The 140,891-nt window shown below is 37.3% G+C and overlaps 2 protein-coding genes across 4 annotated transcripts; one reads left to right on the top strand and one right to left on the bottom strand.

Moving 5' to 3' along the window:
- Window positions 1-22,939: 22,939 nt before the first annotated feature.
- Window positions 22,940-106,147, top strand: LOC149779940 (alanine--tRNA ligase, cytoplasmic-like). 3 transcript variants are annotated; one of them, XM_089936632.1, is made up of 22 exons: window positions 22,940-23,080; window positions 31,528-31,702; window positions 34,250-34,438; window positions 38,685-38,830; window positions 43,760-43,951; window positions 49,065-49,209; window positions 51,495-51,640; window positions 55,134-55,281; window positions 59,292-59,403; window positions 61,689-61,813; window positions 66,647-66,791; window positions 68,591-68,760; window positions 71,260-71,373; window positions 79,981-80,118; window positions 80,624-80,764; window positions 83,076-83,188; window positions 85,443-85,551; window positions 88,714-88,827; window positions 91,825-91,944; window positions 97,228-97,314; window positions 99,980-100,093; window positions 102,942-106,147. In XM_089936632.1, exons 2-22 carry the CDS (start codon window positions 31,559-31,561, stop codon window positions 103,113-103,115), a joined length of 2,886 nt encoding a protein of 961 aa, XP_089792758.1. In that variant the 5' UTR covers window positions 22,940-23,080; window positions 31,528-31,558; the 3' UTR covers window positions 103,116-106,147. The 3 variants fall into 3 exon arrangements, with proteins under 3 accessions (XP_089792758.1, XP_089792759.1, XP_089792761.1); XM_089936633.1 differs by lacking the exon at window positions 22,940-23,080 and adding an exon at window positions 23,239-23,386; XM_089936635.1 differs by lacking the exon at window positions 22,940-23,080 and adding an exon at window positions 23,498-23,558.
- A 30,855-nt stretch (window positions 106,148-137,002) lies between these two features.
- On the bottom strand, window positions 137,003-138,478 carry LOC149779939 (uncharacterized). Its single transcript, XM_089937340.1, has one exon. It carries the CDS (start codon window positions 138,410-138,412, stop codon window positions 137,003-137,005), a length of 1,410 nt encoding a protein of 469 aa, XP_089793466.1. The 5' UTR covers window positions 138,413-138,478.
- Window positions 138,479-140,891: the final 2,413 nt, after the last annotated feature.

Raw genomic sequence — 140,891 nt, 5'->3', positions numbered from 1 at the left:
CCCATTCGATCTGGAGTCCCTGTGCCACCGCTGTATTTGAAAAATCCGTGATAAGTACAAGAATTAACTCCTCGTTGTTTCATCTCCCTGGCGAGTCTGTGTGTTGGTGTTAGCACGATCATATCATCGTGTTTCTGTCGAAATAATTCGATTACCCGAGTTGTCTTACCAGAACCTCCCGGTCCGTTCAAATAAACCGTTTAGTGTCTGGATACTGGATCATACACGGATGGCTCCAACAACCGCGGATTCACAATAACAATGTAACATTTCTTTTTTTATTCTCCACGAACCCCATGATTCATCAGTGCTTGTGAAAAGAGCCAGTAATTCTGAATATTTTTATCGATATAAAATGAATGCGTTGCAACTCTAACTGCAGTGTCAGGAACTATATTTATCATCGATAGCAAATTTATAGAAAAATAAGAGAGCATCCAAGATCTTAAATGTGTATACTGAAGAGATTCTCCATCAGTGTAACTAACAATTGTACCCAACCGTGTTCCGTCAGACAAGTAAGCGTCTTCCCGATTACAAAATATATTTCTCGCAGCGGCATCAGCAATTATAAAATCTAATTCAACATCATCCGTAATCAATCGTGAGTGATGCCATTTATGATCATATCATCCACCCTGAGTACATTTACCAATTATTTTTCTACAGTGATCTTTTGCTGTTTTTTCACTGTTGCTAAGTTTAATCCTGAGAATATTAGGAGCATCATCGACGATGACATCAACAGGAGTATTTGGACATTCCCGCGCATATTCTTTAATAACCTCATCTACACTGATACGCTCCAGTGTTGGTAACCAAACTTCATTCTGCGTCCGATATAATATAATTGCTTCACTGACATTCAACGATATTAATATGCGTTTGTCAAGCATATATCGTAATAACACTAGTGGTGTCATAGCGTCGCTCCGAGAAGTGTCTACCAAACCAAACATAACAGCACGGATGAAGATTTTTAGCTAATTCAAACAACACTACACGAGCGAATCCTGTCAGATCAAAATCGGGTAGTGGACCATTAATCGCCACTCGTGTCATCTCGTTTGTAGGATGTCCGAATCTTTTAAAATATCCATCACACTCACCCATCCCGAGAAAACGTCCCGGATAACACGCTACCATCCGTGGTATACTCGTGCACGACTTTGTGAGGTGGTTTGGTTGATTTTGATAGCGTGTCAAGTACATTAATTACTTCACGGCCACATATTGGTGGATCGGTTAATGTTTGTGTTGGTAGCGTTGAGTACCAAACTGGAATGGGAGCGAAAGTACCTCGTACTCTATGTACGTATTTTAGAAATTCAACTTGCGGTGCTAACCCATACGAATCGAAATAAATAATTCCACGTGGATGTATCGCGTAAGCAGCCCAGTGAGTCCCTGGACCATCACTGTTATCGAGATTAATAATTCCAGTTTCTGGATTATTCTGTTCACGCGGTAAATGATCTCTCATAAAAACACCTCTGAATTTTTTTTATATTTAATTGTTTAGCAGCATCGAGCAAATCAAAATTTGACATCGGTGCGAGACGCGCTGCGTCTGTTAACGGCGTTTGGGGTACCATGAGGGTGAAGTTCCTGGTAGTCTTAGACCCTTTCCATACCATGAGGGCGGAGTTCCTAGAAGTCTTAGACCAGCTCCCTTTCTTATATCCTTTTCCAGTTGCTTTCTTTAATGCCATTCAAGCAGCTATTCCAACAGCACCTAATGCGGCTGCTTTTGCGACAGCTGGAGCAGCAGCAGCTATCAGCGCTGGTATTACTGCGAGAAGTGGAAAAATACCACCGGTTTTAACCATGTCCTTGATGGCTTTTGGAGCGAAAACAAGTTGAACTCCGTTTTTTGCTTGCTTCGCTTTATTGAAATGTTTTAGTTGTGTTTTAGTCAACGATAATTTATTTGGACCACCATTAGCAATTTGATCCCGCGTCAGTTTTATTGTTACCGCCGCGTTCGCATTTTTTGATTGTAATTTTTTCACCTGACCGGGAGTCAGAGTGATATTAACGTGATTGTATGACATTTTTATAATTAACACGGTTGATCTAATTGTCTAAATGTTTTCCACTGGTGCATCAATGACTCTCATTCGCCCACCAACACCTTCAAGTAACATTGTTTTGTCGCTGAGTATAACAGCAATTGCTCTGTAATTTACACCACCTGGGGTTATATTAGCTCGAAAATGTATATCAACGACAGATTGCTTAACTAAATTAAGGTGTTCCAGCGAAAAGTAATAAATCGGATACAACGATATAAAATCTAACTGCGATATTTGCAAACCAGTATCACTATTTTGATCACGTCCCATAAATGTCATCGAACAATGATATGCACGTGCTACATGATTATGATCAAAATTTAACAAGATATCCTCGGATGGTTCTTGATGTCCGTTTATTCTTAAAGATACATTAGAGACACCAAGTTTGTCAAATACCATTGGATTTCTTTCTTGATTGTTTAATCGTGCAGCATCTTGAAGAGCAACAAAGATATGTCTTGGTGCAGAAACACTTTGCTGTGATGATATATGCCATGTAAATGTAATATCGGCGGTACTTTGAATACAACCGGTAGTTGTTGTTAGCCATGATAATATTGATTTACCACCTTGATCCATAAAAGAAAGTATCCGCTGTTCTTCAGTGATCGATGGAGTCATTACCGGCATTCACAATGAGAGTTTAAATAATATTGCTTTACCATCAGCAGCGCCACTTTCTCGCCAGATAGCATCTTTATCATCACCTTTTCTCACGAGTACAACTGTGTGTTTAGCTCCAAAAATAACCTTTCGGACATTTCTACAAAGTCCAAAGATGTGGGACGGTGGAATTATACATAAAATCTTCTACGAGCATCCTTTAACATCAATTGACGTGTTCTGAATCCTAAGTTGAAATTTGGATTGCTATGAACCACCGGCCATACATCAGCGTCAGCGTTATCGGCAAAGTTTCTTGGTCGTCTTACAATATCAGGCCTCCCATCGGGATGTTCAGAATTATCCTTGGCGAACATCATAGTCAGACCAGCTGATCTAATATAATCATCTGAATATCTTGCTAGGCCTATAATCGTTGTAGTAACGTCAACATTATCTTGAATTGTCTCAATTTCTTTTCCATCAATCATGTATATAGCACTTTTGAATAACGCCATGATACCATTATTAACAAAGCCAACTCTGACATTGGCTTCGTATTCTGTATTAGCAACGACGTTTGTTACGAGTTCACCTGCTACTTCAATAAATGCTCCACAAGGTAGGAAATACCTACTAATATCCTGAACTCGTAATTCAATTCGTCGACGTTGATTTGGCGATATTGCTTCATAAGAATAATATTGAAAATCACACACGGATTCATCCCTACGTACTGGTTCATCCATATCAAACGCTGGGTCAGATGTACGTTTAAACATTTTATTATAATTTGTTATCTTCTAAAACGAAGACCACTTCCTGATATCAGACTCGTATTTATTTGTTCAGCTCTTTGATTCATCAGTGCTGCTAGTTTTTGATTTGCGGTCTGATTTATTACTTTACTGATATTTTCGGGCATCACTTCAGTGCTTGGTATTTTCACCGGTTGTGGCAGTTTACGTATTAATCGTACTAGTCTGTCCTTGATTGCCAGAAACACTTTACTGGCAACGCTAGCAATAGCACCAGTAGCTTTATCACGAACAACGTCAATAACTTTCATTGATAATTGTTTTGCGATCGGTACTGCTTTGGGAGTTATCCTTCTGAATAAACCCTGAACAACATCACCGAGTCCATCTCCGTAAGTCATCCTGTATACTGGCAGTCGCGAGTTTATCACCCTGACCCCGGTCGGTCTACGATGAGAACTGTGTACGATCATTTTTATTTAATTATTTATTTATCTAACAATTAGTCGCTATGATAATCATCATCGATTTCATCAATGAGCCCCCGATGAACATTAATATCGATGATACCGCCTTGAAATAATCGTCGACAGATATCAGCTGCTTCATTAATTATTTCCGGCGAGTTATTTCCAGCTCGTTTTCCTGCTATGAGAACTTCTAACCGTTCCACATCTCGTACTATGTTTTCAGGGCACGGTGTTACCATTCCTGATCCAGTTTTTGTAACAGTCGGTTGTTTTGTTTTTAACGGTGTTGACAGATCTGCGGTTACAACAGGACTTGCAGCGATCCTTGCTTTAACATCTTTCTTAAATTGTGTAAACTCATTGTCGTACTTTGTCGTGACCTACTGAATATTTTTATGTGTAGCAAGCACCAACCGTCGCCACTGGTCATAATTCAACAGTGGTAAACCCGGTTCCAGGTAACGGTCATGATCAGAAAATTCAACTACAAGATTAACCGCGTTATCGTAATTTTTCAACTGGATATTTTTTTGCCACATCCTCCTTCATTTTTGCTTTACCACGTTGGTATTCCTGCGGAGCTTCGGCTTCAAGTGACGTTTCTGGTGCATCTACGAAAACTTCTTCTTTGGGCGGTCTTGTTAAGCAGCAGAGAGGGTGAACAGACCACTTAACGCGTCACGTACGTTTTTTAGACAAAGAAAAAATAGTGACCCTTCATAGAGGTCAATACCACGTCTACGATTATTATTTGTCCCAAACAGAATTGTAGACAGGACCCTCTCTGCTGCTATTAATTAAAAAATTGTTATATTAAAAGTAATGGTATATCCAGAATCTCATACTGCAAGAATAGCGCGAGAACGGTTAGAAGCAATTAAAAAATTTCTTCCCGTGCGAGATTCATTTAGAAAAAATCTACAAGCGCAGCAAGAAGCACAAGTTGAGTACGAAGAAGAAACTAAAAAGCTGTTTAAACCCGTCACTGCAGCTACTGAACAAGTTACAGCTGTCATCAAAGAAGATCTTCTTCCGGTATCAAAACAAACAGCAGAACAAACCGAAGAAATTAGAAATACTAAAAAAGAACAATTACCCGAAAAAATATTAAATAGTGTAATTAATAAATCTAGTATTTTAAAACCCCGTTATGAAAAAATAATGATCATAATCTTATTAAATATATATATCGCGTATATTACAACAAAAAACAAGCTAGAGGTCCAGAATATAAAATTATTAAAGAAGAAATAAAAAGACTTTGTAGAGAGAGACTAGAACAAGAACAAGAACAACTCTCCCAGTATCAGCTTCCTCCACCTTTACAACGTAAAAATATTTCTGCGCCGACGATGACATATTCACCGGTAGATTCACTACATGGATTTCGAGTAAGTGACTCACCTGACATACCCCCGGTCACCACTGAAGTACTTTATCCGGTGATGCAACCACCAGTATTTAAAACACCTCAAGATGAACCTAAAACAGGATCTGATTTATGTCCTGATAATATCATTAATGATGTGTCACGGTTAGAAGTTCTCATAGGAGGAAAACGTGCCGGAAATAATTCACCAGAAATAATTAATGAAGCAGCTGATATTTGTCGGCGATTATTTCAAGGCGGTACTATGGATATCGGAGTTTACCGAGAACTTATCGATGAACTTGTTGATGATTATAGTGACTAATTGTTAGATAAATAACAAATAAAATAAGATGATCATACATAATAATCATCGTAAACCTGTACAGGTCAGAGCGGTGAACTCACGATTACCAATCTACAGAGCTACTTACGGAGATGGACTTGGTGATGTTGTGCGGGGATTATTCACAAGGATGGCTCCAAAAGCAGCACCCGTTGCAAAACAATTATCGATGAAAGCTATTGATATTGTTCGTGATAAAGCTCCTGGAGCAATTGTCAATGTTGCTGGTAAGGCGTTTTCGGCAATCAAAGAAAGACTAGCACAATTATTGCGACGAAAACAACAACCACCAGTGAAACTGGCAAGTACTGAAATTATGCCCGCAGACGTAAGTAAAATAATAAATCAGGCTGCAAATAAAAAACTAGCGGAATTATCTGAAGAGGCAGAAAGAAATATAACATCAAATTTGATAGCAGATCAAAGACTCAGTGAATCAGGAAATAATATTTCAAGCATGATATCAGGAAGTGGAGTTTCCAAACCCGGTTTTCGTGTTAGACGAAAATAATTATAATAAAATGTTTAAACGTGAATCCGATGAAGCATTTGATATGGAGGCACCTGTCCTTAAAGATGAATCGGTACGTGATTATCAGTTTTATTCTTATGAGGCACGAATATCAGATCAACGTGGAAGAATTGAACTACAAGTTCATGATACAAGTAGATACTTTTTACCCGCTGAGGCTTTTCTTGAGGTAGAAGGTACAATTGTAAAAACGGATGATACTAATTACGGAGGTGCAGTAAAAGTTTATTTTGTCAACAATGGGATTATGGTGTTGTTTGATAGCGCCACTTATATGATCGATGGAAAAAATATCGAATCGATTCAGAAAGATGTAGACGTTGCTACAACAATAATAGGATTAGCAAGATATTCTGATGATTATACAAGATCAGCAGGTCCTACAATGATGTTTGTGAAAGATAACTCCAATCACCCTGAAAGCGATCCGTATAATATAAGACGACCTTGAAATTTTGCCAATAACGCTGATGCTGATGTGTGGCCAGTGGTTCATGGTTCTAGCGAAAATTTCAACTTGGGATTTGCAGCACGTAAAAATATGTTACTAGGAGACAATAGAAGATTTTCATGTGCAATTCCACTATCGCATATTTTTGGATTTTGTAGAAATTTTAGAAAGGTTATTTTTGGAGCTAGACACACGGTTGTTCTTGTGCGAAAAGGTGATGATAACGATGCTCTGTGGAGACCTGTTGGTGATGCTGGTAAAGTAATATTGTCTAAACTTTCACTATGGATGCCGGTAATGACTCCAACGATCGCAGTAGAACAAAAATTAATTTCTTTCATGGACACTGGTGGTAAATCCTTATTGTCATGGTTAACAACAAGCACAGATAGTATGCAAAGTAACGTTAACGGTCAGTTCACATGGCATATAGCATCACAACAGGGTGTTTCTGCACCGCGACATATTTTTGTTGCGTTTCAGGAAACTAATCGATTAGGCTCACAAGTTCACTCTCATATGATATTTGATAAACTAGGTATCACATATATTTCTTTACGGATAAACGGACAACAAGAACCAACAGAAAATATACAACTAAATTATGAACAGAATCGTATAGGACGTGCATATCATCGTTTAATGTCATTCATGGGACGTGATCAAAATGTTGCTACTGGATTGCAAATATCACAATATGATTTCAGAACTTTGTATCCGATTTATTATTTTTCACTGGAACATCTTGATCTATCAAAACAATCTGTCGTTGATATACATTTTAAAGCAACATTGAATACAGGTGGTGTTAATTATAGAGCAATCGCGGTCATACTCAGCGATAAAGCCATGTTACTTGAAGGTGGTAGTGGTCGAATGAGAGTCGTTGATGCACCACTAATTATTCAGAAAAATATATTTTATATAAAAATGTCGTATGGTCATGTTAATGTTACTCTGACTCCCGGTCAGGTCAAAAAGCTTCAATCAAAAACCACCAGCAAATGCGGAACTAAAATATCACTAAAACGAGATCAGATGGGTGCTGGTCCAAACAAATCATCGTTGACAAATAATCAGATTAAACATTTCAATAAAGCCCTAGAATCAAAAACTGGAGTTCAATTACGTCTTTCTCCGAGCGCCATCAAAGACATGGTTAAAATAGGTGGCATATTTCCACTTCTCACGTCTATTCCAGCGTTAATAGCTACTGCTGCTCCAGCCGTAGCAAAAGCAGCCGCGTTAGGTGCTTGGAACCGCTGCTGGAATGGCTCTAAAGAAAGCAACAGGAAATGGATACAAAAAAAGGGACGCGGACTAAGATTGCCGGGATCTCGTTGGGGAAGAGGTCTGAGGCTTTCACGTTAGATGTTCCAGCATCAAATTTTGATTTACTTGATGTTGCTAGAAAATTAAATATAAAAAACTTTAGAGGTGTTTTTTATGCGAGATCAATTACCAAAACGACCGAATAAACTCGAAACAGATATTATTAATCTCGACTCGAATTCAGGACCCGATACTCTTTGGGTATCATACGCGGTTGATCCACGTGGAATCGTTTATTTTGATTCGTACGGGTTAGCTCCACCTGCTGAATTTATCAAGTATGTCGCACCACTTCACGCGCAAGTTTGGTATTCAACGCTACCCACACAAACAATGACAGATCCGCCAATATGCGGCCGTGAGGTAATTAATGTACTCGACGCTATATCAAAATCATCCAAACCGCCACATAAAGTCGTGCATGATTATACAAGCAACCGATTCGTTGCGCATAAAGCGTTTTAAACAGATCTTGGATCTTAAAATATAATGGTTGATATTTACGGAAGAAGATCTTCCCGCGTTAAGAGAAAATCCGGCGATGTTGATCCGTCGAAGTATGCGACTAAAGATGAACTTGCTGATATCATGAATCTTGCTGTAGTTGATCCAGATGAGGTCGTTATTTTTCAAGATCGATATGGTAAACTAAAAACGAGCAACATCAGATGGTATGATATAGTTCGACGAGTACTCGGTGCAGTTACGGATAATATTCCTGTGTTTACTGACGGTGGTAGAATCAGAGATTTAAGTGTATCATTTACAACCATCAGAGATGAAATTGCAAGAAGCGTTGCTAATCGCGTGAAAAATACCGGTGACACAATGACGGGTGAACTCAGCATGAACGGAAATAAAATAGTAGTTTTAAGAGATCCAACATCCGACGAAGATGCAGCAACAAAAGAATACGTCGACACCGTAGATGGTAAATTATCCACGCTGCGGGCCGAGTATGACGTTCACGTGGGCGCTTTTGCAAGATTTCGCAGAAACCATCAAAGAACCGCAGAAGAATTCTTCGGCACTCCCCACTCCGTTGACATAAAACTTTCTGATATCAAAACTAACCTAGACACGATCAAACGAACACAGCAAGACATCGTAGCGGGGATTCCTGAGATCGTTAATAAAACCAATTTGATTAAAATTTCAGCCGGAATAATTCCCGGGCATATCACAAACATCGTATACACAGTATCATCTTGATTCGCAACATGGTCGCAGCAAAATAAAACTATCAAATATACCGCAACAGTCACTGGCATGTACAGGCTGTCTGTGTTTAGTGCTGAAAAATTTGAAATATTTACAACGTATCCATGGCGTCATTCAACGGATAGGTTTTCCGTGGTTGTATCTGTTATATTAAATAGCGGAACCGAAGAAATATTTATCCTGGAAGCAGATGATAAGAAATTAACCGCAACATCTTACTGGTGGTGTTTGGAATTTGTAGCTGAAACACCTCAATTGGTTACTGCATAAAAATATATGGACGGTGCACAATACAGATACAATCAAGCGCGTGAATGGCAGGCGTCACTAAAAGATCAAGTCGAACAATATACAGTAAAAGTAAAAAAATATCGACGACGATTAGTTATCGTTGATGTGATTGTTTATTCAGTATCCGCTATTGTTGCTGGAGCAGGTGTTATATTATCAGCGGTGACAATGATGGCACCAGTAGCTGTAACTATTTGTATTTCAGCAGCAACAACGATTGCAGGTGTGCTCAATATCATCACAAAAAAATATGTACTTGCATGAATGAAAAATTATCCGATTACATGATAAGATTACATACAGCGACGGTCGCATACTCGAAGTTATCCTCGTTGTTATCAGCGAGTCTCAGTGATGGAATTATATCTGATTTCGAGTTTTCAATGATGACTAAAATATACGACGAAGGCATCGGTATTAAAGATACAAGTACTAATAATGACAGAATTACTCCAGCAGATCGTGACTAATACAACTCCGTCAAAGATAACGATGATCTCGGTAAGTTCAACTAATCCTGAATTTAGTATTAACTTTCCTACTGCAATTCCAGTAAAGGAAATAGCACTGGCTCAATTACGGGTATATTACAGCTGGCCAAATATCAGATCAAAATCATTAAATGGTACACCAGGAAATAATTTGCTTGTATTTGCTAACAAGAACAAACCAGATGGTACTCCTGACTGGATAGATGTTGGAATACCCACTGGCAGTTATGAGATCGAACAAATCAATGAGGAATTTCAACGTAGAATAAAATCAATAACCGGAAAAGAAGCAAAAATATCAATTAACGTTCATGAACCGACCCTGTCCTCGACGGTTGAGATACACTCTCCTGATTATGCCGTTGATATCTATCATTCCACGATAAGATCCGTACCAGGTTGGCCTGAAATATCACCACCGATAACACCGATACCACCAGAACCAAAAAAGTCTGATTATGTCACGGACAATAAATCATACGACGGAGTTTTACCATTATACGAGGAAAATTTAATTGGGCTAAAAAACGCAACGTTTGGTAGTATATTTGAATTTCACAGTAAGGATAATATTATATGGTTGTTTAGTTATGAACGAGATCCCCAAAGAGAAACAGCTAAATACTTTAATATGCGCCTGATTGATATCAATAATTACTTCAAATTAATTGATCAAGAGCATAAAAAAACAACTACAGCGACTACGGCAATTTTTCCAAGAACATCTTTTTGATATAACTTTACGCAGAGAAATTATTAAACAAATTGAGATATTAAATCAGCTCGCATACGACATGGAATATTTTAACCAGCGATTAATTCAGGCGATAATTGATCATGTTGACAGCGATACAAATAAATCTAAGCAACAGTTTTTAGAATTCTTTAGAATACCAGAGGCGAATTTACCGAATTTTAAACTTCCTTGGTATAACGTGACCGAGTTAAGAAAATCTGTCAATGATGTAATTGATGAATATTTTCCTAAAATACTCGATGCGTGGAGAAGACTAGCACCACCTCCAACTGTTCTCAGATATAATAATGATCCACATGGCGGCGGCAGACACATATCTCCGGGAATCGTTAATATAACCAGCACGATCGTGGTCAATCTGGTTTGTGACGTAGTCGATGGCAGCTATCAAATAGACCTCGGAAAATCAAATCAGGCTCAACAAGGATATATTTTATATACATTTACACCACAAGTTCCCCCTGGAAGTTTAATCGTGCAAGAACCAACTAATCCTATGTATCTGCGGTGTCAAAATAATATGTTAACACGAATAAATTTTAAGCTCACAGACCACCTTAATCGCTTAATTGACATACGTGGAGAAGAGCTTGTGATAAATCTGTATGTGAAATCTTAATTAATCCAGTAAATATTATATAATGTACCAGCACGTGATGGTTTTTATACATGACAAAGAAGCACTTGAAAACGCCATCAGAACAGCGTTTTCACAAAACACAGAGCAATTTAACGTTAATTTAGTTATTGATGAATACGGAAGTGAGGATTTCTTATTAACACAAGAACAGTTAGATGAGCTCCGCCGAGAACATATTATCGAGATCATCTGTAACAGAGATCAGATTCTAAATTATACACACTCCTGTATTAAACTCGATCAACTTAAAAAAATAATATTTCAGAATAAATAAATATAATCACTGATAGGATAAATTACACAAATTAATCAATTTTGTACAATCTGAAATAATTCTGAAATGAATCAATCTAATGGGGTAATTGGTACTGCAAATTACACAAATCAATCAGTTTGCTAATTCTGATGGGGTAATTGGTACTGAAAATTATACAATTTAATCAGTTTCCCAAAAAATACTACAAAAAAAATATTGTATTATTATTCTGAAATATTTTTATTATTATTCTGAAATATTTTTTTTTTGTGAATCAATCTGATGGGGTAATTGGTACTGAAAATTATACAAATCAATCAGTTTGCTAATTCTGATGGGGTGGTTGCTACTCAAAAGTATTCAAATCAATCAGTTTATTAATTCTGATGGGGTAATTGGTACTTAAAAGTATAGAAATCAATCAGTTTTCCAAAAAATACTACAAAAAAATATTTTATTATTATTCTGAAATATTTTATTATTTATGTAAATTAATTAATTTATTAATTCTGATTGGGCGATTGCTACTTAAAAGTATGCAAATCAATTAATTTATTAATTCTGATGGGGTGATTGCCACTTAAAAGTATACAAATCAGTCAGTTTTGTAATTTTGATGGGGTGGTTGCTACTCAAGAGTATACAAATTAATCAGTTTTCCAAAAAATATTTTATTATTATTCTGAAATATTTTATTTTTTTTATGTAAATTAATTCTGATGTGATATACAGTGAGGGAAATTATACTACTGCTCAGGGTTGCTTTGGTTGTTACCCGCTGACATAATTTTTCTTAAGTATCTTATGCGGGTACTGATTGTTTTTCTTTTGTTTCGTATTCGCTGGATAATCCCGACCTGATCTTTTCTACTGCAACAGAAAGAGGAATAAATTCATTTACTTGATCGTCGTCCACCATAGCCAGTGACTGAAACATAGCTGCCTGAATCCGCTTTATGAACTTATATTGAGATGATAGAACATACTTACTTTCATTTTTAAGTTCTTTTAACGTTTCAAAATCAGATATTATTTTTTCAGGATTTAGTTCATCAGATATATTAATTCCGTTTTCTTCTAGTTTTTTAATAGCAGAAATAATGTCTTTGATATTTTCATGGTTCATTATATAATATATAAATCTTTAAAATAAAAAAAAATTATCCCTAGAACCCCTATCGAGTCTTTAGCGAGTTCGTCGGGATGTTTCAAAGAAGAGCCCCTATCGAGTCTTTAGCGAGCTCAGATTATGGATGATTATAGATGACGAGCCCCTATCGAGTCTTTTAGCGAGCTCAGATTATGAATGAAGGACGGCACAAACATATATTATGAAATGAACTTCTATTCGAGTTTTTTTTTAGCAAGTTCATTAAGTATGAAATGAAATATATACAATGAATAATTGAATAAAGGACGGCACAAACATATAAGCTCAGCAAAATCCCACCCACAATAATCAAGCCCGTGGGTGATACGAAAATATGTATCAACCACCGGTTGATATGGTGGTTGAGTTTTGCTGAGGGCTTTTTGCTGCCGCCCCCCAATTATTATAAAAATCGCAACTATGCGCACACCACCGACATGTTGTCAGCCATGGAGATTCGATCCTGGACCGGGAGCGTCACAGTCCAATACGATACCGATTGAGCTATCAAATCTTATTACAAACATATGTTTCGAAAGTTAATATACAGCTAATAATCATTGAAAAGGAACTAATTTCGAATATATTTACTCAAAATACAATTCTGAATTCAAGAAATACGTTTATATAATATATTCTCACCAAACAAAGCTGAATTAAGGAATTTCCTATTTATTATGCCACGCCATCTATGATAGAACATCCGGTCCAGATCATCTAATTGCTAGATTTCTCCATCCTTCCTATAACATAACTGCTAGATTTTTTCATCCTTCCTATGACTATTACGAGATTTTCCATCCTTCCTATGACTATTACGAGATTTCCCACTCGTAAATCTGTATCATAGTCAAGGGAGTATTTAGTTAATATTACTCGATAAAAAAAATAACCACATATACGCATAAATACATAATCACACATACGTACACAATCTCGCATTATATTTCTGCACTGAACAAGGAAAATGCAACTGATTTTTAATTCCAAACACTATATACACGTATTTCTGTAATCGAGTGAATACATGCAGGATCCCTGTGCTGTACTGTAGATCTAAAATTAACCCGCCACGATCGATACAGACTAGACGCTGGATTCTGCACTCAGTAAGCTGGAATATACATGTCGGTTTTCGGTAGTTTAGATGTAATGTCTATGTGTTGCGCTGTTCTAAATGTTTCACGAAAAGAACAGAAAAATACACGAACTGTATATTTTTGTAAGTTAGAAATCATAAACGGGTATGCTCCACCAGGCATCACAGACCTTGGATGTTGTATATGATTATGACCATATACCGAGCATCATAAAATTACCTCCCTTTCATGAGTCAAAAAATAAGTAGTATAATAATGACAATTTCTGACCCCCCCAAAAATAAATCTAATTCGAGGTGTGATGATAGTTAACAGTACTGAAAGGTGATTCTCTGATTATATATTTTTGAGAAAGTAGATCTGGTTATATTTTCTGCTACTTTTTGTACTGAATATGAGTGAATATCAAAGTATTTCGCAGCAGAACATATCGAACGAAATATAATTACTTCGCCAGTTTCTGTGTTTGTAGAATTTACCGCCCTCTTTCCGATTGTTTTACATCTTCCAGTATTTCCATATGCAGGGTTCACGCTTTGCGTGACAACACGAAGGTTGGATAAACTATTATTTTGAGGATCCCCGTCAACATGATCAATAACAAGACCGTCATTGATCACTCCGAAGAAACATTCGTAGATGAAACGATGACAATGATAATGTTTCTTCCCAACAGTAAACATAAGATAACCAGTATTAGTAACAAAACCAACTGGTTTTTTTTAACCTGCAGTGTGTGGTGACACCATTACGATCTGATCCATAGTTTGTTATGACAGGATGTGGGACAAATATATTTTGCTCCATATATGCAATAATATTATTTGTTTAAATCATTGTTTGTCTGAAATCTTGATATATAATCCTCCACGGATTTCTTAGCGTTTTCACCATTATTATTATTTTTTGTCATAATATCTTTTAAGTTCTCTGAACCGTTTTCCACCGCACTTTCCACATAATTCTGTTTTTCCTCGCACTCCAATTCCACATCGCAGACACGGTATTGGTCCTAGACTCCCCCGCCGTATGCCTTGTAAGTGCATCCAACAAAATTCACCTCTACAAGATTTGTTGCATCGATTTACTGAACCGATCATGAGCCATCTGCATTGAGACATTGTATATATATAATATTCTTTATTTAAATATTTGTTTTAATTATATGAATGAGTTTGAGAGATTATCCCAAACTAGACCTGTTAAATATAAATTCAACCTCGACAGACTATCTTCTGATTTACCAGTACGAGATTTGGTTGATCCGAAAAATAAAAGTTTGATCAATAAAATTCACGACGCCAAGAAAGAATTTTAAACGGATGGTGCATCTCATACATGGTCAACGTTCAAGATTATACGCAATACTGTCAAGGACGCTACATTGAATGACAAGCGAGCGGCAACTATCATTAACTACATCGCTGAATACGAGGGGAATCAAAAATATTTCTTTAGAGTAAAATTTATTGTACTAACAGAAACAGGTAGTTGGATTATCCGTGACAAATATGATCCTGTCCTTGGTAATAATAAAATCGCCATATTAAGTAAAAATTCCAGACCGGGTTTGTTGACGGGTATTGACAAACCGTTTTATGAGCGAGCGTATCCTGTAACAGCGGTTATTTATGGAATCTATGAGATAAATAAAAACCCCAACGTGAATAAACTGGCACCCATGAAATTTTCAAGGTTAAATTGTGTAGCCGAACGAGTAATAGAACACTTTACAAACGCGATGCGTGGAAACGGATTAACTGATTTAAGACGTGAAAAAATAAACTCGTGGGCTGATTCAGTTAAGGATACCGGTGCTACAATAAAAGATGTTGCTGAGTTAGGAAAACTATTAAAATTTCCAATAACCGTAGCGACAATAACGGGAGAAATACTGTATGAATCAAAATATAAATCAAAAGGAGCTTCAATAAATATTATTGATCATAATGCGCACGCATGGACCAGCGCAGTAACAATATTTCCACGTGATCGAACTATTAGATTTTACCCCCCCCCCCCCAGATACGAGTATGCTTGATTTTATCAACGAAATAAGTAAAAACGATCCTGTATCGGTATGGTTATTTAAAAGCAATGAGGAAGGTGGATTTGATCAGTTTGTTAGACCAAACGGTGAAATATATCGAACAGAATTTCTCCATGACGAGCTGAAAAATCTCGCGGAGAAGTTTTCCAAGTACAAGCACGCGGAAAATACTGACAAATTACTAACTAATTGCTTTACTGTTCCATCTGTTGCGGCTCATTTCGCTAGAGAAAGAAATTCATGGAAACCAACACGATTTGATTTACTTAAAGATGTACGCGCAAGTTGCGATGAATACGGACACGGTGGATTATGGAATACCAAATATAATTGCAACGATGTTATTTCGGTTGATATGGTTGCATGTTATCCAGGAAGTTTTCTAGGACACGGAGATTGTTCTGTATACTTTAAAAGATTTGGTCACCCTACAAACGAGATGACGCGAGTGGCAATTAATGGACCATTACCTGATTTTTATCTGACTGGATTCGCTTGTGTTGAATCATTCGAGCTTAACGAAAATCTTCACAAGATTTGTTATGTTTGGTTTGGCAGACATTTTTGTGAAAAACGTTGGGCACCTATAGTTTTATTACAATATATGCTAGATTGTGCGGTACTGACATCGTTGGTGGTTAGTGAGGTAATTATATCATATCATGCACAGACCGAAGTTTGGTTGCCCATGTCAGATTCTATCAGTATTTATCAAGTTATTAGCGAGTTTAAGGAAAAATGTCCTGGCGTTTCCGAAGATGATATTATCAAAGAAGCTCCTAAAATTCTCGAGATTAAACCCAAAACCGCAAAAGATCTCGGTATAAAAATTATACGTAAATTTACTCAAGGTGGTGCATATGATCATAAATGACATCACGCACGATTAATTTTAGATGATGCCGAGTACGATTTTATAATCGCTGATACAACAGCGAAAGATATATTTGTAAATCGAGAAAGTGTTTATTTATCCGACGGAACAAAATTGGGTACGATCGTTAGTTACATAAATGATGTTCCCCACAGTATACTCATCTAAGATCTTCCATGTTGGCTTGTGTTTCTATAAATTTGTTATCGATGATTAACAGATTTCCTGAGACCGCAGAGTCTCAACAGATTCGTTTTATATTTCGAGTAAATATTTAGAGTCTGTTATGAAATTTACAAGTAATGATGAACGATGGAGTTCGTGGAGAATAAAAAGGAAATATTACACAATTATAAAGAATCAGCAGATGTTCCGATGAGACATTTTTATCGCAAGGGTAATAAAATATCAGAAATGTCGAAAGCGCCATCGTTGAGTGATCCAATAACTAGATATAAGACAGTATATCTCAATGGACCTGGTGGATGCGGCAAAACGACTCGAGCGATTAATGTTTTTAGAAATTCAGATATGATCGTGCTGACACCCATACATAGACTTGCACGGGAGATGAAACAACGGCAAGTACAATCGTGCACGTATCATAGTTTCTTTCGGTGGCTCGGGGATGCGTGGACTCCTGAGCGAATGGGAGAAAAATATATACCTAAAATAATTATTTGGGACGAGATATGCACGGTGTCATTAGATACATTAAAAATGTTTCTTGATTGGTTGCTGACGAAAAATAACGCTATAATAATGTGTGGCGATCATGGTCAACCGCCGCCTTTTATTGGACCACCTCCACATGATTGGTTAAAAAATTTCGTTGATTATTACGAAGAAATAGATGATGATCATAGAGCTCTCTTTGCAAATTTAAAGGAATTTAAAAAATTAATCAGATTACAATCAAACAAAATTCAGTGTGAAATAATACGCGCAGTAATCTCAGAGACCTCAATGAGTGATTTTTTAAATTTATGGAGACCCACCGATTTGATCGTAGCAAGCAGAAAAATAATCAGAGACGATTTACAACAGCAGTTATTTCAGCTGCATAAAGAAAAATATTCAGAATTACCCGTACCGTTGTGTTATAGACCATCAGATACACGAAAACAGAATATTAATGTTGATATTCCAGGACAGACTGAGAATCAAAATCTCGTATTAAATGATATTGTCGCTGTTGATATCAGTGTGGTCGAAGATGCATTACGCGCTGACAAATCTCCATGGGTGTTGGGATACGCTGTGACGATCCACTCGTCTCAGGGATTAACTATTTCTGATACACGAGTTTGGATTGTAGACGATCACATCGAGTGGTCAAATTTAGTCTATTTAGCGGTATCGAGGGTCAGAAAAATATCTCAATTACGGAGAATTATAATTCCTGAAATCGTTAATAAATTTAACGTCACTGATGATGATATAATAAGAAAAAAATTAATCGGATACAAACAATCTGATAAAAAAAATGAACGCGACTTTGATCTTGATGTTGAATTTATTACTGAGTTAAAACAGCAGCAGAATAATAATTGCGCAAGTTGCAATTGTATAATGCTGTGGAGGTATTCGAGTAATGATTCAAGACAATTTACCGTAGACAGAAAAGATAATAGTCGCGGTCATACACGAGAAAATACCATGTTGACCTGTCTCGAATGTAATCGACGTCGGGGTGCTGACACCCTTGGCGCTAGTTAAGTGATCGCAGTGGTTGTTGTGTATCCGTGGGAATTATTTGTTGTTGTTCACGCGTAAATCCACGTTGAGGAGCAGTCGAATCTAATCTGTAGATTGCAGGTCTACCTGAGGATCTTGTCACGGTGGATATTTTGTGTGTGGTAACACTCCAAATAGGATCAGTCGCTCTTTTTTTACCACCTTCAAGTTCACCCGGTTCATATAAATATCTAACTGTAACATCACCCAATATTTTTTGTTTTTCAATATCTTTTCGTTGTGTTGGTATATTTTTTTTTGTAATTGCATTAATGGGTTTCATGTTGGTTGTTCGTGTAATCTCATTATTTAATGCAGCTATCACGCTTGGTAATCTTGCAACCCATTCGCGAGATCTTTTATCTTGAATAAATTCCTTATCGTATTGATATCCAAATAACCGCTCAGCAAGTGTTCGATTAAATCGCTCAACAATTTCCTGATCACGGTGAATTGCAGTATGACCTCGTCGTATTTTGGTATTATGTTGTTTCATCAACGATGATACTGGACCAAGAAATTCCTTATCAGGATCAACCTGTAGCAGCTGTGGCCATCGCAGACCAACATTGTTGATAAATTCGTTCAAACGCATCGGCTACTTCAGATGATGTTTTCGTTGATAGCGGCTCTGCCTCTTTATATCTACTTGCCACATCAACTACAGGTAACGCGTACTTGTACGTTTTTCCACGCACGGTATCATGTGGTAAAAACAGAATATCAGCTTGATGAACTTCATTAGGAGCACTAACATCGAAATACGCATACTGAATTCGTTTCGGTGGTGGTAGATAAATTTGCCATATTGCCTGTTTGGATAACCACGCTTTAGCAGTAAAATGTTTAACCGCTGCTGCATCAGCGAGTTTACCAATTGCTGCTTTACCTTTCCAGTATCCTCTTGGTGAATAATAAATTAATTCCATTATATATTACCAGACCCAAACGCTAATTTACTTTTCGTCGCAGATCTTACTAACCAATTAGCTAATGATTCTCTGATATTTTTATTTTTTATGGAATTTAACGCGTGAATTAATTTCACATCTGCAATATGCTATCTTGTAGATTTTTACTTTTATAAGCTACACATGAACATGAAAAGCTTTATCAATAGCATTTACTGGTTCCTCGCCTGGTTTTGGTTGATCTTGATTATCAAGTCTGATATCGAGTCGAGTACCAGGACCGCAATAATTATATCCTGGTAGATGTTTTTCTCCTGGGTATTTAGCCCATGGAGTACCTGGAAACTTTGACATCAAATTAGCAATATCACCACCGCGCTTATTAGGTAAAAACAAAAATTTCTTTCTACCGCACACAGAACATTTTCCATCATACGCTATTTTTTTATTTTTTGTTATAACTGTGGCTACATGAGTAGTTGGAGTTTTAACTCTACAGCGTAAACAATATAAATTCATGTTATAATATATATGGATATAATTGATCTCTCAGCGAGAAGAAAACGAGAACCTGTTAAGCATCATCCTGCGCTTCCTAATTCCATCAGAATGAGTATCATAGGACCATCTGGATCGGGTAAGACGCAGTTATTACTTAATCTGATAATGAGATGGTTGAAATGGGATAAATTATATTTAGTAGCACCATCCGTTTATGATCAACGATGTTATGAAGTATTAAAAGATTTTAACGAAAATGCAAGATTACTGGACGAAGATAATGATGTCATAGAGTTTATAACAGATTTGATGAAGCACCGTCCGTTGATGTTTTAGACGGATTTATTATTAATTTAGTTGTGTATGATGATGTGATGCTGGATAAACAATCAAATCCAGCCAGAATATTTTCTCGCGGCAGACATAAAAATACAGATGTGATCTATGTTACTCAGCGGTATACACAAATTCCGAAAGTGATCAGAGACAACTGTAATATTTTAGTTGTGTTTAATGGCGTAGACACACACACGCTGCGAAATATTCATCAAACCTGGTGCAGCGGTGACATGGATATAATTAAATTCAGAAATTTCTTTTCACGAGCGCAAGCCACTCCGCATGGATTTATAACAATAAATTTGCACGATCCTAGAACAAGATATCGTGTGGGTCTTGATAAAATATTTGGATAAATTAATAAATTTAATTAAACAGATATCATTAATATAATGAACAACTGTGCGTGGTTAATTCAAGGAACAACAGATAAATGCAACAAAAGGTGCCGTGGAGAATATTGCAGGAGACATAATTATATTTTAAAGAAAAATCCTCATACTGGTTCACGAAGTTGTGTTGGATGTAACAACGGCGTTAGAGGATTATATCAGATTTGCAAAAATTGCGGTGGAGATCGATATCGAAGTTTAATGATATATTACAGAAAAAGAAAGAACATAAATCCAAAAATAGAAAAACCACCATCAGAACTTGAATATTACTTGATGAACAAAACAAAAGATTCCCAGGATTCAGATGAAGATTCCCAAGATTCAGATGAAGATTCCCAGGATTATTCAGAATAATATAGCAGCAGAGAGGGTCCTGTCTACAATTCTGTTTGTGACAAACAATAATCGTAGACGTGGTATTGACCTCTATGAAGGGTCAGTATTTTTTTTGTCTAAAAAACGTACGTGACGCGTTAAGTGGTCTGTTCATCCTCTCTGCTGCTTGTTACAACTTCCTTGGTAGACGTGGCCTCCCTAGCGGCTGCATCAGCGGATCTTTCAGCTGCGTCTGCTAACCGCCTTGTTGCAAAATTTTCTTGTTGAGCAGTACGCGCTATAATAATAGTTCAGACGATTCTGCGAAACCTTCTTGTGCTTCCTGCCGCGCTTGTAATTTTTGTCTTACAGAATCACGAACAGGAAGAAATTTTTTGATTGCCTCTAATCGCTCTCGAGCTAATCTAGCGGAATGTGCTTCTCCGATGTTTGCCATTATTGATATAATATTTTTTAATTTATAGCAGCAGAGAAGGCGTAACTCCAACTTGGTACCCAGTCACTATATCGATTTTTAGGAGATTTTTTTTTTACAATTCCAGGAAAAGTCAATTTCTTCTTTAAATAGCAGCAGAGAAAGGCGCCTCTAAATAGACATCTAATCATCGCGATTCCTATTTTTTTTTTGTTTTTTACAATTCCAGGGTATACCACTTAGAGTCTGTTCGCCCTCCCTGCTGCTACTTATAACGTGACAACGCTACACAGCTACCATTTCCCCGAAATTACCTTTGAGGAAAAAAGACTGTGGAGAAATGTAAAGAAGCAGATGAAAAACGGAAACTTCTGCTAAAAAAAAAAAATGCCCTTCTAAGGGCTACCAATACTGCCTCTTATCTAGGGAACCATTTTGGCTTGGTATCCCGTTTCGATAAAACTATTTTGTACACTAACTTGATCCGTCATTCCACCGGTTCAAAATTCAAACCTTTTATGACCTAACAGAGACCAAACTTTGTATATATCGCTCAGACATATTAGTTATAACAAATTTGTAAGGCATCTACAATGTACACTATGTACTAAAAAATTTACGATTGTTAGGACGTAGGAAAATTTTACAACTTGTTTTGATTTGACCCAATTGCACAGATGGCTAACACATTCTTTGCATTTTGTATTGTCCATTAGTACAACTAGACTAAATTTGACTAAGTACGGGCTGGCGTTCTTGGGAGTGCACGACATCCATGGCTGGCTTGCCGAATTCCTTGCCCTCTTGCCTCTCTCGGACATCGTATAACGCCAGATATGTGGAACAATTTCCACCCGCCTAAAACTAGGTGTCCCATGTGACGTCACGGGCGTTACATACTGCTTGGGTCGACACCTCGAAAATACGGACTGAAATCAACTCATTGTTAACATGAGTGTGTGTTGGGCACATTCCCACTCATGAAAGCCCTTCATTCAGGTCGTTAGAGACATATAGTCCTACGTCCTGACGGCTAAATTAGCAGTGCTCCTTGAGCACATAAACGCATGGAGGATGTGTAACTAATTCCTTCCCTCTCTCTCTCTCTCTCTCTCCCCCCCCCCCCCCCGTAAGATTTAGCATCCCGCTGTGCGGGAATAAACCCGACTCACATGCCCTTCAAGGCTTACGCGACGTAAATCCAGTCAATTCATCAATCAATCAATTGATGAAAGGTTGTTACTGGGGTTTTTGAACGTCATGTTTGTAAAAGGTTCATTAGAGTATATGTTGAATTGTTGTTTTAAGAACTCGTTCAGATTTTAAATAAAATTTATTTTGTCTTATCCTGTCTTAAATGTAATTAACATTTAAGCTGAGACATATAAATGTTTTGTATAATGAAAGTAATGGATAAATCATCCGGCAAACCGTGTTTATTTGGACATGTTGTACATTTTATAGTACAATGGGAGATATAAGGATGTGTAGGATAAAATCGGAAAAACACATTATTGACATATGCACCGCCAAAGAGACATAACGAGGTAAATCATATTTTCGGCTCGCAGAAATAGCCGAGGTGGTCTGAATAGCCTTATTGAAGCACGTTGAGGTTTTGACATCACTTTGTATAAAATAACAAATATCCTGGTGTTCCAGGAAGAAAAGCGTCAGGTAAGAAAATAATGTGTATGAAATAATGTCTCTAAATATCTCTAAAGTCACACACGATACCAGCATGCGTTAATGATGCAATATTATCCAAACTTCGCTATACACGAGAGGGCCGAGGTTCGTGACGAATCGGGTCAGTGACTTCTATAATTTATGACGCGTTTCACTTTCCGTGTTTCTGTTTAAATGTGTTTTGTCATTCATTTTGGACACATTTGGTTTATTATTTAGGCAGTAATCAATGATTCAGTGAGACACCAACGAGCTTTAAGATATCCACAGACCCTCGCCATCGGTCGTCTTCGTGTAAATATTATTCTTAATATTTCATATTGTGGAGTATTATCTGGTTATTTTGGTATAAGAAAATAATAGGAAGAGAATCTGGTTTAATCTGGTTTTTGCTTTTCCAGGAAGGAAATAATAAGCGAACAAAAATAAAATTGACTCAGTACTTCAGCCGGCGTTTCGTTCTAAGGTTCGTAGTATTTTAGACATTATGTTTAGGGGAAGGGGTGTCCTTAAGTGAAAAACGTTGGCCCATATATGCAGGATGGGGATTCAACGTTTTACTGTTTGAACAAGCAGTGGCATGTTCGAGGGCCCAAATTTCAAGAATATCTCACAAAGTTGGTAGCCTATATTGACAATAATTGCTTTAGCCATACTATACTTTCTGTAATTCATTCATCCTTACCAGTGACCTTATGGCAATCTGGTTTTTGCATCTCCTGATGGTACAAAAATATTGCCATGTGGTTTTCACCAGATGTCATGGTTTTTTAGTTGAACCTAAATGAATATGGTACTGATCTGATGTCCAGTAAGGTCACCACTGAAGTTATCTTGAAAATATTGTGATTGCTACTTCTGGAATGAAAAGTAATAGTGCCATTGGCTTTGCACCTGAAGGCTTCACATGATGTTTGGTTGGTAAAATATTGCCACCACAGTTGCCATTGTTAAAATATTATCACTACTTGCCCTTAATGCAGGGCCTTTGCTAGGGTTCGCATTTGGCAACAAATGCGAAAGAATTTTGAAAGTGGCACAATTTTGTACTGACTAGCAAAATAGTGAAAGTTGCTGGCGACAAATTTTAATAAAGTAAATTTTAAATTTTTCAATGATACAAGTGACTCAGGCCATTTAATACCTGTTTTCACTATCTGCTGCAGTCAGTGGATCATGTCAGTAGATGATGAATAAGATATCATTTGAACATGATTGCAGCAAACTGCAAGCTGCTAGTTGGTTTTGAGAAGCAATTAAATGTGAATAGTAGGAACTAAGGAATGACCAGGGGATATACTCTATTAGTAGGAAATAAGGAATTACCGGGGGATATACTCTGTTGTTGAACAGGTTGGCAAAAAGATTTGGTGTCATTTGCACATGTTGTTAATTTATATTTATAGCTTACTGTGAGTGTGAGGCGCTCTTGGGACTGCTTAGTGTTTTAGGGATTATTTACTTAGATAACACTTTTGTGGTCTGAACTTAACTGAATAAAGGGGCGCTCACCAGATAATATGTACTTTTGAGAGAGTGATGTATGTAAATTGAAGTAGTTTGCATTTAAAACATGCACAATGGAGAGAATGTTGGCATACCTCTATGCTACATTAATGTAATGTGGATGATATTTCTTTTGGATATTGTACTTTTGAAAATTTTGCATGATTTAAGCACACTGCTAACTAAAATGACTGCTCCCTTGTGTTAAAAAATCAGCCTGAATTAGTCTAAAGTACACTATACATAGCAGCTATTAAAATAAAGAAAATGAATTTTGCCAGACTAGACAATACCAGCTTCTGAAAGTGCAATGAATGAATTACCAAATATATAAAATGTAAAAAAAGTTATCAGCTCTTTTTTAAATTTTTTACCTCTGAAGTTCAGGAAGTGAAAATGACCAAGTAGAGCTAGCACTTTTTTGAAAGGTGCACATCTGAAGTAAGGCCAAGCTGTTTACTCTATAACCCATAGTACACTCATCACTCATACACCAAAATAAAGGGAATTAAAGGTTCTTTGCATTATACCTAAGATATACAAGGTCTTTTTTAAATAACCAGTATAACCAGTGAGGAAAGCCGGAGAAATTCTTTTTCTTTAAAATCCTAACCCTATGCAAAATACGAAACTGTAGAACGCCACCTAACATGATACCGCTACAAGGATGCCAGCCATCAACTGTAACAGGCCAAAGTCACTTATATCAATGAAAAATTAAAAATTTGCTTTATAAAGCAGGTTTATATGAAGCACAAAGAATGTGGCTAATCTATCTCTGAAAAGCAAAGATTTATATCCAGCTGCATCTGAGGCAGCTACCTAGTTATTAGTATTTCTATTGCAGACTGTGAGAGGGGATTCAGTAACCAGAATCAGATATTAAAAAAACTTACGAAATTCAATGGGTATATCTACTCTGAAAAATTTAATGAGAATTTTTATTGATAGGCCCAGTGAATTTTGGTTTCAGGAAGGCATATAAGAAATGGTCAGGGAAAAAAATGAGGTGGATATTGTTGATGTGTCAGTGACATTGTTCATAATAACTACCATATATACTCACGTATAAGCCAAAAAATTTAGGAAAAAAATAAGGCCTGGAAGAAAGGGGGTCAGCTTATCTGCGGACCAAGGTCCAAGTCTGAAATTTTTAACGCTTTTTTCCTTCGATTTTCAGTATTTATTGTTTCTGTCGATCGCCAAAGATGAGATCACATGCCTAATGATGCCACATGGCTCATAAGATTTGTGCTGTCGTGAAGTGAAACAAATATTTTTTTCTAACTTTAGTGGTAGGATAATGAATGAAAAACATGTTTTGACATCTATTTGACAGATGTCCATCCACCAGAAAATGCAGCCATACATGTTATTTGAGCCACGGTGGTATGTGTGTTTTCCAAAAGAACCGCCATATTAGTAATCTCCAGTCAAGTATTTAACCCTCAGCTAATCAGTAATCATTAAACTCTATGGTATCGTACAAATGCACGCTAGCTTATTTCAGTGTAAATATGAAAAGAACCTACATTAAAAAAAATAAAAGAATTACGATACTGAAGGTATATACGACAAACATTTTGATCGAGAGTAGAAATACATGTATGATAGTCTTAAAGGAACAATAGCGAGAGGCTCCATAGGGGTTTGTTGTGCGCACGCTTAGGAAGGGTAAATAACAGGGCAATATACGAGTCAGCGTGAATAATTGTAAAACAATATAATTTGTGGGATTTCTTTGACAGGTGTTTTAGAAGTAATCGGCAGCCACAGTTTATATACTACTGTTGTTTAGTTGTTTGTAAAGCAAAGTGGTTTGTTAGCGGTAGAGTGTTGTACAATAGCTACCATATGCTTAATCTGTGGTAAATGCCTCAGGGATAATAGGTTTGTTTTGTTGCACAATGCCAATGACTTTACTAATACATGCCGACTCTCAGATGTATTGTTTAATGAGATATGATAGTGGACATGGTTTGTGCTCAAAGTTATAAACCTGTCACAATACTGCTAAAAGTTGTAAACTGTCACAATACTTGAATAATGTCCATGCTGAAACCAATCATATTTTGATCAAACTACCGGTAGTTTAAAAAAAACCCACAAATAAACAACAATGATAAATAATTATCAAATACAAATTGATAACCAACCACACATGGAAATAATTACAGGATAAGGTATATAAATAGTATACTACCACTATAAGAAATTATTTCAGTTTAATCTCTCTAGAAGTTTATATTCAATTCAATCAGATAAAATGAATAGAATTGGAAGTAAAAGAAAGCGTTCTGCTTATGATGCAGCATTCAGACTTAAAGTTTGTGCATCTTGTGATGTACCAGTAGTCTAGAAATTATGGGTCAGCTTATACGCGGGTCATGCACTTTATAACAGTTTTACCAATTCAGTTGGGGGTGGGGTTGGCTTATACGCGAACGGGCTTATACGCGAGTATGTATGATAAGCAGTATTTTGTATTATCAGTTATAAAAAACATTCTTACTCATTCTTGCTTTTCATATGCTATAAATTGAACTTCACGTGTATATATTTATTAATAATTATTCTTGTGCTTTGAAATGTAAAATACATGTTGAAACTGTTTTATTGTCATGTTTATATAGATTAAAAATAGGGCTAATATAATTTACGAATATATTTAAGTCTCAGCATCATTACATAAAATGGCTTCTGTGGCTGAAAAGTGTAGCATGAATATCAACCCTGTGCATTCACCAGCCAATCATGTTGCATATAGTGAATCAGTAATTGCATAAAAACTATGTACACAGGTTTAAAATATTCAATAATTTTGTCACAGATAATTATGTGTCTGAATTCAATGGAGAAAGATAATAGCAAAATTACATAAAGAAAGATGAACCACATTTACGTTTCATTATGTTCCAAGGTTAGTAAACTGTGTATAAATTTCATACTACTGGAATTTTCTCATCGGTGAATCAGAATACTGTATTGTTTTCTCTTTCTGAAAAATGGATTGATTTTCATCTGCTTTTTTATTACTTGCACATTTGCTGTCCTCAGATGGTGGTCTGGTTAACACCTAAATCTGTAGCTAATTGTGATTGCTTAATCCTATCTAGTACTTCAAGCTTCTCTTTAAATGCTTTATGTTTCTCTTTACTGTTATCCAATGTATATGCCGATAGATTAGCACTTTCACACCTATTTGTTTGATGGGCTACAGCAAAAATAACTGTCAGTCAACAATGGGGTCATTTTGATAGGGAATGGATGAAATTATTTACTGGTCAACTGATTGCGTCTAACAACACCACCAAGCCACATGCACATGCTCGGGCTTTCGTTTTTTTAAAGGTTATATAAATTGTTGCCTTATAGGTTTTAGCTCAGCGATTGACTTGGTGATTAACAATGTACGTACATTAATTGAATATGTAAAATCCGGCGAGATCCTTTTATCAACCACCACATTGTTTGCTGCTTGGTTGTGTACTCATTTTAAAGAACAAACAAGGTGGCTATTGTTTGTGCAATGATTATACCCAAAATGCATTGCTTGTGTACTCATTTTAAAGAACAAACATGTTGGCTATTGTTTGAGCAATGATTATACACAAAATGCATTGAAGACAAAACAAAGAAGACTTAGTGATCAATAATTGTAAGATTTTTCAGCTATAAACTAAGCTTAGAGTTCTTAAAAGGCTTAGCCATTTGGTTTATATAGCAATATTTCCATTGATGCTTTTTATATTGGCTCAAAACTTCAAGAAATTGGTGAAATTGTAAAATTTAAGGAGCAACAAAATGATTGTTATATTCAAATTCAGACACGATCTCTTTCCCAAATAATAATAAAGTTTTACACATTGTTTCTCATACTTATAATTTACAATTTTTTTTACGCGAGAAACATACATGTATATGAAATTTTAGGAGTCACGCTATGTTTGTATTGTATTTTAAATTATGTGCAATCTCTTCCCGAAAATAATAAACATCTTACACATTATTTCTTGTACTTAAAAAATTCCTATATGAAAAATGTCAGAAATTTTGAGAGCCATATCAGGACTATCTAATGGAGCATGCTATAGCAGGGTCACGCTACTTATGTCATTACTAGAAAGTGTGTTGCATACGCTGGGCATGTGACTATCTTCATTGTCACATGCCCAGTGTTCCAGCTATGAATCTTACAGAGTTGGTTAAGAAGGGCACTTGTAGTGAAAGGAACACATTTATTGAAGGAAGGGACACATTGTGGAACAAAGGAGCATTTTAGTTTTAAATAAAAGGACTTGTTGCTTTGGATGAAATTTGGAATTTCATTCTTTTGAAAGAAAAAAAACAGACAGCATGTTCTTGTGATAATTCTATGTAAATAAACAAAAATAAGTGGAATAAATAAAAACAATGTGATTTTAAGTTATGGTGATCTGGTGAGAGCCAGAGGGGAGGACTATTGAAGGGAAAAGAGGAGGGACCAGGAGAGCAGGGTGAGAGCCAGAGTGGAGGACTATTGAAGGGAAGAGAGCAGGGTGAGAGATAGAGGGAGGACTATTGAAGGGAAAAGAGGAGGGACCAGGAGAGCAGGGTGAGAGCCAAAGTGGAGGAGTATTGACGGGAAGAAAGCAGGGTGAGAAGTGGAGGGGAGGACTATTGAAGGGAAAAGAGGAGATACCAGGAGAGCAGGGTGAGAGCCAGATGGGAGGACTATTGAAGGGAAAAGAGGAGGGACCAGGAGAGCAGGGTGAGAGCCAGAGGGGAGGACTATTGAAGAGAAAAGAGGAGGGACCAGGATAGCAGTTGGTGGAGATCCTTCTATTTCTTATAGCTGGATCACTGCCTGTCAGTATTTTCATCTAAGTCACATTTAGCTGTCTACTTTATAACTTACATGTTAGGACAGGGCTGGATATTACACCCTGGGGTGAGTTTAGATTGGACCCTTGCAACCTCACATTTGCAATGTAGAGTTCAATGATGTGTTCAGTTCATAATGTGCTATGTTCTACAAGTTCTATACTCTGTAATGTCACTGCATGCATCAGCACTTTTATTTAGCGTTTATATGTACTGTATACTTATTAAATGCCAACAGATTATTTGTGTATAGATCCTTTATTTCACATGATACATTGTTAGAATATAATAGGGGTCACGTTACCAGGCAAAGTAGGCGACTAAGTCCCCCAAAAAATGTAAATGTCGCCTTCTTCTGTTAGGAAAGTGAAAGAACTTTGCCTTGTGATTTTCATGAGGAACTTTGAATCACCGTCCATTTTTAGATGCTCCCTTGCCTTGGCCAGGTTAGATCCAGTGTTATGTTATATATAGCTTAAGGCCGACAAACTTGAGCACATTCACAGGCATGTGTTTTGATAGCTGATTGACCATTAACCATTTCATGAGTAAGTTAGCAACTACTGTTGCCCAATTTCTAAACTTAAACGTATGTAAATAGCAATTTGAGTTTTAAGAATATAATTAGTAACATGAATACTTTAACTGCCGCATGTACATTATTTTTCTGATAAAAATCAGTTTGGAGCCATAAGTGAACCTGTCATGGAGAAATCATAATTGACATAGCTGTTTTATTAAATTGTCTCTTTTCGTAAACAATTGGGCAGGTATGTTGAGGAAATTATACAGTTTATAGAAAGCAGTCTAAATATGATGTTACTAAAGATTTAGCTTTAAAATGGAATTATGTAGGTCAGATATATATGGGACAATACTATGTTGTGGAATTCAAGAGTTGCCATAAGGTCAAGGTTGTATTCTGAGTTTACTCATATTTTTGAAAATACGAAGAAAATAAAAATAGCAAAACAAATACTATTTAACCCATGCCTTATGTTACACCAAGTATGTAGACAAATAGTAAAATCTTTAATATGCAATCCTATCAATGGACTGTTGCAATGAACTATAAAGTGGATGTTTACTTTTAGAAAAGTCCTCTTTTGAAAAATATATGCACTTGCATGTTGGCTGTGTCGATTCAGTTGAAGAAAAAGGGTTTAGTTCATTCCTATACTGACTTAAATTCTTCACTGTGTTGTCTGTGAACACTTAACGATAAAGTTTTATCAGCAACAAAGAAATTAAGACGAACAGTATTATCTGACAGATGTGTATTGCTGTCGTGTACATGGTACAGAGGTTGTTTCAAAAAGGTTTAGAGATTTTTCTAATATCATTTTATAATGAACTTTAAGAAAGTAAAATGAAAAATTCTTGATTAAGGGTATATGATTAAGCATTTGTACTAACTTGCAATTACAATACTATAGTCTAGTTACTCCATTAGAATTCATTACAATGAATATGATAATTTTTGAACATGCACCAGATATGTTTATAATATAGATTGAACTCAATAAAGTATATATATATATATATATATATATGTGTGTGTGTGTATATATATATATATATATATATATATATATATATATATATATATATATATATATATATATATATTGCATGTCTTGCTTTGCTCTCACTTCTCCCTCTTCAGGTCCCACTTCTTCCTGTTAACTCACTTCTCCCTGTTCTGTCCAAATGGAAAAGTCACTTCTTCCTAAAATTTAAAATCTAGCTTGACCCCTGGTCTATCACTTTAATCTTGTTAGTGTCAAGGTCACTCTCACTTTTTCTGGTGCAGATTTGGTGATGTTATTATTTGAATGATGATTAGACACATAAGTAATAAATAATTGTTTTGTAAGATACTTGGATAAAACTTGTTATGCTTCTTACTGCCATTCTTTTCAGATCATGTTGCATAATATAAAAACAGGATGTAAATATATATGGTGCGTGATGTCAACAGGGGTATATAGCATATAATCTCTCACATGTAATTGCAGGTCATTCTTGTTGGTATCTCAATTTATTTAATTAATTTATAATTGCAGCACAAGCAGTTTGAAGTAACGAAAAGAAGAAATGGACCCATCATCAACAGCAGCGGAGGTTCGACAACTGTTTGTAGATTTCTTCAAGGAGAAGAAACATATTTATGTCCACTCCTCGTTAACCATTCCTCTGGATGATCCAACACTTCTGTTTACCAATGCTGGCATGAATCAGGTGACACTCTTCACAGTTATATACAGCGCTTTGTTGGTGGAGCTGGGCATTGTCAGCCATGTCTTGATTTGTAACATGCTGATTGTCTCTCAGATTTTGTGCATCGTGGTAGTATCACATACATAAAGTAAACTGAAAAATACACGGTCAGGTCCATGGTTGTAAATTTAACATCATTGTTTCGTTGCACATGTCCATTTTTTGGATATGCTATATTCCAGGAATTAGTGAATGTTTAGTGCTGTAAATGTTCTCAAAGCACTGATCAGTTAAGTTAAAAATATTTTAAACTCATTTATTACCATATTCTGGCAGACAGATGCCACTAATGTATGGCAGCAGGTTAAGACAAAAGAGCTAAAGTCTTGTTCTTTCTTTGTGTTCTTTTAGGTTCATGTATTTTACAGTTCTGAGGTGTTGATGTGGTCCACTCAAGACAAAAATACAAATATCACTGAAGCTCTGTGAAGTAAATACAGAATGTGCTAATGTCATTTTTCTACTGAAATTGTACATGTGTATTAAAAGTGTTTGCTCTCAACATTTTCAGGATGAGAACTCCTGGGCTCTTCATTAATGGAACTCAGGAGTCCCCATCTTCATTAATGGAACTCAGGAGTCCCCATCTTCATTAATGGAACTTAGGAGTCACCATCTTTGTTAATGGAACTCAGGAGTCTCCATCTTTGTTAATGGAACTCAGGAGTCCCCATCATCGTTAATGGAACTCAGGAGTCCCCATCTTCATTAATGGAACTCAGGAGTCCCCATCTTCATTAATTGAACTCAGGAGTCCCCATCCTATTTCTCAGTGTCTCTTACATAAGAATCCAAGTCCCTTGCTTTCAAAAGGTTTGAAAGGAAAGTGAAAAAAGTACATGATCATTATTTTATTATATATCTGGTGGTTCATTTCTCAGCTTTGTTCGGTCCTGTTTGAAAAAAAAGCTTTTTCAGTAATTGTCAAAAAAACTTTCATTATACTGCACTCTGCTCATGCAAAATAATTTGTCAGATTTTATTTTATTAGTTTCTACTGTTTAACTTAACAAATGCACATGCATGGTTATCAAAGTCTAGGTAGCTCCTCCATTATTTTGACTGATTTTTGCACTGTTCACTGTACAAAACTGCAGCTTTGCTGTCATCATTATTTGCACAAATTTTTAGTTTCTCAACACCATATGTGATTTTCTGTCTCTTTTGCACAGCATGGTAATTCAAAACAGCAATTGAAATGATCTGGGTTAAATTCATGTCAGCACAAGGCTAATATCTGCAAGTTAGTGTTTTCATTTCAAGTGAAAAGATTTTTGCTTTCCAGTAGTTTTATACATTTCACAGATTGCTTTTAATATACCATATGATTTCAATATTTAAAAGCATAAGAACTTCTGCCACTCTGGTCATGAAGTTCTCAAGCTTGTGTTCTGCTGCCATTTTTATTTTGCATCCTTCACTGTAGTTGAGGTGGAGCCAGCAGTAAATGTGCATTTTGAGTTGTTATTGATTTCACTTGTGCTCTCAACTTCCTCTATGTTTTGCCTTTTATAAACATTAGTGTCACTTGTCACATTTCCATTACCTGAAAAAAATGAAATCTGATTTTGCCAACTAATTTTTACGAGCTGAAGTACTTTTCTGCTCTCTTAACAGTGCTTACTAAAACTATAGTTTAAATCACACATACTGACATTACTATTATTATTATCATTGCATATTAATAATTGGACAGTATTATCAGACTCAGAATCTGAGAAAGCTTTGATTACTTTCATGATTCATTGGATGTGTCATCACCAATTTAAATGCCATTAAAACAACAAAGGGCTTTGTTTATCTGCTGAAAAGTTGCAGGTGCTTAAATACACATTCTAAAGAAGAATTGTTGCTTTGAGTCATCATCTCAAAGAACAATTAACTATTAATTAATCATCTGGCTTCATGCCCATTTACCTAAGCATAGCCATTAGCTATTCTGCAGAAATAGTGCATACTCTGAGAATTTCACTTGCATTTGACTTGAATATTCGGGTCCCTTACATCCCTGTATTGATCAGATTTGCAAAAGGCCAAGTTAGCATGGCACTTGCGATGTCGTGTTTTCTTTGAAATTTGGCTGTCGTTTGATATCTTTTGTGCAAGTTTGGAAAGTTCAGGTATGTTGTGCTTTCCTGGTTGAATTCGTTATTAAATATATAGAAATCAGAAGTGACTGTTTGGACTGTTTACAGGGAGTGCCTTTCTACATAGTATGATATTCAATTTTAAGGGGTAGATCAATAAATCAGACTATACTACCAAGTAAGCATACAAATGCAAACATTAAAAATTGCTATCATCTGATAGGCAAAAATGTATTGAATTTGAAAGTTTGTTTAGTAGTTAAATAGATAATTGTAGGTACCAGGATACAACTGCCTTTAATGGAACAAATAACAACAGTCCTCAAATTTTCTGAACCTCTTTTAGATATGTACTGAGTATATTCCTACATGTATATAGGTACATCATACAGAATATAACTGTATGCTTTTTCTGTTGCAGTTCAAGCCAATATTTCTTGGAACTGTGGATCCCAACAGTGACCTTGCTAAGTATGTTCGTGTTGTCAACTCACAGAAGTGTATACGAGCAGGAGGAAAACACAATGATCTTGATGATGTCGGAAAGGATGTCTACCATCACACTTTCTTTGAAATGTTGGGAAACTGGTCCTTTGGAGACTACTACAAGGTTTTAAATTTTCATTTTAAAGCCATTTTTGTCTGTTAAGATGCACATTGAACTGTAAACAGCATAGACCCAGTCTATCTATCTGCCATCCCATAATGCCCCTGTTGGCTTCAGATCATTTCTATGATGATACAGTAAACAACATAGGCCCCATCTATCCATCTGCAATCCCATAATGCACCTGTAGGCTTCAGTTCATTTCTATCATGATACAGTGCTGGGTATATTATTCAGTGGCAGATCTGAGTCTACACCATTCACAGCTTTGTATGTACTAAGGATGTACGCATTTGTTAAAACAGTGCTTACTGTACTACATAAAATGCTTACTGTATTACATAAAATATAGATGTGCCAACCCTTATGATTTTGCTAGAAGTCTTATGTGGAAATTACCCTTAACATACAGACTTAATGACTAAAGGCACAGCTTATGGAAATACAATTGTTTGTGGTAAAATCCAGATGGTGCATTGGCCGTGTTTGATTTTGATCCAGGTTTTGTATTAGATTCAGTGAATTTGGTCAGAGAAGCAGACCAACTTTACCATATTAGCACAGACACTTTAAAATGCACATATTGTGTGATGCTAAACATCTGCTTGATCAAGCTATTTTAAAATAGTCAGGATGATATGGACAATAAATCTTTTAACACATTAACCCCTAGCGATGAGTTAACGTGGCAGGAGGTAGTAGCCTACTGCTGAGCTCTGTAGCGTCATGGTCATGCATGATACACTAAAGTGGGTGGTATTATAGAAAGGTAGACAGATGTAGCTCTACAATGATGCCAAATAATCTGGAATATCTAGTGCACTACAAAATACAGATTTAAAAAAAAACCTCATTTTTTGGACCCAACTTTTTTCTACCCAAAATTTACCAGTGATCGGAATCCGATTTGTGTCTGGATTTTAGACTTTTTGGTCTCAAATCTAAGGCAAACCAGTATGAACTGCAAACAGATAGATGAGCCTTTGCAAAAAGTAGGATAAGATATGCATTTGGAATAAAGAGTGGTCTCGATACAAAAAAATGGCTCTGTTTAGCAAAAAAATGAAAAAATAAAGAACTCCAACTTTTACCTTTCTGCTCATGCACGAGCCAAATAGCCAATGAAAACGATGTTTCTTATTGAAAGATCACCCGGGATTTGGTGTTTTCAGATCTTTTCAGAAATAGCATTCAAAATCTGTTTCCTACTTGATTTTCAGGCAAAAATGACAAAAACCTCCAGGGGTTAATGTGTTAACAAGTTTTAATAGTACAGAAGAATAAAATGGAATCTTCAGATTCTTGGGGGGGGGGGGGGAAAGCAGGAAGGGCAACAATTTCATTTAGTGGACATCATGTGTTGATTTGAGTATGTCACATGATGGAAAAGAAGATTGCCATTGCACAGCCTTTTTTTATAAAAGGATTACATCAAGTTGAGATATATCAAGAAGCCATTGATCTCTTTAGGGTTTGGAACTGCAATATGTGTAACTGTACTGGAAGTAATTAAGGTGGAAGTAAAGTTTACAACATTTTGAGTTGAACACAATGTTTACCATCAGTACATCAGTCTTGTATCACACTTTTAGACTTTTAAATGGTTATTTTCCAGCTTGACAATAGCAGTACATGATATTTTGTTACACTGAACTGAAAACTTGCCTAAATGACGGAATTTTTTTTTGCCTTACTGAGAAAGTCCTGTTAGGGTTATCAGGTCTGAAAATGATGTGATCATTATATTAGACCATCACAATCAATTTTCCATGGTGTAAGCCACTCTGTGCGCTCTAGGATAGGTTGGACATAAAATGACATTTTTTTTACTTATCTTTTTTTATTTAAAGAAAAAGTTCTATTACTTTATAAAATATCAGAAAAAGATAAAGGCAGCAAATATTATTCAAGATCTTGAAGATATCCTAGTTTTCCCCTACGGCGCAAACCCCCCTGCCCACCTTGTGGGTATATATGTATGTGTTATTGAATTTTACTCATATTACCACATTGTAGTAATATCTTCAAGACTCATTTCCTATTTCAAACAATGCACCAATTTCAGAATAGTAAACGAGTCTAATGTTTTATATTTCAGTGAAAGTTTTCCAAATTGAAAGACAATATAATAACAAGAAAATAAGATCACCATAATCAAATCAGCATCTTCAGTATAGTAATTTAATAATTTATGAAGCATGGCAATGTTGTTGTATTTACTAAAATCTTAAACTGCCATAAATGGGTCTGGTTTGCTACAATAGATGGGTCTGGTTTGCTGCCTTAAATGAATCAACTTCTGGAAGAATTTAACATTTCTAGAATCCATTCCTAATAGTAGCCAGTGTTATTATTGTTTATTGTAAAATTGGAAGGTGTGTAGTTCATGGTTAATATGTAAGGGTAGGTGACTATTTTACTGGTTTTGAATTACTGGTAATGGATAGGCAAATCTTTGGTCCTGCATTTAATAAAGAGAGCATGTGATGTCATCATAAAATGTTTGAGATGGTTCAAGGTGAGGAAACTAATTATGAATTGACCCAGCTGAAACAGCTCTGATATGATTCAGTGGTAAATAGAAAGGATGATTCATCATACTCAATTTATTTTATACTATGTTCATAGCTGCCAATCCTCACGAATTTGGTGTGAATTTCACGACTTTTTCAGCGATTCACGAATTCACGCCGTAAGACAAAAATTCACGAAATTTTCGATCCTCAGTTATTTTAAATCTTTAATAAAATAACCGATTTCCCGTTAAGCGCTAGTCATGATATTTGCAGTTGACGAAACGGTCCGGTACCGCTGGTCATGATATTAGTTGATCTACAGCCGATTAGTACAGTTGGCCCGGTCGCAAGCATTTTAGCCTATTTTAATCTATATGTATAAGAGTAGTTTTACAAATGCTTTTGAGAGAAACTGGGGCCTAACCGGAAATTTGCTCCGTGCATGCGTCAAAACACTGATTCGAGTTACCGTTCAGCATCGCATGTAAGATTTTGAAAATGTCTTCACCGCCAAGGAAAAAGAAATTTATTACTCAAAAAGTGAAGTTTAATTTGGAATATATCAAAAATTGGCCGTGCATTCCGCCATTAAACATTGATATTCATTCGTCCTTTTTGCACTCAGTGTGCCATAGCAGAGACGATGTGAGGAAGAATGTCGGTTGCAAAAAACACGTAGAAGTTGGGAAAATTAAGAATTCGCAGATTTCAGCTCTGGAATATTTTAAACCATTGGTGGAAGACCCGCGGGCTACCAACGCTTAAGCAATATTTGTGAGTTTTCTTGTGTCGAACACAATCTACCTTTATCAGCTGGAGACCATGCTAAACATTTGTTCTGACATATGTTCCTGGACTTGAAAATCGCTTCCAAATTTTCCTGTGGAAGAACCAAAAATGCTGCAGCTCCTGTGCATTCCTCACAGCAACAGTGACAGCAAAAGAGTATTTTCTTTAGTGAGGAAAAATAAGACAGACTTTAAGGCCTCCTTAGCTGCAGAAAATTTGTCAGCAATTTTAGTCCCCAAGATCAACCAGCAGGCAAGAAGTCGGAATTGTTTAGAAAACAAATTTACGATCAAGCAGTTGAGGAAGTTCAAGTCTGCCACAGTATCATGTCTTGATAAATAAATATTTCTGCATATATATAGTGTTTTATTTTTATTTTGCTAACTTGATATAGTGTAGTATTGATGGTCGGAGTAGTCAGAGTGGATGGAGTTATTGTTCTAATATTATTCACGAATTCGTGTCCAAATTCATGACCTTTTATCCCTATTTTCACTAATTGTGAGCCTGGAAGGTTGGCAGCTATGTATGTTTATAATGAAAAAAGCCAACACAGACTTTGGTCATTCATTATTAGTTATGAAAACCTGAGAGTCATATACATCCATGGGTAATCTAATATTTCTTGTAAACATGATAGAAAAACTGCAAGAAATACATTAGTGCGTGTTACACTTGCATGCATAATGTATCTGCTAATTTATAGTAAAACCTGCTGTAAATCAACCGTGCAGGTTATTGGTTGTTGAAAAGTTGCAATAACTGTGTCATTCTAAAAGATTTCACTTACCAACATGTACCTTTAACTGTGTATTTGATACGATGATTTGGTGATCTTAAATCGGGGCAAATTTGAAGAATTTTTAGCTCTGCTGGTCATAAATCAGAAAAGCTAATGTGATGGCTTGTTGTTTGTCATTTATCCTCTTGTTTTTTTCCTTCAGAAAGAGATGTGTGCTTGGGCATGGGAACTCCTGACAGAGAGGTATGGCCTGAACAAGGACAGACTGTATGTCACATACTTTGGAGGAAATAAAGACTTTGAATTGGAGCCAGACAATGAAACAAGGGATATCTGGATCAGTTTGGGGTGAGGTTATCATTGCTATACATTTATTTTTTATCACCACTTCAGAGTAAAGGACAGTTACTGTACCACCCCAGTGTCTGTGTTGGCATTAGTGCCCACATCCACTACATACTTTCCAACCCTTACGATTTTGCCGTAAGACTCACGAAAATGGCTCTTAAAATACAGACTTAGGTAATAAAAGCTGGAACTACAGAAAAATTATTCTTGCCATAAAATCGGGATAATCAACTCATCCATGTTTGATTTGGATTCAGGTTACATATTAGATTTAGTAAAGTTAGTCAGGGAACCAGACTAACTTAAATTAGTACCTCAGATGCTTTAAACTGCACATATTTTTTTCATGCAAAGTGTCTGCATGATGAAACTGTTGATTATAGAAGTTATTAATGGCATTAATAAGTAAGATGAAGCTGTATGCATTTGCAGTATGCACATTGGTGGGAATATTGGCATACCATTATACGACTTTCATGTACTGCAGCTGAAATTTCTTTAAAAGTTGCAGTTGTGAAAATTGTATGATCTAAGCACACAGCTGATGAAATTGGCTGCTCCCATGTGTTTAAAAAGTCAGCCTGGTCTAGTCCAGAATTAATTAACTTTTAGCACTTATTAGATAGGGAAAATACATTTTGCCAGAGTAGGCAGTACCAGCTACTGAAAGTGCAACATAAAAAGAAAAACAAAATATTGGCTTTTTTTTTTTTTTTTGCAACTTGCCTTTGAGGGCCAGGAAGTGAACATACCAGTCTTTTGATAGGTGCACATCTGAAGTAAGGCCAAGCTGTATACTCTGTAACCTAAATCACACCTATCAATCATAAACCAAAATAAAGGGAATTTAATGTTCTTTTAACAATACCTTAGATATTTTTTAAGTAGCTAGTTTAACCAGTGAAGAAAACATGGTAAAAGGTTTTTCATTAGAAATGAACCCAATGCAAAGTATGAAACTGTAGAGCGCACCTTTAGAGTGTGTTTCATAGAACCTACCCCCTGGGGAGGGAGCTAAGCTGGCAGACTTTGTATATGCATCTTACATTTGTTGTGCATTCTTGGTATAAAAATATTTTTTTTTATGTTAACTAGGGTTTTTGCACAGGTTTTCACACACTGTATACATACTGTTATACCTGGAATCAAAACTTTGCCAGGGAATGCATCTTGCACCCTCATTACAAAAGTAGGTCAAAGAGACCATTGCTTCACTATTTTGGGGTAAATTTTGTTTTAAGCCTTTTTCTCATACTCTGTTAATGTTTGAATAATGAAAAATAATTTTATGCTTATATGTTAGTACCACTGCCTTAGAACAAAAGCATGTCAATGTGACCTACATTTGGCATTTTTCAGACTTAGATTAAGTTTGTGATTAGTTCTTGACCAAATGGGATTTTTGTACCCTGTATACACACTGTTTTATCTAGAATCATGAAGGAATGCATTTTATGTATTGCATCCACAACACAAAAGTCACTACGACTCTTATTTCATTCTTAACTAACTTTTTTCGGTAGCAAACACATTATGTCAGAATCATCAAACTAGATGATTGTATGGGGTCCCCGAGTGGTCTAAAGTGCTCTCCGTTACGGATCACTGCCATCTCACCTCTGTCTGCGTAGGTTCGAGTCTTGGATTTGGCCAATGTGGATATGTGAGAAAGCTTGCCAGTAGCTTCTCGAGGGTTGGTGGTTCTTTCCGGGGTTTTCCTGGATTCTTCCTCCACCATTAATACTGGCCGCCATGTATAGCATATGGTGTGCTGAAAAATGGCGTTAAACCCTACAACAACAACAACAAAAGATGATTGTATGCATTTATGTTGTTACCACATCCTTACAGCATAAGAAGGTCACTGTGACCTACATTTCACATTTACTTGACTTTTATTTTCATGTTTAGCTTTTCCAGCCATTGTTTTTTTAAATCTTCTATAAATACTGTTATACTGGGAATCATACAACTTGGTCAAGGTATGCATCTTGATGTGTATAAACACCCTCACCGTAAAAGTTGATCACTGTGACCCATATTTCATGCTTCACTGAATTTGCTTACATTTTCATTTTTAACTGTCCATGCTTGAATCATTGACCTAGATGACTATATACATGTGCATATTTTTTTTAAAATCAATTTCTTTTACTTCCATTATAGGTCATCTGCATGCAGTTCATCTTTGAAGTAAAAGCTGTCCAATACTTGGATCTAGCTTTGCACATAGATTTGTCCTTGCTGTAAACATCCTAGCCTAAACGGAAGGCCCTTTCTGACAATTACAGTTGCACTTAGGAATAAATATGTTTATTCACTGGTAAAATGTGCATAATAATGACTAAACATTGTAGATTGTGACAGGATGCCCTCAACATGTTTATTGTTTAGCGTTCAACATGTGAATGAGTATGATAATTAGATGAGTGTGCTGCATGCTTTTCATGTGAGGCCTCATCTATAGTGGTTGTAATGGCAAATCAGGGTAATTACTGACCTACCACACTGAGTTAGAAGCATGAAACCTCTGTCTCATCTATAGTGGTTGTAATGGCTAATCAGGGTAATTACTGACTACCACACTGTCTGAGTTAGAAGCATGAAACCTCTGTCTCATCTATAGTGGTTGTAATGGCTAATTAGGGTAATTACTGACCTACCACACTGTCTGAGTTAAAATAATGAAACCTATGTCTCATCTATAGTGGTTGTAATGGCTAATTAGGGTAATTACTGACATACCACACTGAGTTAGAAGCATGAAACCTGTCTCATCTATAGTGGTTGTAATGGCTAATTAGGGTAATTACTGACCTACCACACTGAGTTAGAAGCATGAAACCTCTCTCATCTATAGTAGTTGTAATGGCTAATCAGGGTAATTACTGACCTACCACACTGTCTGAGTTAGAAGCATGAAACCTCTGTCTCATCTATCGTGGTTGTAATGGCTAATTAGGGTAATTACTGACCTGCCACTCTGTCTGAGTTAGAAGCATGAAACCTCTGTCTTATCTATAGTAGCTGTAATGGCTAATTAGGGTAATTACTGACCTACCACACTGAGTTAGAAGCATGAAACCTCTGTCTCATCTATAGTAGTTGTAATGGCTAATCAGGGTAATTACTGACCTACCACACTGTCTGAGTTAGAAGCATGAAACCTCTGTCTCATCTATCGTGGTTGTAATGGCTAATTAGGGTAATTACTGACCTGCCATTCTGTCTGAGTTAGAAGCATGAAACCTCTGTCTCATCTGTAGTGGTTGTAATGGCTAATTAGGGTAATTACTGACCTGCCACTCTGTCTGAGTTAGAAGCATGAAACCTCTGTCTCATTTATAGTGGTTGTAATGGCTAATTAGGGTAATTACTGACCTACCACACTGAGTTAGAAGCATGAAACCTCTGTCTCATCTATAGTGGTTGTAATGGCTAATTAGGGTAATTACTGACCTACCACACTGTCTGAGTTAAAATAATGAAACCTCTGTTGATGTTAGACACAAAAGATTAGTGACAGCTTTTTGTGTCTAGATAATACTAGTACTTTGTGAAGTTCGATTGTGCTTTTGGAGATTTTGTCAAGTTTCAAGTTACTCCAGAGCTGTATGAAACATGTAATCAATACAGGTGTCAATTTGTGTTGGACTGTACCCTAGGATGATGCTCTGGGGTAACTTCCTACCCCTGAAAACTTAGCCCCTTAGTCTTAACTTGCAAACTGTTGAGATCCCCTACCTTATAACCATATTTACTGTACACTTACTTGGCATAGAAGAGTTTTATACATGCTAATGACATTGACCTTAATGTCAGTCCCTAACCCAAGGGACTTGTCCCCTTAATCATATCTTGGAAACATCGGAGATTTACCTATGTGTCTCTTTTTCAACCAGGTGTGATAATTGAAGCAAAAGCTATACTTTCTGTCCCTTCTTCTTACCATTATATAGGGTATCTCCACTAATTTAATAGCTGGTTTTGTAATGCACATGTCATTCACAGACAAATGTCAAGGTATCAGGGATGTAGAGGAGTGTAGCAGTTGAGGGTTTATATGCTATTTACTTACCAGCTCATCTTGCCTTTCCATTAGTCTGTGTGGCATGTCTCCCAGACTGCAAAACAGACCTGCCAGGTTTTATTCTTGATGGCAAGAGCAATTGTTTGTTTTCCACATCCTTCCCCTTACATATCGTGTCTTTTCAAATTCTTTAGCTGGCAGTGTGATGTTAGGTGAATCCAACTGACATTATTGGAAGAATATCAAGGTGGGTGAGGAGCATTGTGGTTAAGGGTATATATGTGGCCTGTTGTTGTTGTTGTTGTAGGGTTTAACACCATTTTTCACTATATGATAGGCTATACATGGCGGCCAGTATTAATGGTGGAGGAGGAACCTGGAAAGAACCACCTTCCCACAAGAAGCTACTGGCAAGCTTTCTCACATACCCACATTAGCCGAATCTGTGTGGCCAGTTAATAACCATCTTACCTGGTATGGACCTTTTAGCATAGTGGTATGTGTGCCTGACTACAAAACAGATGAACTTGATTCTAGAAGGTGAGAACTATACCTTGTTTACCTTCTAACTGCTCAGCTGCCACAAGGATCCTCTCCTATCGCCTAATGGGCCGTCCCTAGTGTTAGGTATCGTCAATCTTCCGTAATGTTAGGTACCGTCAATCTTACCTAGTGTTAGGTACCATCAATCTTACCTAGTGTTAGGTACTGTCAATCTTCCCTAGTGTTAGGTACCGTCAGTCTTACCTCATCAGATAAAATAGATCTTAATTAAATATACTGTCAAATGATATTGGTTCTATGGACAACAAACAAGCCTAATTTCCTGAAAATTGTTCACATGCAGTGTTTTTTGAACCAAAAGAACAGTACATGTAATTTGAATGAATTTATTCCAGGATTCCAAGTGAGCGGGTTCTGCCATTTAGTATGAAGGAAAACTTTTGGGAGATGGGTGAGACGGGACCATGTGGACCCTGCACAGAGATCCACTTTGATCGCATTGGTGGCCGTGATGCCAAACATCTCGTCAACATGGACGATCCAGATGTCCTTGAGATATGGAATCTTGTATTCATCCAGTTCAATAGGTACTTATTTCCTGTTACCTTGCAAAATGTATTACAACTTCTACCTGTCGAATTTATGTTTCTGACCTTCACATGTTTTTATTACAACTTCTACCTGTCGAATTTATGTTTCTGACCTTCACATGTTTTTTTAAAGAACCAGAGTAATACATTGTATTGCTTTTTCTTCACAATAATAATTGCAGAGACAAAGCAGGCAAGATGGCCATTATCTTGGTACTTTTGGTATAGACTTTTTTCTAGTGTGTGGTCAGCAGGTTGTTATAGTAACCCAATGACATCAGTTCTTAGTGTGTTGTCAGCAGGTTGTTATAATAACCCAGTGACATCAGTTCTTAGTGTGTTGTCAGCAGGTTGTTATAGTAACCCAGTGACATCAGTTCTTAGTGTGTTGTCAGCAGGTTGTTATAGTAACCCAATGACATCAGTTCTTAGTGCGTTGTCAGCAGGTTGTTATAGTAACCCAATGACATCAGTTCTTAGTGTCTTGTCAGCAGGTTGTTATAGTAACCCAATGACATCAGTTCTTAGTGTCTTGTCAGCAGGTTGTTATAGTAACCCAATGACATCAGTTCTTAGTGTCTTGTCAGCAGGTTGTTATAGTAACCCAATGGCATCAGTTCTTAGTGTCTTGTCAGCAGGTTGTTATAGTAACCCAATGGCATCAGTTCTTAGTGTCTTGTCAGCAGGTTGTTATAGTAACCCAATGACATCAGTTCTTAGTGTCTTGTCAGCAGGTTGTTATAGTAACCCAATGACATCAGTTCTTAGTGTCTTGTCAGCAGGTTGTTATAGTAACCCAATGACATCAGTTCTTAGTGTCTTGTCAGCAGGTTGTTATAGTAACCCAATGACATCAGTTCTTAGTGTCTTGTCAGCAGGTTGTTATAGTAACCCAATGACATCAGTTCTTAGTGTCTTGTCAGCAGGTTGTTATAGTAACCCAATGACATCAGTTCTTAGTGTCTTGTCAGCAGGTTGTTATAGTAACCCAATGACATCAGTTCTTAGTGTCTTGTCAGCAGGTTGTTATAGTAACCCAATGACATCAGTTCTTAGTGTCTTGTCAGCAGGTTGTTATAGTAACCCAATGACATCAGTTCTTAGTGTCTTGTCAGCAGGTTGTTATAGTAACCCAATGGCATCAGTTCTTAGTGTCTTGTCAGCAGGTTGTTATAATAACCCAATGGCATCAGTTCTTAGTGTCTTGTCAGCAGGTTGTTATAATAACCTAGTGGCATCAGTTCTTAGTGTCTTGTCAGCAGGTTGTTATAATAACCCAATGGCATCAGTTCTTAGTGCGTTGTCAGCAGGTTGTTATAATAACCCAATGGCATCAGTTCTTAGTGCGTTGTCAGCAGGTTGTTATAATAACCCAATGACATCAGTTCTTAGTGCGTTGTCAGCAGGTTGTTATAATAACCCAATGACATCAGTTCTTAGTGCGTTGTCAGCAGGTTGTTATAATAACCCAATGACATCAGTTCTTAGTGCGTTGTCAGCAAGTTGTTATAGTAACCCAATGACATCAGTTCTTAGTGCGTTGTCAGCAGGTTGTTATAGTAACCCAATGACATCAGTTCTTAGTGCGTTGTCAGCAGGTTGTTATAGTAACCCAATGACATCAGTTCTTAGTGCGTTGTCAGCAGGTTGTTATAGTAACCCAATGACATCAGTTCTTAGTGCGTTGTCAGCAGGTTGTTATAGTAACCCAATGACATCAGTTCTTAGTGCCTTGTCAGCAGGTTGTTATAGTAACCCAATGACATCAGTTCTTAGTGTCTTGTCAGCAGGTTGTTATAGTAACCCAATGACATCAGTTCTTAGTGTCTTGTCAGCAGGTTGTTATAGTAACCCAATGACATCAGTTCTTAGTGTCTTGTCAGCAGGTTGTTATAATAACCCAATGACATCAGTTCTTAGTGTCTTGTCAGCAGGTTGTTATAGTAACCCAATGACATCAGTTCTTAGTGTCTTGTCAGCAGGTTGTTATAGTAACCCAATGACATCAGTTCTTAGTGTCTTGTCAGCAGGTTGTTATAGTAACCCAATGGCATCAGTTCTTAGTGTCTTGTCAGCAGGTTGTTATAGTAACCCAATGGCATCAGTTCTTAGTGTCTTGTCAGCAGGTTGTTATAATAACCCAATGGCATCAGTTCTTAGTGTCTTGTCAGCAGGTTGTTATAATAACCCAATGGCATCAGTTCTTAGTGCGTTGTCAGCAGGTTGTTATAATAACCCAATGGCATCAGTTCTTAGTGCGTTGTCAGCAGGTTGTTATAATAACCCAATGGCATCAGTTCTTAGTGCGTTGTCAGCAGGTTGTTATAATAACCCAATGACATCAGTTCTTAGTGCGTTGTCAGCAGGTTGTTATAATAACCCAATGACATCAGTTCTTAGTGCGTTGTCAGCAGGTTGTTATAATAACCCAATGACATCAGTTCTTAGTGCGTTGTCAGCAAGTTGTTATAATAACCCAATGACATCAGTTCTTAGTGTCTTGTCAGCAGGTTGTTATAATAACCCAGTGACATCAGTTCTTAGTGTGTTGTCAGCAGGTTGTTATAATAACCCAATGACATCAGTTCTTAAGTCATGTCTTCAAGGACAACAACTATTTAGGTTGATTGGGCAAATGAAATAAAGTTTTTAAAGTTGTTTATAATGAGTGTCCATAGAAAATTGTTCTGAAACTTGTCAAGTTCACATGGTTAAACAAGGTCAGAATTTAAAGATACAGAAGTCCTAAAACTTCCTTTTCATATGAATGTATTGTCCCCAGATGTTTTGAGCAGTATTTCCTTTTCATTAAAATGTATTGTCCCCAGATGTTTTGAGCAGTATTTCCTTTTCATTAGAATGTATTGTCCCCAGATGTTTTGATCAGTATTTCCTTTTCATATGAATGTATTTGTCCCCAGATGTTTTGAGCAGTATTTCCTTTTCATATGAATGTATTGTCCCCAGATGTTTTGAGCAGTATTTCCTTTTCATATGAATGTATTGTCCCCAGATGTTTTGAGCAGTATTTCCTTTTCATTAGAATGTATTGTCCCCAGATATTTTGAGCAGTATTTCGTTTTCATATGAATGTATTGTCCCAGATGTTTTGAGCAGTATTTCCTTTTCATTAGAATGTATTGTCTCCAGATGTTTTGAGCAATATTTTCTTTTCCTATCAATGTATTGTCCCCAGATTTTTTGAGCAGTATTTCCTGTTCATATGAATTACACCTTAGGTATCATTCTTGACTTGACAGTAAAGTATTAGGGTAACCAGATATGTTGCCAAAGAAAATAACGTGCTCATGAAACTGACTGTGATGATGAACCACCAAGAATGATTACATGAAAACACCGGGCACAGAAGTTCAAACTAGAAGACAGATCGGAAAAAGGTGAAACATTTGCCTTTTGTAGCGTAGCACATGGAGGAAGGTTGTTTGTAAAAAACAAACATTTTTCTACAAAGAAACACAAGGATTTAGCTGCCATGCAAAGTTCCTCAAAGAAAATTTCATTGTTCTTTGAGCCCAAATAGGAATTCTTGTTTAGATGTTGCTGTTATGAATACATAAACTAACTTTAGTGAATTCATTGAGGAGCATAATCTACAAATAAGTGTGGCAGATCATGCGAGGAAGTTGTTTGTAAAATGTTCCCTTACTCTAAAATAGCTGCCAAATACAGCTGTGCAAGGAGTAAAACTTAAGCAATTGTAAACAAACTTTCTTTAATAAAGAAGGAAATTATTGTTGACAATATAAAATGCAAAACCTTTTTAGTTGCCACAGATGGAAGTAGTGACTTAGATTTAAAGCAGTACCCAGTTGTAAGATATTTTGACAGTGACAATGAATGTAGCTAGATGTATTGTGTGGTAGTATCTACAACAATTTAAAAACTGTGGTGACTTATAAACTTGAAACAGTAGTTTTTCAAAAATAAAACTTTACTAATAAAGGTAAATAATGTGGTTGAAAGACATTTTCATCAGCACAAGTAGTTAAACAACCTACCACTCTGGTGGCCCACATATTTAGAACATCCACCTCAGATGTGAGAGGTTGTGGCTATGAGTCATACCAAAAGACTTATAAAAATGGTACTAGCAGCTGCCTTGCTTGGTACTTAGCAATAAGAAGTTAGTGTTAGGACTGGTTGGCCTGGTGTCAGGATAATGTGACTGGGTGGGACATGATGCTGCATGTTTGAGGCATGATGCCCCAGTGCTAGACATCTTAATAAACTCTAACAAAATGCAGACATCATAGTGATATGACTGAAAAATTGTTAAAGCTACGTTAAAACTCAACCACTCCGTGGCCTAGTGGTTAGAGTGTCCACCTCAGATGCGGGAGGTTGTGGGTTTGATCCCCCGCCGAGTCATACCAAAGACTTAAAAAACTGGTACGAAGAGCTGCCTTGCTTGGCGCTCAGCATTAAGAGGTTAGTGTTAGGACTGGTCGGCCTGGTGTCAGGATAATGTGACTGGGTGGGACATCATGCCACATGTTTGCGGCATGATGCTGCAGTGCTAGACATCACTATAAACTGCCACACTGCAGACATTGTAGCGATATGACTGAAAAATTGTTAAAGCCACATTAAAAAATATAAAAATCCAAATCACACGTTAAAAGTCCAAAACACATGCACATACACACTTGAAGCAACCTGGTGTATAATGTGTAATGTGCACTGCAACCATTTCTCATCAGTTTCAGCATTTTACTAGTAATGCCACTTTCATTGTGAAAATAATGCATCAAAAAGAATTAACACAAAATGTACTACTAAACTTTCTCCAGAAGCAGAGATATAGAAATACATAAAATAATTGAAATGGTGGTTTTCTGTTATTGACAGCTGTGTTCATGCTCATTTACATGCTTACTGATTCCTTAATTATTTACAATCAGGAAACTCAATTAAACCTTTTACATATGTAAACATTGCAGCCTTGCACTGGTTTACATGTGTCCATTATGCAGTGTCTTTTTATCATCAGATGTCCTGTATATGGATATATCTGCAGTGGCAGATTTCACTGTATTTTAGAGAAAAACATTCAGTTTACTAATAAAGATTCATTTACACATTGTTATAGAGAATCCGCTACTGTGCTAAAGCGTCTGCCAAAGCCCCATGTTGACTGTGGTATGGGATTGGAGAGATTGGTCTCTGTCATTCAGTGCAAATCATCAAATTACGACACTGATCTGTTCCTGGCTCTCTTCGATGCAATTCAGAAGGTAAGAAAAACTGGATACCATGTATACTCGCTTACAAGTTGGGTCAAACTGCAAACAGCATAGACCCTGATCTGCCAGTTCATTATGTGCCATTTGGTCAGGATCTATTTTGTTTGTTTTATTGGTCACTCCTAGCAAACTGCATAGACCCAGATCTGCCAGCACATTAAGTGATGGCAGAACCTTGTATGTGCAGTTTTGCAGTTTGATCTGACTTATATGTGAGTATATATATATATATATATATATATATATATATATATATATGGTATGTCTAAACTGTCTAGATCCACCCTTTCATACAATACTTTTTTTGTTTCTGGGTGTCTTTTGAAGGATGGTTGTATATTGACATGGCTTTTTCAGTACAAGACTTCTTACTATTTGTGGTTGGTCCAATATTCAAATGATGACATTATGACCTGGAATATAAAAATCTTGTTACAGCTACTTTTTCTCAATAGGTGGCCAATTCATTTTTTTAAAATAAAAAATCAAACAAGCACTTTTTGCTTGCCATATATAATTTTTCCAATAATAAAATGATACTGATTCAAACTTAGCATGTGGGTATACATGGACATTGTCCGAGGCAAGTTCAGTGATCTAACCGTATTATGAGGTTCAAGGTAAAAGACCATGACAACTTTTTTAATATTGCGCTTAAAGGCAATTTGTGAAACGTTAACTCAGACATGTAAGAAGATTTCAGTTCCATATTTGGTATGTCAGAGTTCCTGAAGAAACTCAAGAGATGGTTTCAGTGTTCAGAAGTTGAAAATAATGAAAGCACACACAGATCATGGATTGCTGGAAATGATTTTTGGAAAGTAGTCTACTAGAGTGTCAGTTCGTTATTGGGACTCTTGATGAAACTTTTGATTATCAGCTCACAACATGAAATGGTCATGCATTGCTAATAGGCAGTTCATATGTGTCATTATTACTAATTGTGTCTTACATGCATTAGATTGAAATATACAGGTTCAAAATTTATGGACAGCTCTGGTTCCCAAAGTGCGGGAGTTCACAGGTTCGAACCCTGGCTGAGTCATATCAAAGACTTATTTTAAAAAGTGGTACTAGCAGCTCCCTTGCTTGGAACTCAGCATTAAGAGGTTAGTATTAGGACTGGTTGACCTGGTGTTAGGATAATGTGACTGGGTGTGACATGATGCTACATGTCTTTGGCATGATGCCCCAGTGCTAGAAGACATCAGTATAAACTGCCACACTGCAGACATTGTAGCAGTATGACTGAAAGATTGTTAAAGCTGTGTTAGAACTCAAAATGACACACACAAATTGTATGGTTGTGATGTAATTATTTTCATCAACGAATGTAAGCTTTTAAATATGCGAACACCTTACAGCATACATAAAACCTGCCTTTTGAATATGTGAACACCTTACAGCATACATAAAACCTGCCTTTTGAATATGTGAACACCTTACAACATACATAAAACCTGCCTTTTGAATATGTGAACACTTACAGCCTACATAAAACCTGCCTTTTGAATATGTGAACACCTTACAGCATACATAAAACCTGCCTTTTGAATATGTGAACACCTTACAACATACATAAAACCTGCTTTTGAATATGTGAACACTTACAGCATACATAAATCCTGCCTTTTGAATATGTGATCACCTTACAGCATACATAAAACCTGCCTTTTGAATATGTGAACACCTTTCAGCATACATAAAACCTGCCTTTTGAATATGTGAACACCTTACAGCATACATAAAACATGCCTTTTGCAGTCATCTCCAGATGGAGAACAACTGCTCATTAAAAACAAAACTCATTTTCTTAAATTTGCTGTATATTTTACTTGTATGTAAAGGAGACCCATCCATAAAGGACCAAATATGTGGTCAGTCTGTGTGGTCTTCTTAAAGATAGCTACATTGTACACAGTGCTGTTGCTATGTAAAACACGTAGTCTTTAAACCCTTTTATTGAAGTAGATTGAGATATTTTAGTGAAATTTTAAAAAAACTCAGATTTAAAATTGGCTAAGAATTATTTCTTATCCCAAACTTTGTTGATTACAGTTAGATATAAGGGTTTTTTGATGTTTTCATTAAAAGATTCCTGAATATTGGCATTAATTTCTTAATATCTTCCTAATACATGACCAAACTTGAATGATTTGTTGTCATGTTTGTATATTGTGCATACTTCTATCTGTGACATTTAAGATTTTCAGTTTTATGCTATCAAGGTTGTAGAATATTATGTTGTTGTTAATATCTCTCTGGTAAATTCACAGGGGACAGGGGCTCGTGCATACACAGGGAAGGTTGGTAAACAAGATGTGGATGGAGTAGACATGGCCTACCGAGTACTTGCTGACCATGCTCGCACATTAACCGTTGCCTTGGCAGATGGAGGCAGACCAGACAACACGGGCAGAGGGTACTCAGTCTTCATTCTAATTGATACTTTGCTTCCACCCCTCCATACTTTACACAGACCTGCCAACCCTTATGATTTTGTCGTCTTACAAAAATGACCTTTAAAATATGGACTTAAGTATAAAAGCACAAACTATGGAAAAAAATGATTGTTGCCCAAAAAAGTCTGGATAATTGGTTTATCTGTGTTTGATTTGGATCTGGGTTTCATATTAGAATTAGTGGAATTAGTCTGGGAACCAGGCTAACTTTACAGCAGTACCTCAGATGCTTTAAACTACACATATTTTTTTCATGCAAAGTGTCTGCATGATGAAACTGTCGATTATAGAACTTTTTAAAAATGGCATCCAGCATTGTATGTTGAAGATGAAAGGAAAAATAAGGCTCTTAAAATGTGTTAAGAATCGACAATGAAAAATAAATAAAAAGGATTATCCAGATTCTTGTGAATAAAAGCAGGAAGGGGCACAATTGCATTAATTGGACATCAGATGGCAATTTGATTATGTCTCATGGAGGGAGGAGATATGATCACTGTCATCATGTGAAATATAATTTTTTTTCACGAATTTTGTCAAGTTGAGAGATAGAAACAAGCCATTGAACTAGCTGCATAGCATTTGGAACTGAAGTTTGTGCAATGGTACTAGTGGTAAATAAGGTCTGTGTGTACTTTACCAAAGTTTCATGAACATAATGTTTTCCATTGCAGCGTGTTTCCAGTACCGAACTTTTACCTATGCTCTCCAGCATTACAATAGCAGTTTATGATATTTCATTACACCTTATGAAAACTGGTCAGACTTAACGGAGAAAAAAAATCAGCTGCCTTACTGTGAGACAGTCTCGTCATGATTGGCAGGTCTGCTTTACAATTTATGCATTTGTATGTTTGGCATAAAACTGCTGATTGATCACATCCAGATTTTGTTGGCAAATGTAAGGTTATATTTCAAGTACATAATCTTATAATAAAATAAGATTTCATCATCTGTCTTGCAGATCCAGTCCACTCAAGCAAAAACCCATGTTGACACCATCTTGTTGTTTGTTTTAGCATATGTTATTGTAGGGTTTAATGCCATTTTTCAGCACACAATAGGCTATACATGGCGGCCGGTATTAATGATGGAGGAAGAACCCTGGAAAGAACCACTGACCCATGAGATTATTTTAGCATATAAAGAGTTAAAATTACCAAGACAAATGAGAGTGATCTCCCCTTGAACTGTGAACTTGGCATAAAATCCCATAATTTTTCAGTTATTACGTTCACTTGCACTTAGTCCGCATGCTCTTCAGTTGCCTAATAGATGAATTTCAGTTTTGTGGTGTGTTTTTCAAGTTTGAGTTATCCAAGGAGTAGTTTTCTCATCACATTGGAATAATATTTTATTTATTTTCTTGTCAAATTTTGCTATATCATCAATGTAGAAACACATTTTGTATTAGTTTTCTTTTCTTTTTTTTTTTACAACATTGTGCCATCTTAAATCTGTTTTGAAGGTCAGTGTTTTTTGTTATTGATCTCAGTTCTCGATTATTGTATTTTATTTTTTAAGTAAACAATCATTTATTCTCAGTATTAAGATTATTTCCTTCTAGTAAGCTTACTGTAGTGCTTGTATCATGTTGTCTGTGTATGCCATTGTTTTATTCTTTCTAATTACAAGTAACAATATGAAGGATTAAATGTAGGGTTTACAATATATTTAAACAACAGAAGATTACATGCTGGCAGACCATGCTTGGGAATTCTGTACACTTTGCTAGAGGACGGATGGGCAATGTTTTAGGCCATACAATTAGCCTGTGGCTAATGAACGAGCCAGAAAACATTTCAGTAAGGATGTGGATGCTATCAGCTATGCTCCACCAGTACTACAAGATAAGGAAAAGGCCTAGTATTCTTTGCTGACCTTGCCACCACTTTCATTGGGACCTGTCATTAGTTAGACTTGTATCTTGCACTCTCTTCATTTCTAAATGCTCATGATGAAACCTATATTTATCATTATAGACACATCCTTGATGACATCTTCTGTTTTAGGGAAAACCATATCAGCCACAACATTTTTTGGATCTGCACATGTTTGAAACATGCTTTCAATTCTGCACCAAAGAGTCAGGTGACGATTTCAGTAATGAGTTTTCCAAACTCAGGTCTGTAAAAGGAAATTCCTTAAATATAACAAATTCTCAGTTGTTTTCAGTTAGAGCTAGGATAAGCTCTGAAAAGGCGTTTTTACTAAAAATTTACTTTCATTATCAACCATCATGGCCTTCCAAACTCGTATGTACTCAATTTTATGTTCACCCATTTCCAGACTGGTTCCCATTCATCCTGATCATTAGTACCATGAGTTGTATATGAAGGGTTGGATTTTCAAGTATTCCACATCATGATTTAGAGGAATTGTGGCCCCGGAATATCCACCTTACTCTAACTTTGGTTTGCCAACACTAATTTCTCTCATTATGGTCATTGAGTAAATTCTAGTGAGCACTTTGTGATCTGTCTATCTCTGATAGCTCAAGTCCATCTAGCTAATCAAGAATTTCAGTTGCATTTCTGTCAAAAATAGCTTCTTTCAGGACAGGTGAATTTTGGTATGAATTGTGTTTTATCCATTTTTACTTAGAGATTGATGGTATTTCAATTTACATTGTGGTTTTTTAAAAAAATAGGTTTCACGTAGGATATTGCTCCATTACGACTCAGATTCGGGTGCTCCATAAAGATTTAAATACTAGGCACTCCATCAGGTTTTCCGATTCATGGTTGTGCTATTAGGATTTGAAATCTGGACAGATGATCTCAGGTGCAAGATGATCTCGAGGCCTGTAGATATTTTGCTTTGAGATTGCCCTGTTGGTGGTGGTCAGCAGTCTCTTGTGTAAATTGACACACCTGGATACAATTTTCCTGGTCTCTTTGTAAACAGGGAGTTTGTTGTTAGGCAGTAGCACAATCTTATGTTTTGACGTTTATTAACCAGGCCATCCAGTGTCTTTGGTTGTAAGTTACATCTCATCTGATGGCCATTGTTGTAGATGAGCTAGATATGGGTGCTAATGCACTCTTATAAAGACTTTTTAGGCACACAGTAGATTTGGGATCTAGTGGAAGGCAATTGTTTCTTTCCAAGTAGGTGCAATGTCGGTCAATTTTTCTTTGCATCTACAATGAACTTCTGAGTTAAAATTCCCAAAATGGACATAATTTCTGTGCTTATCAGCAATTTTTAATCAGATTTTCCATTTGAGAACAAACCACATAAGAGATGAGATGAGGTTGCACTATATCTTAAAATTAGTGGCTTGTCCCTTTGACCTTTCAACTTTTAGTTTTAATGTTCAAGAAGGTCTAGTTTACTTGACCAAAAAAAAGGATGTATGCATACTGCTGGTATGGATGTCTGTTATTTTTTTTAAAAAACAAAAGAAATGCATATAAAGTGTACTTTTCTTCCTTTTTCTTCTGTAATCAGATATGTCCTAAGGAGGATTTTGCGGCGTGCTGTTCGCTATGCCACAGAGAAATTGAATGCCAAACCAGGCTTTTTTGCTTCCCTGGTTGATACAGTTCTCCAGCTTCTGGGAGATGCCTTCCCAGAAATCATGAAGGATCCAGAAATGGTTAGTTCACTTGCAGTTTGATAACAGTGATTGAATGAGTTATTTTCTTCTCTTAATAACAGTGATTGAAACATTTATTTTTCTGTATAAATAAGAGTGATTGAAACAGCTATTTTCAGCTGTTTTGGCACATTCCGCGTTGATACAATGTTACGGATTTAGGCTAGCTACATTATATAACAGTCGGAAGATAAGGTCCTTACAAATAACATACAAGTGACAAGTCATATACTCTCTTCTTTAGCTGGTGATAAGAATGGCAAAATAAAAAATACTTATAGTTTTACATCCTGGGTTTCCTCAAAATGTATTTTATTTCTGCAAATCCGACATGAGCCATGTCATAGGTTTTCAATCTGGATTACACATTTCGAAAGTGTACTGTAATTTTGATGATAAGTGCAGTTGCATCCTCCTTACTGCACTCAAAATGAAATAAGCATTAAATTCCATAGCGTCTTTTTGATAATTGCGATTGAAAGACTTCATATTTTTCCCACATTATGATTTAAAACATCCAATGACAAAAACAGAAACACATTTGCAGATGTAAACACGCTTCTCCCGCGCCACTTCAATCAGATGTATTTCATGTATAATTTGCACAGATGAATCCAGCCCAAAATCACAAACTTTCGTCGAATCGAAACAAAATACCAAAATGTATTCATTCCAGATCAAATGGAAAAGTTGTTGCAATGCGCATTCATTCTCAATATGACTGCAAATTTAAATTTTAACTAGACACTCCATTTTCTTTCGAAAGTTATGTCAAGCGCACGACTAAGTTCAAATTTATCTGGGCGGAGTTATGTGCACATTAATAATGATGTCATTGTGTAATGACAAATCTGCGCTTGTGTATTTAGTTTGGAATATGGCATTCATTCATTTATGTTGTTTCTTGTAGTGTATTTTGTTTATATAATTAAACCTTAGGTAGAATAAAAAATGAGCATATAATAAAAAGGTTACTGCATTTTAATGGAAAAATATTTTAAAATCGTTTTCTCGGAAGGATATACTGCACTTCCAAGGTCGTGCAGTATTCCATCCCAAAACTCGTTCATATTTTCCCATACAAATGCAGTAACCTATAATTATCATGTGTAATTCATCACAAGTCCGTATGAGTTATCATCATGATAGCTAAAACATTGACAAATTCAACATTTAAAGGATTTATATGATTGCTCATTTCAGATGAAACATTTTCTGTCTTTTATGAGCTTTGGCAAGTGAAATATTTAAATTCCTTAATAAGTTGCCCTAAATTCCCTTGAACAGTATGCTTTTTTTACATGATGCATGACATACTTAATAATTATGGATAAATATTTTTTTTATAAAACAGTATTCATATGATAAATTTACTTCTTATGATGATCTTCTACAAAGCGTTCATTATTAGCTTTCTGGTGTTGAAAATGATGAATATAAATGTGTCTTTAGGGATCCAAACATTATCTAGCAAAATGCACTTACAGTATTGATAATTCATTATGCCCTTTTAATAATGTATATAGTAACCTTTTTTAATTGCATGTAACTTATTTGCATAAAATTTCCATCCTCAAAATATTGTCTTGGTGAGAAATTAATCACCTATTTTTACTTGAATATCTTGCACATTTTCAAAACTAAATGTATGAAAATTATTGTTCTTATGCAAATACAAAATCTTTGTTAGACTGTGGCTTTATACCATGATGCAGAATTTGTTTCATTAATTGTATGTCCAATAATTGATCAGAGTTTACAATGAATTATGTTTTCCCCAAGCTTTAAATGTGACCCTTACCATCTTATCGTTTTGCTTTTAACTCTTTGATTTTATTATCACTGTTTGAAAAGAAACTTTTTGTCACTTCAAAATAATTGTACATATAACCTTTGTATGTTGCTAGGTAGCCTAACAGTGATGATGTACCATAAAAATACAAACAGTCAATCAATCAATCTTCAGGTACTCTGCTTTTAAGAGTTATTGACCCATCATGTCAACAATTATAGAAATATAGGTTTTCTATTCCTACAAGGGTGTGTCAGCTTCACAAAGTGTCGCTGTGTTGTGATCACCTTGTTAACCATACCTAGGGTTACATAGAGATACACATGCTCCTCCTGTGCATGGATGTCTGGAACCTTCTTTAATGGACAGTCACATCAGAGATCACTTTCACAGCATTCTGGGAAAGAGCAATATCCTCTGAAACATCCTGTCTGGGTGGACTGTATGAACTAAATGGAATGGTCTCTACACTAGTTGGTAGCAGATGCACTTTTTCATCTGTTGTGGAGACCAATAGCACACTTATCTGCTATGTGCCTGAACAAAAGTGCCCTCATTATGTGTCCCTAATGCTAGATCAAATTCAGTGGGCTTAGACAGTGGATGCTTTCAGTGTGTAGTGGGATTGTCTGTACACATACAACTTCCCCTGTTTAAAACTAATCCATCATGTTCTTTACCTGATAGCTTCCCTGTTGCCTCAATGATTCTGGTTCATAGGTCTCCTCAGTCAGTTGGTACAGGAGATTACATCTGAGAAGTGTACCTGCTGTCCCAGCACAGTGAGTCACACCACAGAAGACCAGTTTTCATGCAAGGTTGCCAACTGCAGTGCCTAGGCCAGGAGACCATCTTTATCCCATGTTTATGATGTTAAGTGGAGAGTCTTCTGTGATTGGTGCAATAGGAAATACCTTGATCCTATCTGTTTCCCTTTAACTATAGATGCAGATTTTCTTCTCTTTCCTATCTATCATTAAGGCTTATAATTCCACCCTTTCTAATACTTTCAGTTTCTTTTGGAGTAGTTTGCCATTGGGTGGGATCCTCATCTTTCAGGTTGGGTATTATGAACTTCAGAGACCAGTATCTTGCTCAGTAATGACTAGATGGAACTTTTCATATTCTTTACGCATTATTTAAACCCCTGTGAACTGTTGAGTGAAGCTTCCTTCAAGAACCTTACCCAAAAGAGAGTCTTGCTCCTCTCTTAAGCATCACTGAAAAGAAAGAGTGAATTTCGTGCCTTGTCAATGGAATAAGGTTGTTTATGGTTCGGTGTGCTAAGATTCAGTTTCTTTTCATTACCAGCCTTGATTTCTGGCTGAGAATCAGCTACCCTCTTGTTGAGGTTCTCAGTCTCAATCTTTTTTCAAGGGATGATCAAGATAGGTTCCTTTATCCAATTAGAGCATCAAGTTTTTTTTAGTTCCACTAAAAGGAGAAAGAAAGGTCAGAATCGTCTCTTTTTCCCAGTCAGGGGTTTCTCTATTTCAGTAGTAATCATTTTCAGGTAGATTGTCCTCACTATTGAGAAAACTTATCAGTCTCTCACTGCAAGGGATCTTTCTTTCATGAGAATTAAATTTCATGAGGTGTGGGCTACTACTGCATCCTGGCATGCTCCTGTTAGGATGATATATGCATTTTAGTGGTATCACTCTACCTTTTCCTTCTTTTATCTTTGATCTTTGGTGTGCCAAAAGTGAGGGTACTTGCCTGTTGGGTTTAGGCATAACAGTACAAGATTGACAAGCAGTCTACCAGCTTACAGTTGGAACATTCATACAGTATAAAGGTGTTGGCCTTTTTTTCTTATACCAGTTTTTGTTTTTTGAGGTCATTCAGCCTTCCTCATAACTGGTAAATTTAACAATGAAATAATAGAGTGTAATATATTATTGCTAATTAAAATGCAGTTGGTGGGGGTGGGTTAAAACTAATTTTAATAACATTATACCTAACCTGCAAAGACTCCCACCCTAATGGCCTATATTCTTGATTTAGGTTGAAAGAGGAAGATATTCTTTATTTTGGATGTGACTAAGGAATGACATAATTAATAGGACATAGACCAGGCAATATTCATTGTTGTAAACAGTATATTGTTGTATATAATTTTAGTATAAGTGGAGCTGACTTTGTTTAATTTCATAAAAGTTGGGCTTGTACATATAAATTACATCTTTAATATTCTTGAAATCATTTTTTCTGACAGGTGAAAAGCATAATTAATGAGGAAGAAGCTCAGTTCTTGAAGACCTTATCAAGAGGTCGACGTTTACTGGAGAGAACAATAGGAAAATTAGGGGACACAAATGTATTCCCTGGTAAGTAGCATCCTCAGCTATTGTTACATTAATCTCATTTGAGAATTTTGTAGTCATTAATTCATTTCAGTTTTGTGTCTCATTTGCATTCAATAATGATGAAACATAAGTATCTCTCTTCAGGCAGCAACAGGATCATTGGCGTTAAGGTTCCACTTGAAACTTTTGCCAGTCGTGTACATCGTAATATGACATGCATTCACGATGCTGCATTCCATGACAACTTCATTTTGATGACTTTTTCATGTCATTTTTGCTGCATAGATTATTTTCTGTACCTTTTAATTGGGGCACCGAGAAAAGGATTGCATATTTTGGATGTTGGGTGTCCCAAAAAGTCTGGGACAAAGAAAATAATTTCCAACAAAACCGGCCAAAAAGATGGGGTTTGGGTTTGGTAGGGTAAGATTGATTACTGTTTGCAGTTCTGGAGTCATCCAGTTAATGATTGTGTTTGTAATGTAGCTACAACAAAATTAAAATCTTTTCTGTCTGTATAGCAATAATGTTTTGACATCTTTTATGTTAATGAAACTGCTTCCAAACATGAAAATGCCCACATCAAAACAACAGTTTGTCACTATCAATGCAGTTGGAATTTCTAGAACCAACTTGTATGATCAGCTTAACTAGTAAATTGAACAAAGACTATGTCATAGCACTGATGTAGTACAACCAGTAAATATGATTTCCTTTCTTAACATTTCTTAAGTGATAGTCCAAGGTGTATCCACAGTGATGTTCACTACCATTTTCATGCAGAATGTAGCCCGTCATTGTTAACACTGTAACGGACCATTGATAGATGGTGTGAGTATTATTGCCGTGTCTTACTATTACGACTGAAATCTCCATACCAGTATCGGCATGTGTTTGTTGGTATCCAGCAGGGTGAACAGTATTTATTCAGAAACAGTTTTCAATGACAAACAGACAAGGTCCTTGTCATTTACCTAAATGGACAATTAATATATTAAAGCATCTTATTAAAATGGGATATCTGAAAGTAAATGTAGAAATTTTGTAATCTACTAAACCAGCGGTTCCCAGTCTTTGTTTGGCTGCGACCCTAAAAAATATTTTTTTATGTGCTTCATGACCAAGTTTCCACATTTTGATAAGTTTTACCACTCTAAAAAGAAATCCTGGCGACCTTTCAGAACATCCTCAAGACCCAGATTTGGGTTGCAACCCAGGGGTTGGGAGCCTCCATACTTAATAGCTATATTTTCTTTGATTCTTGATATCTGTTAATTAACACACCAATGTATTAAATGTGTATTTTAATAAAATATTTTACAATTTATAAGCATCAACTATGATTTGCAAGAGATGTACCATCTTAAAATGTCACAAAAGACACAGCATACATAGAATGTATTCATATGATTTTCATTGTTAAAGGAAACAATATTGGGAATTAATTATTATACATACCCATTTTATGAATTTGATCTTTTAGTAAATGTTGTGCTTTTCTCTGGAAAAAGAAATAAATTTTAAAATGGAAATTCTTATTGCAACCAATACAAAATTTTCTTTTATCAGCATTGTCAGTCATTTTCTCTCTTATCAGCATTGTCATTGATATCAGCATTGTCATTGATATCAGCATTGTCATTGATAACTTGCAAATAATAACTGGCTTAAGAAACCATATTTTTCCACAAGATATTTATCTAAGGCTATGGTTGATGTCTTAAAATGGCAACAGGTGACAGTCTTTTTTATGTCGTTGTTAATCAAGTTTCCAATATCAGGCACTGTATACAATTCTATACTCGATCAAGTTTCCAATATCAGGCACTGTATACAATTCTATACTCAATCAAGTTTCCAATATCAGGCAAGGTAGACAATTCTATACTCAATCAAGTTTCCAATATCAGGCACTGTATACAATTCTATACTCTTTTGTTTCCTCGTTCAAAACTGAGGGTAATTAGTGTGTTTAGAAATTAGGGTACAAAATGAAAATACTGATCAGGACTGACCAACATCTGAGGGTGGATTAAAAAATTGTGATAATATCAAAAAAGTCTGAAACTTAAGAGTGGCAGTACTTACTGTTGTCTTAGGTTCTAGTTTTGCAGGCACAATTCAGCAGTTTCACAAACCATTGTGAATATTTAACTGCTGCTGCATGGATATAATATATTCTCAAGCATTTTTTAAATCCCATTTTAGATTTTACAAATGGTATTTCAAAAAAGGAAAAATGCCAAACTTGTGCACTGGGAAATTTTTTCCATTGAGGCTTATGAAACACATTTCTTTCATTGTAGGTGACATTGCATGGCGATTGTATGATACATATGGGTTTCCTGTGGATCTGACTTCACTTATGACAGAAGAGAAGGGCCTCCGTATTGATATGAATGTCTATGAAGAATCCAAGAAACAATCACAGGTAGATTCACTTTTATGACATGAACATCCATGAAGAGTCCAATAAACATCAGGGGTATATTCACTTTTGTTGACTGACTGTGGGAAGTCAGTCCAGATTATATTGAAGAACTCTGTTCAGGTGCCTTAACGTCACAAATGAGAAGAGGGTACCAAATGATCCATCCTGTGTTTGCTGGTTTGGCAGTTTCTTCATTGGTGCTGAAACATCAGATGAACACACAAATCACAGTCTCACAGACTCAATGTCATGGCCAACATTCCAGAATGGGATCGGTTATCCATTTTGAAAATGGTCCCTTTATCCATTGGATTTGGGGGCGTCTGTTCAACAGTTTTGCAACATGGTGGACTCACAAATTGCTCATCTTTGTCTCACCAGTTGTGGACCCAGAAACTTGGGCCATAAATGCACTGTCAATCATTTGGGAGGGGTTATGGGTTGTTGTCTACTCTCCCCCACCCCATTGGTCTTTGTACTGAAAATGATACAGATAATTAGGGGTCATAATTACAAGATAATTTGGTTAGTTCCTCTCAGATGGGACAAGTCCTGGGTCAATGATATACTCACTTCCTTGATAGACCTAACAGGAGGATTACAGCTGAATCTTCTCAAACAACCATGTTGCAGGTGTTCCACCCCTGCCTGGACCATCTTCTCAAACAACCATGGTTGCAGGTGTTCCACCCCTGCCTGGACCATCTTCTCAAACAGCCATGGTTGCAGGTGTTCCACCCCTGCCTCAAGCTGAATCTTCTCAAACAGCCATGGTTGCAGGTGTTCCACCCCTGCCTCAAGCTGAATCTTCTCAAACAACCATGGTTGCAGGTGTTCCACCCCTGCCTCAAGCTGAATCTTCTCAAACAACCATGGCTGCAGGTGTTCCCCCCTGCCTCGACCATCTTCTTCACACCTGGCATTCATCAGAACAGCTTTGTGTGAGAAAGAATTTAGACTTTGATTATGGCATGAATCTTGAGAGCAAGAAGGCTCTCCACTCTGAAGGCTTATGAGGGAAGTGGCATGTTTTCAGGGACTGGTAGTACGTCAGTAACATTGACCCTTTGACTGCAATTTCTCTCAACTAGTTGGATTTTTTCTCAAGCTATTCAAGGACAAAAAGTTGGCACCCATTACCATCAAAGGGTACAGCTTTATATCTGACACATTCAGGTACCATGGTAGAAGAGGTAATGGTCATGATAAAGACCTATCAGACCTACTAGCCAGTTTAGATTTGAAAGGACCAAAATCTCTCACCTTGTTTCCAAAATGGAATCTGTCCTTTATCTTAAATGTGCTCAGTTCAGAGGAATTAAAGCCATTAGCCCAAACCTCGCTCAAGCTGTTACCATACAGAACCTTCATACTCCTTCAGACAGCAGACTGTGTGTGGGGTTCTCAGCACAGAACAGTATTTACACACAGATAAGGAACAGATTACCTCAGAAACAATCAACAGATTAATATTTGTACAACTACAGATGATATCTTGTGAGGTTTTTATTTCAATAGAGCCCATTCAGAGTGGAGCAGGAAGAAAGATATTTGATAATATTAAACTATGGGTATTTTCTCCCTCTCATTTTAATCTACTTCCCCCTTATTTTGGCAACAAAGCGGGAGAGTTTCCCTTTGGATAAAGTCCTGGCAGCATCTTTGATAATACACTGGCAGATCAGGGTACATCTTGTTTGATTGATTACTCCTTGCAAACTGCTTTGACCCAGATCTGCCAATGCATAATGCAACAGCAGACCTGGGTCAACAGTTTGTAATTTAATCTGTCTTGTACAGAAATATATATGGTATTTATACGATGGTTGTTTGATTCATCAGAGATATATTGACCACTTAACTTCAGTTTTGCTAAAATTCCATTCCTCACTTGTTGTTGTAGGGTTTAACACCATTTTTCAGCACAAGATAGGCTATTACATGGCAGCCAGTATTAATAGTGGAGGAAGAACCCAGGAAAAGCCCGAAATGAAGCACCGTCTCACAAGAAGCTACTGGCAAGCTTTCTCACATACCAACATAGGCAGAATCTGAGACTCAAACCCATGCAGACAGAGGTGAGATGCATAGCTGCCAACCCTCATGATTTTGGCGTGAATTTCACGACTTTTTCAGCGATTCACTGATTCACACCGCATGTAAAAAATCACGAATTCCCCAATTCTCAACTATTTTAAATCTTTAATAAAATAACCGATTTACCATCAAGCGTTAGTCATGATATTGGCAGTTGCTGAAACGGTCCAGTACTACTGGTCATGATATTAGTGGAACTATATAGCTGATTGGTACAGTTGGCCTGGTAGCAAGCATTTTAGCGTATTTCATTCTGTATGTATACGAGTAGTTTTACAAATGCTTTTGAGAGAAACTGGGGCCTAACCAGAATTTTGCTCCGTGCATGCGCCACCAACACTGATTAAAATTACCATTTGGCATCACATCTTGAAAATGTCTTCACCACCGACGAAAAAGATATGTATTGCACTAACAGTGAAATTTAGTTTGAATATACCAAAAATTGGCAGTGCATTTATCCATCAAACACTGATATACATCATGCTTTTTGCACGTAATGTGCCACAAACTTTAGCATTGGGCATGGTGGTAGAGATGATGTGAGGAAGCACATTGGTAGCAAAAAACACATAGAGGTTGGGAAAATTAAGAACTCGAAGCAGATTCAGCTCTCGATATAAGACCTGCAAGCTACCACCACTGAAGCATTTGTGAGTTTTCTTGTTGGACACAATCTACCTTTATCAGCTGGAGACAATGCTAAACATTTGTTCCAACAAATATTCCCAGACTCAAAGGTCACTTCACGAATTCATGTCAAAATTCAATAAGTTTTATTCCTATTTTCACTAATTGCAAGCCTGGAGGGTTGGAAGCTATGGAGATAGCAGTGGTCCGTAACGGTGAGTGCTTTAGACCACTCAGCCACCTTTGCAGTTGTAAAATCAAGCTAATTAGTAACTATGCAACTAGTTACAGAAAAAATTTGTGCATAGACTTCGCCTTACTTTCTTTTTCTTTGTAGTACAATAAGCATATTCTGTGCTTGTAAAGGGAATCAAAATCTAAAAGTAATAATTGCCCCTCTTAATATTTTTTCAGTTCTATTTTGATGATGAACTTAGTTTGGATTTTACTGTACTTCACTTGTGCCTTTTCTTCTGTTTTTTATTTCTTTTTTGAAAAATATGAGAATAGTTGCTGTAACAAGTCTTTGTATTATGATACATTTGACTGTTGACAAATGCCTTTAGAAGAAAACATGCCTGCAACTCTAAATAAAATAAGCACATGTGCTGTACTGTCAAACAAATTTGTTATCACTAATTCTCAGAAACCTCGTGGTCAGTTTCCATGAAACCTTATACTCATATCAATCCCAAGGCGTACTTGACCCTAAATGAAAATGTTGCTATTTGGACATTTTGCCCATTACAGTGGCCATTTTGATAATCTTATCACAACGACTCTTTGACTGAAGTTCATGTCAACACAGGCCTTTTAGCAAAAGACTTTTTAATGTCTGTTTGATGCTAAATAATCTCAGGTTGATCCGAATTAAAAACCTTGCCAATGTATCATTCTCAACAATCACCATGGCAACCATCATGAGAGTTTAGTTTTTTTATCATTACTCCTCCTAAATGGAAGATCATATAGACATGGTGCATCACCAAAAGGTTTCATATGGTATCTAGTTGATCCTAAAATGATCTGACATCTAATCAGGCCACCATAAGGTTTCATATGGTATCTAGTTGATCCTAAAATGATCTGACATCTAATCAGGCCACCATAAGGTTTCATATGGTATCTGGTTGATCCTAAATGATCTGACATCTAATCAGGCCACCAAAAGGTTTCATATGGTATCTGGTTGATCCTAAAATGATCTGACATCTAATCAGGCCACCAAAAGGTTTCATATGGTATCTAGTTGATCCTAAAATGATCTGACATCTAATCAGGCCACCATAAGGTTTCATATGGTATCTAGTTAATCCTAAAATGATCTGACATCTAATCAGGCCACCATAAGGTTTCATATGGTATCTAGTTGATCCTAAAATGATCTGACATCATCAGGCCACCGAAAGGTTTCATATGGTATCTAGTTGATCCTAAATGATCTGACATCTAATCAGGCCACCAAAAGGTTTCATATGTTATCTAGTTGATCCTAAATGATCTCAAATCTAATCAGGCCACCATGGTGACCATCATGAAAATCCTGCAATTACTATCATCTCCCAAATGGATGATCATATCAACATGGGGTTTTCAGCAAAGGACTTAAGATATCTAGTTGGTCATAAAGAAAATGATACTGATGTCACATCCAATATGGCCACCACAGATGCTGTCTTGAGAATCTCGTTATAGCTGGGGAATAAGATGGTATCAACAGTCATGAGTTTTGAGTCAGTAGAAAGACATTCCCTTGAGTTAACTCCTTACCATTATGTTCACTGCTTTTTATAAAACAAGATACTTTTTGTATTTTGTACATCTGTCATTGCTCCTGTTTACATTTACTAAAAACTCATTTTTAAACAAGTTCATGGCCACTTTGTGTTAATACAGTTCATAAAGATTCAAGAGTCAGATATTGACGATGTCTTTATAAATGTAAAGTTTGTGTTGGCCTATTTTCTTGCTGGTTTCAGAAGACAATTTTTAATGTAATTCTCCTTTCAACCTTGCTAATAGTAAATGCATACTATTTGTCACAAGGAAACATTAATAATAGATGCATAAAAAGTACATTTTTGCTTTCTTTTTGTGTAATTCCAGCTGAAGTCTCAAGGTACAGGTGGAGTTGTGAATGATCAGATCAACCTTGATGTTCATGCCATCAGTGATCTTAGGAACAAGGGATTCCCTCCAACAGATGATCTGCCCAAGTACAACTACACTGCTGACAGTCAGGGGCATTACAGTGAGTATTTTGCAGTACTACTGCACTGATGAGTCAGGGGCATTACAGTGAGTATTTTGCAGTACTACTGCACTGATGAGTCAGGGGCATTACAGTGAGTATTTTGCAGTACTACTACACTGCTGACAGTCAGGGGCATTACAGTGAGTATTTTGCAGTACAACTACACTGCTGACAGTCGGGGGCGTTACAGTGAGTATTTTGCAGTACAACTGCACTGATGAGTCACGGGCATTACAGTGAGTATTTTGCAGTACAACTGCACTGATGAGTCACGGGCATTACAGTGAGTATTTTGCAGTAAGTTATTAAAATATGCCTGGCTTTTGAATATAGTGTCTCAATGCAAGACATAGTGGAGCCATTTGGCTGGCATGATCAGTCTACTTTCCCCAGGCAATTACCGTGACAATACAAGCTCAGTCCCTGGCATGACCTTACAAATTTTGTTGAATTTAGTTGGATTAAACCAGGAATTTTGTACACATAAGGCATAGACAGGTACATGATCCTACAGTTATCTCTGTTGTACATGTATGAATGCATAAGCTTTGGTTGTTTTTTCTTGACATTAAGGAAGATTCATCCCTTCAGGGCTGTGACGTGGGTAGAAACTGCATGATGGGTATTTCATCCTCCTCCTACCTGTTACTTTGTTAATGTGATCAGGTAGTGTATTTGACTTGGAAAGAAAATATTTAGTAAATGATATTTCTCTGAAACTACTTATCCGATCACATTAATGACATCAATACCTCCCACGGTTCATTGTAAATGCCAGCATCTTGTTATAGGTTTTGCTGAAGCTTAGGGTATTTTACATCAGGGATAGTTAGCTAGTGGATGCAAGGTATTGAACATCAGGGATAGTTAGCTAGTGGATGCAAGGTATTGAACATCTGGGATAGTTAGCTAGTGGATGCAAGGTATTGAACATCTGGGATAGTTAGCTAGTGGATGCAAGGTATTGAACATCTGGGATAGTTAGCTAGTGGATGCAAGGTATTGAACATCTGGGATAGTTAGCTAGTGGATGCAAGGGGAATTTATATGTTCTCTTCAGCTTCTAGTTATATAGATGAAAATACATTTTTGGACTTTCAGGGAGGGCTGGATTTAGAGGTTATTTGGAATGTTAGTGTGATTTGGTAAGTATTTATGAGAAACAATTCACTAAAACAAATGTCTTTTCTAAAATGGTATTATATACAGACCTCACACAGTTAACTGCAAGAATGAATAAGAGTTCTGGTGGTGTCCATAAGAAAATTTAATTTAAATGAGATGAAAATTCTATGAACTGCATCTTCTAAATTGATAGTAGGAGTTGTCTCCTCTTTTTTGTTGAGTTCTCTATCACAGAATTTGACTCCAGTATAAGACATACCCAGCTTGTGCTTAGGTACTCAGTATTCATTGCAACACAACTGTGGTGTGTTTTTGGGCAAGGCACTTTACTTGCCTTAACATGGTATAAACATCAAATGTTGCTGTGCCACAAAAGAACTTAGATCCAACCCCAAAACCCAGATTTGGCACTGGTAATAAAACAAAATAAATATTTGCAGGAAAATGAAATCCAATGAAATCAAAGCTCTGTGTAATGAGTCTTACAGAGAAGAAAAGTGTTGACCTTTTTTTCAGCAAGGTTAACTTGTGACACATGCATATATGCATATGGCCTTGATCTCATGACAACAAATTAATTTCTAACATGAGTTAGTTTCAAAGTTTTTTAAAATTAAGTATGGACTATTTCTTTTAGTTTTGTAAAAGACTGTAAAATTGTCAATTTCCAGCCTTTGAATCCTGCTCTGGAAAGGTGATTGCTTTACGTTTTAACAAAGAGTTTGTTGATGAAGTGTCATCAGGAATGGAGTGTGGTGTTCTCCTGGACAGAACTTGTTTTTATGCTGAACAGGGAGGTCAGATTTATGATGAAGGCTTCCTGGTCAAGGAAAATGAGGAGGTATGTTTTCATTTCATTTTTAATGAACTGCTGTAGAGTATGAGCCTAAAATTCCAATTGCTATTTTTAAAAAATTGGAAAATTAATGCAGAATAAAAAAAAGTTTTAAAAATTATATTTTTCTAAATGATTGTTTGTGTGGGTTTATAATTTTATTATCTGTAAAAAATTGTTTTGAGGTTATATTCAGTATTCATTTATACACATGCAAACATCCAATACCTTCATATGTCATTGGATACTAGATAGACTTATATCTACATCTGTCAGTAATACTAGAGAGGCCTGTTTCTTAATTAGTCAGTGGACAGTAGAGTTGCCAGTGCTTACATCTGTTAATAATTAGAACATGATTTATATTCACTTTATATTTATTAAAAAAAGAGAATTTTGGATATTATAGTAATCACAGAAATAAATGGGCCTAGCAAGCTTGCCCCATTGTACTTCATTATCACCCACACTTCTCAACAGTAAATGAACCTGGCAAGCTTGCCCCATTGTACTTAAATATCCCCCACACTCCCCAGCAGTAAATGGGCCTGGCAAGCTTGCCCCATTGTATTTAAATATCACCCACACTCCCCAACAGCATAAACATGATAATTTATAAATATACAGTAAAAGACAGGAAACAACCTAATCCAGATTTATAAATCTGATTATCATCTTCCTGCATTTTGAAGAAATGGTGAGGATTATTTGATGAGCATGGGGAATAGAGAACGTGTGTGTGTGTGTGTGTGCGCATGTGCACATCCTTGCATGTGCACATTACTGTCCCATTGTTTCCATATTGGTCCTGTATTTTGGAGCTGAAAACGTGTATTGATTTTTTTGTGTGTTAAAAATCCATTTCAATTCAATTACAAATTTCCTAGCAATTTTCTTTTTAGATCGGGCACCCGCTTCCATTCTGAGAGTAAATATATCATGTATATAGGGATATAGAGTTAAATGATTGGTTCATTCAAAACCATGCCAGTCTTTAACCACCATATTGGATTGCGCAAAGCAGTTGCCACTATCACTGTATCTCATCTTCATAATATTCAGCTACTAGTAATCTTGGAAAGGTAAACAGATGATGAGGAATTTTCTCCAGCTGAAAACAGAACTGGAAGGACAATTAAGCCGTCACGTTTAGATTTGTGAAATCATCTTGTTAAGGAGAAAACTTTGCATTTCTGTGTAATTGTGATTTCGCTACTGGGCATGGAGGCACACATAACAGCACAAAAAAACCAATAAACATCAGCTTGCTGCTTCATCATCAACAACATAGACTGAATTTACAGTGTTTATAAATACCAGAGTGAACCTTGGTGTAATTCAGTCAGAAGTTCAATTTACTAAATTTCTTTTAGAAATAAACCTTCCTCTTTCAGTTGCTAGTGTTGCTGGCGATTTATTTCACACAATTTTTCCAGAGAGTCAAATCAAAAAGGATTGCTTGTATCTGGGACGAAAACAGTTCTGTGAAAAAAAAAATCGCACAGAATGAAGATCAGATCATCATTAAAAGATGGTACATTGGAATCAGTAATGATTGAAAAACAAGATATGGAACAGGCCCCTATGACAGCGCATGTCTGAGTTTGAGTGTGTTGCAATCTTTGACATTAAATATGTTACTGTCCTGCTTTACTGATGCTTGTTGTAAATAGATATGCATTAAAGTTTTAAACATCAATATTTGTTCCTGAAAATCAGTCATAAGTATTTTAGTACTCAAGTTGGCATCTGCGTGTGTGAGGGGTAGGTGGGTGGGTGAATGAATGAATGGGTAGAGATATCGTGTCAGGTCCAAGTGTCAACAGCATGGATCTTATCTGCCATCACATAATTTGTCTGCAGATAAGGGTCTCTGCTGTTTGTTGGTTTATTAATGCTAACAAACTTCACTGATCCAGATCATGTGATGTCAGATCTGGTCTTTCTCCTGATGGTGACTATGTGCTGTTTCTTCCTTTATTTTCATTAAGACAAATGTGAAGGAATTTTAATATGTGTGGAAATCTGTTAGATACATCATGCAGGCAACAATAGCAGCACCTGAAGATATTGCTGTTGTTTATGGTTAAAGCTAATGGAAGGCAAATCCAAAAAGATTGAACAGGTAGATATTAGTTCAATTTTAATTTCCGATACACAGATATGAATTCAGTTTTATTTCCAAAACTCAGAAGAGGTATCGATTCAATTTAATTTCCATTTCTCAAGTAATAATTTACGGTTTATTGGGGGGTTGGAGTTGTTGGCATCAGTTGGTTTTGTGCAAAGTTTTATATTTGTTGGGATTTAAATTCATGGTTGTGCCTATGTCAGACACAAAAAAACATTGATGGTGAAGACGTCAGGAACATAATTTAATAATTAACTGCCTGTGCAAAATGTATGCAGATTGGAATACCCAGAATAAATTGAGTTCATAGAACATTTTGTTATGTACCAACATGTTTGTGCGGTATTGATGCTCATTCTCTTTGCTTTTATCAGGATGTCGAGTTCACTGTAAGGAATGTGCAGGTTCGAGGAGGATATGTCCTTCATATTGGTGTAATTGAAGGAACCCTGAGAGTTGGAGATGTTGTTAAGATATCTATTGATGAGGTAAGTTTTTACAAGGTATGCAACAGTAATTGATAATATCTCACCATTGAAAATCCCATACACTAACCCTAGTAACGGTCTTTCCATTGGTCCTGGTTTTTCCTGTTTTGTCGGGCTCACTATTTTTCTTTACATCATCCAAAATGTCCGTACAGTCCCTATTTTCTTTACATCATCCAAAATGGCCCTACAGTCCCTATTTTCTTTTAGCACTTTTATGTTAAAAACCACTTTTACAAAACTTTAACTGCCATAGCAAAACTAATTCAGATATAGAGTCTGTGGTGTGGAGTTGTGCAGTTAAATAGTACAGGTAACCTGGACTTGAGAAACAGCTCATGTATGACAAGGAGTATGCTATTGTATAAGTTTACATAGGTAAGTCGAGTAAAAGTTTTATTTTTTCTGTAATTTTCAGACATAAAACATCATTTTTCTGTATAAAATATCGGTATTTTGTCTAGCTTTTTCTATAAATGTTCCACAACTTTATGCTAATTTTCAGCTGAGGGATGATTGAAAATGCTTTGAGAGTTTTATTCTCCATGAGCCAATAAAGTTCAGATTTTTCCTTGTCTGTTTTTTGCAACAAAAGCATCTTAAGACAATCAGATTACAAGATTTCAATATTATATCTCAATACGAATATACAATGTAAACATGATGTCATCCTTCCTGCAAATTATTTTGTATGATGTCTTGGTGTACTGCTAGAGAATATTGGATTGACTCCTTCCTGAGTATGATGTCTTGGTGTACTGCTAGAGAATATTGGATTGACTCCTTCCTGAAGTATAATCTGTATCATTATGTTTGCCTATGTAAATTATTCCTTGATTTTGAAAGACTTAACATTTGCTTGCCTATGTAAATTATTCCATGACTTTGAAAGACCTAACATTTGCTTGCCTATGTAAATTATTCCATGACTTTGAAATACCTAACATTTGCTTGCCTGTGTAAATTATTCCATGACTTTGAAAGACCTAACATTTTGAAATGTATAGCTTTTAAAAATAGCAGCAAATGTTTGATAACATTTACTTTAATTTTTTGCTCAGCAGGCTATACGGTTCACTTGTTTGTGAACACTCTAGAGGCTTCAAATCTGATCAGATTTTTTTGGTGTGCAAGCTTGTGTCACTAAGATCTTGAGTTCATTTGTGAGTGACATCCATTAATATCAATGAGGTGACATTGAATATTAACAGCTGAATTTGTGAACACTTCTAGAGGCCATTTCTAACCAGATTTGGATTAGATTTGATATGTATGTCTAAAATAAGTTTGATTACAAGTGACATCCATGCACATTAATGCAACAATCTTGTTTCTGATTGGTCTAGATTGTTAACATTCTAGGGCCATATTTCTGACAAGATCTTGTTCAGATCTGATATGTACGCTTCTATAGTCAAGATCTCAGAAGAGTTTGATTATGAGTGAAATCCATGCACATAAACTAGCAGGTCTTGCATCTAATTGGCTCAAAGGGGCATATTTTAGATCAGATCTTGCATCTGATTGGCTCTAGAGGCCATATTTTTTATCAGATCTTGCATCTGATTGACTCTAGAGGCCATATTTTTTATCAGATCTTGCATCTGATTGGCTCTAGAGGCCATATTGTTGATCAGATCTTGATTAGAATATAAATCTAAGCTTGTATCGAGATCTCAGATGAATTCAATTTTGAATGAGATCATTGCATATTAATGATGCATTCTTGCATCTGATTCTCTGAGTTTGTGAACACTCTAATGCCAATTTGTCATCAGATTTGTCATGTGAACTTGTATCATCAGACCTTGGATGTTTTATTATGAGCATCATTCACACATGTTAATGAGGGAGTCAGTCTTGCATCTGATTAGCTGTGGTTGTTATCACTCTAGAAGCCATATATAGTGGTGCCTCTCTTATATGTCTACCCCTTTTGCACTGGGAAAGTGGCTGTATAAGATGGGTAGTCTGTTCATGAGGAGAGCACTATCAGATAAGATTTTAATCAGATTTGGCATGTAAGCTTATGTCATCAGGATCTCAGATGAATTCTGTTATGAGTGACATCAACTCATATAATTGAGGGGATCTTGCATCCATTTGGTTGAGCATGTAAACGCTCAAAGTTCACATTATCAGATTGTGATCTGACTAGGTTTGTAAGCTTATATCATCAGGAATTCAGATAACTTAAGAGTAACATACTGTATATACTCACTTATAAGTCAAATTTGCTATAAGTCGACCCCCCACTGTAGGGCTGATAAAAGAGCATTTCTCTATGACCCTCCTAAAATTCTACCCATCCCTCAGGGTTAATGGTCATTTCTCTATGACCCTCCTGTGAGTCTACCCATCCCTCAGGGTTAATGGTCATTTCTCTATGACCTCCTGTAAGTCTACCCATCCCTCAGGATTAATGGTCATTTCTCTGTGACCCTTCTGTAAGTCTATCCATCCCTCAGGGTTAATGGTCATTTCCATATGACCCTCCTGTAAGTCTACCCATCCCTCAGGGTTAATGGTCATTTCTGTATGACCCTCCTGTAAGTCTACCCATCCTTCAGGGTTAATGGTCATTTCTATATGACCCTCCTGTAAGTCTACCCATCCCTCAGGGTTAATGGTCATTTCTCTATGACCCTCCTGTAAGTCTACCCATTCCTCAGGGTTAATGGTTACAACAACTCTACATGGTAGCATAGTCATTTGTTTAAACACAAGTAGTGGCTTCAGTTTTTTATCTTTTGCTAAACAACTTAATCCTACGGTGAAATGTTGTTTCTCATTTCCTGAAGTTGTTTTTGTCACCATTTTTTCTCCAGCTGGGTGCACTGTTGAATTTCCTTGCATATCAAAAGACACGGGACATATCAAAAGACATGGGACATATCAAAAGACATGGGAGCTTCTTCCATATTTCCTATGTGCACCACATCAAAATCATTTTGTTTCTTGATAACAAATTTTAAAAAACTATCCCTTTCTCCTCAACATCGACTGGTAATTTTTGGGCTGTGTGAGTGCATAGCTTGAGTGCAAGTCAGCGATGTTGCATAAATTGTGTACACCATCCAGCTGAAGTTTTGAAACCTTCATCACTGTTAGCCTTTACAGTGGAAAGGGCCTTTAATGGCATTGACTGCATGCCCATTTTGACACTGCTTTAGGACCCACTTGTTCAAACCAAACTCCCAATTTGTTTAAGAGCTTTCTTTCATTTTAATTTTCTTAAGATGTCTGTCACTATCAGCTAGAACTGATTTTTCTTGCACCAGTCATGCACCTGTTTCTTTGAAACACTAAATTCACATTCTGGCACAATATTGTTGTTTTTCTCTGCAACACCAAATTCATGTTCTGCTGCACTATTGTTGTTTCTCTGCAAAGTCTATGACATTCAGCTTAAATGTACAATGACTATTCACAAACTTTGACCATTGTTTATGTAGAGATTGAGCATGGAGTCTGTAAGAGACACTGTGATCATACAGTCTTTGAAATCTCTTCGAAGGATTGCTGCAACTGGAAAGATGTCAGTTGCACAGTATGATCACAGGTACTCAGCTTGGCTTTGAAGAAGTATCAAGACACCGAGGATTGTCCATTGGGAAAAACAAAGAAGTGCTGATTTTATGTGCTTAAGGATTAATCTTTATGAAAAGACACAGGCATATAATTTATACCAGGCACATAACCAGCATTTATTCTCATAACTGTCACATGATCATGAAGAATGATCAAAATAAAGGCAGAATTTCTAACAAAGATCAACTAAGATCATCATCAATCTATTTTGGTTTTATGGTTTGGCTTAGCAAAATAACCTCCCATACATTGGCAAGCTGGTTATTTTGGCATCTCCATTTATAATTGGCAGATTTTTCTTGTTTTCCAACAGCAAAGCAAGCCAGTCATCATGAGCATTTAAACCCTGAAGCTGTCTTAGGTAGGAGGGAATTTAGTCTTGAGGCTAAGTACTTTGACTTTAATTCCCTTGTACACATAATAGCATGATTACCATACCTGTGTAAATGGTATGGTTGCTAACTTCAAAGCAAACTAAAACTCAGTTTTGATAGTATTACAATTATTTTCAAAACAATATTTCTTAAATGTCTTTATTGTATTTGTATTACATCCATCGATTAGTAGAAAAAAATGTTGTGGGTGTCCCAAGACTTATAGTATGTGAAACAGTTGCTAATTTCATGTCCCAACATTTATAGGTCATAAAAAATTACTTTTGAAAATAATTAAGGGTGTCCTAAGACTTACAGCAGGGCTGGATCAGGGGATGAGGGTGAAATTGGGCTGGTCCCCACTCCCAGCTTGAAAAAATCCCCATACACACACACACAAGTATAGCCACTGGTCACTTGAAATTTGACCATTTTAGTCTTGTGCACATTTGTTGGGTGTTATGCAAACTTTGAGTAAAAAGTCATGTAGACTTTGCTTTGGTGCCTTTTTGAGGAAGGTCAGGGTCCTTTTGAAATTTGGGGGAAAAAAATCCCCAACACTGGATCTGAACTAGCTCTGTATAGTTTCCCAAGATATACAGTCAATATGGTAAGGTCACATTTTAAAGTTTTTTTGTTATACTATGACCCCTACTCTGTTGAAATAAATGTTTTAGTAAAATGTCAACTTTTAAGTGAGTATATATTGTACACACATGTTAATGAGGTGTCTTGTATCTGATTGTCTAGAGGCCATATTTCTGATCCGATTTGAATAGCTTATAGCATCTTCAAGATCTCCAGTGATTGTGATCTTGCTTCTAGAGGATCAGATCTTTATCAGATTTGTTATCTAAACTTATTGTTATGTATAACTATATTTTGTTTACATTTTGGTACATGACTATATCTTATTGTGTCACTGCCATCTCACCTCTGTCTGCGTATGTTCGAGTCCAAGGCTCAGCTAGCGTGGGTACGTGGGAAAGCCTGCCAGTAGCTTCTTGTGGGTCGGTGGTTCTTTCCTGGGTTTTCCAGGGTTCTTCCTCCACCAGTTATACTGGCCGCCATATATGGCCTATCTTGTGCTGAAAAATGGTGTTAAACCCTAGAACAACAACAACAATATCTTATTGTGTGTAAATTGTAGTGACTGCCTATAAACAAGAAATTAGATAATTTTTATGCACGGATATAGATTCTATTTTAAGATATTAATAGTGCCTATAGATTAAATAGGGTCTATAAATAGGTGTTAATGATCATTAATAATAATATTGATAATAAACCTGCCTAGTAGTTTGGTGTTATTTATTTCAGTTTGATAGGTCGATCAGGTGGGTTCTTAGAATTAACTTATTTCCCATTGTATGGGTCAGTCAGGTGGGTTCTTTTACGATGTGGTGTATTGTGAAATGTCACCTAGTAGGAGAAAATTGCAGTTTAGGCATATAAGAAGAGAACTGAGCAATTAATTTATTCCCATTTTGGATTTTATTTCATATGTTCTTGTGTTAAAATTAGTCTGCAGATATGTTTAGAGATAATATGAGAGGAATCATTTGTTTGTCTTATTCATTGGAATTACAAAGTGCTCATTGGACTAAAATAATATACTTGGACTATTGTGAACTTATTCAAAGGAGATCTGGATTATGCCATTTTCAGGGTTCCCATGCCCTCCCAATTTTTAAGGAGGTCCTGGAATCCAGTTAGAACTTTGAATTCAACAAAAATATCCTGAAAACCTTGAAAATTACTTTTGTCATACTTATTGTCCATGAGTTTGATAATTAAAAGCTAAAAAAAGCTAAACTAAAATTTGTTAAAGATAAAATATATTATTATTCCACTGCAGCTTTGCAATGAATGATTTTGCAAAAATCGTCATATTAAGTCAGTATCCATGATTGAGTCTGGTAGCTGTGATTTATGCACAAGTGGCTTCAACTGCAGTATTGTGTCTTTAATCAAAGTCTCATACTTTAAAAATGACTCCTGAAGTTTGTTATTTTCTCCTTAAAATGTTGTGGAGTATAAAATCATTTTGGCACAGGAACTGTGCATTTTGATACAACATAACTGCTGGCAGGCTAGCACATTTGAGGATCTGGAATTCATTTGGAACATTTGATTGCTTTTTTATTTGTCGAGAACTTTTTTGGATTGTTTTTGGATTTAACTCATGATATTGTAAGTTCCTCCTAAATTTTCATTTTATACATTTGATAATTAAATTTTTGTTTAAGTTTTACAAAACTTGTTGGTTTTGCTTTTTTTGTTACTTAGTTTATGACCATAGAGTCATAACATAAGATGAATATCTGAAGTTTGATTATGGGCAACAACCTTACATATTATTAATGTTACCCTGCATCTGATTGCCTGCCTAAGCTTATGAACACCTAGAGGCCATATTTAGAATGTAAATTAGTATCATTAGGTGCCTGAGCTTATGAACACCTAGTGGCCATATTTAGAATGTAAATTAGTGTCATTAGGTGCCTAAGCTTATGAACACCTAGAGGCCATATTTAGAATGTAAATTAGTATCATTAGGTGCCTGAGCTTATGAACACCTAGAGGCCATATTTAGAATGTAAATTAGTATCATTAGGTGCCTGAGCTTATGAACACCTAGCGGCCTTATTTAGAATGTAAATTAGTATCATTAGGTGCCTGAGCTTATGAACACCTAGTGGCCATATTTAGAATGTAAATTAGTATCATTAGGTGCCTAAGCTTATGAACACCAAGTGGCCATATTTAGAATGTAAATTAGTATCATTAGGTGCCTGAGCTTATGAACACCTAGAGGCCATATTTAGAATGTAAATTAGTATCATTAGGTTCTCTGATGAGTTTGGTTATGAAAGACATACATTCACATTGATGAGGTTGTGTTGCATCCGATTGGCTTGATTTTACTCGGATCTTTTAAACTTGCATCATCATCATCTTATTGCATGAGTTTAATTGCGAGTGACATACACTGGTATTAATGATTTGGTCTTGCTTTTGATTGACTGATGATCTTGTGGACACTCTGATTTACTATACAAGCCTGTTATCATTAATCTTTCAGATGAATTTGATTATAAACAATAACCATGAATATTAATGAGAATTGAAGTAGATCATATGGTGGGAATCAAACCTGCAATCTTCTAGTAAGGAGTCCATTGTCCTGAATCATGTAGCTGTCTTGGGTGAATAATGAAATGGTTTCAAAGTTGGGACTCCATGGGATAGGGATCCTCTGTTATAAGGACAGACCCAGGAATTCAAACAGACTGCCCAGATCAAGTCCACTATATTAAATGTGTGTACTTTAATGGTAGGGATATGAGCAGTTTTTGACTTCTGAATTGATGTATTTTCCCCAGGGAAAGGAGAGATTCAGGCAAGAATTCTGGTTGTATAAATGACTTACCCATTTTATGCAGAGAAAGTGATCTTATATGCATGGTCATGGAAAGAAGATAATATAATTGTTAATGAACAAATGCAATCCTTTGTTCATCGAATTGACAATATGATTAATTTGGTTGACTGACTGCATGATAAATGTCTGACAAAGTGGCAAAGCCATGTGTGTATGATGGTGGCTTGCATTTTTTAATGATTTTTTTAATTAAAAACAGAGCGTGATAATTTTAACAACCTTAATCTGTGTGATTGAAATTAGCAATTACTTAATTAGGTAAATTAATTGATTTATAAATTCAGGTAAGAAATATCTTTTGGATCACTACCAGTTTGCCCCTATGGGTGCAAGATTTGCCCCTTCGGTTGCAAGATTGAGAATTAAAACTTGCCTTGGTGTCAGAACTTTGGGTCAGATTGAGTAAGAAATACAAACCATAATGTCAGAAATGGGGGAGGGGCAAATTAAAAATGTTGGGGTCTTGGATGCACAAATGAGGGTAAATGGAAACACATGGCTTGTGCTTTGTTGTGAATGCAGTTGATTGAGTATACATCTAATCAAAATAAAATTGTTTACTCTGCACTAATCAACAGTTGTATGCAGGATGCATTGAAGATAAACACAAATAATACTTATTGTTAATGGCCTAGCAGTAATTAGGTAAACAAAGTGTTGATGTGTTTAAAGAAAATTCTGGTATCAAAACACTGCAATTGACTCTTAATACAATTGAAATGAAAATTTGCAAATGGAAACTTTCAGCATCTTTATTCTTATGCAATGATAAGACAAGAATACAACACAGCTTGCCAAATTATTAAATCAAACTTTTCATATTTAGACACTAAACCTTTATGTTCAATAAATTATTGTAACAGTTTTAGGGGCGGTACCATGATATGTCCAAATTCATGTTGTAATAAAGCATGCTGCAGCAGGATTTCATTCTTCCATTTAAATTGTAGAGCAACTCTAACACAGTGGCAAGCAAAGTATTTTATTAAAAACATTTTTTATTAGATCTCATACTAACTTTTCCCAATTTTCAATCACTTTACCCTCTGGTGAGAGGAATGAGAAGTCATTTGAATCCACCATTGACCCTGCTTGTGTGTTGCATGGTGTTTAAATAGCCACCTTGCTGTAAGCTACATCGCCTTTAGTCTTCCTACATCATCTTGTCTTCATTTAGGGTACATGTTTTTTTTCCAGGCCAGAAGATTGGCAGTGATGAAGAACCACACAGGAACCCACATGTTGAACTTTGCCCTGAGGAAGGTGCTGAATGAGGCTGACCAAAAGGGCTCCCTTGTAGCCCCAGATAGGCTCCGATTTGACTTCACTGCCAAGGTAAGACCATCTTCAGGTTAATGATGTCAAATTGTGATTGTATTTAGTGTTTGGTAAAGATCTTTGCATAATAATCAAAGAATTTTCTGCAAAGTTTGTGGAAACTCCTTGAATTCACAGAATTACAGCACCTAAGCAATCTTTGGGAATTTTGTCACACACAACAATAAAACAGTCTGAACTATCTTTGTGGATTTTGGAGGTATGATTGCTTGAAGGTATGATTGCTTGGAGGTATGATTGCTTGAAGGTATGATTGCTTGGAGGTATGATTGCTTGGAGGTATGATTGCTTGAAGGCATGATTGCTTGGAGGTATGATTGCTTGAAGGTATGATTGCTTGGAAGTATGATTGCTTGAAGGTATGATTGCTTGAAGGTATGATTGCTTGGAGGTATGATTGCTTGAACAGGTAATTAAATATGTTGAGAAGTTTAGTTTTCAGAGATGTTGATTTACACCAAACCCGTGTCAAACTTTTTTCTTTCGTTCCTTTCTTATGTAGGGCGCAATGACAGTTGAAGAAGTAAAGGCAGTTGAAGAGATTGTGAACAACATGGCAAAGAAAAATGAGGTGGTGTATGCTAAAAATGCAGAACTGGCTGTGGCCAAAGAAATACAAGGCTTACGTGCTGTGTTTGATGAGGTGAGCTCATTATGGTCTACCTCTTGTTGGTAAGGGTTCACAGCTGTTGGGGCTTACAGAGCCGACAAAAACATGAAAATTTCCTATTTTCTTTACCTGTTCTGACCTGCTTGGCAGAATAATTTTGTGTCCTTTTATAGTGTCTACTTCCTTACAGTTGTTCCAGGCTAGACTGAGACCTTGATTACAGTTGTTCCAGGCTAGACTGAGACCATAATTACAGTTGTTCCAGGCTAGACTGAGACCACAATTACAGTTGTTCCAGGCTAGACTGAGACCATGATTACATTTGTTCCAGGCTAGACTGAGACCATGATTACATTTGTTCCAGGCTAGACTGAGACCACAATTACAGTTGTTCCAGGCTAGACTGAGACCACGATTACATTTGTTCCAGGCTAGACTGAGACCACGATTACATTTGTTCCAGGTTAGACTGAGACCATGATTACATTTGTTCCAGGCTAGACTGAGACCATGATTACAGTTGTTCCAGGCTAAACTGAGACCTCGATTACATTTGTTCCAGGCTAGACTGAGACCACGATTACATTTGTTCCAGGCTAGACTGAGACCATGATTACATTTGTTCCAGGCTAGACTGGCTAGACTGAGACCACAATTACAGTTGTTCTAGGCTAGACTGAGACCACGATTACATTTGTTCCAGGCTAGACTGAGACCACAATTACATTTGTTCCAGGCTAGACTGAGACCACGATTACAGTTGTTCCAGGCTAGACTGAGACCATGATTACAGTTGTTCCAGGCTAGACTGAGACCACGATTACAGTTGTTCCAGGCTAGACTGAGACCATGATTACAATTGTTCCAGGCTAGACTGAGACCATGATTACATAGATATTTGGCATATTTCTGTACATGTTTATGTGGTCTAATTATTATTTCCATTTAAATGATTTTTGGCATGTTAAAAATTGTGTCAGTAGTTCCCACAGTTTCCAGCCAAGGGTTTTTTTTATCCCTTGACATTTTTTTTTATGGGTTTTTCTGAACCTCAGGGAGCTTCAGTTGTGAACTATTTACTTCATCTTGAGTACAGACAAAAACAAAGTATAAAAAATAAGGGCAAACAAATAAAATATGATAATTGAGTTTATCATTTATTCAGTTTTATGCTGTAATGCAGATGATATTTATGCCAGATCAGCTTAATCTAATTTGGCATGCTGTAGACACAAAATCATTAAATTAAAGGCAGTTAAATACAATTCAACTTTGATTTTAAAAAATCCATGCATCTTACATTGTGCAAAATGTTCTGTCTCACTTCTAAAATGTGACATTAAGAGATACATTACAAAGGAAAAAGGAATGGAAAAGAAATAAAAATAAAAAGTTTTTTTAAAAAGGGACTCAAAATAATTTATTAAGTTTGATAATATAAGACAAATGCAGTGAGTTTTCAGTTCAAGTGAAATTAATCGATTTCTAGTGTCATAACAGAAGTAAATTTATTAATTCCAAACATCTATGTGAAAAACAACTTTAACTGTAGAGAGACATCTTGGATTAAACATTAAAGTAAATTTATTGACCTTTTTCTTTGGTGTCTTCACAGATAAAGTGTCAGAAATTTACATAGCAGATTTTATTGTCATTTTAGATTTTATTGTCATTTTCATGGCAAGTTACTCAGCTTTCATTCTGTTTATGAGCTTTGATATTAACCTATTTTACTGGCTGAAACCTCTTTCACATTGGACACTTTTCTAAGGTAGTTTCATCATAATATGTGCTAAAGTAGCACAATCTGAGAAAATATCTGTCATTATGGTTGAAATGAGTGAGCTGATATCAGTAAGTTTCAGATGCCTGTGAGAATTCAAAATGTTCTTAAACTGAAAAAATCTGCTTTCGGAGCATTGCTGTCAGTAACAGGATTATCAACATCACCATCTTGGTGACATATCTTCAAATTCTCAAGTGCCGTGTTCATTCATTTCTGCAACACTGTTGGGCAACAATGTAGGATTAAAAGCTTTGTTCAGAGAAGTGAGTATTCCAAGAAACTCTTTTGGAATATGCTTCCAAGAGGCTCATTTGGAATATGCTTCCAAGAAACTCTTTTGGAATATGCTTCCAAGAGGCTCATTTGGCATATGCTTCCAAGAAACTTTTGGAATATGCTTCCAAGAGGCTCATTTGGCATATGCTTCCAAGAAACTCTTCTGGAACATGTGATGGCAGATCAAGTACTATGCTCTTTGCTGTTGGACATGATTTACGAGTATCTGGTAATTGAAATGAACATGTTTGGATGACTGGTTGTTTTCATTGTATCTCCAAGGTATACCCAGATCCTGTAAGGGTACTAAGCATTGGGATAGCTGTGGAAGATCTTCTTCGAGACCCGCTTGGACCAGGAGCATCTGTCACTTCGGTGGAATTCTGTGGCGGAACGTAAGTCATGAAGAGAGAATATTATGTAAATAATTTACTGTGGCTTGAAAAGACAAGCAGATTTTAATTTCCGTTTGCTTACCCATAATTCATTGTCACTGTGCTCATAATCATATAAGCTTTCGAGATTAGAATTGAGAAAAACATTAGATCTTCACAGCATTCTTGTATGCTTATTGATTTGGCTTGCATTTGTTTGTGTTTTTTTCTTTTATTTATGTGACAATGCAGAAGTTTGCTTTTATTACCTAATCTCTGTCTTTTCTAACTAAAATTTTTGTCTACTGACTCTAAGGCAGTTGGACATATAAGTTGTTTCCAGCGGTCCATTTGTGCTTTCATCCATCTGTCTGAAAAAGTTGGTTTTATCATTATGAAGTCCTTACATTAGTCAAAAAACTAACTGAAATTTTTTCCAAACTATTTGAATTTATCTGACTCGCTACAAAATGTTAGAACTAAATATATTGCTCTAGTGGTGTAACTAATTAGCTAGGTTTTTTCCTTTCTTTTGTATCTATGTAGTGGTGTCACTAATTAGCTGGGTTTATTCCTTTCTTTTCTCTCTATATAGTATAAAGAATATAACACTTAGAAAGTTTCCATAAGAAAAGAAAAAAATTCTTTAAACTTTTGCAAAACTTTGAAAAGTTGTTGAAAAACAATTTTCGGCTATATGTGAACCATGATTGTTTGAACTTAATTGCTTCAACTGCGTACAGGTATGTTATGCTCATAGGAAAATGCATCATGATTCTATAGAAAGTTTTTAATAAATGGGTTATCCGTGCCAGACAGGCTTATGTAAAATTGATGCTAGGATTTCTCCTATGCATGCTTGTAGTTTGGCTCATCTGGCTTAGTGCATGCTCTGCATTGCATTTTCCTCCTTGCCAAATATGATAGAAAATTTCTAGTCCATACAAATGATCTCTTATTGAATTTCTAGTCCATAATGATCTCTTATTGAATTTCTAGTCCATACAAATGAAAGTAAAGTCTTTAATTACAGCTGATTGTTTCATTTCTAAACTTGTCTCATAAAATTAAAGTTCATTGTTTGCAAAATGTCAAATTTTATAACGGTGAGCTTTTTAGTTAAACCCCATGGCAATGGCTTTTTATTTTGTAATGTTGTCTATTCAGCTATCTGTCTGACTTTTGATTCTGCACAACAACTTTAATTCTTTTCTAGCTACCCTTAAGCATCTTGCACTGGGGTGGGGGTGGGCAGTGAAGAAATCTGTTGATCTCAGACTTGGTCAAAGGTCAGGGTGACCACGACAGAAAGATATTTGTGCAAAGTAACTTGAATTCTGTATCTGTTACCGTTATCAGGTTTTGTTGGTTGCCTGCATTCACTGACAAGACGCCTATTGATTTCAGATTAAATATGTAAATTAATCAAAATTTCCAAGTTTATGAAAATGGAATGCAGACTGAATACAAATGAAATTTAGAATGAATGTAACAGAGTGGTGAATGGAGTTTGATGGTAACTGACAACATCAGTATCAACAAAAACAAAATGAAAAACATTTCAGGAATTGATTTGAAAATACGTTTACCCATATTTTGGGCTGCAGGTAATTGCCATGGTTGTCCTGATAATCTGTGATCTGATTCTTTACATTAACAGAGTTTTTTTCTTCTGCTTAATAAGACAAAATTAACATGATAAAAACATGAAATTGTTCCTTACAACTGCCATCAGTATAATGACATTATCACCCGTAATTGAATCTGTATGATTTTTATTTAAACTAAACAAAATTTGAAATAGAATTTCCTGATTTTTATATTATTAAGCAGACTATTATTATAGTACATTGTAATAGTTGTCTCAGTTTAGTTCTGTTAAAAATGGACACCCTAACTTCGGTAAAAGTATTGCACATGAACAAAAATGAAAGAAAAAACAATTATCAACAAATTTGAGGATAGCTAAAATGTTGACAGGAATGGAACACAAAAGAAATGCAGATTTAGTACAAATAAAGTACACATACAATGCAGATTGGGTAAAATTATTTCTTTCTTTGTCTGGCTACATGGCAGATGTATAATGTACAGTACACTTTTTTCATAATATTGCATTGGACAACGTAAAAATTGTTAATGTAATGGTTGTTGTGGGACAAAACCCAATATTAAGTTCCTAATACTTTTAGCTATTCTAAATGGTTCCAAACATGCATCATACTCAGGTTTTTTGTTTAATTGTAAAAATTATGATTGATTTTGTTTATTTCAGTCATTTACATCAATCAGGTCATATCGGTAAAATGGCAGTTGTGTCAGAGGAGGCCATTTCCAAAGGTATCCGCAGAATTATTGCTATTACAGGAACAGAGGCAACAAAGGTAGGCCAAATTATATTATTACAGAACAAAACTTTTGTATACAAAAATCTTGTACATGTTGAATACTTTGCTTTTCCGTGACTTGCAATAAAATTGAAATGGCATGAAACTCTGAAAACAAAAATACAAATTTTCAAGCACATTTCAGTTGAAGGATAAATGGGAACTTTAGAATATAAATTTTGCAATGTGTAATTTTCAAAGGGAAATTTTTTGTTCTTTGTTATCGTCATAAGGCATCTGTCACTACAGGTTATACATGGAAGTAAAAACACCAGAGAATGGCGGGGACTACATGCCTCCAATAATAGTAACCATGTGTTTAAAATGTGGGTGGATGGATTAGTGCAGGACAAAGGGTCGGTACTACATTTTCTTGACCTTCATGATAGCTTAACCTTGGGTAGGAGCCAATCACATTTTGTCATATTATTCTTAATTGTAGAGTGACACCTTTGTGGTAAACCCTTACAGTTTCATGCTTATGAACTATTACAGTATTTTCACACAAAAAAAGATTTCAAAACCAGCTTAACAAATTCTGTAGTAAATATAGAGGAAAATATCCTAAAAATAACTATAATATTGGGTTGGCTTGGAATTGTCTGGAAATTCAGAATTAAAAAAATGTAATTGAATGGCCTGCTTAATTCTTTGTATTGTTTACTTCAAAAACCTGAATGCTACAGGCCCTAAACTTGATTCAGGTTTTCAGGGTGTCCGGTCACAGTCCTAAGAATGCTACAGGCCCTAAACTTGATTCAGGTTTTCAAGGTGTCAGGTCACTGTCCTAAGAATGATACAGGCCCTAAACTTGATTCAGGTTTTCAAGGTGTCAGGTCACAGTCCTAAGAATGCTACAGGCCCTAAACTTGATTCAGGTTTTCAAGGTGTCAAGTCACAGTCCTAAGAATGCTACAGGCCCTAAAATTGATTCAGGTTTTCAAGGTGTCAGGTCACAGTCCTAAGAATGCTACAGGCCCTAAACTTATTCAGGTTTTCAAGGTGTCAGGTCACTGTCCTAAGAATGCTACAGGCCCTTAACTTGATTTTGGTTTTCAAGGTGTCAGGTCACAGTCCTAAGAATGCTACAGGCCCTAAACTTGATTCAGGTTTTCAAGGTGTCAGGTCACTGTCCTAAGAATGCTACAGGCCCTAAACTTGATTCAGGTTTTCAAGGTGTCAGGTCACTGTCCTAAGAATGCTACAGGCCCTAAACTTGATTTTGGTTTTCAAGGCGTCAAGTCACAGTCCTAAGAATGCTACAGGCCCTAAACTTGATTCAGGTTTTCAAGGTGTCAGGTCACTGTCCTAAGAATGCTACAGGCCCTAAACTTGATTCAGGTTTTCAAGGTGTCAGGCAGTGTGTCCCCCAGGGGTGTAAAATTGAGGGTTAAAAATAAACCTTGGTGTCAGAACTGGGGGTCGAATAAACAATGTAGGGATAAAAAATGTACTGACAAATTTTCATCTCACCCATACTTTTTCAGCTTGAAATAGGATATTGCAACTTGCACAACATTCTTTCTCTTTCTGTCTCTCTCTCTCTCAAATGGAAAAAACTAGTGTAGCAGATTTTTTCCTCTATCCTGTGACAATATCTCTGGACCTATGTATGATGGTAAAATTGGGAGATAGATGGACCATTGGAAAGGGGAAAGAAAGATGGGGGATAGAACCAATATTATGGTTGGTAGCAATGTTAATTAAAGTATAATAATGACTAAGATCAACTGTAAAAATACATTTCAGTATTTGAATTTCGTCTTGTTGGCTCATCGTCACACTCATTTCAATGTTCTCATCTGTGACTTCATTCATTGTTCAGGAAGCTAACCATGCTGTGTTTGTATGGCTGTATTCAGTGTTCAGGAAGCTAACCATGCTGTGTTTGTATGGCTTTATTCAGTGTTCAGGAAGCTGTGTTTGTATGGCTTTATTCAGTGTTCAGGAAGCTAACCATGCTGTGTTTGTATGGCTTTATTCAGTGTTCAGGAAGCTAACCATGCTGTGTTTGTATGGCTGTATTCAGTGTTCAGGAAGCTAACCATGCTGTGTTTGTATGGCTGTATTCAGTGTTCAGGAAGCTGTGTTTGTATGGCTGTATTCGGTGTTCAGGAAGCTAACCATGCTGTGTTTGTATGGCTGTATTCATTGTTCACGAAGCTAACCATGCTGTGTTTGTATGGCTGTATTCAGTGTTCAGGAAGCTAACCATGCTGTGTCTGCATGGCTGTATTCATTGTTCAGGAAGCTGTGTTTGTAGTGCTACTTTTTCACTTAAACCATCTTTCTTGTTTCAATCATAAGTGTGTCATATTTATTTAATCAGTATGATTGAGAAGCTTTAGAAAAAGAATCTATTAATTTGCAAAGAGAGTTGTGAATAGCTGTAAGAAACTTACTGTGCTATTTTGTTGCATTACTTTCTTTACTTAAACCATCTTTCATCGTTAAATCATAACTTTGTTTTTTCTTTATTTAATAAGTAGGAATGAATATTGAAGCTAAAAAATAAAATAAAAATAAGCATCTTATCAATTTGTAAATAAAATTGTGATTAGTCACATTGAAATGGATACACAGGGCATAGATGTAAAGAGTTCCTCACTCTATCAATACACAATTTCTTGTAGTTAATATACCCTAACCCTAACCCTCACTCCATCAATACACAATTTCATGTAGTTAATCTTAACTCCATTGGAAATACAAGTATGTATTTGTCATGAGAGATAAATAAAATATTTGGTATGTACATGGTATTTTTGATTTACCACTCATTGTACACATTTATTTAAATGAACTCTGCAAGCCAAATTTCCTTTTAATGCCAACTCTACATCTCATGGTATATCATTGATATAGTATACATGCTATGTGTGTGTGTATATATATATATATATATATATATATATATATATATATATATATATATATATATATATGTATGTATATGTGTGTGTGTGTATGTGTGTGTTCATTATCAAAGTCATACAAATTATACTTAAGAAAATTTTATCTTTCTTTCCAAGGATATTTTCTTGGGGTACCCTTTCATATCCATTTATTTTATGTAGAATTCATGGATGCATATAAATCAAAACAAAAATTTATTATTATTTCAAGGGCTAATTATTTTATCTATTTTTCTCTTGATAGGCTTACCATAGACTGGAAGTTCTGGAAAATAATCTTAACAAGCTCAGAAGAAAAGTGGAGACTGCGGGGCTTGCAGCTAAAGAGCTCACCAAGCTGATTGTGCAGCTAGATGAAGTAACTATCTGATGGATCACCAACAAATATAAGCTGAGCAGACACACTTCAAGTTTTTATCATGTATACAGTAAAACCTGTCTTGAGATACCAGACTCTCAGCATATTTATTTATTGATTGTATAGTGTTTTGACCTGTCAGAAGAGATCATCTGTCCTGAGAGACCATGAGTTTTTGGCAGAAGGGGTGGGCTTTCAAGACCGGTTTTACTTTAATAGAACCTTTATATGTGAATTATAAGTTGATCTCAGCAACTTTATATCCATGAGAAATGCAGATTTGGTGTAAGCACAAATTCTGAGTCTAGCTCACCAGGCAATGAGCCTCTAGTGTAGCCTTGCATACATAATGCATTTCCATCTGTCAACAATTGCATGTTACCACTGTGCATCCCATATTTCCTATCAGATTTGAAACTTTAATCAGGCTTTCATTTGAACTTGGAATATGGGTATATATCATGAAAATCAGAGGATACTTAGAAAAATCACTACACATAAATCTTGCATTTGATTGGCTAACCTTTTTTCCACTCTAGAGGCCATACTTCTGATCAGACTTAAAATATATGTTTACATCATTAGGATCCCAGACAAGTTTAATAATGAACACGATTCGTGCATACCAAGCAGGTTGTCATGGTTCTGGTTGGCTGGGATTATTATCACTTTAGAGGCCAAATTGTTCATAACATTTGTGTAAAACTTTGAATATTTGCCACTGTTATTAACATATCAGATGAGTGCATTAATTAGTGAGATCCATGGATGTTGATGAGGTTATTTTGCATATGATTGACTGATTTTGTTGTCATTCTAAAGGCCAGATTTCTGATCCCCAGATTTCTGATCCAATTTGATTGAACTTGGAATATCTGCTTTATCAGCAAAGCTCTCGGACTACTTCGATAATGTGCTAATCTTGCATGCAAATGAGGTTTTGGTATGGTTTGGTTGGGTTGGGTTGGGTTTGGTGCTTTTTTTTTAGTGCAAAAGCAACTGGAGTAAAGTGCCTTGCTTGAGGATACACCACAGTAGCTGCCCTAGGCTGGTCTGATGGTGGGATTCGAACCCATACCCTTGTAGCTGTAAGTTGGGTATTCTAACCATTGAGCCACAGGCTCTTACTAATGAGGTGACCTTGCATCTGTTGACGGAGCTTCTTACTGCTTGTATTTTTTGTACAGTTTTGATCCAACGTGAAATACATGCTTATGTCATTAAGATCTTGGACATGTTTGATAATGACCAGGATCCATCCATATTAATGAAGTGATCTTGCATTTGATTGGTTGAGCTTGTTACTTGGGAAACCATATTACTGATCCAATTTTTATGTAGCTTACTGTTTTTAAGATATTGGATGGGTTTGCTAACAATTGATAATCACACATATTAATTAGTTCATGTTGAATGTGATTGGCTAACTTTTTTAACCCACTACAGGCCAGATTTCTGATGCAGTCTTGAAATATATATTTATATCATTTCACATGTATATCATCAGGATTTTGCTAGTTTGATGAGGATACTGATGAGGTAATCTTGCTTCTGATTGGCTGAGCTTGTTTTCACTTGGAAAACAACATTTCTGCCTTTCTTCTTATTGCAAAACTGCCTGCATGATCAAGATGTTACTTATAACATTTCTCAGAATTTTTGGACAAACAAAAAACAAGAACTCATTGAAGGCAAAAGTGACAATCAGCCTAATAAAAAGTAAAAATGAACCAGATCTACACATATAACCTAATACCATATTTAACCTGTACATTTTAATGTCATAATACAGATTATGTTCACACTTACTCAACAGGGTTTCCATGCTACCTGGAAATCAGGGAAGAAGTTGGGAGAAATGATAATTTTTTCCTGACCATGAAAAGTCCTTGAAATTTGCAAATATTGATGGAAAAAGTCTGGAAAAACCTGGTAATTTTCCTCAAACATTTGATGTCTTAAACAATTTACATAACTGAGTCATAACTGAACTGATTGTGAGTTAAATTTAACGAGTTCTGACCAGAATATTCGGAGGTTGCAGTATCAATCATTTGGGTGCTTGCCATAGACCTATTTTTTGAGTCAATCCAAACGCTCATTGGATTAGATTTGTCTAGTAGACTTTTTTTCCACAGACAGCTCAATATCCCTATCTTTTCTTACATGGAAGATATGAATACCAGTCTAGCATCACAAGAGACCAACATGGTGACAGCAAAGCGTAGCTGCTTACCAAATGGCCTAGGAAACTTAAACATTGATATATTGAGTTATATATCGGTATGAAAATTATTTATTTTCCCCAGAATTGCAAACATTAAAATCATTACGTCTCTAATCTGCTGAAAGACAAAATAAAACTATGGCATTGATGAAATTTGATCTGGTATTTGTGATTTGCATTTGTAGTCACACAAATTTATCTTTAGAAAAGAGTGGGAACCATATACTCGAGTGATGGGATAAAAGTATTTCCACCGGCTGTAAAGCACCTGTAAGAGGGCGCAACTTTTATGGTGTTTTCCCCCAGAAAGATATCTGCCAATTCTTTGCATATATACAGTCTTGATATATTTAGGCTAGTGCATTATGCAACACCAGCTCGGTCAGTGGTTCTTTCTGGGGTTTTCCCAGGTTCTTCCTCCACCATTAATACTGGCCGCCATGTATAGCCTATCGTGTGCTGAAAAATGGCATTAAACCCCACAACAACAACAACACCAGCTCTGGTTGTCTGTCATTCAGAGCTGGGTTTTCTCTGTATATATTTTTTAGTCAGGATAGGCTGTGGCGAGTACATTATACAATGCAAGGTCTGGGTGTAAGCTATTCATTGCTGGTTATACAGAGGTTATTGCATTATACAACACCAGCTTTGGATGTTTGCTGTTCATAGCTGGTTATACAGAGGTTATTGCATTATCCAGGTTTGGATGTTTGCTGTTCATAATTGTGTACATGGTATCAATTGCTAGAAATTCTTTCCTCCTGCAGGAAGTAGCCCAGTCTGTTATCCCATACTGGCAGAGGGATGGACTGAGGAAGGAACTGAAAGAATTGAAGACAAAGCTTGATGACCAGGACAAGGCAATGAAAGCTACCATCATGACAGAGGTAAGTATCCAAGATGTAGTAAATACAGCCTGTCACAGAACTTTCAGCAACATAAAATTTCCAAAATTGCACAAAAATGCATAACATTTACACAGTTTCCCAAATATAACAGCACTGTAAAGTTATGATCATCTGTTCTATTTTCATTCTTCAGAAAGATTGATTCAACTTATTTTGGGATACAGGCATCTATTATACATTGAAACTCATGTATCCGACAGATGATTGCTGCAAACAAATTTCTGATACATGTTGTAGGATAAACAGAAGCAGTTGATGAAGATCTTAAAGTGTTCCAATTTGTGGTGTTGTATTAAAATTAGTGTTGGAAATGTAGAGACTTCATAAATGAGATTTTACTGTATGTAATTCTAATGCCTAACCTTGACATGGGTATACAGTGGTAATCTGACCATCAGACTTAGTCAAGTCCTGCATTTAGTTTTCTTTTCTGTACCTCAAAAGATCAGAAGTATGTAGACTACACCGTTTCACTCACCTCAACAAAGTCTAGGAGAGCTAGTCTTTAAACCCCGGTGTCAGTGTCCACATCTGTACAGATAAAAGCATCTACAACTGTAAATCCTCACTGAATTTCAACCATTTTTTCTTCTTATGTCCTAGACAGCAGTTCTGAATGGGGTTCAAAGCACCTACCTCATGAGGAGGGAACTGAGAGGACTAACTTTGTATGTACATTCATGGTCAAGTTTTTGCATTATTTGCAGTATGATAGTTTTACTTCTCATGCTTGAATCATTACACAAGACAATTGTATTCTTCACTCATAATACTGCACCCATACCAGAAAAGGTCACTTTAACCTAAATTTTACATTTTGATAGCTAAGTCGAATTTTTGTGTTTAGTTCATTACCACAGATTTTGGCATGCTGTGTAGAAGCTACCATATCTAGAATCACGAAACTTGGTGCTGAGATGCATGTTTCATGATGAACACTACTCCCTTTTGAGATTAGGTCATTATGGCCCATATTGTATGCTTCTCTGACATGGATTTAAATTTGTGTTCATGCTCTGTTACTACCATACCTTTTGAGATTAGGTCATTATGGCCCATTTTGTATGCTTCTCAGACTTACTACCATACCTTTTCCACAAAAGAAGCTCACCGTAACCAGTTTTTCATCTTTTACTGACTTTGCTTAAGATTACGCAATTAGGTCACACAAGTTTTTGGTTTGTCATATTCATACTATCCTGCCAAGAAACTTGATGAGTGGATGCATCTTGACAAGTTATATTTCCTTATTGCAAAACAGGGTCTCTGCGAGTTGTGCTTCAATGATTTCATTGACATTTTGCATTAATAATACATTTATGTTTGTGTTGTTATATGTTCCAGTCATGAAACTTTGATAATTGGCTGTATGTTTAAGACACTTCACCTTTCAGACAAAGGCCACCATGGCCTAACGTTTTATGCTGTACTATCATGGGTTAATTATTTTTGTGTATGATCACAGAATCGTCTGTGCAATACCAACACATTCTAGCTTTCTCACAAAAGCCCTTTCTGACCAATGCAAGTCTGGAATTTAATATAAATATCTTTGCACCTGGACAAGACAAGACATTGAACTGTTGAAATTATGAAAACTACTGTGAGCATAGGAATTGGATGCATGGAATGCCTGTAGCTCATGCAGGGTTTGTACGCACATTGGATATCCTTGAATATCCTTGGGTTTTGAAATCCCTTTTCATGTCCTTGGATATGCATGAATTTTGACTAAGTGGGTGTATCCTTAAATTTTGTGAAAATGAAAACATTTTTTGGAACCATTTGTTTCGCTTGGTTATTCATATTTTGCAAAAAGTCTACATCTTAAGTGTTTAATGAACAGGGAGTGAGTGTTTCGTTTGCTATCCAATTAACTCGTAATATCTATTACCATGCAGACAGTCGATGTATGTGTGTCAAAGCCACACATTGCAGTGTGCTATAAATAATTACCTAAGTGACTCCATGTGAATAGGTCTGCCTGTAGAACTAACGGCAGTTTGTTAAATATATTTTCACCACTGTACCTTTCTGTAAATATTTGTTATCAACAGTTACGTTTAAGAGCAAAATCTGATCTTTATAGTTGTAATTAATAGCATCCATATGATGATATGTAACAGTCGTTTACCTCATTACCTATAGTTTTGGGGCAGAATGGTCTAAAGTGCTCACCGTTATGGATCACTGCCATCCCACCACTGTCTGCATGGGTTTGAGTCTCGGGGGTTTGGTCAATGTGGGTATGTGAGAAAGCTTCCCAATAGCTTCTCATGGGTCAGTGGTTCTTCCTGGGGTTTTCCCAGCTTCTTCCTCCACCATTTATACTGGCTGCCATGTATAGCCTATCCTGTGCTGAAAAATGGCATTGAACACTACATCAACATCCTGTAGTTTCTAATAAGGGATTTTCCCCCGAAGGTGGTTCTATAAAAACCAGGAAAAATAGTATATGTTTACTATAGGCATGAAGACACTCTTCCATGTAGATGGTATATAAATGTGCTTGTATGTGAATCAGATGGAAGTGTCCAATAATGCTTGCTTGAAAATGCAGTAGAGGCATCCAGAAGCACTTGTATGAGGTAAAGGGCATTCTGGGAACACAGTTCCTTTAGTTCATAAATGGTGTACCTCATTTTCATTTACTGGAAATCACTGTTATTTTTAGAAGAGTCTATATGTAAAACTTGAACAACCAACAGATCAATTATAAGTCATCACTATAAATGGGCTTCTTCTTGCTTTCATGAAACATGTCTTGAAAGTATAGAGATTGGCTTTGAAAAAGTGACAAAATTGTGAACAGTGAAGACTGATTTCCATGTATAAAAAAGCACATTGCTATTTTGGTAATGCTGCATTGACCAGCCATGCAGAAAGAAACAAACATTCAGCACTTGTAAAATCAGGTAGTTCTTTTTTTGACATGTCCCGGGCCCATTATGAGGAATCCAGCTACTGTGTATTTAAGTGTTATTTAATTTTAATGATGTTTCGATAGCAGAATTTTCACCCATTAAACTCTGGCTTCTTAGGATGGACAGGGAAAATTGCCTATCAAGCAGATTTCAAGAAAAATGTTTTGAAAGAAACTAATACAGAAACAACATTAGTCTATGCTTTTTATTGACTCACTATCGTAACTCTACTTTGATAAGAACAGAATGCTAGACATCACTATAATCTGTCACAACTGTAGACATCATAGCGATATGACTGAAAAATTGTTAAAGCTACATTAAAAATCCAAACACACATCTTTTTACTTGCAACTGCAGAAAGCATGGTGAATCACATTACAATTGGAGTGCGTGTGCAACTGGAAAATTAGTGATCGCAGTAACTTTTGTTGAAAGATGCCAGTATTTCAGGACTTGAACTTTTCACACTATTTTATAGCTTGAAAGATGGACTCCACCCAAATACTGGAAAAGTGATTTCAGAATTCAGCTTTAAAAGTTGGCAAGTTAATTTAAGCAAGCCACTGAAAAAAATTATAACAAGCAATTGAAAATTCTTTAAATTTGGTTCTGAGACTGGGCCATTTTTCAGAGGCCTGGGCTGACCTAACATTTCCATGGGTCCTATCCACATTAAGAGAGGGTTACCAGCTTTGCTTCTGTGACCCTTTTCCATTAAGGATGTTTTTGCAGCAGACCAATCTTGATTCTTTGAGGAAGATCTGCACTCCTTCTCCTTTAACAAAGGAGCTGTAGAGATCTTGCAAAGTTGATATACGTAGATCTTTCTGGTTTCAAAAGATTTCATCTTATCATTGATCTTCCCACTTAAATAAATTTATTCTGTAAGAGTGTTTCAGGATGGAAACTGCAGACTCAGTCAGGATTGCCATGAGACTGAATGACTAAGCAGTCTCCATAGACCTTTAGTCTCAGGATTGCCATGAAACTGAATGACTAAGCAGTCTCCATAGACCTTTAGTCTCAGTCAGGATTGCCATGAAACTGAATGACTAAGCAGTCTCCATAGACCTTCAGTCTCAGTCAGGATTGTCATGAAACTGAATGACCAAGCAGTCTCCATAGACCTTCAGCATGCACATCTTCATATCTGGGTATTCAGACAGTTATGTCTGGACAATGGAGTCTTTTATTCTTGGGCTGTTCCATTTGGGTAAGCTCCCTTACCTCTAATCTTGACCAGAGCGATGGAAGTGATTTGCTTAAGACCTTTGCAAATTCCAGTTATGCAGTTTTTGATGACTTGTTGATCCAGTGTTCTCACATAGACCCCCTTTAATCTCGGATTCTACTGGGATCTAGATTTCACCATCATCTGGGCTGGTGGAGAAATCAGGACAGGTTTTATGCTGGTATTCCCTTTCACACCCCAGAACCTGAATACTTCCGCTATACTGATACCTCAGATTTGGACTGGGGTGCTCATCATTTGGCTATTAAGATCAGTTTCCAAGCAGGGTTGCATATGGCATTGTTCAGGATATGGGGCAGCTGGCCTCCAAGATCCAGTGGAAAATTTGCAGCATTTGGTACATTCAGTAGAGTGTTGATTCCATCTGTCTCCTCTCGAACTGCAATTACAGATTTTCTTCTCTTTCTTTTTCAAGAAAGGGATTGATTAGTTCATGCTGTAATCCAATTAATAATCCATCATTGGATGCTGTAATCCAGTTAATAATCCATCATTGGATGCTGTAATCCAATCAATAGTCCATCATTGGATGCTGTAATCCAATTAATAGTCCATCATTGGATGCTGTAATCCAATCAATAGTCCATCATTGGATGCTGTAATCCAATCAATAGTCCATCATTGGATGCTGTAATCCAATTAATAATCCATCATTGGATGCTGTAATCCAGTTAATAATCCATCATTGGATGCTGTAATCCAATCAATAGTTCATCATTGGATGCTGTAATCAATCAATAGTCCATCATTGGATGCTGTAATCCAATCAATAGTCCATCATTGGATGCTGTAATCCAATCAATAGTCCATCATTGGATGCTGTAATCCAATCAATAGTCCATCATTGGAGACAGTAGGACTATTCTCATCCTCATATTATGAACCATTGAAAATACCATTTCTGCTAAACCTCAAAAATATTAAAACACAAAAACAAAGTGGTACTCATTAATAATTGCATTGTTGCAGTATTTTTTAAACAACACATGGTTGCCACTTTTAAAAAAATACTCTTGACGATGTTGGTATCTTTACTTCTTTGCATGTCATCGTATATTTAATAATCTTAAAATTTTATTTCAGGTTGTTGAAGAAGCCAAGAAGCTTCTAGAGTCCAACCCCAATCAGAAATTTATTGTCCACGAGTTCAAAGCAGGGTCCAATGCAAAGGTAAGATTCCAAGGAATCAGTAGAAATCTTAAGTGGAAATTCCATTGACCTCCACTTTATGTTTTGGTTTAAATTGTTGCAGAATAAACTTTCTTCTAATTACATGTATATACACATATTGCATCATGGAACATCTATAAACATGATAATTCAAACAAAGAGTAATATTAGATTTTAACCAAACTTGGCATGTGAGTTCATGGATGATATCAGGGTCATTGTCTAAGGTCATGAATTGCACTGTTATAATATGAACAACTTGCGAGCATGTTGATTTAAACATATTGGATTTTGATTCCTTTTGGTATGTAGATGCAATTTAAAAAAATGTCTGGAGGGAGGAGGCAGTTTTTAGCTCACTTGTCTTTATTGCGAAGTGTGCTTATGGTATGGTTCTTCACTTGGTCACATGTCATCAGGTTAACCAAACTTGGCATGTGAGTTCATGGATGTCATCAAGTATCTGAGGTCCAGCCATCTGTGAGTAGTTGCTATTTTCAACTAATCAAACAGTGACTGATTAATTTTCAACCAAACTTGGCTTTTCTAAATGTGTGCCAATGATACTAATTGGCCATCACATATGGCCACCATTACTAAAATGGCTGAACATGGGGATTTCCTTCTCAGTGGGTAGCTGAGTGATTTACCTCATTACTTTCACTTTCATCAGATATGACAGAAAGCATCCAAGTATAAAATTATTTCAGGTTTGTACAAAGTGACGAAAATTTGCCATCAGATATCGCTGCCATTACCAAAAACAGAAAAAACCTGTCATGTTATCTGTCAATAATTGCCATTTTCAATATCTTCTTAGAAGTCTCCAGGCCAATTTCAACCAAACTTGGCACAGAGCATTCAGGCACAAAGGCCTTTCAAGTTTTTACAATTGATGCTGATCATCATGAAATATGGCCACATTGCTGAAAATAGGAACTGTTAAATGCCACCTTCTCCAAAACTGCTGAATAGAATTTGATCAGATTTGACAGAAAGCATCCAGGCAATGTAGATCTTTTTATACAATTCCCATTCAATCTGCATGCAAATATGGCCACTATAAGGAGATAAAAATTTAAATGACGACTTCTCCAAAATGGCTTTTTAAAATTCATCAAACTTGACAGGAAACATTCTGGCATGAACACCTTTCAGGTTTGTACAAAATATACCAACCTGCCATCAAATGTATTGGCCTTACTAGAAATCTAAACATCTTTGAAATTACTTCTTAAAAAATGCAGAACAGAATTTGGTCAAATTTGGCAGAAAGCATCCTGGCCAGAAGATCTTTCCAGTCTGTACAGAAATGCCAATATGCCATCAAATATGGCCACCATTACTAAAAACAGAAGAAAAAATACTTTAAATGGCATAACCTCCAAAAACAGGTAATAAAAAGTGACCAAACTTTGTAGAAAGCATCCTGGGCTGAATAACCTTTCAAGTTTATACAAAGAAAGCCATTTCTGCAATCAGATGTAATCTGTTTTATTTTGTGGAATATCTGAACGTTTTAATGAGATGATCTTCAATATGATTAACAGAACTTCTTAGCGTTTGAAGACTATTTCAGACCTTATTGTAGTTACACTTGGTATTAGGCTAATATTGTCAAGATGGTTTTATTATGAGTGAAATGTGTGCATATTTATGAGATGCTTGTAGGATGAGTTTATTCCCACTCAAGAGACTTTATTTGAATGGGCCTGTGTCTTCAAGATCTTGGTTGATTTTGATCAAGTATGAAATTCATGCATTTTAATGACATGACCTTTCATCTGATTGACTGACCTTGTTACCTCTCTAGATGCAGATAATGTTTCTCATTGAATTTCTATAAAACTTGGTAAATGCCATTAAAAATCTAAAATGACTTCGGTTTCAAGCCAGAGACTAGTATTAATTATGGCTTTATCATTAAAAGGACATTTTTTCAGGATATAGTAAATAAGGAAATATCAGCATACAATAATTAAGGACATTTTATCAGGATATAGTAAATAAGGAAATATCAGCATACATGTAATAATAAAGACTGGGAGCTACTTTATTTGTACATTACTAAACACACCCACTTGAAATTATCAACTGTTCAGTTTAATCCAAGAGAAATGAGCAGTACTCCTCTTTTTGTAAGAGTTATTTCCCTTTTTACTTGCAGCTGAATGCATTGTATGACAGAAATTTGTGAATGCAACTATTGTAGTTTTAGTGGATTGCTGTGAAACTTGGTACATGTTATGGTCATCATTTTCTTTTTGCTATAGATCTACCTACATCATGTAGCAGGGGTGGGTTGTAATGGGAGTAGAGATATATTTAAATGAGTAAATTGCTCACCATTTCTCTGAACTGTTTTTTTATTGTTTTGGTGTTTTTTTTGTAATTAACAAGAGATTTGATAATCTGTTCCAAATGTAGTTGTTCTAATAATATTTGACAAGAGTTTCCATTCCCTTGGATCCATGTGCTCTTACCCATCTTATTTTTCATCTTCATGTCTTTCAGTCAATTTGTCCACACTTGAGAAAAAAAAATTGAAAATGCTCCAGTTCCAGCCTTTTTTGTGTTTACTTTTCTTTCATCGTAGATATTTTTCTTAGAGTGCTTATTTTAATGTGCAGAAACTAATTCCAACTTTTTTCCTTCATTTTTATAGGCCCTGGATGCAGCCATGAAGCAGGTGAAAGCTATCAGTCCCGAGACAGCAGCCATGTTTTTCTCTGTGGACCCAGAGGCCAGCAAGATTCTCTGCATGAGTTGTGTTCCTAAGGTAGATTGAAGACATTTTCAGTGGAACATCTTTATAAAAAAAACCCAAAAACATGAGACCAGAATTTTTTTTCTTCTAAAATTTAGAACAAGCGAAATTACAGTTTGATATCTGCAGAAAATTGAATTATTGCATTATCTCTCAGATGTAAATTAATACTTCATTATTACCACACATTTTATTAAACAGACTTGGCAGTAAACATGTTCCACTGTATTTACATTTATTATGCAAGTTCTAACAGTGTATATAATATACTTTCAACAGCTATAAGAATGAGAGTGTTTTTGAGGTGAAGGAAAATAGGAGACCAAAATAATGGATTGTTGACCACTTACCATTCAATTTGCCAGAACCAAGCATTGATCACAGGACTGCAGATATGCATAAATAAGCATTGTAACACCATTTTTGTTAACAGTAACTATCTGGTTGATATTTGACCCAAACTTTGTATAATTTATGCTCAGTCTTGGGATATTTAATTAGGACAGATTTGAATCATGCATACCTGATTTTTGAAAAACATTAATCCAATTAGATTAAGTTTTGAACTTATGTTGAAGCTAACACTTAAAAGATTTTTGGTGAAAGACTTGTCTGGTGTATGATCGTATTAAAGACTTGTCTGGTGTATGATTGTATTATTGTTTTTGGTGAAAGACTTGTCTGGTGTATGATTGTATTATTGTTTTTGGTGAAAGACTTGACTGGTGTATGATTGTATTAAAGACTTGTCTGGTGTATGATTGTATTGTTGTTTTTGGTAAAAGACTTGTCTGGAGTATGATTGTATTATTGTTTTTGGTGAAAACCTGTCTGCTGTATGATTGTTTTTGGTGAAAGACCTGTCTGCTGTATGATTGTATTATTGTTTTTAGTGAAAGACCTGTCTGGTGTATAATTGTATTAAAGATTTGTCTGCTTTATGATTGTATTATTGTTTTTGGTGAAAACCTGTCTGCTGTATGATTGTTTTTGGTGAAAGACCTGTCTGCTGTATGATTGTATTATTGTTTTTGGCGAAAGACCTGTCTGGTGTATGATTGTATTAAAGACTTGTCTGGTGTATGGTTGTATTAAAGACTTGTCTGGTGTATGATTGTATTATTGTTTTTAGTGAAAGACTTGTCTGGATTATGATTGTATTATTGTTTTTGGTGAAAGACATGTCTGTTGTATGATTGTATTATTGGTTTTGGTGAAAGACCTGTCTGTGTATGATTGTATTAAAGACTGGTGTATGATTGTATTAAAGACTTGTCTGGTGTATGGTTGAATTAAAGACATGTCTGGTGTATGATTGTATTATTGTTTTTAGTTTTGGTGAAAGACCTGTCTGTGCATGATTGTATTAAAGACTTGTCTGGTGTATGATTGTATTGTTTTTTAGTGAAAGACTTGTCTGGAGTATGATTGTATTATTGTTTTTGGTGAAAGACCTGTCTGTTGTATGATTGTATTAAAGACTTGTCTGGTATATGATTGTATTATTGTTTTTGGTGAAAGACCTGTTTGTCTTATGATTGTATTAAAGACTTGTCTGGTGTATGATTGTATTAAAGACTTGTCTGGTGTATGATTGTATTAAAGACTTGCCTGGTGTATCGTTGTATTGAAGACTTGTCTGGTGTATGATTGTATTGTCTTCATCAGATCATGAAAGTGTTTGAGCCACTGAGATTATGTTCCAACTAAAACTTATTGGCTTCATTCATTAGTTGGGGATAATGTGATATTCCCCATTATCTGGCCATCTTTCTGTCCATGACTATATCTCTTCTTAAACCACACAACCAACTTTCCCCTATGGGGTAAGCATGTGTTACAGGGGTACAATATCTGAGAGTCAGGGAGGGGAATAAAGGTCAGATTTACATAATTGCAATGACAATTGCATTTTTATCTCTACTGGTCCTACCATTGTCCGTGTGACTGTTAGTGTAACTTTGTAATTGCCACACCTCTTAAATTATTGGAGGATTACCCGGAAACATTACACACAAATTCATCCCAATGATCTAGTAGATCCTAAATGAAAACAGTGCTACTCGAACATCCAGTGGATTCCTAAAATTTATTTTTGGCCAGTAGATAGTCATTCTCTTCAAAGGACACGTATTTAATATTTTTTGGCCATTGTGTATGAGTGTGTGCTTGCGTGCATTAACATGTCAAATCAGGAAGTAGCTCTGGTTCAAATGATTTTTGCCCTTCTTGGCCATGGGTAGCATAAGATTTCAAGTATTCAACAGATCTAGTATATTTTATCTTAAATGAGCATAGAACCCAAGATCCTCTCTAGCACTTGATAAAGCACAGAGTTTGTTTCAATAAATCATAAAAAAGTTTTATTGTTCATTTGTGTGTTGTTAATATTGCACACTGGTGTGTTGTTATGATATACTTCCTAGTGTAGCATAAAGTGAAATATTTACCACTTAAGCATATTACAAATTAGTACTGGTCCAAACAAGTTTATATCAGTGTTTTCATATGATAAATTTTGCCACATAATTAGTTTGGGTTTTTTTTGCACTTGTATAACAAGCTCTCACAACTTCAGCTTAGATGTTGGCATTGTACAGTCTTATGCAGTCAAGCGAACCAAGGAAGCTTTCAGCCTTGTAATGTTGACTTTTATCCTTGAAGTTGCCCGCCTGGGGATTGAATCTAGGACTGTGGAGATGTAAATTGGGCATTTTGAAACTTTACTACTCTGGCCTTTTTTAATTTATTGATCCACTTTGAAATGTTTATTAGTTCGATTGTTGGATTGGTAATATTTAAAATATGAAATTTCCAGCAGATTTAAATGATCTTTAATTCCTTGTTAATTTCTTTCCAGGAACTTGCTGATAATGGACTGTCGGCTAATGAGTGGGTCTCGCAGGTTGCTCCTTTGATAAATGGCAAGGGAGGTGGGAGGGAATTCTCTGCACAGGCAACAGGATCCAATGTCAGCGCATTGAACGAGGCCATGAAAGTGTCTCAGGAATTCGCTCAGATGAAACTTGCTTGATGTTTTTGAATTCATTTAATTTAAATGTTGAATTCAAATTTCAAAGATGAAATCTACACAGCTCATGGTATGATGTTGTCACCTTGGTAAAGCTCCATAAAATAATGTTTTAGGCCTTGATGGTGGAGGGTCAGATAAATCACACAGATGCTTTTTCTTTATGTTCAGGAGGAATGGAAGAATGGACTAGAAATTACTGCTGTGAAAATTGGCATACACAGGATATTACCTTCATTTCTTTACAGTGGAATGGTTTACGGGCTGTTTTCCTTAATTGAGATTGAATGTATTATTCCTAATCCAGATCATATCAGTGTCTTTTATTTTTCAGTGTATATACATCAGAAGAGCTTGTTTTTACTCAAGAATTAATACATGCTGTGCCTTAGTAAATTGTGTCTCATTGCCATGAAGATATAAAGACCAACAAAAAAAATCTTTCTTAAGTTTTCTCACTTGCCATGTGTGCAGAATTGTTTTGTAATTTCCACTTTATAATTCACTCACATTCATGCTGTAATTTTGTCATTTATTGTGGGCTTGTTCATTGTTAAAAGTAAGTTATTTTTTTTGTTAATATACGCAAATGCAAGCTGGAATTCCTTTGATTAATGTATGTAAGTGTGCCATAAAATATGTTTCACCATATATATTTAACAATGTGCCATAAACTTGTTTAAGCAAATATGAATAAACCAATTTCCCACACACTCAAATTTGGTAAATGCATGAAAACAAAGCTAGGAGAAAAAATGTGCAGCCGCTCATGTCAAACCTTAATTCAAACCCAGACATGTTTCTGCACTAGAATGACCACATTGTGTATACAGCATGAAATCAGGCATTCTTGATGCCACTCTAATTTACGAGAGAGAAACATGGAGATCAAGCATAGATGTCTCTTCAATAAAAGTCTACGTTGTGGTCATTTGAACCATTTACCTGTTCGTCTGCAAACCAGTTTCCACCCAGTTGTGTATTTTCCCTACTGCTGTATCACACTGAAATACTGATTATCAGAGATCACTATCAAAATGATATTAATGCCACCAAAGCCAAGGCCAATCCGGTCATGTTCACTTATTGATCATTGCCACTCTTATATTGTCTTGGTGACGATGATATTGCTATTGTTGAGAATACCAAATTTCTCTTCACTAATTGTTTTCCTTACATGTAGTGAATGAGAGAGGCCGACAGATTTTCATGCAGTTCTAAGATTGGTATGTGCTTTACAACATATGCATCAACTAGTTGGATCTCCTGAATTTGTAACTCAGTTTGGGGGGGATGGATGGAGTCAGGGAAAGATACAGTATCAAAAGACACCATGTAGGATGTCTGATTTGATTGTTTTACTTGAATGATCTTGTATTAATGGCACAAGACTATTACATTTAAACTTCCCATGGTGGTGGTGGGGTTAATTTGTAGATTCTTATTAAGTTGTCCCCATTCCCTCGGCACATGGACATGGATAGTGGTAAATGTGAACTATAATATTTTTTAGCTTTTTTGCTATTTAAGAATAAGAATAGTAAATGAGAAGACCAGGAGTTTTAAATGAACCTATATTGTTAGCAAATGAAATGATTGCATTTTTTGTGCTTGGATACTGTGTTGTAAACGTATTGATGCTGAAAAGGACATTAACTGTATATGTTTTTTTTAAAATTTCACAGCAACTTCTGGATCAGGGTATGCTCAATCTGGAAAAGTGCTTAAATTGTGCTGTTTAAGGAGAAAAAATGCTTGAATTTAAGGTAAACTCCAAAAGAAATGGAAAAATGCCTGCAAACACTTGGTAGTTATTTTTAAGTGCTTGAATTGCAAAACAATTATGCTTAATTGAAAAACTAATTTACTGTCATAACTATCAATAAAGAAAATAAAATATGCTGTTTAAAAAAGATGGAAATCCAGTCATCCTGAAATTTCAGTCCATTGTAGGGTCATTTATGTATTCTTTAAGACTTGTGGTTGGATTACTTATGTGCTTCTTAGTACTGAGTCTTGTTTGGATTGTAAGCACCATATGAATGGATGCAGTTTTCACTGGGTTTGAAAAATGTGAGGCATTCTGCAATGAGAAGCATATTTTCAAACAATATTAGGACAAGCACTGTATGCACTGTATATATAGATAAGGCCAAATATTACACAAAGAGCTCTGTGTTTTGTTTCTCAAAAAGATATTAGGTCAATCATAGCTGCAGTCACCTGATGTCATAATGATTGCAGAAACTTTGCCATAAACTTATCGTAATCAGAAATCATGGTTAAATAATGATGCATTTCTGGCTGTGTATTACCTAGAGTATCTAAAACAGTAGAAATTGATTATAGAATGCAGTGTTATTATTTACTTAGTTAAAATCGATGAATAAAATAAGATAAACCTAGTACACAGTGCAAAATTGCCTGAAGCAGACAACTTCACTGTAAATGTATGTGCATTTGACCCTAGCCCTAAGATCCCCACCATCAATCAGTATTACTACAAATAAATATAAAGTGACCTCAGCTAGATCTATGAGTAGAAGAGTTTTGAAGACTCAAGGCAAGTGTGAAAAGCATGCAACAAATGAAATATGGACCGTAGGAATGAATTTAGAGCATATTTAGCTAAACATGAAAAACTAAGGATTATAAACACTGGCAGGTAAACATGCCAACTGCCAGACTAATGTAGATGTGATTACCACACCTAATGTAGATGTGATTACCACACATATGCCCCAAACTCCTTGACCTACAATGTCTTCAACTGGACCTAGCTCAACAAAAAATATTTTATGAGTTTTAGAATGAAGGACTTAATTTGGATATTTTGTGGACTCTACAAACCAGTTAATATTCTTCTTATCCATACTTGATTATCGTGCTTAAAAAATACATTTTTTGTCTTTGAAATGGTTTGAATTTTCTGATGAAATGCATGTATCAACCATGTAGATGATAGTATGTTCTAATTGATTGCTCAATAACTTGCACGACCTATCACTGTAAGCAATAAAACATACTGCACATAATCCTGGGTTTGTTTTCTTTTTACATGCATTTATTAAAAATGAAAGGAAATTCATTTTTCTTACTTAATCATTATTGATGTCATTATTGCTGGAGATGGTTGTATTATTTTGGTACCTGTAATAGACAGCTATCACATACTACATATAGTCAGTTATAAGTCAAGTCCAACTGCAAACAACATAGATCATGATCTACCATTGCATAGTATGCCATCAAATCACCATCGGTGTTCCATGTTCTGTTGATGATATCTTACAAACTGCACAAAAGCTAGATCTGCAAGCACATTATGCGATGGCAGATCTGGGTCTGTGCAGTTTGCAGTTATATTAGACTTGTAAGTAAATATGTTTGGCATTCTACTGTGGCATTAGTATCTGCATTAAGATTTCAGTTTGTGTATAAATGAGCATATATAATTATCAAACTTGCAAATGAGGTCTTGAACTTTTTAAGAATGTGGGACATTGTATTTGCCTTTATCAAGGCTGTCAGAATCTTTACTTTTTATCTTTTGTCTGGTGGTGTGCATTAATGTTTGCTTGAATGACTTTGTCCACCCAGTGACTTTGAAAAAGTAATTGCCATTTTACAATTTTGGCTACTAAATTTTGGTTGGCACTGTATAGTCAGGATTATGCTGGTGTGCTGTTAGACCCTTTCCAAAGTAGATCACTAAAAATACATAAGACTAGAATGTTGTTTATTACATGAATATCTCATTTTATGCTGGACATACCATCATTTATAATTCGGGTCCAACTGTAAATAACTTCGACCCTGATCTGCCATCACATAATGCACCTGCAGATCAGAGTGTCACTTGTTCTGTTGAATGTTCCAAACAAATTGCATAAACCCAGTGTATTATACAGTGACAGATCTGGGTCTTTCCAGTTTGCATTTGGATCCAACACATAAGCAAGTATATATAATACCTAACAGATTAATATAGAAAGGCGGGGCCCCGAGTGGTCTAAAACGCTCTCCGTTACGGATCACTGCAATTTCACCTCTGTCTGCGTGGGTTCGAGTCTCGGATTCAGCCTATGTGGGTATGTGAGAAAGTTTGCCAGTAGCTTCTCGTGGGTCAGTGGTTCTTTCCGGGGTTTTCCAGGGTTCTTCCTCCACCATTAATACTGGCCGCCATGTATAGCCTATCATGTGCTGAAAAATGGCGTTAAACCCTAAAACAACAACAACAATATCAGAAAGGAGTGAGACAGTAAATAAGTCTGAATTTCAAGTAATATTTCTTTAATTCTTTTCTTAGTCAAGACAAATGCGACCAAACAACATCAATTCTCTCTCTCTCTCACACACACACACACACAAACTTAATAGTGTAAGATGTAATGGAAAATATAACTAAATTGTACCTCTAGACAGGAAACTAAACAGTACCTGAGCCTCTTGAACGGAAATGAACTAAACCATAACTGTTCCTCTAGACAGGGAACAAATTAAATTGTGATTGTAAAATTTGCCTCTAGGCAGAGGAAACTAACTGTAAACTGAACTTCAAGGCTGAGGATTTTTGTTGTTGTTATAGGGTTTAGCGTCATTTTTCAGCACAAGATAGGCTATACATGGCAGATACTATTAATGGTGGAGGAAGAACCCGTGAAAACCCAGAAAGAACCACCGGCCCACGACAAGCTACCGGCAGGCTTTCTCACATACCCACATTGGCCGAGCCCGATACTTAAACCCGCGCAGACAGCGGTGAGATGGCAGTGATCTGTAACGGTGAGCACTTTAGACCACTCGGCCATTCGGGGCCCCTCAAGGGGGAGGAAACTGTAAATGTAAAGTGTGTCTCTAGGCAGAGGAAATTGTAAATGTAAAGTGTGTCTATAGGAAGAGGAAATTGTAAATGTAAAGTTTGTCTATAGGCAGAGGAAACTGTAAATGTAAAGTGTGTCTATAGGCAGAGGAAACTGTAAATGTAAAGTGTGTCTATAGGCAGAGGAAACTAAATGTAAAGTGTGGCTCTAGGCAGAGGAAACTAAATGTAAAGTGTGTCTCTAGGCAGAGGAAATTGTAAATGTAAAGTGTCTATAGGCAGAGGAAATTGTAAATGTAAAGTGTGTCTCTAGGCAGAGGAAACTGTAAATGTAAGGTGTGTCTATAGGCAGAGGAAACTAAATGTAAAGTGTGTCTATAGGCAGAGGAAACTAAATGTAAAGTGTGGCTGTAGGCAGAGGAAACTGTAAATGTAAAGTGTGTCTCTAGGCAGAAGAAACTAAATGTAAAGTGTGTCTATGGGCAGAGGAAACTGTAAATGTAAAGTGTGTCACTAGGCAGAGGAAACTAAATGTAAAGTGTGTCTCTAGGCAGAGGAAATTGTAAATGTAAAGTGTGTCTATAGGCAGAGGAAATTGTAAATGTAAAGTGTGTCTCTAGGCAGAGGAAATTGTAAATGTAAAGTGTGTCTCTAGGCAGAGGAAACTGTAACTGTAAAGTGTCTATAGGCAGAGGAAACTGTAAATGTAAAGTGTGGCTGTAGGCAGAGGAAATTGTAAATGTAAAGTGTGTCTCTAGGCAGAGGAAACTGTAAATGTAAAGTGTGTCTATAGGCAGAGGAAACTGTCAATGTAATGTGTCTATAGGCAGAGGAAACTGTAAATGTAAAGTGTGTCTATAGGCAGAGGAAACTAAATGTAAAGTGTGTCTCTAGGCAGAGGAAACTGTAAATGTAAAGTGTGTCTCTAGGCAGAGGAAACTGTAAATGTAAAGTGTGTCTCTAGGCAGAGGAAACTGTAAATGTAGAGTGTGTCTATAGGCAGAGGAAACTAAATGTAAAGTGTGTCTCTAGGCAGAGGAAACTGTAAATGTAAAGTGTGTCTATAGGCAGAGGAAACTGTAAATGTAAAGTGTGTCTATAGGCAGAGGAAACTAAATGTAAAGTGTGGCTGTAGGCAGAGGAAACTGTAAATGTAAAGTGTGTCTATAGGCAGAGGAAAGTGTAAATGTAAAGTGTGTCTGTAGGCAGAGGAAACTGTAAATGTAAAGTGTGTCTATAGGCAGAGGAAACTGTAAATGTAAAGTGTGTCTATAGGCAGAGGAAACTGTAAATGTGAAGTGTGTCTCTAGGCAGAGGAAAGTGTAAATGTAAAGTGTCTCTAGGCAGGGGAAACTAACTGCAAACTGTACCTCAAGACTGATATAATCATTCTTTTAAGTGCTTTCAGAGGTATTCACTATAATTTCCGAGTTCATTTTTTATAGTTAGCTCTTTATTTGCCCGCATTTGATTAATTAATCATAAAAATGAATATTTGTACAAAAGAAATTATTTCTAACTGGACTTAGGAAACTTAAAACTTTGCTTCTAGGAGATTCAAAAGAGTTTTCACCTCAAGCTCATCATGTTCTGAGATATTTCCAGAGATGCGTAATCAGGATTGTTGCAAGCCGTATTCCATACAAACACATCCTCTTCCCTCGGCTGTTTAAAATATACTTTAGAACATGTCTATTTAAAATCTGCCTATATATCGCAAAATATTTCTACTGTTTATATTTGAGCATCAAAAACGTTGTAGCCTATCCACGTACATTACCCTACCTTCCTGGTAGAAGTTGGCCACTGTCCCATGGTATACTGTAGTCATGAGTCCATCTTGCATCAACGCTCATGCATCCATTTCACACAAACATGTGCGTTAGGTGATCATCCATTAAGCCACCATTGATAGTTTTCGACGGGTAACTATGTAGGCTTGAACTAAAGAATACCCTTGGACGGATGAGTCTTTATCATGCTTGTTTATCAGAGATTTCTGAATGACAAATTACATATTGTCTAAGCGACAATCGGGTGTAAAAAGAAAGTTTCTCTCTTTGTATCTCCTTCCCTTCCTCCCTCTCTCCTAGCTATATTGCGACTTTGAAAAGATAATTTGGTTGTTCACACTATCATTGCAATTACAATTGTATGATATGTTTGTTATTGTTTTCTTTTACTGTTCTATGGTGGCATAGTGATTGGCAAATTAAAATAACAAATTATAAGAACAATATAGCAAAATAATCGGTGGATACAGTAGTAGTCGGTACGAGCGAATAATCTGGACAAATAACGTGTGAATAATCGACACCTCACGGTAATCATTTGATAGTTTATACACGTTGTTGTTGTTATAGGGTTTTAAACCATTTTTCAGCACAAGATAGGCTATACATGATGGCCAGTATAAATGGTGGAGGAAGAACCCGGGAAAAACCGGAAAGATCCATCGACCCACGATAAGCTACAGGCAAGCCTTCTCACATACCCACAATGGCCGAGCCCGAGACTCGAACTCACACAGGCAGAGGTGAGATAGCAGTGATCCGTAACGGTGAGCGCGTCAGTTCATACTACAAAGCATGCATCAAAGTAACATGTGCCCGAGGTTTTTCTTAGTTTTTTTTCTTCTTGGTTATATCCGTCAACACCTAATACAGTATACTTGTACGAGGAGTCCAGCTGCAAACTGCACCGACCCAGATCTGCCGTTACATATTGTGCGGGCAGATCTGGGTCTGCGCAATTTGTTAAGAGTAATTAGTAGAACAAGCATTATAGGCCTTGATCTGTAGGCGCTTTATGCTACGACATATTTGGATCTTTGTTGTTTGCAGTTACACTCGACTTATAAGCGATAATATACGGTACCTTTTCCTTGTCTATTCGTCCTAAATACAGTCACCTACCCCATCCCTCCCCAAAACTAGGAAAAAGAACTCTAAAATTATCTCTAAATTTCAATACCATATAATCTCCTTTGAAAGTTTAGTTATATCTCTCGAAATATAATTGAGCAATTGCGATTTTGTACAAAAATACACCCGCAAATAAATACATGCAAGCTATTGCAGTGGACGGACGTGATGTATCACATCAAGTAAGTATTGCAATTTTAAATTCATGCAAGATTGCACAGACAGACGGATGCATGCGACGTTGTATCATCATTGCTTTGCATAATTTTGGCGGGATAATGTTTATATCCCGCCTTCTCAAGAAACAAGTGTTGAAGGTAATTTTCAGATTTCAAGCGAGTAATGTGCCAGTAATTCGATTGCTGTCTAGTAAGTGGGACAGTAATGGGAGATCTGATCGTGGTAAGAGAACTGCCGGGCTGATAAGATAAACTAGCATTTGATGTGAAAATGGGAATCACTTTCTTAAAATATTATTTATTAAATTGTTAGGGAATGCTCCACAGCAATAGAAACCCATATGTGAAAGGCTTAAGGAACGAACACGTTTCACGACGTCACTTTCAATTATATGTTTAATGAGATAATTCGAATCATTTCTTCACTTCGATTCAATCAATACCCCCACCCCCCGCAATTCTCCTAAAACTTGGCACCCCATTTAACTTAGCGGCCTAGTTGGCCTATATGGACGTGCTGCCCCTGAGGCCAAGTAAACTTATGGTATGTCCCTGCATCGGCGTGTGTTGTCCATCATTCCTTGTTCCTTGTCTGTCAGTATTGTTATTTTCAACTTTTCAGACACTGTTGGCTCAGTTTGTATCGAACCAAAGACGAAGAGGTTTTTTTAGCACATACTCAATCAACACTGTGGAGTGGTATCTTCACTATTAACGATGTGGCTTCCATAGCGACCAGTCGTAGGGGAGAAAGCTAGTTTCGACTCTTTCTACAACATCTTAGCCAGTTTCTATTTAACTGTTAGGAATGTATGTTTCAGGAGATGTTCTTTAAAACTTATGTCCATGGTGGCTCCCCTCCTCCTTATGGAAAAGTTTTTCCACTTCTTCAGAATGGTTGAGCCAGTTTCCATTAAACTTGGCGGGAAAGATCGGAACCTTGGCTAGCGAAGAGGTTCCAGAGCATGTGAGCTAATTATGATCAAACATGGTAGAAATGTTTCTTATGACACTGGCTGTTAAAATTGTGTCTGGGTTGTCTTCACTATTAACAGGTGTGGTTTCCTTAACAACCTAAAGGAAAATGTTTGAATTCTGCTCTAGAACAGCTGCGCCAATTATGATCGTTCTAATTACATGTGTTTCTTTAGACATGTACTATCAAAAAATTTGTCCAATGAGACTATCGCAACTTCGGTTGTAAACATGTGCAAAACATATTTTCAATATTTTCTTTAAAATGGCTGAGCCAATTTTTATCACATTTGATATGGATATTTCTTAGAGTATCAATATTATATCCGGTGTGTTTCCCCAAACAATGACGTTGACTCTAGGGCAACATGGAGGAATACTTGCAAATTATTGTTACTAGCATATAATACGACTATAATCAAACGATTTTTCTCGGAAAGTCCTTGCCATATACTGAGTGCGATAAGTAAAGTCCTTGCACATTCATACAAAAGATTCTTTTGTACCGTCTGTTGTAGTTGAAGCTGCTCAAACAGAAACTCATAAAATGACAAATAAAGCTGGACATGTGTGTCTTTCAGTCCAAGGCACGTGCCTTACAACCGCATTTGCCTTGTAGATCAATGTATATAAAATGTCAAATATAGCTGGACATGTGTGTCTTTCAATCCAAGGCACGTGCCTTGTAACCGCAGTTGGCTTGTAGATGAATGTATATAAAATGTCAAATGTAGCTGTACATGTTTGTCTTTGAATCCAAGGCACGAGCCTTACAACCGCATTTGCCTTGTAGATCAATGTATATAAAATGTCAAATATAGCTGGACATGTTTGTCTTTGAATCCAAGGTACATGGCTTACAACCGCATTTGCCTTGTAGATCAATGCATATCAGGTGAGCCATATCAAGCTCTCTTTTCTCTCTTGTACTCAATTAGCAGAAATAATCAGCAAATTATTAGGAGCAAACGTCACGGAGTGAAGTGTTAGTGAGTGTCCATGATGCCATGGTTCACTAGTACTGAATTCCGGCCAAATCCGAATGAATGTCCCTGGCCTGGAGTAAGATAGTCCATATTAAAATCTGGTGGTGTACATTAGTAGTAAGGTGGGATACTATACGTACAATGGGAATTAGCATTACAGACCCCCCCGGGTCAATATACGTACAAGGGGAATTTAACGTGGCGAAAAATCGTGGGTCAATATACGTACAAGGGGAATTTAACGTGGCGAAAAATCGTGGGTCAATATACGTACAAAGGGAATTTAACATGGGGAATAGAGTTTGGGCTTGTTTAGGGACAAGGGGAATTGAATATGGGATTTTTTTTTATTTAAAAAAATTGTTTTAAACAAAAGGGGTAGGCAATTGAAAAGTCATTCTCTTTTCGAGAAATATGGCTGGCCCTGAAAAGGGCCTTTGGGTTTATGTTAATGTATCCATTAACATAAAGGGCACCGCATTGGTCTTCTTCTTGTCCTTAGGCTGCGTCTCACTGTTGGCCCGTAAATCAGGACTCTTTTGAGGCATCCTTGCCTCTCCACGTAAATCCTACGTATCCACAAGCTGGTGTCCGTCCTGTGGACAACGGTCCACTTGGATCGGACATACATGGGTATGTCCGTCCGGAACATCATGGAAGACACAAGCGTAGAAGATTGCACATCGGTCCACATCTTGAAGCGACGAGAACAGGTGAAACAATGCAGTGAACTGCGTTTATTTATAGGTAGAGGAAGGATTGAAACGGATTGAGTTCATTCACCAATCCGAACACGCGTTACAAAATTCAGTCAGCCCGCATCCAATCCGAAGAGAGCAATCTGTGACGTCACGTGGTCTATATAGATTCGCTAGCGCTTGTGTGCAGTCAATCTATGCGACAGTGATTCAACATGACGGAAACTCAGAAAACGATCCATTGGGGTGCACCAGCAGGGGAGACCGCCCAAGGGAACCCGGACTTACTTTCAGAAGAGGTGAATTGGGATTTTGTGGATTTTCTCTCCTCGCAAGAATTTGTTCCGGAACCTTCGTTACCTTCTTCATTACCGCAAGTGGAGAATTTTAGACAGAGACAGAAAGAAGAATTGGAGAAATTTATACAACGACAAAAGGAAGCGGAACAAGCTTTTCTCCTACAGCAACAGCAGCAAGAAGAAGAGGTAAGAAAAAAACAACAGCAAGAAGAAGTAGCAGCAAAGAAACAAGAGGGTGAAAATCAAACGGTCACGGTACTGTTGGACATTTTAGCGGAGTTAAGAAGTCTGAAACAAATGTATCAGACTTCTTTATTACGACCGAAGAGAATACGACCTTCCCGAGCTAAACACGTTAACCCTGTGACTAAGCCTACCGTACCACCCTTAGTGATTTCAACCCAATCATCAACATTACGCAGTCCAGAAGTAGGCCTTGGCCGTGGCAAAGGCTTAAGGCAGTTAAAGTTGATTGCTTAAACTCACCCCTACACCATAAAGAAAAAAGGCCCTTTTCAGGGCCAGTCACATTTCTCGAAAAGAGATAGCCTTTCAATTTGCCAATAACTCAAAAAAAAAAAAAAAAAAAAAAAAAACCCCACCCATTTTACCCTTATAGTACGTGTCTGTGTATGAGTGCATGAGTGTGGCTTCTTATTTTAAAATCAAAACTCAAAGACACTTACCTTGTATCATTAATTTATTCTTTTATGCATTGTTACAATTCAATTCACAATTCACAACAGAACACTTTAATTAAAAGTTCATTGACTTCTTCTTTCTCCTTGTTTAGTCTCTCTGTTTTTTAAATTTCTTCACCGTCACACTCTTTTCCTCTTCTTCCTCCTCACTTTCTTCCCTTCTTCTTTTCTTCTCCTGTTTCTTTTTCTTCACCTGTCTGCTTTCTTCCTCTGAAAAATCCCTCTCTTCTTCCGAAGAATCCCTCTCTTCTTCTGAAGAATTCCTCTTTTCTTCTGACTCCTCTTGTTTCTTTTTTGGGCAATCTGGAGACCAATGTCCTTTTCTTTGCAGTAATAACAGGTATCTTGACTTTTGTCTTTTTTAGTCCCTTTTTTTGTTCTTTTTTGACGGTCTGGACACTCTGAAGACCAATGCCCTTTCTTCTGACAGATATAGCAAGTATCTTGACTTTTATCTCGAAAGGAAGGAGAGTAGTCCGTAGGCTGGTCTGAAGAGAATTTTCTAATGACCCCTCGTAAAGCTCTGACGAAACGTTCGATTTGGTTAGTCTCTTCCATCGTTGTGAAATGAATAGTGAAAGGACAAGACACACACCCTTTTATATACGCTGGTCTGCCATGACTATAAATTAGTCTATGGTGTTTAAACTTGAGTCATTTGACTTTTTACACTCAAGATGAAACGATCCTATTGATTCGAGAAGAAAGAAGAAGAAGAAGAAAGTAAGAGGCAGAAACGTGATCTATCGCCTCGTACCAGGGCTGAAATCTTGGCACAAATTCATGCCAGTGATTTTGAAGAGGACATGAGTGAACCAGAATTTGAAACCTCTAAACCAAGTTCACCACCCTTAGTCAACCCTGAAAAATACTATTCCATTCGAGAGACGGAAAAGCGCTCCTCTAGAAAATTTAGAACCACGGCTTACAAATACACGGTGAAGTTTGAAGATTTCAAGGCTGAAGTGCCGTTAGAGAAAGCAGAAGTGTTTATCACTGGAGTGTGGGATTCTCTGCTCACTGCACTCAAGCGACAATGTCAACCCAAAGAAGACGATCGCTTGAGACTTTCCATACAACACGACGGTTTGAAATCCCCTGTTTGGATCGAGTTTAGCACCCCTGCAGAATTGACCGCTTCCAAAGTCATGGACAAGATTCAACACGTGCAACAATCTAATGACCAGTTTGACATCACCGATGGAAAAGCCACATTGGACATGACCCACGTCTCTCCTCCTCAAGGGACCGGACGCAAAAAGATGTTATTGGTGAACGAGCTTCGCAGCATTAAGCGTAGCCTTGTCCAAATTCAAAATCCTCATGACCAGATGTGTTTAGCCCGTGCCATCGTGGTGGGACGAACCTATGCCAACAAGAACGACACGGTAGAATGGAAAAGAACCTGGAACACTATTCAACGTTCCTATCGAGCCAAACAACGAAACGAAGCAGAACTCCTGTTGCAACAAGCTGGACTGTCCAAAGACACACCCTGTGGCATTCCTGAAATGCAAAAATTGCAAGATGTCCTAGCTCCACGCTACACCTTGAAAGTGCACCCTCAAGAAGTGCGCGGGCCTCTATTGTTTCGAGGCCAAGATTTTAAGGACGGAAAATACATTCATGTTTATTATCACGATGACCATTTCGATACCATTACCACCATCACCGGATTCCTGGGATACGGTTATTATTGTGAGAAATGTGATTATCGTTATAACAATCGAGAGCAACACAAGCATTGTGGAATGAAATGTCCAGGATGTTTGGCCTCTCCACCCTGTCTGAGCGAAGGACCAGTGCCTTGTTCAACTTGTCTGCGCACGTTTGTCAGCCCTACCTGTTACCAACAACATTTGAAAACGCAAGGTTCACAGCAGAAATGTGCTTGTCAACTGCTGAGATTGAGCCTAACCTGTGGACAAGGCATACTTACCAATAATGCCAAGGCACACGTATGTTCAGGAAAGAAAAAATGTCACATTTGTCACCACATCGTGGACTTGGAACACCAATGTTACGTGCAAAAATACCAACCCCCAACAGAGAAAGAGGACGGTCACAAGAAGAAAGGCAATTTCATCTTTTTCGATTTCGAATGCATGCAAGATACTGGCATTCACATTCCTAATTTCTGCGTGGCTCATCGAGCGTGCGAGAAGTGTATTCAAGAACCTATCTTCAGTTATTGCCCTCACTGCAGCAAAATTCCTGGAGGGCGTGAAAAAATCTTTCGAGGACCAAAGACGCTAGACGATTTTGCCAAATGGGTCTTAGACCCCATCGACAAGACATGGAGCAAAGAGGACATCGAACGTTACCGAGATTGTCATCGCCATGCCACAGTGATGGCTCACAATTTCTCCGGATACGATGGACAGTTTCTTTTGAGGTACTATACGGAACATGGCACCGAACGTCCTAAAGTCACTCTGAACGGAGCCAAAATCATTTTCATGCAAGTGGGACAAGTGCAGTTTAAAGATTCAATGAGTTACTTGGCCATGCCTTTGAGTCGAATGCCTAAAACGTTTGGAATGACAGAAATGGCTAAAGGGTACTTTCCACACTTTTTCAATACGGAAGCCAATCAACATGCCGTTCTACCCCATTTGCCTGAGGCACACTATTACGACCCCGACAACATGCGTACCGAACAACGAGAAGATTTCTACGCTTGGTACCAGGCTCATGCCTCTGACCCCTTCGACTTTCAGGAAGAAATGTTAAAGTATTGTCGTTCCGACGTGGACATTTTACGACGTTGCTGTGGAAAATTTCGAGAACTGTTCATGGAACACGGAGGGGTCGATCCTTTGAAAGAAGCTTGCACCATTGCCAAAGCGTGTTCCTTAGTGTACCGCCAACGATTCATGCCTCAAAAGACCGTGGCTGTCATCAGTCCTCAAACGACCAACTATGTCAAGCGTCAATACTCAGTCAAAGCCCTACGCTGGTTACATTACTTGTGCGACAAGGAAGGCAAATGGATTCAGCATGCCCGCAACGGAGGAGGCGAAAGGACCATCGGAACGTATTCGGTCGATGGCTGGGACTTAAAAAACCCCAAGATCGTGTATGAGTTTAACGGTTGCTTATTTCACGGATGTCCCGTCTGCTACCCTGACCGTGACACTAAAAATCAGTTTTTACAACGGACCATGGAAGACCTGTACCAGGACACTTGTCAGCGACGCTTGAAGTTAGAACAGCAAGGATACCAAGTGGTGGAAATGTGGGAACACGAATACGATCACCGTTTGAAAATCGATCCCGAGTTTCGTGTCGTGGAAAGTTACAAGCTGATGGACCCCCTGAACCCGAGGGATAGTTTGTACGGAGGAAGGACCAATGCCACCTGTTTGCTGTACCAAGCCGACGAAGAGAAAGGAGAAGAAATCAAATACTTGGATGTGTGTTCGCTGTATCCCTACGTGTGCAAATATTGTCACTTTCCTACAGGGCACCCGCGATTACTGACGGAACACATCGACCTGGTCAACATTCGACAATACGAAGGCTTGATCAAGTGCAAAGTTTTGCCTCCCACGAACCTATACCATCCCGTCTTACCTCACCATTGTCAAGGCAAACTGATGTTTCCCTTGTGCCGTACTTGTGCCGAAACGTGCAACCAAGATCAGCCTTGTCAGCACACCCAGGAAGAACGGGCCTTGACGGGAACCTGGGTCAGCGTAGAATTGTTCAAAGCTATGGACATGGGATACCAACTGTTAGAAGTGTACGAAATTTGCCACTTTCCCAAGACACAACAATACCACAAGGGTGACCCTACTCAGAAAGGCATTTTCGCAGACTACGTGGATGCCTTTTTGAAACTGAAGCAAGAAGCCAGCGGCTATCCTTCCTGGTGTCACACTCCCGAAGACCAAATAAAATTCAAAGAGAAATACCGGGAACAAGAAGGCATCACTTTAGACCACATCGAGAAAAACGAAGGCAGGCGATCGTTTGCCAAAGTGATGTTAAATTGCTTGTGGGGTAAAATGGCACAACGACCGTGTTTACCCAAGACGGAATATTTGACAGAACCTTCCCGCTACTTCCAGATGATTCACGACAAAACCAAATACATGAAACACGTGGACGTCGTTCGAGAGAATTTAATCTTGGTCAATTACGAAGAAGATCTGGACTTTGTACAAGACGACCCTTTTGGAAATGTCATCATTGCGGCTTACGTGACAGCTCATGCTCGCTTAAAATTGTACGAAGCTTTAGAACTGTTAGGGGATCGCGTCCTGTACTTTGACACGGACAGTTGCATCTACATCGATCGACCGGGTCAGCAACACCCTAACATCGAAGGAGACCGTTTAGGAGCCTGGACAGACGAACATCCTGATGACAAGATTCTAAGTTTCGTGAGTGGCGGTCCTAAAAATTACGGCTACGAATACCGGGACCCACAAGGAGAAGTGCACACAGAGTGTAAAGTGAAAGGATTGACTCTGAATTATCGTACCAGTCGTGTGGTCAACTTTGGCGTATTGAAAGAAGCATTGCAGTCTGGAGAGGATGCAAACTTTAAAGTGACCACCTACCAGCCGAACAAGATTGTACGTTTACCCACTCACTACATCGTCAGTCGACCCTTGGAAAAAGTCTATCAAATCGTGTACCAGAAGCGAGTGCGACTTCCCAACCACTTTACTTTGCCGTACAGTCACATCAATATTGGTCAGCATATAAAAAAGGACAACGTCCAAGACCAACAGTTCATTGTCACTACTAAGACCAATTGAGAAAAAATGAATCCCTTCAAACAGCAAGTATAGAGCGTAAGACTCAAGTCCAATGAGAAACTCGGGTGTGATTCTTTGCCTCACTATCACATCACCAATGCAGTAACACATCTTAGTTATTTATGTACTAACGCCATGACAAACTACGTGCAGCTAGTGAAACTTCCAGACCACAAAACTTTACCTTATGGACATACTGATATCACCCAGTATAAAAAAGGACGACTTCGAAGAACGACACTTCATTGCGAGGACAAGCAACGAGAAAGATGAATCACTCTACGCAGATGAAAAAAGAGAAGGAACAAACATCACTGACCTCTTTCACTACCATACCGTCACAGCAAAGTGCGTCCAAGAAGGGAAAGGATTCAGTAGACCTACAGGAGTATTTTAGCATCCAAATGACTCAGACAGCGACCTCAAGAAAATTTAGAACGACAACTTACACCTACACGGTGAAATTTAGAGACTTCGCGTCTGACATTTCAGCCGAGGAAGTAGCAGGTTTCGTTACGGACCTACTTGACTCACTGTTAGAGGAACTCAAATGTCATTGCCAAGTCAAAGATCGAGGTCGTTTGAGCCTATCTATGTATCGCGACAGTTTGAACTCACCTGTATGTCTCGGATTTAGCACACCTGCAGAAATAACTTCGTCCAAACTTTTTAGGGCTATTGAAGACGTGCAGTCGATGAGAGGAAAATTTGACATCAACGAAGGAAAAGTAACCATTCATATGGTATACATTGTACCTCCATGGGAAGAAGACGATGACTGCACTTGATCTGCTTACTGATAAGTGTACCTAGCACGATGGATATAACAGCCGATTTATGAATGAAACGGATTAAGTGATGGGAAATATCTAGGCTGGGACACAAGTGCTAGCTGACCAGATTTTTAACAACGTGTGAGACGAATAGAGAGAGAGAAACATGAACTTTGTCCTATTTGATTGCATGTTACTTGTTTTGTGTTAGCTTTTTCTTATAAATGAACATTAAATGTAAACAGGTTTACTAGAGCCAAGAACTAAATAACTAGTAAATAGGTTTGTTTGATGTAGAAATGTTTATGTATTAAATGGATAGTGCTTAGACCAAAGCACAGGCCAGAGAGCCCATGTATATACTTGAATAAATGTTTTGAACCCATACAATAGACTTTTCTTTTTTGAGCCATTATTCTCTCTGTGAGGTTTGTTTTAGAACATTTCTGTCGTCTTTTCTGTGTGTTTAAATGTGTATTTGTATGTTTGTCCCTATCTACCCTTTGTCCTTACAAATACATTAAAATCCCTATAAAATGTTTTGACCCTATAAACCTCATGACGTCACCCAAAGTTCAATTCCCATTGACATCCAGGTGACATTCCCATGTTCAATTTCCATTTACGACAAAGTGCAAACCCCATATTTTAACGTTAAAGTCCCATTGACGTTAAAGTACCGGTCCTGTTCAATTTCCATGTTCAATTCCCCTTGACGCTCTACAGTTCCATCCATGTTAAAATTTCCCATGTTAAATTCCCCTTGACGCCAGAGTGAATCGACTGTTTTTGCATGGTAAGTCCCCTTGACGCTAGGGTGACCCCATATACTACTCAAGTGCTTCAGTTGCGGTGTGTCATCGAACATGCTCGATGGTCACCGAATTGTCATTACTTACCCTTAGTGGGACCGAGACATTGAAGTAACTTACCATAATCTGTTCATGGATACTTTACAAGAGAACATTCGTGCTTTGCCTGTGGAGTTGAGAGAACGCATTTACCGAGAGCTGGTCAAAATACAAGTGAAACGTAAAGAACAATTGCATCCATTACGTCACCGGTGTTTGAACCACTGGTACCTGAAAGCTATACAAGGACTGATTCAATTGAAAGTGTTCCATTGGACAGACATTGATCAACGATCCCCTGGTTTTAAAAAGGATTGGTTTGTTATGGACGATTCTATCTACTACATCATTGTAAACTTACTGCATCGAATTCCAGAGGAAGAGTTAACGAATTACCAACATCTTGAACACAATGTCAACTTAGTGAAAGAGGAAACTTCTGAACGAATTGTAATGTGTAGATTAGTGACTAAACGATTTAAATTCGACACTGAAGTAAAACCATATCTGTGCAAAGAGTACATTTCTTGTGTCAGACCAAAGAGGATTTAGTATGACCTATTCATGGATACTTTGCTAGAGAACATTCGTGCTTTGCCTGTGGAGTTGAGAGAATGCATTTACCGAGAACTGATCAAAATACAAGTGAAACGCAAACGCAAAGTTATTCAACCGTTTTTAAATTATGCTCTGTTCCAAAGTACAAGAAGACTGATTATGAGTGGATATTACATCAGGCACAAAGTTAAACGAGGCTATTGGCCACCACCCAACGATTCCAAAAACAGTGTATATACTTATGGATACTTTACAAGAGAACATTTTGGGCTTGCCTGAGGACTTGAGAGAAAGGATTTACCGAGAGCTGTATTGCTTCCGAAACAAAGAGACTATAAAATTAGGCTGCCATGCCACGGCTTATGTCACAAGTGATTGAACAGATTCCGTGGAAGGAACTCAATGACCATATTCAAACCGTGGATCATTACCATCGATTATTACAAGAACTGTATCCATTCAATTTGGGACGACAAGTGGTGTGTGTCTTAGTGACTTGTTTTCTGGGATTTCGTTTACCAGCCGATTCTTTGTGGACTCTTTACGATCAGTACTTACCACCTCAATGGCCTTAAATGGTCACGAAAAACTCCTTTTGCTCAAAGCCTTGCGTTTCATCTGGATACTTCTCGACCTCAACAGGAAAAAAAGATTCGTCAACTTTTAGCTACCCAAGACGTGTATGACGATGTGTGTGTAGCTTGTGACTTACATCCCCATTGGACAGATGTCCGTGCCTGGAAAGAATGGGGTTTTGAGGCTTGGACCCAAGAAGTGGCCCAGTATGCACGAGAGTTGTTCAAGGAAAAAAGTTACTTTTCAACCCGTGTTAGTGACGGTGCCAGAAGAACCCGTCACCCAGGACGGGACTGTCGTGGACAGGCCTGAAAGACCCTTTCGGGAGGACACTTGTGTGACCTTACTACCCCCTACTATAGAACTGGTTAGAACATTACCCAGAACATGTTGTTGTACAGACACTTGTTTTTATTCCACGTTAATGGTTATCATGTGCCTTTTATCCTTGTACTTAAGCCTTTGGCTTTTATGTATTTTTGTCTTTCGTATTCATGTTTGAAAAAAAACATTCAATAAACGTGTTCTGAAAAAAGTATATATACTCTCGTCTTGTTTGTTTTCGTGTCACAAGTGACATTTCTCACACTATGGCTACCTCTGCTGTCTCTGCTTCCTCTTCCTCTACTGTCAAAGTCATCGACGAACACTTAGATCGTGCCAGTTGGGAGGCTTTGTATCTTCGCCATCCCTTTAACATGCTCATTGCTGGACCTAGCGGTTCAGGCAAAACCGAATTCGTCAAACGTTTGATCGAACATAAACATCATTTGATCGATCGGCCACCTCAACGGATCGTGTGGTGTTACAAAGAGTGGCAATCGGCGTACAGCCTCTTGCAAGAAAGTCAAGGCGATTCCATCGTGTTTGTGGAAGGCATTGCTAAAGAAGACGACGGCATCGTCTCTGACTCCCGTCAAACCCATTTGGTCATTTTTGACGACATGTTAGGAGAAGACGAAGAAGAAATTAAACTGTGGTTCACGCGCAAAGGGCATCACCGTAATGCCAGTGTCGTTTACATCACCCAAAATTTGTTTCAACAAAGTAAAGCCCATCGCACCATCAGTCTCAATGCGCATTACGTGGTCTTGTTTAAAAGCCCTCGAGATAAATCGCAAGTGCAAGTCTTAGCCAAACAGTTAGGAACGCCTTGGCTGACTCAGGCGTACGACGATGACACTCAAACTCCACACGCCTATTTACTCGTCGATTTGAAACCTACGACCCCCGAGGATTTGCGATTTCGTACCCACTTGTTTCACCACTGGTGCCAAGACGGAGGGCCTGTCCTGTACACGTCTCCGTCCTCGACTTCATTTCACTCACCATCAAAAAATCTATAAAAACCTCAGACCCTTTTTCGTCTGTCTCACACAGTGTGAACATGACGTCCCTTCAGTCGCATCTTCCCGTCAAATTGATTCGTGCCTTGTATGGCATCAGTCGAGAAAAAAATCCACAAATACGAGCTCGTGTCTTAGAAGCTAGTCTCAAAGAAGTCTTACGATGGTTCACGGTGACGGCACGTCAAATACTCCAAGGAATCATTCAGATTCCTCATCAAACCAAACGCTTTTTCAATCGAAACAAAGTCGCTTTGGTCCAACTGGCCGATCCCCGCATCGACACTCAAACCAAAAAACAAATCATTTTGAAACCTGGAGGGAGCGGTACTCTAGGAGGGGTCATCATTCGCTCTCTCTTAAGATGGGATCCTAATGCCCCCAAAGTTATCCCCAAGAAAAAAGTCCAACGAAGCCCCAAGAAGAAAAAGACCAAGTCCCCAAGAAGAACTTCTCCAGTGGCGGGACCCTCCTCTGATCAGACACCACCAACCCGGAAAAAGAAAGGAAGCCCCCAGAAAAAGAAACAGAGAAAAAGTCCCAAGAAAAAGATAATCCCACAGAAGAAAACTAGTCGCAAGAGAGGCACTTCGGCCAGGACGCAACTTTACACTCGCAAACCACGACCTGCCACGGCAGTGACTGCATCTCCGGCATCCTCACGTTCATCCACTTCTCCGTTGATGACACCAAGAACTGAAGAGTACTTAGAGACGTTGATTACACCAAGAACTTTTCCGGTGATGACCCCAAAAAGAACTTCCCCAGTGGCAGGACCCTCCAATTTAGTGGCAGTGGCTGCTGCTCACAAAGTACCTTCTCCCAAAATCAAAGTCCAAGAAAGATCGGGCATGTTACAAAGTTTACTGGATTTGTCCAAGCAAGAACTGGCTCGATTTAGTCCGTTGCGTACCCCTGCACGACGTGTCATGCCTGTCCTCAAACTAATACGACGTAAAGACAATCAGTGGCGACGCGTTCCAGTATAAAAAAGGCCTGTGACCAAGTCGGGGTATCAGTGTTTTTGGTGCTCCTAAAGACTCAAAGATGTCACCCTCCAGAAAACCCCAAGGAAAGAAAAAGAAAGGACTGCCTCCTCGTTTAGTCAAACATGGGGACATGTTATCAGTCCTGTCCAAAGCTTCTCCACCTCTACGAAAAAAACTCATTCAATCGGCCTCCAAAGAGGTCATCGATACCGTGTGCGAATGTTGTTTGAACGTCTTGAAAGGCACGATCCCTTTGTCCAAACACCAGAAACAATGCTTAGGCAAACATCGTCACGTTCTTCGCCAAATGGTTCAAAAGAAAATTCCCATTCGTCAAAAAAAGAAGATGTTCGTCCAACGTGGAGTTATTTTACCCCTCTTGTTAGGCCCCTTGCTGAAAGAAGTCTTGGGAACCATGTTGGGAGGACTGGTGGGAGCAAGATAAAAAGACCCTCGGAAGTCCCAAGATTTCAGAATCGACCCCTGACAACCCCATGGAAGGACGAAAACTAGCTTTAGTGCCTTACAAACGATGGATGGAATACCATCGGTGGCAAGAACAACGCACCCCGCATTTACCGACCAATCCCAATTTGAGCGAGATGTCCCAGTTACAACACGAATTGCAGTCCTTAATGGATCGCCAAGATTTGTCCGAAACAGAAAAATCGCAAAAGTACGGTCAACTCTTGCAACGACTGCAACTCTTTCACCAGAAAGCTTTAGACGAAACAGCTCTACCCACTCTGAAAGATTTTAAGACCTTGATGAAAAGTCCAGCACCATCACCAGTACCAGTACCAGTCCCACCACTACCAGTGACCAAGACAGAAAAAGGAGAAGAAGAAGAAGGGTTTCAAACTCCACCAGAAAAAGTACGCAAGTTAACAACACCACCTACCTCCAGAATTGGATGGATTAAAAAGATGATGGCCACCCCTTCTTCATCACAAGAGAAAAAGAAAGTGAAGACAGAAGTGAAGACAGAAGTGAAACAAGAACCGATATCCCCCGCTCAGATATCCTCCTCTTCAACACCTATTGCCGGTCGCACAAGCATTGCAATCCAAGAAAGTACCCCAGGAGAAAAAGAGTAGCATCCTCCAAGAGTGGGTGTCTTATTAACACACCAACCAACACAAAAAAATGGAAAAAGTCTTAGCCAGCATTTACTACGACCCCTCTCATCCTGCAGGTTACGCAGGAGTTCAAAGATTGTATCGTGCTGCCAAAACGCGACTGAAAAGTCTCCGTTTACCTCAAGTGCAACGATGGTTACAAGAACAAGCTACCTACACTTTACACAAACCCATTTGACGCAAGTTTTCCAGAAGTCGCACCCGAGTGGAAGGCATCGATCATCAATGGCAAGCCGATTTAGCCGATGTCTCTCATTTGGCCAGCTACAATCGTGGCTACAAATATTTGTTTTGTGTCATCGACGTCTTTTCCAAATTTGCCTGGGTCGTGCCCTTGACTTCCAAATCGAGCAGCGAGTTAGTGCGAGCCCTGCAACGGGTGTTGAAACAAAGCGGTCGTCACCCTCTTCGATGGCAAACGGACAAAGGCACCGAATTTCTGAACCAAGCTTTCCAAAAAGAATTAAAGAAACGTGACATTCATTTTTTTACCACCGAGAATCCCGAAACCAAAGCCAGCATCGTGGAACGTTTTCAACGCACTTTGAAAGAACGCATGTGGAAATATTTTACGCATCACCCCACTCTGAAGTACATCGACATCTTACCGCACCTGGTGCAAGCGTACAACCAATCTTACCGTCGAAGCATCGGACATGCCCCGCAAGACGTGACTCCCGACAACGAAGTGTTGGTGTTTGAGCGTCTGTTCGGTACGTCCCCGACGAGGGCTGTCCCCAAGAAAAGTGGAGAGTTGACCGTAGGAGATTGGGTGCGCATTGGCAAAACCAAACGCACTTTCGACAAAGGTTACTTACCTAACTGGACGACCGAATTGTTTCGTGTCACTGGACGAGTGCATGGCCGTCATCCTGCCGTCTATAAATTGGAAGACATGAATGGAGAAGTGCTCAAAGGAACGTTTTATTTGCCCGAGTTACAACGTGTCACCAAAAAAGAAGACGACGTGTACGACATCGAAAGCATTCTCGAACGCAGAACCCGTAAAGTGGGCAAACGACGTGTCAAAGAAGTCAAAGTACGTTGGAAAGGATATCCACCCAGTTTTGATTCTTGGATCGACGCTTCGCAAGTCATCGACTATAAAAAGAAATGACCATCATGCCCTTTCACACAGCAGACGCAGCTACGTCGACCACTCCTCCTTCACCTAGTTCTTCTGTGCAAGATTTACAAAAACAACCCTTGTGGGTGTGGTGTGGAGAACGTGTGCCTAAAACGCAAATCGTCTTTTTCTGCCAAATCTTCGTGGTGTATTGTGTCATCGGGGCAGCCATCGCCAATTTGAGTTTGCAACAAGGAGACAAACAATTGTGGACCATTTTATTGAGCAGTTGCATCGGTTACCTGCTTCCCAATCCCTCCCTGAAATTCTCTTCCAACGGGAACCTTGTGTCCAGTGCCAGTGCCAGTCACCACTCCAACAACAACAACAACCACAACCAGAACCCCATTTTGGGCGGAGACACGCCTCTGACGTCCAGTGACCCCTCGGACAGCCACAGAACTCTGGAATTATGAGTCACCAAAACCAATTTTACTTAACCTTACCCAGTGACAGTTCCATGGAGGTGTTTCCCAACAACACGTTGTGCTGTTACACGACTAAATTACCTCAAGCCATCCCGTTAGATCACGAAGCCCATTGGGAAGTGGCTTTAGTAGAAATGATTCACCCGACCCAAGTCCTCAATGTCCTTAACAACCAAAATTTTTTTACGGTGGAAGTTCATGACGAACAAGTGCAAAAGCACTTGAATAATGTCAAATATGATCTCAAAAAATATAATGAAACAACTCGAACGTGGACCTACCAGTTGTTGATTCCCCCAGGCTATTATTTTAGTGGTCAACATTTGGTCAGCACCATAGCCTCCAGGTTTTATGTCGTGTTTCTGAAAGCTTTGGAAAGTGTCAAAAAAGTGTCACCATGGAATACCACAAAGCAGCTCGTCGCTTCTTGATGAAATTTGACGGGAGTAAAATCGTGTCCATTTTATTTTGTCCTGAATTGTTTGACATGTTGGGCGGAGACATGGACATGAGAATGACCATGCTCAAGAAAAACGAATTACCAATCATTTACGACAACGAGTCTTTTAGCAAGTTATTTCGTGGCCCGGTAGAACTGAACCAAGGACTGAATTTGATGTTTGTGTACTCCGATGTGGTGAGTACAACGTGGTGGGACACACCTCTGTGCCGTTACTGCGTGTCATTCCTTTCAAAGTGGATTCTGCCACGACCGCTGACGAGGAAGGTGGAAACACTTACCATGTTCACCGCGAATTTGTACATCCTCACTATTTGCCTGTCAGTAAGTCTTATTTGGACACGGTCAACATTGCTATAAAAGGAGATCTGGGACAAAATATTTCATTCACCAAAGGAAAAGTCACGGTGAAACTCCATTTTCGAAAACGGTTCTCTCACGACTCGTAAGTCATGTATCCAGTGTACCGAGGGGTTGCTCGACAGCGAGGACACGGTTTAGGAGATATGTTAAAATCGGCCTTTCGTTCGGTGGCTCCGGTGTTGAAACCGATGGTGACACGCGGATTGCACGCCTTGAAAGATGCGGCACTGACGCAAGGCAAAGAATTTCTCCAAAATGTCATCATCGACAAACAAAACCCCAAAGAAGCCTTCATGAGGGCAGGCAAAAATGTCTTGCTGCAAACGGGTAAAGACCTTTTGAGCCGACGAGAAACACCTATAAATGCCCTGCACGCTACCGAGTCAGGCATTCAGCAAGGACAAGGCAGAAAGAGACGACGAAGAAAATACCCTTTCACCAGACTTCACACTTGTAAAGCTAGAAAGGCAAAGAAAAGAAGAACCGTTCGAGACTTAGACGTTTTCGATTATTGAGAAAGAGAAAAATTATGCACCGAGAATCTTGCGCTTGTTCCAAGTCGGAACTGGATCTGTTTTGCCATGCCCCCCACCATGATGACCATGCAAGAATCCCAGTGGGTGGAATTTCATCCCGTCTCCTCTTTGACAGCCTCAGCTCCCATCGAGTTTGAAATCAAAGGACAGCCCGAAGATTACATCGATCTGAATAGCAGTTACTTGTACCTGAAAGTCAAAGTTGTCGATGAGGACAATTCGCCCCTAGATGGTGATGAGGTAATAGCTCCCGTCAACAATTTCATGCATTCCTTGTTCAGTGGAGTGGACTTGTACTTGAATTACAAACTAGTCAGTAGCAGCATGGATACTTACCCTTATCGAGCGTACCTGGAAAATCTCTTGACGTACGGAATAGACTCCAAGAACACTCATCTCAATGCCTGTGTGGTATGGGAAGCTGACGATGCAGACCAGTTTGAAGATTTCGAAATTAATGCAAGCAAAGTACACAAGGCGGGATTTGTAGAACGAAGAGACAAAATCAAAGACGGACAGAGTTTAGAACTGATGGATCGTTTGCATTTGGACATGTGGTTGCAAGAGAAATATTTGCTGAATGGGGTGAATGTTCGCCTGAGACTGAATCGTAGCAGTGCCGCTTTCCATTTGATAGGTACTACTGCTTGCAAAACTGTCATCGAGGAAGCCAGGCTCTACGTACGACGCGTGGAAGTTTTACGTAAAGTGGGTAACGACATCAGTCAGACGTTGAGCAGAACGACCGCTAAGTATCCGATACGACGCGTGGAAGTGAAAACCTTCACCATTCGTACGGGGCAACGATCCATGATCGAAGATCATCTGTTCCAAGGCCAGCTACCCAAACGTTTGATCCTTGGTATCGTCGAGAATGCAGCCTTCAACGGAGCTTTGGCTAAAAATCCTTTCTACTTTCATCACTTTAACGTGTCCAAGATCGAAGTCAGTCGCGATGGCAAGACCTTGTGTACCCGATCTTTCGAACCTAACTTTGACAAGAAGAATTACTTGAGATCGTACTTGTCCCTATACGAAGCCACCGGACAGTTAGGAACCAACACCAGTCACGGTATTTCGTACGAGGATTACGCAGGAGGCTATGCTTTGTGGGCTTTTGATTTCACTCCAGACCAAGGAAGCGACGAGGGACATTTCCACCCTATAAAATCGGGCCAGATTCGTGTGGAAATTCAGTTTACTACAAATCTACCAGACACGGTGAACGTCATCCTGTATGCAGAATTCGACAATACCATAGAAATCAACAGTTTGAGAGAAGTCATTCTAGATTATTAGAAGCCATGGAAGACTGTTATCCCTCTTTACCTAGTGGAGAAACTTTGGAGATGGAATGTGAGGAGACCGTGGAAGGAGAATCCCAAGACAAAGACGATGAAGTTATGATGAAGTCAAGATGGCCAGAACAAGAAGCCCATTTAGTCTCCTGTTTTGCCAAACACTTGGTCGAAAAAATGACGGAATTGATCAAGAAAGATTGCTATGGATGTCAAAACGATCATCCCAGTCAAATTCAACACGATAAATGCCTGATGCTGAGTCAAGAAGAAAAATTGGATGAGTATCTGGACGAAGCTTGGAGTCTCATCTCGGACGAAGTCGTGTTGCATCAGTGGTATAAAGACTTGCGTGAACATTCTTGTCCACCATTAACCACGCAAGAGATTCGTCGTATCGAAGCTGTCCTGAATCAGAGTGGGGAGACGAAGCGAAGAAACGGTTGTTTGTCAGACATTTTCAAACAAAAAGTCAGGATCGAATTGATCACTTATTATTACCTGTGAAGAAGAAAAAAACATGGATACCTGGGAACTTTATTATCTTTTGAACCACAGTTCGTATACGGCTTCTTGGAATCCTGTCGTCTGTGCTAAAGATGAACTCCCTCATCGCAAACCTCAAGACCATCTAGCTTATGTGATCAACACGGACGACAGTCATCTCCCAGGAACCCACTGGGTAGCCGTCTACTTTCCTCAAGAAGGATGTGTGGAATATTTCGATTCGTATGGATTGCCCCCTTTGGAAGACGATATCATTGACTTTATGAGAAGAAATGCTCAGACCACCCGATTCAATAATGTGAAATTACAAGGCACAGATTCCTTGGTGTGTGGACAATATTGTGTGTATTTTCTGCATCATCGCAGCCTGGGCTATTCCTTAGAACATTTAGTGACTCATTTTGATCCTCGTTCTTCTTCAAGAAACGATGTGAAAGTAGATCAATGGTTTTGTGACCATTATGCTTATCTTTTGTCTCAAGCTAGGAAACGTAGTGTCCATCAATGGCCTAATGACTTCCAACAGTGGAAATCACAATTTCATTCACAACGTTGTCAATCCTGTTTAAAGTAGAGTGTTAATTGAAAAAAAAATGTTTGTGATTTGAAAAAAATGTTTGATGTTATATTCTTGGATTATTGTTAAAAATGTTATAGTTGTTTGTTAATGTTAAGTGATTTTGAATAAAAAATGTTGTGTTTTGAAGAAAAATGCCTTTGTCTTTTGTTTGGCTATATAAATCTTGATTCATGCTCTTTGACTTCTTACTATCCCTCTCATGACACTCATTGAACGTTGCGGCTCGAAAACCGTAGAGGTATGTTTTCCTTCACGTCCGCTCTTTGACTTTAAAGCCGGGGTAGTTTACAGTCTAACCATCCATTGTTGACTCATCCTCCTACGAAGATGTGCTCCAAACTAGCTAAGCTAAACGAAGCCTACGTGAATTTGCATAGGGTCAGACACAGTCTGATACCGAAGCCAGAAGAGATAGAGAATGTGAGAATGTTAAAAGTCACTGAAGACCTGATAGAAGAGCTCTTCAGAGAAGAAATGAACAGGGAGAAAGAAGAATGGACAGAGAAGTACAGACTTCAGAAACAGCAGAGAGAGCATCAACAGCAACAACAGCAGCAGCAGGAACCTGAACCTGACAGAGGCTTTGTCGATTGTCGTATCGACACCAAAGAGTTCTTCTTCTCTTTCCGAAGAAGCAGACCTATCGTCAGAAAGTCTATCCTCAGAGGACGTCGCATTCTTAGAAACTAAAAGATTGCCATAGCAAACAAAAACAACCAGCCCCAATACTCTAGAAAAGAAATAACAATCGATTTGCCAATGTGTGTATGTAGAGTAGTGTGAATATAAACACTAACTCTTTTTTATAGTGTGAGTGTATGTGCTTGTATATATGATTGTGTGTTTGTAAGTGCTCACGTAAGTTTGTGTGGATAGTAGATTATGATCATGTTTTTTTTGCTGTTTGACGTGTGGGGAGAGTAGATTTGGGGTTTGATTGCTTTGCGTATGTGGATAGTATATTGAAGTGATTAATGAAAATTTTTAAATTAGTAATGGGTAGTATAAAAAAGTGAGTGAGTGTTTCTTTTAGGTCTGCGCGTTGTTTGGTTATGATCTAGGTAAGATCAATTTTGTTTTAGGGGAATGTTTTCCATCACGTCCGCGCTTTCAGTATAAATTAAAAATCGTTCGGCAGTCTAGCTACCCTTGTTGATTGATCAACACCACCAGAATGAACACCAGACTAGCTAAACTGCTTGAACTTCATGTACACCTGGAATATGCCAGGCGTATAGTGAATGAGCTGGCTGCAGAGGCCATCGTAGAAGAGGGAAGGATGAAAGAGGAGGAGAGAAGAAACAAAGAAGAGGAGGAGAGAAGAAACAAAGAAGAGGAGGAGAGAAGAAACAAAGAAGAGGAGAGAGGAAATTTCAGAATCCCAGAGACAGAAAATTGGGATTCTGAAGCCACTTATCCCGCCTCTGCTCTCCCCCCAAAAAGAGTGAAAAGAGACTGGGGAAGAAGATGTGTGTGTGGTGCCAGGCCTGGAAGGTGCCATCATTAACCAGGTGTCATGGAGTTCAAAAGAACAAACAGCCCTTTTTCAGGGCTACCCCAATCTCTAGAAAAGATATAGTAATCTATTTGCCAATGTGTGTATGTAGAGTAGTGTGAATATAAACACTAACTCTTTTTTCTAATTGCGAGTGCATGTATTAGTGTTTGTAAGTGATCAAGTAGGTTTGTGTGAATGGTAGATTATGGGGTTTTGTAAGCGCTCACGCACGCTTGTGTGGATAGTAGATTATGGATTTCGTTTTAATGATTTGCGTGTGTAAATAGTAGATTTGGGGTTTGTTTATTGCTGGTTCACGTATGTGGATAGTAGATAATATGAAATGAGAAAAGTAGGGGATGTTTTCCTTCACGTCCGCGCGTTGTTTGGTCATGATCCAGGTAAGATCAATTTTGTTTTAGGGGGATGTTTTCCATCACGTCCGCGCTTTCACTATAAGAACCCACAGTATTCGTCGTTCAAACCATTCTACAGAGAATGAAAAAGAAGATGGCTTCAAACCAACTTGATAAAATGAAAACATTGCAAGACGTCATGGGCAATTTGGGTATGATGGAGCAAATCTTAGTGAGGCTAAACGAGGATCACTATTCTTATAGTCCCCATCGAGTGAAGATGGAGATCAACAATTTAAGAAAAGTAAAGGACATGATCAGTGCTCTGATGAAAGAAATAAAGGAGGAGAAGGAGGATGAAGAGGAAAGGATAAGGATGAGAGAATGGAACGAAAAAATTGAAAAAGAAGAAGAAAATGAGAAGAGGAAGAAAGAAGAGGAGGAAAAGCTAAAAGAAGAGAAAAAGGAGGAAGAAAAGAAAGAAAAGAAGAGAAAAAGTGTAGGACAGAAAATAAGAAGTTGGTGGAGAAATAGAAGAAATTAGAAGAAGAAACCCAAAAGCCCTTTTCAGGGCCACTCCAATTTCTCGAAAAGAGATCGACTTTTAATTGCCAACCCCCCCCCTTTTTTTTTTAATCCCATGTTAATTTCCCCTTGTCCCTATACAGTCCCACGATTTATTTCCATATTAATTTCCCATTGTCCCTATACAGTCCCGCGATTTATGTCCATGTTAATTTCCCCTTGTCGCTCAACAGTCCCAAACTCTATTCCCATGTTAATTTCCCCTTGTCGCTAGACAGTCCCACGAGTTTTCTTCATGTTAATTTTCCATTGTCGCTAGACAGTCCCAAGGGGTCTTGTAATGCTAATTCCCATTGTCACCAGATCGTCCCCATTCACTACTCACAGGGTCTGTATTTATTGACCATTACTCAAAGATTTGTTTGATTCGTTGATCTAGAAGAGAAGCGTAGGCCTTAATAGACCAAGATTTGTAAAAGCTAATTTCATTACATACCAATGTTGAAGTTTAATTGTATGTGTATGTATGCATGCATGTATGTATTTACAGAATTAAAGACAGGAAGCTTATTAAGTAGGAAGGCTGACGGATAGATGGAAGAGATGGGTTAGAATACAAGCAATGAATCAATATTATAACATAATTTTTCAGGTACTGTTATATTTTATTTCAAACTGAACAAGATTAACTCTCAAAATAATTTGTATGCATAGTGGGCTTTAGTTTTAAAGTACGTGTTTTAAATGTACCAAAAATTGGTCTTGGAGACATCACTCCATATATAAAGCCTCCATCAAATCATTACAAATGGAAGATCTTTCCTCCTCTCATCACATAAAACACTTTTCAAACTCAAATTTCACAGGAAGCTACTACTTTGTCTCAAACTACAGACAATTATCTTTATTTATGTTGAATTAATTTATATATTTATAGAATGTCATTTGATAATGAGTAGATGGTAATAAAATAAGATGATATTGCCAGTCAAATCAAGATATCACACGTGGCTTGAAAAACCCCACCATAACATATTAGTTTTCCTCCATTTCATTGACGCATCTATGATTCACGAAAACACGAGAATCATGGTTACGAAATGTTGAGCAAAATGTCGATCTGAGCAAAAAAGGTCTTTCTGTTTGAGAGACTGGCTGGAATTCGGGTGAAATCAAATTTTATTTGCATTCCATTGTCACGAAACTAAAAAAAAAAAAAAATATAAAACTGCCTTGTACTTTGGTTGGTAGGTCGGTTGGTTATTGGGTTGTTGGTTGGAGTAGTTTATGATTTTTGTTTTTGATCTAATTTTACAACCTGTCAGACGGTTTGTTGGGGAGGATATACTGATATTTAAAATAAGTGTAGGATTATGCCCCTCTGATACATTATCTGGTTTCAAATTATAAATTTTTACGATTGTACCATGCACATGACAGAAATTAATAAAGTGCACAAAATCATAACTAATAAACTCAACAATTATACATAACTAAAACTTCAACAATTGTCTAATAAATTATATCAGTAAAGCACAACAAACAAAACAATAAATTAAGAAAAAATGTATGCTCATAATATTCATGAAAAATGCAATCGGATTAAAATGCAGATCTCCACTGTCCTACGTGAAGATCTGACAGCGACCGCTTAGGGGTCATGTTCTGGTGACCAATGTTATTACCATACTTGCTAATTTTATCAGCCAGTCAGATGAAGTCTTATATCTTCGCGTTTGGGAGAGCGATCAATATGACTGAAGAGCATCAATCTGTGCCGAACGATCTGATTCACTTTCAGATCTCTGAAGGTTGCATTTCCATTGGTTAATTCAAACGTCACACATCATGACCATAAAGCGGTCGCTGTCAGATTTTCATGTAGGACAGTGGAGACCTTATTTTAATCAGATTGATGAAGAGCATAAATTTTTTGTAGTAAACAATACCTACTGCTTTGATGATGAATCTATCAACTGCAAACTCAAACCCCGTGACACTAATTTATGAGAAAGAAACTTCAATAAATCCATAATCTTCTAGTCAGTGTCCCAGAGGAGTCAGACATGGAGAAATATGGCACAATAATTATAATAAAAAGGTCACCTGCATTATATGAGATCGCAAGAGGGATTATAAAAGCAACTGTATGCGCAACTATATACCTGTTACGGTTTGCTTTATTAGTCTAATGCACATGTATATAGAAGTATATGTATTTTACTTACTTCCATAATGTTACATTTGTTTTCACAATTTATATTTAGCTTTATTTGTCATTCTAATGTTAATCTATATATAGGGTTGTATTTTGCTAAGAAAATTATGGTTTTGTTGTATGAGCATGTATGAAATAATTAACTTTCATTTAATATCGATATTCTTGGTACGAAATGCTTGGACGTCATGGGGGGGGGGGGCGGGCGGGGGGCCGAATTTGCATGTGCTGTAAAATTGATGTAGCCTATATACGAAATTTAACAAGCCAGTCAAGTTTTGCCCCCTTTTGAATCAAGTTTTGCCCGCCCCCCCCCCCCCGCATACATTTTGGAAAGCAAAATTCTGTTATACTATATTTCATATGGCGAGGTCCTTGCAAACTTTAATGAACTATGAATCTAGTTTTACAACACGGACTATCCCACCAATATAATGCTATTGAAAATTAAAGTTCAAAGTCAAACACTGCAGAACTCCCTTAAATTGTGTTGGAAAATAATGCAATCAAGCCCGACCTAGGCGTTCTTAATGTAAAGCTTTATATTTGGCATATAGAAATTGATATGGACGGGGTGGGCATGTGTGTGTGTGTGTGTGTGTGTGTGTGTGCGCGTCAGTAGGAATTGAATTTTTAACGTTGCTTTTAACAATTGTTCAGTCATATCGCCACGATGTCTGCAGTGTGACAGTTTATAGTGATGTCTAGCACTGGGGCATCATGCTGCAGACATCTAGCACGATGTCCCACCCAGTCACATTATCCTGACACGAGGCCGAACAGTCCTTACACTAACCTCGTAATGCTGAGTGCCAAGCGAGAGAGGTGTTAGTACCATTTTTGTAAGTCTTTGGTATGACTCGGCCGGGGATCGAACCCACGACCTCCCGCATCCGAGGCGGACGCTCTAACCACCAGGCCACCGAAGCGGTCGGGGTGGGCATAGCAAATCTTGGGCATACAGACTTTCATTTGAACCACGTTAGCTCTACGTATCTCCATTAACCGTGAGTCTGATTATTCGGAATAAGACAATATTTTCTTCACAAGCATATGTAAAAGTAGAACTCATTTCTTTTGTTTTTCGGACATCCAAAATGTGTCAGTTGAATAGGTTTTCTCCTCATGTTCGATGTATAAAATTAGCGGTTTTATTACAATTATTTTTAAAATAAATATATATTGAAGAAAATAGTATGTTTTGTGTAAAGTTTGGTTCATATGTTGGGATGATACAGAACGTTTTTTTTTCGTCTCCTGTTAATATAATACGAATGTAATCCCTATCAACGTAAATTTCTCGTAAAATCGGCAGCTGTTCAGTGTAAGTATATATACTGCATACGTTGACTTAATCACACATGTATCCTTGACAATTTTAATACAAGTATTATTCTGTACGATGGATATTTATAACAATCTGTACAAATGTACAAGGTTTCCAAGACCACACACTGCTATCTTATTTCCCATAGGTTCTATGGCGATATCTTGTGGAGATAGTGGCACAACGATCGTCTTCACAAGCCGTCCGTCTGCAGAAATCTGAAGTATCTGGCGCGCGTCTCTTGAGCAGACGTACATGTTGCCTTGGAAGTCGCAACACATCCCTCTCAAATCTGCCCGCCCGTATGTGTTCCGAAACACTTGCTTTCCACTGTAATTGAATGCTGAGATGGAATCCCTATCCGAGACGTAAACGTAGGATTTGATGGAATCAAAGCACACGCCGCCCAAGCCTTTGAAATCTCTCTTCTTGGTGATATGTCTTTCCACGCCGCCAGTGGGGTTGATGACGGTGAGCGATTTAGATGACATGGCGTAACATATTGCCACCATCTTCTGGTTACCGTAGTATGCCAGGCGATACGTCTTGAACTGGGTGTATATATCCCGGTAGTGGACGAGATACTTGCCCTCAATGGAAAGCATCTTGATCATGTTCTGGTCTGGAAGCGACACGGCAACTTTCCTTTCATACAAGTATGCCACGCCACGGGGTCCAGAATCAAGTTTGACGCTGGACCGGAAAATACCATACTGATCGAACAGCTTTACTTTGGCATTGTTGTAGTCTGACAGGAGGAAATCGCCGTCTTCAGTTATGTCAATGGCATTGATGATGCAGTTATCTTTATCTCCCGGTATTTTTACATTGATAATGCCTTCTTTCTTTGCTGAGCTGCTCTGAAGATTTCCAAGCACTTTCTTCTGCATCACTTCCACAACGCCGAGTGTATGAATTCCTTTAAACATTGTTTCTAGATCTTCGTTTGGCACAAATTTAAAGTCAAATTCCCTGAAATTAATTCTGTCCTCGTCTACAAGCCTTTCATATCTGTCACATTCTCCAGAGAGGTTGTGGATGTTCAATACTAGTTGAGCATCTGACCCAGATTTCATGATTGTTCGCAGAGTGCTGATGGAACTTTTCAAAGCTCGCTCTAACCGACTTGTCTTCTCTACCTGCATGTTGATAAGATCTGTCTGCTCACTGTACAAGTTCTCAACATCATTTGCAAACTGCCGTTCGAGATCGTCAATAACTTTGGTCAGGTTCATCTTGAAATTGCCCATCTTCTTCAGAACCTCCTCCTTTTGGCCCAAAAGATGTTGCTGAGATACTGTCTTCTTGGACCCAACGGCTTCGATTGCAGTTAGGCATTGTTTCATTCTGGTTATAAGGCCGCTTCCTGCTTTTGACTGTTTCAGGGCTTTTGCTAGCTTATCCATTGTGACAACATTTTGACAGCGTCTGTGGGTGACCGCCACACACGTGTTACAGCAAGGCACAAAATGATCTTGGCAATACATGTTCATAGTGTTGCCAGGATGGTCAGAGCATGGTTCATCGGCTTGCAAGAGTTGCAGCTGATGTGATTTGGATTCTTGAATGGGAATCAGACTGTGGAGTCGTGTTATCCTCATCCCTCTGTGAGTTCTGGTGCAAACGCCGCAGAGGGCTTCTTTGCAAGTCTGGCAATAGTTTGTAGCATCTCTGAATTCCGCCATCTCTTTACAGGGATCGCATTTACGGTCGATTTCATCAAGCACAACCTCACTTTCTACCAACGATAACCTTCTCTGATGGCTTTTGATGTGCCATACCCAATCCTCTGGAGGCATGTCCCTCCTCGGGACGGGGATGATAGTCTGGCACATGGGACACGGGAAATCTATCTCCACATTCGGCAAAGTTTCCAAATAGTTCTTTAGGCATGGTACACAAAACGTATGCATACATGGTAAGATTTTCAGGGCCCTAAATCTCTCCTCGCATATGGCGCACACTGACCTCGGTGTGTCCTCTGTGAATGAGATAACGGAAGATCTTTTGAGTGGTTCATCCACGTAAGACACAATCGACGATCTCTTCGTTAGTGGATTATCATCGGCGAACGATAAAACGGACGATCTTGTAGTAGTCGCCATGTTTTAATGTATGTTTTCCATTAGTTACAGAACAACTCACCACAATGAATCAAGTACGCGAGTTTACCTTGAATTTGGTTGGATCGAATCTGGATGAAAGTTTGACAAGAATCGAAAGTTTGTGATAATATTCATCTAAATCAAATTATTAATTTCACTTTATTATACTAAGCAGAGATTAAATATTCGTTTAAATCAGAAGTTATAGAGATATATTTTAAGCGAAAGAACTTGATCATTTTATTTATCGGTATGAAATTCCTCGTGCATTGACTGAACTACCTTCTTCTTTCCTGATATTGTAGTTAAATGTCATTGTGAAACTACGAAAATGATCCAAATTGAGTACCTTTTTAATGTCGTCGATTTCGAAAAATCTTTACACACACACATACACACTCACGCGCACACACAGACACGTTGTATATTTAAAAATGGACAAAACCACATACAAAATGTCTCGATTATTCTTCCAAATATTTGTAAACGACTGATTTAAAATTCACCTTTGAAAATGTTCCGTTTGTAGAACAAAGTAGAAGGTTTCGGGTAGATACTTTGATAATAGATTTTCTTTCTGAAAATGATTTACAATGACCAGGTATGAACACAGTGGATTAATGTATCACTTTTCATTGTCCTTGCACGCTCCAAAAGAATTCGGCACATTTACTTTGAGAACTGTGTCACACCTTGACAACTTTCAATACTATCGCCCCTTTTTTGTTTTAAATCGACCTGAGGAAATGGACAACCTGGACTCTGAGTGCCATAGCCATGCACAAGTATAGAATTCTAGTTAGATCTAAACATTTATGCTTTCTTTGGTCTATTTTGCTTTTTATTTATTCATATTTTTAATGAACATTCCTTAGTTGTTTCAGCTGTAATTTTATTTGACCTTGAAAATAATCAGAACTTTTAATAAATATTGATACAAAATAGGTTACTATATTACGAATTGAAGCCTTAGTAAATCAAAGAAATTGTATCATGACCATAGACTAATAGCTTTTACTTTTTATTCACTGACTTTCCATGTAGATTTGAGCTAAAGCTGTCAATACATTCAAGAGCATTCTTTTTTTAGCAGGTCTTCATTTGCCTAATAAATACGCATGTATGTATGTATGTATGTATGTATGTATGTATGTATGTATGTATGACTTAGTCTGACTTTGTGTCCTTTCCTGGATATTGTTTTGGGATATTTTTCTCTTTACAAAAGTATTGCTAACCTGATTTGAGACATTTAGTCTAAATGATTTATTTCTTCTTAAACAGAGATTACAAGATTGATAATGATGCTGTTGTCCAAACTGGCAACGTTTGATTTTGAGGTTTTAGTGGTATGTATTTATTATGATATAAATGCAAGCATACATACATACATACATACATACATACACGCATACATAGATGCATACATACATGCATACATACATACATACACACACACACACACACACACACACACACACACACACATATATATATATATATATATATATATATATATATATATATATATATATATATATACATACATACATACATACATACATACATACATATGTACATACACACACACACACACACACCTACCTACCTACCTACCTACCTACATACATACATATGCATTTGCATTTGCATTGTTTTAATTTGACCAGCTACGAATAATGGAACATTATAAAAAATACGTTTTCTCATATATTCTAATAGACCATCTGTATTCGCATTTCTTTTCCTTGTGAGAAGCAACACCCAAAAACCATAAAAAAATATCAGTGGATTCTTGAGAGAAGAAACAAGCAAGTATTTAACAAAGATATAATAGTTAACAAGATTATGTGAATGCTGCGCATCC

Source organism: Sinohyriopsis cumingii, chromosome 16 (genome assembly GCF_028554795.1).
Source record: "Sinohyriopsis cumingii isolate HCF-2022 chromosome 16, ASM2855479v2, whole genome shotgun sequence".
NCBI lineage: Eukaryota > Metazoa > Mollusca > Bivalvia > Unionida > Unionidae > Sinohyriopsis > Sinohyriopsis cumingii.
The sequence above is the reverse complement of the archived record's forward strand: the minus strand, read 5'-3'. Positions and strand labels throughout refer to the sequence as shown.

Excerpts from the sequence above, each read along its gene's own strand:
- LOC149779940 (XM_089936632.1), top strand. The coding sequence starts at position 31,559 with ATGGACCCATCATCAACAGCAGCGGAGGTTCGACAACTGTTTGTAGAT. Across the intron at positions 85,552-88,713 it reads CAGGAACAGAGGCAACAAAG|GCTTACCATAGACTGGAAGT; the intron begins GTAGGCCAAATT and ends TTCTCTTGATAG. Across the intron at positions 100,094-102,941 it reads GCATGAGTTGTGTTCCTAAG|GAACTTGCTGATAATGGACT; the intron begins GTAGATTGAAGA and ends ATTTCTTTCCAG.
- LOC149779939 (XM_089937340.1), bottom strand. The coding sequence starts at position 138,412 with ATGAACATGTATTGCCAAGATCATTTTGTGCCTTGCTGTAACACGTGT.